This window comes from Pinus tabuliformis, chromosome 9 (assembly GCF_031772625.1).
Source record: "Pinus tabuliformis cultivar Carrire ecotype Pingquan chromosome 9, CPIR1, whole genome shotgun sequence".
Taxonomy (NCBI): Eukaryota; Viridiplantae; Streptophyta; class Pinopsida; order Pinales; family Pinaceae; genus Pinus; species Pinus tabuliformis.
The window spans coordinates 771,315,645-771,459,823 of record NC_142307.1 but is presented as its reverse complement, the minus strand read 5'-3'; positions in this window follow the sequence as shown (position 1 = coordinate 771,459,823).

The following is a 144,179-nucleotide window of genomic DNA, read 5'->3' as shown; positions in this document are numbered from 1 at the left end:
TAGCCTTCATGACTTGACAACCATTTTTCCATGGAGAGAACATCCCCTGAGTATCGATGACCAACATCCACCACCTTGTATTGAGCATAGGATTTTTATAGTCCTATGAACTAGTGCACTTTCACTTGAAACTTGTTCTCTCCACTATATTATAGGCATTCTTTTATTCCTTTTTAGGCTTTGAATATGAAAAAGACAAAAAAATCAAATATTCCAAAAAGAGCAGGAATGGGAAAATGTCTTCATTATTTGATGGCAACAAGATTTAGTCATGTCGCCCTTGAACAAAGAACTTAAAATGAGTCTTTCCTTCATCAGGATGGGACTTAGTTTGACTTTAGGCGAGCTAGAACCTTGTTCTTGAGTCAGTCCTCCTCTGCTTGGTTATCTCTTCCAATCATATGGAGAGTTTGTTAATGCGTCCCGCATTGAAAAGTTATACAAATTTATCTTATGCTGCCATAAAGTCACATCAATTCATGCTTTTATTCAATGGAAGTAAACCTATTGTCTTCCATTCCCCAGTTTCTCTTGATTCATTTCTGTCGGAAGTAAACCAATTGTCTGCCATTCCCCAGTTTCTCTTGATTCATTTCTGTCGGCCATACTTGGTATATCAATTTATTCTTAGTATCACATCAATGACATGGTCCTTCACTCGTGCTAGTTAAGAGAGTCCCCATTGATTTCTTACTAGAGTTGCACCCTAGCCCTATTTACATCATTTATAGGTGACCTTGTTCTCAACATCGATCACTATTATGGGTCTTTGACTGAGATTTTTCCCTTGTGTTCAACGTCAACTTACATTATCACACATTTGGATTCGTGAAATACCTTGGTTTCCATTTGACCCAATTGGTGGATTCATCGTCCTATGTCATCTTACATTATTGTTTGGTTTAGAGGATTTCTGTCATGCTCTAGCCACATCTTGTGTACATCAGAAATGTACTTCATCTCTCTTCATCCAAGATCTTCCAAATTATTGGCCTGTAGGTTACACTCACACTGGTTGACGTGGGATGCCTTAATGCCTTCCTTCCAGCAGATCTTTTCCCATCGATTCCAACTCATTGCTCTGGGAACAAGTTTTAGATTCCTTTTTTCAATACCTTAGGTTTTGCAGTCATCAGTTGTAGACTCCTTTGCTATCAACATTGAGAATACATCAATGTAACATGATTGGTAGATTATTTCAAGTGTTCGACTTTAACACATTTATTCGCACTTGTTAGATTGTACTGGGGTATATTGACACTCATTATCATTATTAGTGAGTTGTCTCACATTTCTTAATGATATACATCAATGAGCAATAATCAAATGATTTCTCACATGGCCGAATTCATATCATTTATTCCCATAGTTTATAAATGTACCATCTGCAGTTGGTGAAGACCTCGATTTGTGTCAGCATCTTGGTCCACTTGATAACTCCTTCAGTTTTTTTCCAGTAACACCTCCCACCTTTATATGTTGCAATCCTTCACATCAACATCTTATATTTTGGCACCCGAGTTTATGCAGTATCACTGTTCCACCTATATGACTTGGTACTTTTATGAGGATCAATTATGCAACATCATTGATCAGACAATCTTTTAGCGTCATTTGATCATATATTCTTCTATATGTGATATTGAGACATAGTTTCATTGTGTTTATTTGTGATTATGATCTGATGATCCATTATGTATTCTTCAGCTCCTTTTATATACTTATGTATACATTTTGGATGTGCTTTATACTTGATCAATGAACATGCTTTATTACTTTTGAGTATGGGTATGCCCTCCTCAGACGTGATTTTTCTTTTTGAATCATTTCACAAGTATTCGATGGGCTAGAATTTGATGATCTCCTCCCGATTTTTTGGATGACTTCTCTCTCTATACTTAATATATTTGGACATCATGTACCCCTTCTGACCTCTTATATTAGGGGGCATATGTTATAGCGTCATTTAACACTCTTGTAGAGTTTATGCCCTTTTATGGCCCTGGGCAGTCCTTTTTCCCATATAGACTTAATCTTATATTAAAAAATAATATTTCAAAATCCATACGTGACTCTGCCCACACTACATTTTCAATTCGTATTTTCAACTTATCTCCCTACGATTTTACTCAAATTTTGAGCGAAAGCACTCGTTGGATGTGGAATTTAATTTTTCATCCAAGGAGTACCCATGTTGCATGCTTTCAGTGGACCCTACTACACGAAAAATGTGAAATACATGAAAAAATGTGATTGCATTCACATTTTTTCATGTATTTCACATTTTTCTTGTAGTAGGATTCATCAAAAGCATGCAACATGGGTACTCCTTGGATGCAAAATTAAATTCCACATCCAATTAGTGCTCCCACTCGAAATTGCCCCACCCCCTTCCACACACTCTTTAGATAATAAAGGAAAGAAAAAAAGAGTTTTGACAACGGGACAACCCCCTCCCACAAGGAGGGTATCTAATCCCATTTGCTCCCCTAGCTTTCGTCTCTTAGTGTTAGTGTCGGCCTAGCAGAGTGCTTTTATATTCCAAACAATAAATGGTTATACCATCACTTTCTAATTTTTTTGATTGGATGGCTTGATTATATACATATCTAGAACGAAACTATGTTTCTAGAACTTTGGGACATCCTTGGGGAAATGCACTTGGTGCAGTAGCTAATCGGGTTGCTCTAGAAGCTTGTGTACAAGCTCGTAATGAAGGACGTGAGTAAAATCATAGGGATATAAGTTGAAAAAGTAGTTTTTTCTTTCTTCTCTCCAAAACTTGATGAGGTAATCTAATCTTATTTTATTATTTCACTATTATTTTATAATATTCCTTAGCAGGCCCATTTTAGACCTCAAAAATTCTGTAATGACCATTTCAATAGGTATTGCTTCTAGGCTTCAGGCCAGAGATGCTTGAGTACTAGGCATTAAATTCAATTTATTTTTCTCTAAGCAATATCACTATTCTTAGTGATCATTAGCTTATACATTGAAATACTTGGGAGCTACTATCTTGCTCTGCGTTTTAAATTCCAGGGAAAGACTTGCTAAAATATTGCTAATTAAATAGTTTGGGGGCTTGGAAAACACAACTTTATATATGAAAACCACTACATTGATTTATATATTAGATCTAGCCAAGTATAGGTAGTCTTGTTGAAGAGGGAAAAGAGCCAGTTTGAGGTCATTTAGTTCTGCAAGGAAGAAAAATGTCTTTGCATTGAAAGAAGTGACTAGTCCCCATATGATTTAGAATTGTTAAACACTTTGTGTTTGGATAATAGATGAGGTTTTCTTCCTTTTACCCCATCAAATCAACTACCCTACCTTTGATCTCTCAAATCCTCATTATGTACAACACAATTGATGTTACAAGCATAGAAACACTAAATGGAAATCATCCTTTAAGTAATGATATGAAAGATAGAAATTATGATTTCAAATGTTGGATTAAGGCCCAACAAAACACATGAATGGGAGAGAAATTTGAAAGCTAAAAAAATAGAGAATACTTTTATACAATCACTTGAAGATTGGAAATGAAAGTAAAAGTGCGAACGAGAGAAATTTTGGTTTTTCTGTACAAGGGCTGAAAATTCAATTCTCAAGCTTGGGAGATGGACATGCACTCCTAGCAAGGTTACAAAAAGATCTGAGAATTAAATTTACAATAAAGAGCAACAAAGAGTTGCACATTCAAATTCAAACAAGCTAAATTTAGATGACTTTACTTAGTTTACTTAAGCTCAAAATAGAGAGATTAAATTTTCCTCTTAGAAATTATACTAAAGAGGGATAATACAATCTTTCTTCATGCAATTTAGAAGTTTCATTCGCAAGCTTGAAAATATGGGCTAAAATTTTCACCTTTTAAGTAGACCTAATACGCCAGGATTTGCAACCTCGAACTTGAACCTATGAGATGAATTTTTCACTTTCAAACATGCCATGGAAAATGGAAAATATACTCTCAAAAAGCACGAAATGGCATATATAAACTTTTAAAAGAATGTTAAAGAATCAAATTTTTAAGCACGCCAAGGAAGAGCTAGAAATGCATTTGCAACTCTAACCTTGCTTGACATCTAATTTAGAACCAAATCAAACCATTTTCCTTGAGAAGTTAGTTTGGTATGGTAGCCAAGTGTTAAGTTTTATGATATGTTCTATGCTTGCAACAATTACTTCAATGTCTTATTAGCCCAATAAAAACTTTACTTCATATTCCAATAGAAATCACATTAAATCTTCAGTAGCATTCACTTTAGATCATCATTGACAATAATTGTAGATAGAACATCAACAATAAGTACAAGAAGATATGATATGATAAGTGAGTTGTGTAAAATGAAAAATTTCAAGTGAATTTTATACTCAAGATACCCAAGCGACACATCTCTTTGTAAATTGGATCATGTATCTTTGTAAATTAAATTCTAGTAAGTTTGCACATTTACATTTTTACCATTATTTGTTAAAGTGTTTAAGAAATCGTAAATAATGGTGGGAAGTAACTCCTCGTACGTATATTTTTTTACATCTTTTTCCTTATCCCATATTTTACGCAAATACTTGCTTAAATTATGGTGGGTAGTAACTTATGGTAAATATGTTATTTAGATGAGTATGAGAAATTTTCAACAAATGGTCATGTCCTTAGAGACATGAACCTTCAACACTAATCATTGGTTAATTATATATATATATATATATATATTATTCATAAAAGACTTTTAGGAAGGGGAATTGGCTACTAGTTACATTATTTAACACTCCCTCTCAACTAAGGAGGAATTCAACCTGTCAACATTCATCCATGGCTATGATATCATGTCCATCATGTACCATCTCTTCAACTTATCTTGTTTCTACTAAAGATTGATATCATAGTCCAATAAGAAAGGATTGAAAGAGGGTGGGTCACAAAACCCTGCCACTCTTGCCAAAATTCCATAGGAAATTCCTCATGTCTAGGGATAGAACCCCTATCGGGCTTGATCCTTAGTGATTGAGATGTTGAAAATCATGCATCCTAGTCATAGGGAATACAATAGTACCTTACGCTTCTGTCGGTAATAATAATTAACCCTAACCACTTTTCCCAATTCATTGGCTAAATGAGAGGTACTTATCAATAGTATCAAACTACAAGGGTAGGATATATGTTGGCGTTGCCACAGGGAAAGGTGAACCAATCACCTTGTTTTCATATAGTGTAATCCATAGGGGAAGGTGAACCACTCAACCTATGCTCACATACTGGGGTATGTACTCCACAGGGGAAGGTGAACCACTCACCCTGATCTCATATAGCTCCAAGAGTTACCCCAGACCCCCAAGAGCTCCCAGAGCTCAATGTCCAACTTAATCGAGAACCTCATGGGAGGGTCTTTCCATGAATCCAAGTCTCTCTTTGAAGGATAAGAACTTGGCCTTTCCTAAATTATTTGTAAGGATTCCAATAACTTGTTCATCTGTCTTGATGTGTTGGAGCCTTATTTCTCCCTGTTGTACCATATCTTGGATAAAATGGTACCTAATATCATTATGCTTGGATTGGTCATGGGACACGATATTATATGAAAGATGAATCTGACTTTGATTATCACAATAAATTATGTTGGTATCTAATATGTGCTCAAATATCTCACTGAAGAGCCCCCTCAACCAAATAGCTTCACAGCAAGCCATACTAGCTACAATATATTCAGCCTCAACAATGCTTCATGAAACAATTTTTTTTTTAATTTTAATTTTAATTTTATTTTATTTTATTTTATCTTATTTTATTTTATTTTATTTTTATTTTTATTTATTTATTTATTTATCTATATATATATATATATATATATATATATATATATATATATATATATATATATATATATATATATATATATATTTTTTTTTTTTTTTTACGGATCATCTAAGAGATGGAAGCGGATCCCAAAAAAAAAGCAACATCCATATGTTATTTTTCTATCCACCACACTGCTAGCCCAATTTGCATCAATATATCCATGTAATCTCAAATCCTCGACAGTGTACCTCATTCCATGGTTTATAGTGCCATGCAGATATCTTAGAAGATTCTTTGCAATAACCCAATGTATATGATGAGGCTCAACCATAAATTGACTCAATGTATTAACAACAAAGAATATGTCCAATCATGTGTTCATCAAGAACACCAATGCTCCCACAAGTTGCCTATATTCGGTAGGATTTGACAAAACCATACCAACCACACTTCCACATAGATTTGAAATTTAGTTCCATCACTGTAGTCATAGACTTGCAGTCCACCATGCCACATATTTCTAAGAAATTCACAATATATTTTCCCGGAGAAAGGAAAATCTCACCTGGATACTTTCATACCTCCAAGCCTAGGAATTAATGCATCAACCCTAGGTCCTTCATCTCGAATTCAAAAGTCAACTCCCTCTTACATTGATAAATAAGAGGGCCAATGAAGATTTATTCGGTAATCTTGAAATCCAAGCTTTTTTGAGGACTCCTATTTTGAACGTACACAACAGTGTTAGCAACTTCTCCCCATAAAAACTTCGGTAGGCCTTGATCATGAATCATGGCATAGGTGGCTTCCATAATTGTATTATTCTTTCTCTCGAAAAATCCATTTTTTTTTGTGGATTGCATGGAATGGTGGGCTCCCTATTAATACCTACATCTTTGCAAAATTCATTGAATTTATTAGATTCATATTCGATTCCATTATCAATTCTTAATGTCTTGATCTTCTTGCTTGTGTGATTCTCCACTAGTCATTTGAAAGAGAAAAACCATGTAAATACTTCATCCTTCTTCTTTAAGAAATAAATATGAGTTTTGCAGGAGAACTTATCCACAAATATTACATAGTATAAGTATCATCCCAATGACGTCACGGGAAAAGGACCATCCATGTCATATGGATCAATTAAATAATATCAATTGTCTTGCTCTCACAAAAAGGGAATGGTCCCTTTGTCTATTTTCTCATTGCACAACCTTGACAAACTTCTTCATGATTGATATGAAATTTGGACATCCTTGTGACCATATTCCTTACACTTGGTAAGGCTTTGTAATGTAAATGAGCAAATCTTTGGTGCCATAGCTCACATTGAATAGAGGTTTCATTTGCCAAATCTCCCAAAGGAATTCCATCAACTTAATAAAGGCCATAAACTCTAAACCTAAGGGTTACAGCATCTCTAAAGTTCCTATTCCATGCATGTATCTTTTCGTTAGTGAAATCTGCCTTGAAGCCTTTGTCCTCCATTGCAAAAATAGTTACCAAATTCTTCATCAAATTGGGCATGTACAAAACATCTTGAAGATGTATAGTTTGACCATAGTTCAAGTGAAGAGTAACAATTCCTATTCCTTTCACGGGGTAGGTGGCATTATCTCCAATAATAATATTTAGATTAGTCTTCCTCTCAACTAAATTTTAGAGATCCTCCTTATATCCAGTGAAATTCCTTGAGGCTTCACCATCAATTAACCAATAATCCAAGGTGTTAGGAGGAGGCACAATAGATAAATAAAAAATGAGATAATACTCATCTTATTTTTTAACAACATTATTTTCATGATACCTGGAATTTCTTATCCTCTTGGGAGGTTGATTGTTGTTTCTTTGATTGTTGTTGTTGTCCCCTGGAGGGTTATTATTGTGAGGACATTCTCTAGCATAGTGGCAAAACCTGTTGCAATTGAAGCATATTCATTTTCCTTTTCCTTTGAATCCGATCTTTGATCCAAAACCCCGCCTTCTCGAATTTGATGGACCAACATCATTTCTCCTTTAACATGTGTAGAGAAAGCAGTAGGTTCACTTCCATTAACATAATTATCTCCCTCCATCATCCTTATTTCCCCTTGAGTGCATCTAGCCAATAACTCATCAAAACCAGGTATCATGTCATTATTAAGAATGGCGGTGACAAATGTTTCCCATGACCTTGTAAGACCTCCAAGCGCAATAAGGGTAAGTTCCTTATCAGCAGTAACTTCTCCAATATATAGAAAATCATTTTTTACTTGAGTTATTCTCACGAAATATGTTTTTATAAACTCCCCATTGTCCATTTTGATATCCTTCAACTTGTTCTTGAGAAAGTTAATTTGATTTTCATTTTTTACTTTGAACATACCTATCAACTTATCATACATTTCTTTGGAAGTTCCCAAATCAGAAATATAATAGATTAAATGCTTTTGAATAGAATCAAATAAGGTTTTCTTAGCTATGGCCTCTCCTTTTCTATACTTCATTCTAGCATCAACATGTGAATTTGAAGGAGGCTCCACCACTTTCCCTTGGTCAAATCAAGAGTCATCTTCTAGGTATGATAATCTACTATTTTGATTGAGCTTATCCTCTATCTTGAAATAAGAGTGAGTAGCCATGGAGACTTGTTCCAACAGACCTTGTTCAACAACAACAATTATTCAACAATGATTTCTTCTCTTGTTCCTTGGGCTTGTCTTCACTTGGGCTCTGATACCATGTTAAATTTTATGGTATGTTCTATGCTTGCAACAATTACTTCAATGTCTTATTAGCCCAATAACAACTTTACTTCAGATTCCAATAACAATCACATTAAAACTTCAGTAGCATTCACTTTAGATCATCATTGACAATAATTGTAGATAGAACATCAACAATAAGTACAAGAAGATATGAGATGATAAGTGAATTGTGTAAAATGAAAAGTTTCAAGTGAATTTTATACTCAAGATACCCAAGAGACATGTCTCTTTGTAAATTGGATCATGTATCTTTGTAAATTAAATTCTAGTAAGTTTGCACATTTACATTTTTACCCATATTTGTTAAAGTGTTGAAGAACCCATAAATAATGGTGGGAAGTAACTCCTGGTAAGTATATTTATTTACATATTTTTCCTTATCCCATCTTTTACGAAAATTCTTGCTTAAATTATGGTGGGAAGTAACTTATGGAAAATATGTTATTTACATGAGTATGAGCTATTCTCAATGAATGGTCATGTCCTTAGTGATTCTAGGAAGGGGAATTAGCCCCTAGTTGCACTCTTTAACAACAATGGATGAAGCATAAAAATGTAACTTCCCAATTCTTAAAGAAAGGAAAAAATAGGTAGAAATGAAAAAACATGAATGCTCAACAATGCTTAAGGCATTAAAATCTTTCCCTCCAAAATAATAAACTATTCAAAGCCACTACACTAAGTGAAGAATTAGATTCTTGGCTGAAGATTAAGGTGGAAGAGCAATGTTTGAAGTTGTGTTAATATAGGTGAATAATGCATCATTCTCAAGAAGCTCAAAAGCCATCAATAAGTGCCAAATATCTTTCTTATGATTACCTCTTAATTGTAGCCCTTAGAGTAACTTGAAGGTAATAACATCCAAAGATCAAAGAATGCAATAGGAAAGGGTGAAAACTCTAATGGGGTTGTTGTTCTCATCCAAAGATGAAAACACTTGATATTCCAAGCTAGTGAAACCCATAATTGGGTAAATTGTTGAATTCAAGGAGGGATTTCATTGGTGAACTAAGATTACACTTATACATTGACTAAGTGACATTGGTTTTTCATGCATGTTGTAAGCATATATAAATTATTCTATATATGTATATATACATGTATGTTAACCTGTAGCCTACTTAAGAGGATTTTAGGGGAGTGAATTATTACCATGAAACCTACACAAATATTTTTATTACAGATTCCAATGACCCTATGCATGATCGACTCATTATACATGCATAAATCAAATGTGGCACTATAAAAAATATAGTCACATTGTAACACATGCAGTCTAATACTTCATTCCTATGATACGCCACCATATCACTACCTATTCCATATTATAAGTAGAATACCAACAACCATGTTTCAGATATACATGAACAATGATGACACATAATATGTCTAGTATACTACAACACCATTTCGATTCAAATGAAGGAAGCAAAAAGATTTGTTGTACAAATTGATGTGAGAGACACTTATCTCGACTAAAGCTAGGAAACTGAGTTTGGGACCACCATTCTCCACCCAACCTTATATTGGGCTACATTATAGTATTTCTTATAACCCAGTCACCCCTGAGCCAGGTTCCAGGGCTTGAGAAGACTACCTAAGGACCAAACCAATCTACTAGTTAAAAAGGGATTCCATAGGTCCAAACTACCTCCACCCTTAGTTCTCCAAGATGAGTTTCCACCAGTATTCTATAAGATTCCTCCTTGTAAAACACCCAAAATACCCCTGGTTAGGAATATGCCATAAGGTTTCAATTATCAGTCCTCTTCTTCTATAGTGTATTGAAACCACAAATAACCACAATATACAATCAACTCAACCCTTCTCTTCTCATATTTACAAGCTTGAAACAAACATGACTCATCCCCTTCAGTGCTAGCTCGAACTCAGATACAAACTCATGCCATCAGACATAACCTAGGACCCCAATCATCCATATAACACAACCTCTATAGGATTAAACTACCATCCAAATCGAAGATATTCGACCAACAAAGGAATGGAAGATTCAACCTCCTTTTTAGTAGTAACTTGACCCCAAGAAGAACACTGAAAATACAACCCTCTTAAGTAGAATAAACATGAATTATGGCCAGTGGAATAAAACCACAAGCACAGTAACTCAACCTATGTCTACTAATTAAATTCCCTCCTTTATTATAGCTGCTCTAATCTCTACACTATTGTGTTATGGTAGGAATATATGAGCAGAAAAATTCAAGCCAAATCACCCCATAGTGCGAGATAACATAAGATTTTGTTTCTGCATGTATGTTATGTGATGATCCCCCATGTATTCTTCTTGTTCGTTGTCCAAATTCTATTCCTAGGTGGTTGTTTCCCCAACCTGGTCCATATCCTGTGGACTAATCAACCTTCATCAATCTATCCACTCAGGTTCCATATTTTTTATTAGTTGGCCTAGTCATCCCTTCGTTTTTTTTTATTCATGCTACCAAATATTGCAAGCCAATCATCTTAATGCAACATAACCTCCTGCTCCTTACCTGCCATCCATCCCAAGAAAAATACCCCTTATGGATGTAGAATAAAAACACCAAAATATATCCCAAGCAGAAATCGTCATTTGGTTTGGAACCCGTGTCCCTAACTCAACTAATTTACAATGTTTAAAATAAATGGAAATGTAACCGAGGCTATTGAAAAACCCATATTGTATCCCATCCAAAGATACTACCCCATGATCTTATGGTCACATCTAGAGCAAGAAATTCCTAGAAAGGGAGAATCTATTTGAGAGCAAAAGCAACCTTTGATGCTTCCATCATAGATTCTTGTAGGAAGTTGATGTAGGAGGAGTGAAGGTCCATCGACCTTTTGATAGCCAATTTTTTTTAGGGTTTGTCTAGTCCCTTATAATTCAATGAGAGTAGCTTCATTTGGGGGTAGGTGCAGGGATAGATTCTCTAAGAGCATGAATAATCAATTTCTATTTTCTAGATTTGATTTCAAAATGAGTTAAGTTTTATGTACTGGATAAGGAGGATTTCATACCTTTGTAGGATGATTTTCAAGTCATGCATGGGGAAGAAACTAGATATTCCCTTGGATTAGGTAGAAGGAATTTCAAGGAGTCAAAATATGGGGAAATAGGGGGATAAGCGAAAGATTGTAAATTATACTTAGGGTAGCAATCCAGAGGATTAGGTAAGGGAATCAAACTAGGGGTGAAAGAAGTGAGATATATTCAATAAGGATAGAATAGGGGATGAAGGGAGGAGTTAAGGAGGAGGAAAATGATGGAGAGGAGACTATGAGATATATATTTTAGAACTTAGACAGGGAGGCATCGTCTAGACAGGGAGAAGGTGTATGAAAAGTATCGAAAGGGTTTATAAACATATCAAAATTGAAATATAAAGAGGCCCGCGAAACCAATGCCTTACCTTTAGAGGGTTGACCCTCCTTGGAAGATAGATAACAAAGCTCAAGTTCCACACTAGCATTTGGAGGGGAGATGATAGGCTCTAAGGTATCCAATGGGTTTAAATCCATTTTGAGTTGGGATGCACATGATGACCATTCTTGTATAAAATAAAACTAACCATCTTTTGGAGGTGGGGGAGGAGGAGAAATCACATACAATGCATCCTTCCTTATCCATCTCTTTCTATAATTCCCTATAGAACAGTCCTTACTTAGATAACCATGCATATGGCATCAACCACACATGCAAGGAACCCCCTCATAGTATAGACTTTGTTGGTGTTTCAAAGTCCTTAAGCTAATAGAAATTGAGGCCATAAGCCCTCATTAGGGGAATTTTGAGGTCTAAAATGGGCCTCCTAAGAAAAATGTACAACAAAAATAAACTTTATAAGAACCAATAGGATTCAAGATGATGATGTCAACCATGGGGGATGATTTACCATTTTAAAAAGTAAAAATATTAAAAATAATAAAATAATAAAACTACTTTTTAACTCGTATTTTAAACTTATCTCCCTAAGGTTTTACTCAAATTTCGAGCGGGAGTACTCATTGGATGAAAAATTTAATCCTCATCCAAAGATTACCCATGTTACATACTGTCGATGGACCTTGCTACATGAAAAATGATAAATACATGAAAAATGTGATTGCAATCATGTTTTTCATGTATTTCTCATTTTTTGTGTAGCAAGGTCCATCGAAAGTATGCAACATGGGTACTACTTGGACAAAAGAATAAAATTTTCCATCCAACAAGTGTTGGTACTTGAAATTTGAGTAAATCCATACGGAGATAAGTTGAAAATACGAGTTGAAAAACTAGTTTTTTGTTTTTTCTCTCAAAATTTTGATGATGTAATCTAATATTATTTTATTATTTCCACTATTATTTTATAATTTCCTTAGGAGGCCCATTTTAGACCTCAAAATTCCCCTAATTTTAGTGATATTCAATCTAACTAAAATTTGAGCCATGCCCATATAACCTATTTACTGGAAGGAATAATATGATTCATAAAAGAAACCTAGAGTGTTCCCAATCTCCTTGAAGACATCCTTGGACTAGAAAATTAGGGGCAGTCCTATAATCCGAACCTAAAGAAATTAGTACATATTTATCCAAATTCACATCAGTATATTATCTAGGGTTTTAGGTATAAAGATTGAGATCCGAAAAATCTTTTATTGCGCAAGAATATTTGTGTGTCCTCTTGAGCCTTTGCCATCCACCTCATCCACTGCTTGGCTAATATAAAAAAAATTGGTGCATAACCAAAAAATGGTTCAAAATTTTGCTTGGTCCACCTTCATAGTACTTCCATGTAAATTATTCTACTTGTAAATCAACCCACAACTATTCCCTCCTCCATACTATGGATCTCATTTAGTTGCACATCCTTACCTAGTACCAAATAAGGATCTTCAACCTTTCTTTTAATACAGTTCCTCTTCTACCTTGGTGGGTAATAGATAAGTGGGGGTGAGAGAAACAAGAAGAAATGGTTTAGAATGTTGGGTTGTGTTATATTCTTTGTAGGTTTATGTCAAAACAAGGGAAGGAGCATTGGATAGTAGTGAAGCGGTTTTTTAGGTATTTGCGTGGCACTAGTGATTATGGTTTGTGCTACCAAGGAAGACCAGGATTGGATAGAGTTTTTTACATCTGTGGCTTTGTTGATGTAGATTGGGATGGAGATCTGGATAAGAGAAGATCTACAAGTGGGTATGTGTTTAACCTATTTGGAGGTGTGGTCAGTTGGATGAGAAAGAGACAATATGTAGTGGCACTGTCAACTACAGAGGTAGAATACATGGCAGCCACTCATGCAAGAAAGGAAGAAGTTTGGTTGCAGAGATTGTGTTCAAGTATGGGGTTAGTATAATGAGCTATAAGGATAGACTATGACAGCCAAAGTGCAATTTTCTTGGCAAAGAACCCTGCTTATCATTCGAAGACAAAGCACATTGATCTTTAGTATCACTTTGTGAGGGATATGATAGAAGACAAAAAGGTGTTGCTGGTAAAGGTGAACACTTTGAAGAATACTGCAGATGCATTGGAAAAATATGTGAGCTTTGAGAAGTTCTCTTGGTGTAGAGAAACAATGGGTGTTGTAGGGCTGGATCAATGACTAAGCTCTCCTGTGGAAAGAAAACAACAAGTGCGAGAATGTTGGGTTGTGTTATATTATTTGCACGACTAGCCCCAGTAGTGAAATTGGGGGGTTAGAGGGGGGGGCGAAGCCCCCCCTTCATTGCGTGATTCATAGCAAGGGGGGTGAAATCCCCTCCCCTGTTGAGGGGTTTGAGGGGGAAGTAGCCTCCCCTAGTGAGGGGTTTGAGGGGGGTGGTAGTCCCCCTTGTCGAGGGGTTTGAGGGGGCAGTAACCCCCCTCTATGGGGTCTGGGGTAGTGCCCCGGGGATTTTTTTTTTGGACCCTATATTAAGTGGGTGGACCTACCTATGGTTTTGTGCATGGTTTTCACACATGGTTTTGGGCATGATGGTTTTCGGTCCATGGTATTTTGTAGATCCGGTTAAGGGAACTATGGTTATGTTCTAATCCAGGGTTAATGAATTGGGGTTTATGGATGCTTCGACATGTATATATATGTATTGTAACATTGAAAGGAACATAAAGAGAAACAATCTGGTAGTCCTGGTTTTAGGATCTAGGGGAAAATATCTGTGTATATTTGTTTCATGTGTTATGCTCTCGCCTTTGTTTATTTTATGTTTTTATAATTCGTATGCAGGTAATTTATGTACAGGGTTAAAACCTACATTAACTACCTTTGCTAAGCATGTACAAGGTGAGTAGGTTGCATAGGAAATTTATAGATAGGCTAGTATCCTAACAACAAAAGAGAAGGTTTAGTGAAGACGATCTACATTGCAACTACTAGGAGTCTGAGTTGGTGGAATTTAATGAGGAGTAAGGTGAAGAGGGCATAACTAATTAACATGGTGAGTCTAGAAAGGGAGGTATAAGTATGATTTGTAGGCTTTAGGGAGAGCAATTCATTTGGAGGAGAGTCGACCATAATTATTGGAAGTGGGGTGGGAGTCAAGAATTTTACCTCCTTACCATCCCTTAGTCCTTCACACGTTGAGGTTGCCAACAACTTCCAATCTTATATGCTATGATTTTTGTAACATGTGCCTGAATCCATCGAAGGCATCGAGGTCAAGAGAGGATACTTTCGAATTATTTGGCCCTTGATGGGGTCCTCTGAGAAATCGACCTCCTCCTCAAGTATAATGAGTGTGATGAGAAGGGTGGTAGTATGGAGATCATAACGAGAAGGGGGTGGGCATGAGGCCTTTCAACCTTGTAAATTTTGGATTACCACATCTATCAAAGCTTTTACTCAAACCATATCCCTTCACATAGAGAAACGGTTGTTGATTTTGGTACGCCATATTATAGAAGCACAAGGATCCATTTCATTTTGACCAAATTCAAGATTATTTTTGTGAGGAAGTTTAGATATATGCTCATTGGAGAAAATCCCAAAAAGGTCACTGAGGTGGTGATAGATTTTATGTATGGTAAAGGAATCCATGTTTCTGAAGTATAATTTTATTATATTACACTTAGTGATTTTGAATAAAGAACTCTTCCCATTCCCATTTTTGCCTACAATAAATTTTTCATTTCCAAAGTCTGTATATAGTATAAGTATTAGGATTTATTCTATGAAAACAAAGGAAGGCACCAATTCATTTCTTTACCTTTTAAAATTGGTGATTATTTTCTAAAATCTTGTCTCATTTAGTTAATATAATTGAGATTTTCAATACTTAAAAAATCATTTAAAAGAAGTTGAAGCATACAAGGGTTTCAACTTGCAAGGATCTTTCATAACTCACTCTTCTACAATAGATTATAATACTTATTTCATATGATCAAAAGAAATTATTGAAGGAGCCAATAAAAATGATCACAACACCAACATGACTACTCCAAAGAAAAAGAAGAAAATCTATAGTGTTGATCTAAATACATGAGTCAAATCAAATACTTGTGAAAAAAAAACTAAGCTACAAAAGGAGGATAATCTATCTAAACATAAGTAGAGGGGTAAATATATGAACAACATTGATCCTTTTTCTACCCATATTCTGCATAAGAAATCCTCTTCTAGCCATAACAGTCATAAGCATATTGTTAAAAGAAGAGAGAGAGTAATGTAGAATGCACGAAAGATGGGGATGATTGGGATCCTCCTCATTCTTAGTTAGAGAAAACACAAGTTTTTACACCTTTGAAAATGAAAAGGAAACACTAGCACAAAAAGTGCTTGAGACTCTTGAGAACCAAACAAACAAATCACCAAAAATGGATATTGGAAAGCGACAAATAGTAGAGGATTTAGCCCATGAAGGACTAATTTTTTGTTAGGAAGAATATGATCAAAATTTAAGAAGGGAGTGAAATATAATAAAAATTTCAAACCAAAACATAGAGATACAATGAGAATATAATTAAATTAATATATGGAAAATGTTGAAACTGTATACATGCAAAATGAAAAAAAACTAGCTTCAACGGTCGTAGCTTATCTCTAAGAAGAGATGTGGTGGCTATGCCCTTTTGAACTGTGTTACAATGAGGATTTTGAACTGTCTTATAATAGAATTTTGGAAAGGTATATCCAAGGATTATAATTTCGAACTATTTTCGTAATATAAGGCCTAATCATTAGCCCGTTTCCCACCAAAAAAATTGTTTAGGGCCTCAAAACGACTCCAAAAGTTTAGGACCTGAAAACTGTAAAAAATAGAAAATTGACAAAATATGAAAATTGTGTTATGAGTTAGTGGAATAGGTGGGTGGCCACCAATATACTCCTAGATTATCCCCCCCCGCTTACGAAGCAATGGTATCCATTGCGTTGAGTACCTCCATGAGATGGGGAAACTTTTGTTGAACTTGTCCCTTTGTGAGTCACTTGCCTTAGTGCAAGAGTTGGCCTTCTTTGATAACTCAATATAGCTAGAACCTGTGTTGGAAAATTCTCTTAATATATGTGTCCATGATATGATTAGTTGTGGCCTAATTGGGCTGATTTCTACTAGTTTAAGTTGTTATGCAATTCCGGGTGATTCTAATAATGGTGGAAGGTATGGATGAAGGCAGTCCACATTGAACACTAGGTGCAGGCTAAGGAATGGGGGGATACTTATCTCAAAAGTGTTATCACCCATAACCTTAGTGATGGTGTAATTTCCATATTAGAGTTCCCAAAGCTTTCGATGTGTCCCTGCATGGTGTTCCTTCTGTAGATGCAACAATATCTTGTCTCCCACTTGAAACTTGTGTGGCACCTAATGCTAATCATGGAATTATTTATACTCAGTGTCGGACTTTTATAAGATATCTTGGACCTACTGGAGAATGTTTCAAATCTGTTCAATAAACTTGGAATATTTGTTGGTTTTAGATTGAACATGTACAAATTTTTCTTGTGTAGTGGAAAGGGGCAGTACAACATTAATGGGACCTAATTGTTGAAATCTCAATCCCACCTAAAAAGGGTTGTGGCTAGTTGAGCTATGAAGAGCTTTGTTGTAGCTATGTTGATTATATGGGAGACTCTCATTCCATGTGCATGGATGCTTATATTTGTACATGCACAAAATGTGCATGATCATCTTGTTGACGACCTCTGTCTAGCTATCATTCTAGGGGTGGAAGGCAGTTGATTTGGTGAGATTGGTGTCCAATAATGACCATAGGCTTGAACATAATGCACTTAGGAACCTGTTATCCCAATATGATATTATGGTCTATGGGACCACAAAATGTACCCACACTTGTTCAAATAAGATATTAGCAGTGGCTTCTCCTATGATACTATTTTTGCAGGCAATTAGGATGGCCATCTTCGAAAATCTATTGACAACCACAAACACACAGTCATTACCATGCTTGGTAGAAGGAATGATAGAAATACAGTCCATCGAGATGGATTCCCAAGGTCGATTAGGAATAGGTAGAGGGGTGTACAATCCTTTCTTCTTCATGGTTGGTTTGGAAATGGCATAGGTGGTGTATGGCTTGATATACTTGTAAACATCATGTTGAAGTTTCAAACATTAAAAACGATTTTTTAGTACCGCCACTATCTTTTCCACGCCAAAGTGATTTTCTTCCCAACTGCAATGTTCCTCCCAAATCAATTTGGCACACTTACTTGAAGGAACACAGAGGTTTCCCATTTAGCACAATAACACATCATGGAGGTGGAAGTATGTAACTTTCTTGTATACCATCAACACCTAGTATGTGGCAGTGAATTATGAATCACATTTGTATAGTCATGGCCATCCATAGGTATCACGCCCACAAGAGTTGAGAAAAATGATCAATGTTAAAACTAGAGGTCGATTGAGGCAATATGTGATGTGATTAGTGCTACCCTTCTTGTCTTTAATGTTTTAATGGAATTGTTTGTAGATATGTGGAACATTTTTTATGAAATTCATTCGACAACTTCTCTTGTGTCAGCATAAATTGAAGAGGTTGGTTATCTTTCAGGATGATCGTCTTCTTCCCTAGAATATGATGTTTCTATTGTGGTAGGTCTACATGATAGAATATAACTCCTTATAATAGGTGGGGTATCTCTAGAAAGATTTAGAGAGTGTCTCACTATAATAAGCCACCAGATGTCCTTGTTGAATGAGGATTGCACTAATAGCATAGTTAGAGGCATCTATCTCAATCTCAAATGGTTCTTGTAGGTATAGCAAGGTGAGGATTGGTTTAGAGAAAAAGTGGTGTTTCAGTTCATCGAATGCCTTCTATATGACTCAGACTGAAATAAATTTTCTTTTTTTCCACCCTTGGTAACTTCACTTAAGGGCCAAGCAATATAATAGAACCCCAACACAAACCTTCGATAAAAAAAATTAGCAAGGCATATGAAGCTGCGAAGCAATGTTAGATTCAAGGCTGCGATCCTAAATGGCTTGGATCTTAGTTGGACCCACATGCACACCTTCCTCATCAATAATGTAACCTGTATATTCGGCCTTGTCCATGTTGAAGAAGCATTTCTCCAAGTTAGCACATATCTTGTGTTATCATAAAGTGTGAAGGACCTACTGAATATGCTGCAAGTGATCTACCCAACTCTTGATGAAGATGAGGATATCATCCAGATATAAAACCACAAAAGAGTTGGTGAAAGGCCACAAGATGTCTTCCATCAGCCTCATGAAAGTTGCTAGGGAATTCATCAAACCAAAAGAGGCATGACCAACCATTCAAAAATACCCTCCTTGGATTTGAAAGTGGTCTTCCACACCTTAATCGGGTTTATTATAACTTTGCAATAACCAAAATTCAATTCAATATTGTTGAAGTACTTAGCCTCCTTGAGCTGTTTAAGAAGGTAATCGATTTGGGGAATCAGGTAACTATTCCTGACTATGCTTTTGTTCAAATCTTGATAATTAATTCAGAGTCTCTAGGTCCCATCCTTCTTCTGCACGAGTATAATTGGGCTCCCACGAGGTGAGGAACTTGGTTGAATGTGCCCCTTTTGTAGAAATTCTTGGATATATCATTTAATTTTCTCATTTTCTAGAAGACACTGATGGTAGATTGGCCCATTAGGTAGAGATGCACTAGGGGAGATATATCGATTGAATTCTTGGCTTGACAATCCAAAGGTACCCTCGTGGGTGAGGAGAAGATGTCTTTGTACTCTTCCATGACCTTATTTACTTTCCTTTGTTGTGTAGATGAGCCCTGTGTGGAGGCCATGGTATTCTCCTTACTTTGAGAGTGAACCAAGAAGATAAAAAATTTCCCAGTTTTTGAAATTATCTTATTGCATTGATTAGTAGAGATCAAATAAATGGAAGTATGCAGGGATACATTTGGCATCCTGTATAGTTTTCTTCCCAAAGTAATAATAACACTATGAGGTTTGGACTCATACACAACATGACACTTCCACAAGTATGGTTGGCCTTATATAACATCAAAAAATTCGAGGGGATAAACATTATAAAATGCCTCATCCATGAAAAGCTTGACTCTCTAGGGTAGGCGACACTACTATTCGACGCAGAGATCTCACCCTTGGTGGAGCCACCCAATGGTATATGGTTGCAAGTGTGGTTTTGTTTTCAGGTTCAATCTCTTAATGACCTATTGTGAGATGAGGTTATTTTTACTCCTACTATTAACAATGGAATGCAGTGGAGCACCCTTCACGTACATTTGTGGGTGAAAGAGATGCTACCTTCCTCCGGATCTTAGGGCTCACTTTGCTACACCTTGGTGGTGACAACGATGGCATTGGGTTATGCATTGATGATCTATTTCCCGTTTTCTAGGTTTGGTTTAGAGTCAAAACTTGCATTTTAATTTGAATCTTTTAACTTGACCACCAATGACCACTTTGCATGACATTCATTTATGTTATGAGTGGGGCTCTTATGTAAATCACAACACTTTCTTGTGTCTTTCTCTATCTTCTCATTACCATTATTTACTTGTGGCTTTGATGGGTTGTCCTAGGGTGGTCCATACTAGTTTTTTCCTTTATTATATGGTCTTGGGATGTCCTTGCCTTGCTCTTGATGTGAAGAATTCATTGGTCTAAATTATTACTTCTTCTTTTTAAATTTTTTCCCAATTTTAACAACATATTGATATGTTATGCCAAGAGAGGAGATGTTTGAGAACTCCATTTCTATATGGATGTATCTGTGTAGACAACCATGGTACTTAAGCACCAGACGTATCTCAGACTCTTTAATACCCATCTTGATGCTTAAGGTATGAAGGATGTTTGTGACCTCTAGCACTACTTGGTCCCTTTCCTGTCCTAGTTTGGTCCATCTCATGTGCTAGTCTTCATATCTTCCAACAAGGTAATAATGTTCCTTAACAACATCCCTAAAAGAGTTCCAAGTGGGTGTGATTGAAAATAGTTTGGATTCCTTCATGGCCCTTTTTTCACAGTAAGTTTCCCACTAGTCCATGACATGGGAGGAAACCTTAAGGAGTACAAAAGTAGCATTTTCTCTATTAGAAAAACTATGAATTGAAAAATATGCTTCTAGCATATTTAACCATTTTCTAGAGCATATGCATATATCTAGCCTACAAATATAAGAATATCAAAATTAACTTGTACCTTAAAGGGGGTGGTGCCTCTAAAGTTGCCACTAGATGAAGATGTGTCGCCTATTGGTATTCGCCAAAGGATTTGGGAAAAAGTATCCCTTAACTCGTTCCTTTGTAGCTCGAGGGCTTCTTCGATCAATAGTTTGATAGGATCTCCTACTCCCCTGTTCTTTTTTTCATGGGAGGTCGTCGGGGTCGATCACGATGGTATTACAAGGGCTCAAGTAGTTCGAGTCCCAACTGCTTATACCCCGACCTCATTGGGGACATGCACAGAAAATAGAGAAAGAGAAGATTGTTCTGATACCATTGATTCAGAATTATAAAGGGAACAAAATGAAATATATATTTAAAACAAAAACATAGAGATATAATGAAACTCACCTTCAATTAATAAATATAAAATGTTGAAACTATATAATTTAGAATGAAAGAAAACTATATTGAACTTTGGTGGCTTATCTTTGAGAAGAGATATGATAACTACACCCTTCTAAATTGTGTTACAATAAGGATTTGAGACATTTTTATTATGAAGAAGCAACGAGAAACCCTATACATCCAAAAACCTAACCCTAGGAGATAATGCACCAAAATCTTCTTATGGGACTTGATGGGGTAGGTTGGAATGTCAACTTCCTAGAGTCATAACTTTGGCATACAATCTTTGTTTGGCATGCACGATAGCCCGTTCGAAAGGTCTATTCAAGGAGTATAATTTCCAACTTCCAAAAAAAGTCTATTGTTGCTAACCCACTTCCCCAAAAAAATTCTCCACCTGGATCAAAATATGTTACATTGAATAGTACCATGTACAATAAAGAGGAAAAAAAACTACAAATTGAAAAAAATAATTTCAAAAATAAAAACAAAATTATAGGAAAATGAAATTTAGAAATTAAGGTTAAATAATTGAAGGCCTCAAGAATTATTAAATTCCGCCAAGCTACTAGTGATGCACGTGCTCGCTCGTTAGCAAAGCAAGAATTATAAAATGCCAAACTGAAGAAAATAATAAACATGGTTGAGTATGCTTTGTCTCAAACCTTTCTTTGCAAAGCCATTATCTATCCTCACATAAGACCAAGTTCCTCTAGAAACAAAAATATCATCTACTAAAGTTAGAAATTCTACTAAGTTGTTAATTGGGACCATAACATATCTTGTTGAGAAAATAAATAAACAACTCAATACAATTTTGGAAGCTTCGTAAATTGTTTTTAATTCAAGTAATTTTGAAAATAGAGTTTCTTCCTTTATTAGGTACCTTCAAAAAGATTTACCATATGATGAATATTTCTATAAAAATTCATTAGGTATAGTTTTAGCAAAATTTTCAGACATGGATGATTACAAAATAAAGCAATAGGATCTCCCCTCCAAGAGTAGGATAAAAGTAGAGCCAACAAGGATTAATACCTTTGATAACTAATAGTTAGTTGTAACGCATTGAAAGGAAAAATAAGTGAACATTTTTTAAATATATTGGATATAGTGAAGGGAATTGAAGGCCCATTACTAATAAGGGATGCCACGATGTTAAACAAAGACTAACTTGAATCAAAATTCAATATACTTAAGGTTTCATGGAGTAGTGAATTTGATAACCTCACTAAATTCCTTGAAAAATAAATCCAAAAAATGATTGGTGAACTTTGTGAATGGTAATGAATACTATGTGGTTATATTACAAGAGTTACATTATGAATGCATAGTTATTGAAGATGATTTATTGTTGCTTCAATTCAAACATGATATAACAATAGCATTTTTAAGAGATTATATTGAAGATTGGCTCAAAAAGGTGTTAGCTACAATAACTAATCTTTTGTAACTTACAACTTACAAGAAGTTGTTAGGCTAGTTATGTTCATGATTATAGTTGCCTATTTGAAGAGAGAAGAAGAAAAGTGGAATCCATCCATCATTATCCACCTCCAATTTTTGTGAGTATAATTTTATTTGAAGCATTTCCCTCTTTCCTTCTCAGTCTATGATCAAACAAATTTATTTTTTGAATTCTTATCCTATAAATATGATGTTTGATTGTTTCCTTTTCTCTTTCAGGTCGTCTTTGATAATATATATATACATATATATTTATATAGTCTATGGGAGCCCTATCTAGTACAATAGGATGAACACATTTTTATTTTATCTTTTGAGAATCATGGATATTATGTAATGTTGTTTTACACATTTTATTTGATGTTGAATAATTGACTTGCATTTTTCTTTAAAGTTGGTTTCACATAGGGCTATTCTAAAGCTCATAACTTTTGTGATTTCTAAATTTCATTAAAGCATAAGAACTCAAATATGTGTCTCCTTTACAGCCCTATGGAATTAATTGCATGAAATAATTTGAAATTCTCTTCAAAGGATTGTTGTCTTGTATTTTGTCCTATGGTCTTGTCTCAATTATTTTTATACTTTATCTTAGTGAATAGTCATGATGGAATGGATATATTACTCTACAATATTTTTTTCTAATTAAAATTAGTTTTTTACTATTTGGGTCTTATTACATGATCCACTCTTAGGAAATGATGTTATGAATGGATAAACCTATTATCTTGAATTAAAGAATTTTTGTTATCTTCGTGAGAAACAAAAGTACCACCTCTATAAAAAAAGTATGGGATATTCATATATCCCATGAGGTTGATTCTCTTTTATTACTATCAGTTTTAGGGAGAAACAAATTATGAATTTGAAATTATCTACAAAAATGGAAAACATAATACGGTGTCAAATGAATTTTCAAGGAAATATGATCCATAAACTACCATGGATATTCCACTAGATAGTTCGTCACAACAAATTTGATCAAATTATATTTGAAATTTGAAATTCTACACTATTACATTTTTATTATATTTATGGAACTGTAGATTTACTATTAATAGTGCATGCATGCGGATGAAAATTATGCATAAAATACAGAATAAAAAAAATTAAAATATCATACACACATAAGACACAAGATATACTTTGGGAAACCCTTTCGGGAGAAAACCCAACTAGAAAGTGAAGCCGCTCTACTCTTTATCTGTCTGGAAATATGGTTGCAAGTACAAAGAAGTATGGGCTGCTACAATCCACAAATCCTCTATGTGTGCTCTACCTCCTATCACTCTTGGCTATTTTTTCTCAGTTATGGAACAAATGCACTCGAAAAAATGGAATGCCTCGTCCTCATAGTGGCTCGGTTATAACATAAGTTGATAGCCTACTAGTGGTTAAGTTTGACTACCTCAACTCTTAACCAAAGTTACAATATAAAATATTATAGAGTCTTTTACACCATAATAATGTGTCTATCACCTTTTTCATGAATAATGGGGGTTGACACGACATCCTCTTGAACCATGGTGGTGAAATTAGGAAGGTCATCTTCTGAATGGCATAAATTTCACATATGGACTCCGATTGACGAACTTCTTGCACCATTGGAAATATCTGTGTATATAATAACATCTAAAGGTGTGGCACTAAAGAATAAAAAATTTAACCACAAAAAACATCGTTGTATGCCTCAAAATGCTCCTGGAAGGTTTTAGACCATAATTTGCTACTTGGTTCCACCAGTAAAAAGGGTCTTGTGAGCTAATTCCTCCACTTTTTCCACTCTTAATGCACTGAGATATATGAAAAACAATATAATGATCCAATCTAGATCAAAATAAGAAGAAACAAATTGTTTATAATGTGATATTTCTATACACTAGATCATGAGTGATGTCAGTGGAGCTTGGTAGCAAGCACCCAAGGGGTCTATTAAACCACTAAAAAAGTCTTCATTTGAACACAACATAGCGATGAGCAACAAGCAGTGGTAAAAAACTATTGGATGATAGGTGGCATATCCATGTATATACTAGGTGGTATTGACATGGATGTTAGGTGGTAGGTACAAGTGGCTGTGGTGATGATGTGGTAACTTCTGAAAGTGACACGTGGTAGGTGGTTTCAGTGTTTTTGGGTGGTCAAATGGACAATTGGAGTGTGACACGTGATAGTTCCTTATTAGCTATAGTAGTTGTGTAACTTTGATATGAAAGATGATGTGGATAAGTGGGTCCCTCATAAGATCACCTAGTTTGAAGGCTCTTGTAAGTAATATAAGTTTTGGATGATGATTGATAGAGTGGTGAGCAGTGCAGTCAATTGAAAAACTGCCAAATGATGGTCTCATCTATCAGACCATCAGGGTAGATGAAATATACAATGGATGATGATTGATGCTAGTGGAATAGTGGTAGACAAACAAAGAATTTCTCATCAGTTGCAGCAAATAGATAATTATCATCAAGTGAAAAATATAACAATCTAACCACTATTTGGAGGGTGATCATTGTTTGCAGTGAACCTGGTTGACAAGTAATGAAGTCGTTATCCAAAAGTCACAACCCTAGGTCACAAACGGTTAACGTTGTGGTTCCTATCATTAATCACAAGGAGCCAAGCATAATTTCCTAAGGAAACAAAATTATTATAACATGGTTTGACCAATTGCATAGAAAGTTAGGCTTTAGTGCATTTAGGCCTAAAATCTTAGTCCTAGCCCATGGTCATGTGATCTAGGTGGTTGAAGCTCAAGGGCCATCACAATAAAATTTCGCATTCGGATTGAAAAACTTAGAGCCTGAGAATTTGGTGTTTTTGGGTCACACACACAATGAAAGGATAAAATTAAAGGTGTTGCTAAAAATTGCAAAATGACCAAAATCTAAGAAATCAACATAAATCAAATTATGTGAGAAGTCAAGCATCTTGTATTCTCATGATGGTGAAGGTGAAAAGAGCGTCGTAGACAAGAAATATTGTTGTAGTTTGTGAGAGGGAGAGAAACTACTTAAAAATTATATAAGATGGATTCCATATTAGATAGATGAGGAGGTGCCCAGGCATATAAATTATTAGATCTTATCATAGCGATGAAATAGAAGAGTAGTGAGCCCATAACCTCTGAGAGCATGAAAGAGTAATGAGAAGACGACCATAGAATAGATCTGAATATAAACTTGAGATGCAGTTATCTTGAGATAGATAGAGAGTGTGGAAAAGGATGAGTAATGTAGATAAAAGATCTGAGATGCATTATAAGAGAATGACAAGAAAATAAAATACTGTGGTAGATTTGAATGCATATATGATATTTTATATGTATGAGATAGCCCCAACCGAGTCTTCCTCATGAAAATACGATGTAAATACCTTTGCAAAATATATTAAAATGGGTTGAGTAAAAGGGACACGGATTACAGAGATGAGGAGGTTGGTTGCTTCAGATGTATAAGGTTTCCTTGTGTAGGAAATCTGAATTGTTACAACAACCATTAAAGGCTGGTTGGTGTGTCTTTAATAGACATTTTTTTTGGGTTTAATTGGGCTGCAAGAGAACTACACATACCCATGCTTTCTTGGGAGACACTTACAAGGAAAAATGGACAAGAATTAAGGGAGCGATGCGATTATGAAGGCAATAGAGGAAAAGGAGTTCGACTCACTCAAGGGGGATTCGATCTTCATGCAGAGACAAAGAGAGAAATGCAGAAGAGGAGGAAGAATAAGGATTTTTTGTAGAAGAGAAGAGAAGAGAATGACATAGGTTGAATTGGAAAGATTGGCATGAAGAAGATCTCTCCTTAGTGAGGAACAATGACCTCTCGATTCCTTGTATAGTCAGAGGGTGGAGATGAGATTTCTTTGGATTCCCTTGATGGCTGGGGGGAAGGGTTGTTCCTTGGATTCCTTGATGGAGGACCTCTAAAACATTTCTTGTTGTTTATTTTTGTAGTGGGTTATGGATTCCTTAAGGTGGGTAGAACAAATGTGTTTTTCTTGAAGGGTGGAGACTTTCTTCTCTAAACTCCCTCGACATCCTTCAGTGGAGGAAAATAGCCTTTGTATTCCCTGTGCATCGCTTAAATACTGAGTGGCTAGTGTGTTATAGCTCTAAATTTCACTCTTGATGTTTGTGATGCTGAACTCCTGGCCTAGGGCAACCCCTCCTAGTCCAAATACTTATAAAAACAGTGTTTTACTCCCTAAACACGACATTGCCCTGAGTTAAACGTGTGTGTACACAGATCTGTGTATACCCAACACACGTATATGTCTTAAAACACTTAAAAGAATTAAATCTCCTTAATTTTAGGTGGGCATCACGGGTTTTACCTGTTGATTACCTATTAGTGCCAGTGGCCCAACTGTTCCCAATGAATTCCCAACTAAAAAACTACTTTGGGAGAAGTATAAAAAGGCTTCAATGGGAAGGCCTAAGGGAGGAGAGAATAGAGAGAAAAATCACTCTGCTGAGATTATCCCTAACCAGGTCTGAAGATCCTTGTGCTTCCAGCAATTCCCCCATTACAAGAATATGATGTCTTTCCATTAGTTGAGATATCCTTGAGTGAGTTATGGAAGGAGCTTGTTAAAGGCTTGAGATTGGACGAATTCGGAGGACAGTTGTTCTTGGAACCTGCAAAGGGAAGACTCACGTGAAATCATTCCTTTTTGTACTTTAGTTATCTATAATAAAAGAAACACTTATCTTATTCCTGATATAAATCTTCTTCATGTTTATGATATGAATGTTATGATTTACATATGAATGGTTGTTTCAATTGTATAACTAACTACCATTCAATATGCTATGAAGTTGATTTCTTTATGATGCTTGGCCCATATACTATTGTGCTTTCTTGAATTGATTGTTTTGCAGGTTGAAGGAGTGAAAGGAAATCCAAGAGGGTTTGGACCCTGGCTGGATCTACCCAAACGAAGGACCCCCAGGTGCACCTCTTTTCATGTAGTTTGTTTATATTAGCATCATGGCTATGTGGAATGCTTGTTTTTCTTTGTAGATAACCCCCAATCTTCTAAGGTATTGACCAAGCGGGGATTAACTGACTCAATAACACGGTTAAGGCATACCTAAGTCAAACTAAATCCCGCCCAAATGGAGGAGACTTTGTTTTGAGTGCTTTGTTCAAGGGCGACACGACTGACTCTATCTGCCAATAATAAGTGTAAATATTGTCTCGTTCCCACTCTTTTTTGGAATATATAATTTTTTTGTCTTTTTCTTTAAGCTGGAAAAAGAATAAAAGAAAGCTATAGTACAGTGGAAAGAATGAGTGTCGGTGAAACAGATGATCTAGTTCCTGGGATTGGAACAATCCTATGCTCAATGTAGGGAGGTGAAAACTAGTCAAAGACACTCAAAGGTGTGTTCCTTCCACGGGTCAAGGTGTGTCAACTTGTAGAAGTCGAGGGAATGCAAGTTTGATTTTGTAGTCGTCATGGTCAAAAGTTGGCTTAAACACGAGTCCAAATGAAGCCGGCTCAAGGCCAAAAGGTGCAAATGGTCAAAATGCAATGCAGTAGTACAACTCAACACAAAGGAGCATCTAGGGTATAAGGCCAGAACGAATCTAAGAAGCAAAGAGGAATGAGTATTCGTCACATAAGCCATGGCGGGACTACAGAGGACTCCCGAGCCAAAGGACGAAAAATTAGCATGAGTGCCAAGTGACAACAAGGTACTAACTAGGGCACCCATGATAAGGTAGGCTCTACCACACAAGTCATGATACTTCTAAGCAATGAGAAGGTTCCACACCATGACTTGGTGGGGTCGATCCTAAAGCCAAAATGGGAAAGGAAACTGATAAGTGCATAATGCAGGTGGAAAAACCTAACCTATATGCCAGTTTCAAGAACCAGTACTTGTCAGAACGGACCAACCATAAAAATCCCCAAAGCAGAATTCTTCCAAGTTCTGTTACCATAAATAGGAACACTAGACAAGAAGTTAACACATCCCACATATAAAATTCATATAAAATCTTGTGTTATAGAATACAAAACTTGAAAATGCGTGCCTTATATATACAATATGGTACAGGGAACCACGCAACCTTGCGGCTTACATATAATAGTTCTTCTGGACAAACCACTTGCAGGGATCGGGCCAAGTACTCCTTTGGTAGTCAAAGCTCATGGCTTCAAAGAGTTCCTCCTGTGAAGGCAAATCAAGTTCTGAGAAATCCTGAGAAATACAAGGATCAACATAGGGAATTATGGGGTCCCATGTTCCTATAGGAAGAATCTCTCGGTCAATTGTCGGGACCAAGTCCAAAGAAGGAGAATAATGAGTCAAAGGATCCTTCTCAGAAGTGATTTAACATTGATGATTCAATGCCACATAATTGACCCACAGTGGGGTAGAGTCTACTTGAACACTTAGAACAAACCAAGGGGTATTCTACAGTAAATTCGAATTAGGGTGGTAATTATCAGATGCAAGCTGATCAATAGTGACAATATTCCCTTCATGAGGAAAGCACATTACTGTAAAGAGTGAAGACACCACAACATTCATAGCATAGACAAAATCATGCCCAAGTAGCATATTAAAGTCTAAAGGGTTATCAACCACCATCATATCGATTAAGACAGTCTTCCCACCTAAAGTGATAGGTAATTGAGGAAGAACACCCATAGATTCATCAGGTCTTCTATCATAGGCTAACAACTGACTCTGAGTTGTCAACAACTTTTGGGATCCTAAAGCTTTCTAGTCAAAGAGGATATAATACTTGCAGAGGATCCTTCATCCACCATACATCGATAGACGTTTGTGGAATTGACTCTGAACTTTATTTGGAAAGGTGCAACGGAAGGAAGGCGAGGCTCAACAAGACCATCCCAATCAAAGGAAACACTCCTAGAACTTGGAGGGGGAACATTCAAAGAAACCAGAATGCCCCCTATACCAGAAGACTCTGTGCTAGAAATCAAATAGACTCTTTTGTTAGGCACTTCACCCCCCAAAAGAGGAGTGTAATCAGCCAGCGATTGCACTAGCTCAACCACATTATCAACCAATGATTTATGGGATTGATGAGAAACCATATCAGATTCATGAGTAGAAGAACTTTCAGACTCGGACCATATCCTTTGTACCTCTGGAATAAGATGGTCTCCCTTGCATATCTTACAAGGGAACTTAGGTTTAAAACTTCTACATCCAGGTTTCTTATCAACCTCCATTCCGCCAACATAACTAGTAGTGGTTTGTGGAGACTCCTAAACATGACTTGCAGAGGTCGGTGACTCTTTGCTAGTATGACTCACAGTGACTAGACTTGTGCCCCCAGCATGGTTGGTAGTGGCTGAAGGCTCATTTTCAACATGACTAGCAAAGGTTGCTGATGAAGTTCTAGTATGACTTGTAGTGACTAGACTTGTGCCCCTAGCATGACTAGCAGCGGCTGAAGGCTCATCTTCAACATGACTAGCAGAGGTTGTTGATGAAGTGCTAGTATGACTTGTAGTGACTAGACTTGTGCCCCCAGCATGACTAGCAGTGGCTAAAGGCTCATCTCCAACATGACTAGTAGAGGTTGAAGATGAATGGATAGAATTATCCTTCTTCTTTGACTTCCTCTTTCTCCTCTTTTTAGATTTCTTATTACAAGAAAGAGGAGAAAAAGGAATCCTATAGTTCTCTTTGAACGAAGATGAACAATTAGCACCCATGTGATGCCCCTGAAATAAAGCATTCAACTGAGAAGCTTCAAGAGCATTAGGAATATTCGGAGTGGACCACAGCTAAACTAGTAGTCCAACATTCAATCTAGGAATATTCAAAGTGGCCATCAAGGAAGTTCCAACGTTTCCAAAGAAAGGAAAAGCACAAGGATCCCCTTTTGGGAGGGAACCTTAGTTGGTTTCCACAGGAATATTGGCCATATCAAACCAATTCGTAGACCCTTCCCTTACGGGAATGTAGAAATTACTTTTCAAGGAAGATAGACACACAATCAAGACCATTGCCCTTGAGGAGGAAACTCCACAACCTCCAAAAGAACAACCAAAAGCCTTTCAAGATCGATAGAGTGGTAAGTTAGTCACTCAAAATAAAAAGTCCAAAAGTGACTAGACAAAAATACCTAAAGCCAACTATATACAAGGAGCAAAGAGCACTCACTAAAAAGTCCCTAAAAGATTTCAGCCAGTCAAACAACTTTCAAGTATTTCCGCTTCGAGTGATGAGGACCGGACACCAAAATACAATAAAGTGAAGTAAGGGGCCTTCCAAAGATAGTCGGGGATAATGATGGCCCAGTCCTACCAACGAAGGTAACAGAGGAAGTTACACTGACCTCCTAACAACAGCCTGCGCCGGTGCAAGCGCCCCAGCTTTGCGAGGGTTCCCTCCAGTAGTACCGTTGAGAGTGATACAACGTCGACCTCAGGTGCCACAGGATTCCCCTCCGCAACCACCTATGTAGATCCCTATGAGAAGCAACTAAATTTACCATCTCGTGTCAGAAGCTAGGCAGAACAGTCGTGAGGTAAGATCCGACAAGTAGGAGAGGGGGTATCTCTCTTCTTTATCTTCAAAAACCCTCATGCTTAACTCCCAAATCTGGAGCTTTCCTAGTCTTCCTAACGCTATTGGATTTTCACTCACTATTTAGACTCCTATGTTGACAGTTTAAATGGCCTTGGAGAGTTTTCTCTCCACACGCCTAATCCAAGGCCCTAAAATATCCTAAAACTTGTTGGTGTGTCTAAATTGACAATTATGAAAAAGTTATAATGTATTTAAACTAGTGCTTGTTTTTAAGTGGGATGTTCTTTAAGTCAAGGGATAAGTGGATGTGAAACTTGTGGTGTTTTGACGCAAAAGAAATTAATAAAAACCAAACTATATGCGAATGCACTCGTTTTGTTCTTTGATGAAAGAAATTTCTACTAGGTTCTGAGGAACTTCTAAGAAAGCAATAAATTTTTCTTTTCTTTTCTTTTACTCAAGCTTCACACTCACAAAAATTAACAAAACTATGGATGCCCTAAAAGATGCACAAATTTATCCTAATGCAACGAGTACATGCTGATGCAAAACTTAAGACTACTCTAAATCAAAGAATGAAAGCAACTTCTTTACCAATTCTAATTTGCCACTTAAGATGTTTAGATAGAATATAAGTTGCTAATGCTCATTTTTGTCCAAACACTAAAAGCGAATTTCAAGACAACCAAAAATGCACTTTCACTCACAAAAAGGAAACTAAATAAAAGCAAGGCCAAAGAAAGCAAAACCAAGTTTTCAAGGAGTTTTCTTCAAAAGCAAAAACAAAAATGACTTTTCGAAAGTGCTCCAACTAAGACTGAAACTTTATGATCGAAGAATAGGCGAAAAAACAGTTTGCAAGTTAACAACACAAAACGGGTGAAAACTCAACAAAAAGTGTGTTTCAAGATGCTCTTAACAATCAAAAAGCAACCCCGGAGGTATTCTTCCCCTCTTACAAAAAGTTTTAAATGATAGTGCTCAGTTGGAATATCAGGGGTTTGCATAGTAAAGGCAAACAGAGGTATCTAAAGGACAAGTTGAAAAAAGAGAGACCTAGTGTTATGATATTACAGGAAACAAAGATTTTGAACCAGCAGCTCGAAGAAATAATAGAAAAAGGCAGGTTACAGTATCAAGTAATGGGACAAGATGCAATTGGTTATGTTGGAGGTATTGCAGTCCTGTGGAACCCAAATGAAATCATCATAGAAAACTGGTCAAGTATGAACGGCATCCTCACTGGGCTAGGCAGGATAGTAGGAACCAGTCATCAGGTGGTTATCTCAGGCGTCTACGGCCCCCCGACCCCTGGGAAAAAAGAGCAGTTCATAAACAGTTTCAAATCGATCCGTAGACTTTACCCTGGAGCTGCTTGGATCATTGGGGGAGACTTTAACCTGATTAGATCCCTGGAAGAGAAGAAAGGAGGGACGAGGAAGAGGGATCACTTCATGGACAATTTCAACGATATGATAGCAGAACTTAGGCTTGTGGACGTCCAGACTATTAACGGGGTCCACACGTGGAACAACAGAAGGGGAGGTAAGAATCAAATTGCATCCAGATTAGATAGATTTCTAATTTCTGAAGACATTATGAACAAAGATGTTTTCGTAGAGGCCAAAATCATTCCATCTTTGGGATCAGACCATTGGCCGATTAGATTAGAGATGGATATCAAGAAGATTCGGGGGAAAAGACCTTTCAGATTTGAAGCCTTTTGGCTGAGGGACCCTGATTTCATCAAGAAAGTGGAGGAATGGTGGAATCAATGTACCAGTAAAGGTAGATGTAGAATGCATACCTTCCAGCTTAAACTGAAAGAACTGAAAAATAGAATAAAAAAGTGGAACAAAGAGGAATTTGGAAATATATTAGAAGATAAACAAAAATTGGAAGGGGAAATGGCAGAGCTGCAGCAGAAGATAATTCTGGAAGGCAGAACGGAGGACAGCATCAACAGGGAAGGAGTAATCCTTGGAAGATTGGAAGAGAGACGAAAACAAGAGGAGATCCTATGGTGCCAGAAATCTAGGATAAAATGGTTAAGAGAGGGAGAGAAAAATACAAAATTCTTCCACCAGTCAATGATCAAACACAGGCAAGGAAACAGAATCCTTTCGATTAAAGATAGGAATGCGAAAAGGGTGGTAGAGCAGAAGGAAATAGAGAAGGTTCTAATGGATTACCACAAAGAGATGCTAACCGAACCTCAAGTGGATAGATCGGGAGCCATTCAAGAGATCTGTTCTGCCATTCCTAGTCTGGTCACTGAGGATCAAAACAAAGCCCTCATGAGGGCCGTGACCTTAGAAGAGCTGGAAGATGTCGTGAAGACTATGAAAAAAGGGACTGCTCCTGGGCCGGATGGTTTCACAGTGGACTTCTACCAGGCAAGCTGGCACTTCTTGGGGAGCGAGATACTGGACATAGTAGAAGAATCAAGAATAAATCAAAAGGTATGGCGTGCTCTTAACTCAACCTTTTTTACCCTCATACCTAAGGGAGACAACTTAGAAGAGGCGAGTGGCTTCAGACCTATAGCTCTTTGTAATGTCATTTACAAAATGATAACTTCTCTGATTGCCAAAAGACTAAAACCTCTCTTAGACAATCTTATCTCGGCTGAACAAACTGGTTTTGTGGAAGGAAGGCAAATTCTTGATGGGCTGGTGGTAACTCAGGAGGTGATTCACTCCCTAAAGGTGAAAAAACAAAAAGGGATGCTGATTAAATTGGACTTATCCAAAGCATATGATAGGCTTAATTGGAATTATTTAGAAACAGTTCTGGAGAAATTTGGTTTCCACCAAAGATGGATTGCATGGATTCATAATCTGATCTCCACCCCCCTCTTTTCTATTCTGGTTAATGGAAGCCCCTCAAAAACCTTTAATGCCTCCAGAGGCATCCGTCAGGGAGACCCATTGTCCCCTTTTCTTTTCATTCTAGCCGCGGAAGGACTTGGTCGATTTATTAAACAAGAAAGAACAGCAAATAGAATCAAAGGGCTGCAACTCTAGGGAAACAACCTTCCTTTAACACATCAACAATTTGTTGATGACATTATGCTGTACGGGGAACCAACGGTAAGAGAAGTTCGTCACCTGAAGAGAATCCTAGAATTATTTGCCGAGGCCTCTGGGTTAGAAATTAATAGAGACAAGTCTTGCATCTTCATCTTCAATACAATGGAGCAGATCAAATCCCATCTAATTAGAATTCTTGGATTCAAGAGAGGAGAATTGCCTACTAAATATTTAGGCAATATTCTGGACCTCACCTCAAAAAAGGTGAAGAACTGGCAAGGAGTCCTTGACAAACTAAACAACAAGGTCTCAAATTGGGCTTTCAGAGTTCTGAATATCGCTGGCAGAGTTGTTCTTGCCAAGTCGGTCCTTCAGGCGATCCCTATATATCCATTAGCGATTATGGCTGCCCCAGCAGGGGTTTGTGCCAAAATTAGGGAAATAATAAGGAAATTTATCTGGAGTGGTTCTGATCAGAAGAAAAAATGGGCCCTGGTCTCGTGGAGTCAGCTAATAGAACGAAAAGAAAAAGGAGGTTTAGGTCTTAGGGACCCGGAAATTCTTAATAAGGTGTTGGGAGCTAAACTGTGGTGGAGGTGGCTCAGTGGTGGAAATGACCTATGGAAAAACATATGGAGGACCAAATATAGAATGCCAAACTCTCCAGCTGACATCCTAAGATAGCAGGAAATCCCCAAAGGCTCCTCTATTTGGGATCTAGCCTCCCAAAACAGAGATCTAATTAGCAAACATACCTTCTGGGAAATTAGAGGAGGCAGGGAAGCCAACTTCTGGGAAGATAGGTGGCAACAGCGAGAAAGGTTAATTAACAATCAGGACCTCTTGCAGATACGGGGTAGAATTGAAAGAAACAGACCCAGTGTTAAAGACTATTGGAAAATAAATGAAATGCCGGAGGGATGGAGAGTCTGGGAAGACCCGACAAAATGGGATCGGGAACTTCCCCCAGAGCTCCAGGAACATTACAGAAAAGAAATGGGATCAAGGAAAATCAGAGAACGACATGGGAAAGATATCCTTCGATGGGGATACTCTATGGAAGGGATATTCACAACGAAAGAGGCCTACTTCTTAAAGGACGCTCAAGACAGAGATGACAGGAATGTGGAATGGAAAACCATCTGGGAAAGCAACTGGTGGCCTAAGGTATCCATCTTTGTATGGCTAGCTTCTAAAAACAAAATTTTGACCTGGGATCGAATCCAAAAGAAAGGATTCATTGGCCCTTCATGTTGCTACCTATGCAACAAGGATACTGAGACCAGAGATCATCTGCTGATCAATTGCCCCTACAGAGAGCAACTCTGGAGGATGACTAAACGACTGTTCAACAAAGCAGGTTTTCATACCAGAGATTTCACTAATTTGGTTTTCCAGTGGAGCAAGGAAACCTTTCAGTGCAGGGTTGTCCAGAGGGCATGGAACCTTATCTCTCCCTTCATACTCTGGATGGTCTGGAAGGAGCGAAATAGGAGGGTGTTTCAGAACTCTGTGAAAGATCCAGAGATTATTTGGGACCGGGTGATTGAAAGTATGCGCGAGACTATCCTGGTCGAAAAATGGGAAAATGATGATTGGAAAACAAACTCGGAAGAACAGGAAATTTTAAACAAGTTAAATCTTAAAATGGAAATGGTTCACTTCAAATGTTCGGCCACTCAAGACATGCGAATTCAAAGTCCAGACAAATTCAGGTATCCGCGAGATCAGTTTATCAAGCTCAACTTCGACGGGGCCTCGAAGGGGAACCCGGGCGAAGCTGGCTTCGGGGGAATCTTCAGAGACAGTAACCACCAGGTAAGATGGATTTTCGCGGACTGGGGAGGGCAGATGACCAATAATGAGGCCGAGTTCTGGGCCCTGCATCAAGGTCTTTGTATTGCCATTAGGAACGGTTATACCAACCTGGAAATTTCTGGGGATTCGAAGATTGCTGTTGACATGCTGAGGAGGCTCAGTAACGGGCAGGCATGGGAGAAAGTTGCCAAAAGCTGGCGCACTGCGGGCATTATTCAAGAAATTGCAGGCCTCATCAAGCGCATCGATTATAGACTCATTAGCCATGTTCGTCGCAAAGGAAATCAGCCTGCTGACTGGCTAGCCAATTGGGGCTGCCGAGGACGTGGCAACACCATGGATAGCCAATGGAGAGCCGTGGAGGGTAATCAGGAATGGAAAGAGCTGGCAAATCTAATCAAGTCCGATCATGACCATGCCACAAACGCCAATGAATGAATCAGTGAGCTGGACAGATACGGGGAGGTGGAGGCCTCGAGTAAAGGAAAGAGTTCAGTTGGGACGTGCAAAACTCATCATGGAAGATTGCAGAGCGAAGGATCAAGACCTCGATGACAGTACAGCGACGGCGGATGGAGTGGTTGGGCGACAGTACACACAAGGTAAGGTAATTAATGGCCGAACTATGAGAGGTGCAGGCTGCGGCCCGCCGGACCTCACAGCAGAAGGGATTAATAACGATATGATGACAGAGAGTAATGGTTCACAGGTGTGCTACTGGCGGCATATGACAACCGGAATAAGCGGTTTCACGAAGGAAAGAAATCGGATATATTCCCAAAGCTGGCCGAATGACAAAACATTATGTATATTTCCAAATTGGGTAAGGGTGGAGGTTTCCGTCAAGCATCACCAGAGAGCAGAGACCATTCCAAGGAATCAGAGAACAAGGGGCGCCCGACCGTCGCTTATCATGGAAACTAGACAGAAGCTTAGGCAGGTGGAAGAGAACCAGAGTGTCGGGGAGGACAGCAGACGCCGTAAAGGCAAAATCATTATGCAGCAGGACCCTCCTTTTGCAGTTTTGGAAATTGAGGATGATTCGGATGAAGACCCAGCCCTAGATGATGGAAGCGATCGCAGATACCACCGAAAGAACTCGACGGAGGAAGGAAAGGAGCAAATGGAGGCGGATTTGACTGGTTTACAAGACTCGAAGGTCCGGCGCTACGGCATGAGGAAGCGCAGCCCGCCAACCGATAAGGATCCAGACCGAGATGGAAAACGGGCAAAAAGCCAGAAGGGTAAAGGCAAGATGGAAGGGGAGACTTCCAGATGTGACCAGGGGAAGAGACGGAAGCAAAAAGAAACCGTCATTCATCGAATTTGCAGGGCCGAAAAGGCTTTCAACCGCAACGCCAAACCTGCTGTCCGCAGACTCATGCAGCACCTGGAAGAAGATTCGATCCAGGATCAATCTGACGAGGAGATGGGGGAATGGGAATTCCTTATCCCTGACCCGGGGCATACACGAGGGCGCATGTCCTTATTCAAGCAGTCGCTCCACATCTACTGGGTCATGAAGGGCCTCATGGCCAAAGCGTTGGAGCAGGTGGCAAAAGAAATGGTCAATCTGGCTAAAGGGGGTCCCGACATTCGCTGCGAACTGGCCTTTCTGCGCGTAGCAATGACCAAACAGGATGAGAAGCTGGAGGCTATACAGCAGCTGCTGAATTGCGTTCTCCCAGCCCCAGCGGAAGAAGCAGCACAACAACCTGATGGTGACATCGAATGATATGAGATATGTTTAGTAACTGTAGTAATTTTTTTGGTTTTAGCTTTGTACCTGTTATAGATAGTAAAAAGCATGCAGTACAGAGCAGTAGTTTTAGGCATAGTTTTAGTAAGGCTCATGATTGTATAGTTTATCTAGCTCAGACAACCAGACTGCGAGCCTTCTATTTTTGGGCTGCTTTTAAAAACTATCGATGGAGTTACGACCCGGTTTCCCCTAGAGGGCGGGCAAAGACTGATTATGATATGATGTAATGTTCTTTTGAGCGAGTAATAGAATGAGAAACACCACAGCTTACAAAAAAAAAACAATCAAAAAGCAACCCAAAAGAGCTTGGTGACAATGATCAAAAGATCAAGAAAGACAACTCTCAAAATTGTCACACAACAACTTTCAAAAAGCAAGAAAAGTAAATGGTCACAAAGATGCAGTTTTGACACGCAAACAAAAATATCATCAAAAAAATATTTGCCACAAAGATTGAGACCAATATTTCTGCCCTGGAAGACCAAAACAGCCAATATTCCCAGAAAGAAATCTTGTGTGCTTAAGCAAAAATGATGACGCTTGCAACAAAACAAAATAAGACCAATACTTTCTACAATCGGAGAGACTTTGAAATCATGAAATTGCTGTAAAAATAAAGATTGACACAGAAAAGTAACTGTTCAGGAAAGACTCAGACCAACAGACAGATCTTCAGAAACAAAAATATTTGAAAAATATTGAAAATTTTAGGGTATACGCGACTGTGTTGATGCACAGCTGCGTGTATATGCTATTCAGCCCAAGGAAACCTGCGTATATGCGGGTTCACTTGAGGAAACTTGCATATATACACTTCTGTAAATTGGAAAAACAACGTATATAACAGATCACAAGAAAAAACAAAAAAAATCTGAAGAAACTAATAAAACTTACAGTTCAAGTTCCTACAGGAACAAACTACACAGTCACAGCAAGCAAATAAACAGTTGAGCCCTGATTGGCTTGAATAAACCCAAACTAGGAACAACAATACTGTTGTCCCCAGTGGAGTCGCCAATTGTGTTTAGGGACTAAGTCCCCTAGGGTCTTGGGTCAATACCCTAGCAAATCGGGGGTTATCTACAAAGAAAAACAAGCATTCCACATAGCCATGATGCTAATATAAACAAACTACATGAAAAGAGGTGCACTTGGGGGTCCTTCATTTGGGTAGATCCAGCCAGGGTCCAAACCCTCTTGGATTTCCTTTCACTCCTTCAACCTGCAAAACAATCAATTCAACAAAGCACATCAGTATATGGGCCAAGCATCATAAACAAATCAACTTCATAGCATATTGAAAGGTAGTTAGTTATACAATTGAAACAACCATTCATATGTAACTCATAACATTGATATCATAAACATGAAGATTTATATCAGGAACAAGACAAGTGTTTCTTTTATTATAGATAACTAAAGTACAGAAAGGAATGATTTCACCTAAGTCTTCTTTTCGCAGGCTCCAAGCGGAACCGTCCTCCGGATTTGTCCAATCTCAAGCCTTCAACAAGCTCCTTCCATAACTCACTCAAGGATATCTCAACTAATGGAAAGACATCATAACTCAAGGAAACAAGGGTTTCCTGTAATGGGGGAAGTACTGGAAGCACAAGGATCTTCAGACCTGGTCAGGGATAATCTCGGCAGAGTGATTTTTCTCTCTATTCTCTCCTCCCTTAGGTTTTCCCATGGAAGCCTTTTTATACTTCTCCCAAAGTAGTTTTTTAGTTGGGAATCCGTTGGGAACAGTTGGGCCACTAGCATTAATAGGTAATAAATAGGTAAAACCCGTGATCTCCACCTGAAATTAAGGAGATTTAATATTTTCAAGTGTTTTAAGACATATACGCGGGTTGGGTATACACGGACCCGTGTACACACACATTTAGCTCAGGGCAATGTCGCGTATAGGGAGTAAAACATTGTTTTTTAAGTATTTGGACCAGGTCTGGAAGGAGGGGTTGCCCTAGGCCATGAGTGCAGCATCACAAACATCAAGAGTGAGATTTGGAGCTATAACATAGTGGGGGGGAGGAAGGAGGTCCTCTGGACTCCCTATTTCAGCTGAAAGTTAGTGTTTTAATCCTTTGAGAAATCCCCTTAGCTTCTGAATCTGGCTCAGGGGTGATAGTTGCAAATGTGCTTTGGCAACATCTATCTATGGTTGGGTGGAGAGTCCTTGTCCAAAATTTATATGCCCATAATACATAAGATAAGTTTTCCTTCTTATACCTACAAATTTAATGAATGAATGTATCTTTTTTGGTTGAATGATGGCTACAATAGCTAAGGAATGTATGAAATCATTCTATTTACATTCCACACTAATCTAGTTTGGAAAGAGGGAACTATGGTTAAAGACATTGATATATGTTTGACTATTAAATTTAAGTTGCATTAAATGGCTTAAAATGTGCATAATTTACAATGATAATTTGAAGGGAAGGAGACCCTGTTAAATGGTTCTTGTGACTGTGATTTCCTCTTAGTGTTATGAACGTAGGGAGGCTATCTATATATATATATATATATATATATATATATATATATATATATATATATATAGAGAGAGAGAGAGAGAGAGAGAGAGAGAGAGATACTAGTGTCAGAGGCACTAAGTGTGTTTCTATAATTTTTTTGGTACGGGTGAGCACTAGTAAGCGCATCACGACATTTTTTGTTTAACTAATACACTTAAATTCATTGACATGGTGATTGAGTGGGGGAGGGACTCTGAACATAATGGGCCTATAGAGGCATAGCTTGCATTAAGCATGCCAACTAGTCCTTATGTAATCATGCTCTGCTCAAGAGCATATACATATATACGTATATATGGAGAGGTTAGGAGAATATGGTAATGTGACTTGGAAGAAGGTTTGTGACCTTGATTTAAAAATCCAAACCCTTGGAGGGACAAAAGGTAAAAGACAAAAAGAAAATTATTATCTCGTTCTTGTAGCAACACCGGAGGAGTTGGATTAGCAGTAACACCACTCCCATGGGGTAAGTTGGGTGTGGTTGTTACAAGTGGTATCATAGTAGCCAGGTTCAATACTTGGACAGGATTGGCTCTATCATGTGCAAGGGAGGACAAAAATACCCCTAGAGGGATTTACATTGATTTTTTAGAAAATTAACTAAATAATGGTTGATACAAGGACAGTGTGATCTATTTGAAGTAGCAGAAATACAACAAGATGATATATTTCATTGTCATGAATGGGTTAATAGATGGGATTAACATTGAAAACATTATTGAATTATGCAGGATTGTATATTTCAGTTAGTGAGTTGCTGATAAATGTGTGCTAATGTGGATTGTTTTGCAGCTTTGTGAGAGCAGGACCATGGGCATAATTTTTCTGTTCATTTATTAATTATGCACTAACAGTTGGTATTTCCCTATATATCACTGATTCATATGAGATATTGAGTATCATGGGCATACTAACATGATTTTTTTTTACAACAAAGATAACCATGGAAGTTACATGAATGAAAGGTTCATGGGTATGATTGTGTCTATTTATTTATCACATGAAGTATCTAATAGTGTGTGTGATTGAAAACACATCACAAGCATCATAAGGCAGAGACAAAACATAGAAATGGGGACTGAAATGGTGCAGTACAGTTCTGATTATCCATAACATGGAAGTGGAGAGGTTAAGGCAAAATAAAGAAGAAAAGTTATTTGACCAAGGGTGAGGGGATCACTCTCCATATTGGTTGGATACTTTGAGAAGCCTGAGGGATGAAGTTAGAAGCTTAAAAGCAGACAATGAAAGGCTGATAAGAGCTCAAGAGAGACAAGTTGAGATAAATGCAATCATTCTGCAAAGTCTCTAATATTTATAGAGAAAAAAGAAACCTAAGATGAGGGCTAGTCATAGAGACAGGGGGACCCCTTGGGAGTTATAATTGGGGAAGATGGTAGTAGATGCAGGAAGTGGCATAGGAAATAAGGTGAATACATAGTGTAGGGAAAATAAGCTTTGAGCACCTCAAGCGGAAGAACCAACACTTATGTGCATCATTCTAGCAGGCCAACTAGTTCTGCTACCAAAAGGCACCACCATCATTGTCATCATCACCATCATCATTAGGAAAGGAAGGAAAATTATTACATACCCAAGGAATTCAAGAAAGCAAAGCCACCCACATTTGATGGGGATATGGTGAAATCAGAAGAGGAAGAAGCTTGGTTGCTAGGCATGAAGAAATTTTTTAGAATTCATAATTATTTTGAAAATATGAAAGCCAATATTGCCACCTATAGTTTGGAAGCAAAGGTAGACATATGGGGGGAAGATTTGAAAAATTTTAAGAGGCATTGTTGAGGGAAAATTGACTTGGAATGAATTTTAGGAGCTCTTTAGGGATCAATACTTTTCTTGAAGCTACTATGATGTCAAGGAAAAAGATTTCTATGAACTCAATATGGGAAAAATGACAGATGATGAATATGTCGCTGAGCTAATAGAGCTATTGAGGTATGTGCCATATCTCAAGGATAAGAATTCCAAGATTCAAAGATTTATTAGTGGGTTTCCTATGAAATTCAAAGACAAAATTGAATTGTTGGAACCTTAGACTCTAAAGGATGCCATTAAGAAGCTAAAACATTGCTTTGAGAGAGCAAAACATAGACCATAAATAAAAAATGACTGGAAGGAAAGGAACGACACTGGAATTAAGAAGAATTGACCTAAGAAAAGTTTATAAAAGGGGGAAGGTAAGAATCCAACCCCTGTGAATTAATCTTGGGAGAAAGCTAATATTGATGCCAAGGGAAATATGCAATAGCCAATTTCAGGGTAGCTCGCTTGAAGGTTGAGAGCAACTAAAGTGATGGACATGTGGTGAAAACCATAGGAAAAGGGATTTTCCACACCAACAGAATATTGAATCAAAGATTTATAGTTCCCAAGAAGCTCGCATAGTAGGTGATGTAGCTCGAGGTTTACCCAGAATTTATGCAGTTGTAGGTAACTGCCAGGAAGACCACCAGGCGTCCATCATTAAGATGGAAGGTAAGTTGTGCAATCAAATTGTTTCCATTTTAATTGATCCAGGTTCTAATTTCATCTATATTAGTCTAGAGCCAGTGGAGAAATGCAACTTGGTCAAGGAATTGCATGAAGAACCATGGCTGGTCCAATTGGAAATTAGAACCAAAAGAACTATTAATCACTAGGTGAGATTATGTACATTTGAGCTCAGTGGAATCCCTACAAATGTACATTTGAATGTATTTCCATTCGGTGCATACAACGTATTATTGGGGATGGATTGGTTGTAATTTCATAGAACCAAAGTGGACTATTATGAAAAGGAAATTAAATTCTTAGATGAGAAAGGGGAAAGATGAGTTCTACGGGGAAGGAAAAACCCCACTTTAGGGAGGTTGATCATGGCTATGAAAGCAAAGATCAACAACAGAAAAGGGTGCATGTTCTTTGCAGTGAAAATATTAAGTGATGAGAATTTTGGCAATGATGTTGGGAATGAGGAAAGTGACATGTTGAAAAGATACTTGGTTCTGCAGGAGTATGCAGATGTATTTTCAGTGGAAGCACCTGGATTACCTCCTCATAGAGAGATATATTTCTCTATTGATTTGGTAATTGGAGCAACACCAACATCCAAGGCACCATACAGGATGAGTACCCTTAAGTTGGTGGAATTAAAATTGTAGCTAAAGGAGATGCTAGACAAGGGCTACATAAGGCCAAGTGTGTCTCCATGGGGAGCACATGTATTCTTTGTAAGGAAGAAGGATGGAACCCTTAGATTATGCATTGAATATAGAGAAATAAAAAAGGTGACCATAAATAATAGGTACCCATTGCCAAGGATTGATGATCTCTTTGATTAGTTGAGAGAAGTCGCAATGTTCTCCAAGATTGACTTGAGGTCAGGATATCATTAGGTAAGGATCAAGGATGAGGATATTCATAAGACTTATTTCAGGACAAGATATGGTCATTATGAGTTTGTAGTGGTACCCTTTGGGCTTACTAATGCCCTGTTATGTCCATGAGATTAATGAACAGTGTGATGTGTCCTTATTTGGATAATTTTGTCATTGTGTTTGTTGATGATATATTAGCGTACTCAAGGACTGAAGAAGAGAATGAAAAACATTACGTTGTAGTGCTACAGTTGCTGAGGGAGCACAAGCTCTATGCAAATCTCAGCAAGTGTAACCTTTTACAATCACAAATATATTATTTGGGGCATATTGCCTCCAAGGAATGGGTGTCAATTGATCCTGAAAAGATCAAATATATAATGGAGTGGCCAATGCCAAAGACTATGAATGAGGTCATATAATTCGTGGGATTGGCAGGTTATTACATAAGATTTATTAGAAATTTCTCCAAGATAGGCCTTCCTATCACAACCCTGTAGAGAGGGAAATAAATTTGAGTGGAAAACTCAGCATGCAACAAGCTTTAAGTAGTTGAAGCAATTTCTCACAAATGCACTACTGTTGAGGATTACAGATCCTGATAAGGATTTTGTGTTATGCGCAAATGTCTGCAAGGAAGGGCTCATTGGAGTATTGATGCAGGAAGGAAAAGTGGTATGTTATGAGTCAAGAAAACTGAATGAGCATGAGTTGAATTATGTGACTCATGATCTAGAGTTAACTACCATCATTTATGCATTGAATATTTGGAGGCATTAACTCCTTGGTAGAAACTTTACACTTATGACAGACCATAGCGGGCTCGATTATTTATTTTAGTAACCCAAGATGAAAACAAGACAATCTATAGGGTTGGCCATACTTAGTGAGTTCGAATTTCAAATCAAGTATATCAAAGGCAAGGAAAACAGGGTTGTTGATGCATTTAGTAGGAGGATTCAAGTGAATCACTTGGAAGCCATAAGCTCTTACAAGATGGACCTAGAAGAAGGGGTCAACAATGCAGGACAAAATGATGAAAAACATCAACAAATGAAATAAAATATACTACAAGATGGCGGGGATGAGGAATATCACATCACTAATGATATCCTAATCAAGTTCAAGAACATAATCTATGTGCCAGATAATAATGAGTTGAAGAGGCTCGTAACGAGAGAGTTCCATGTCAAGCCATATTCAAGCCACCAAGGGTACCAAAAGGCCCTCATGACCTACTAACGGTGTTGGACCTGCCAACATGTCAGGGGATCTCCCAAGTAAGAAGTCCCAACTAGACCTCAGACCGTTCAGAGTAGGAATCCCAATAGTGGGTAGTACGGTATCGCCTTGATTGCGATTACGCGCAGAGGTAAGTAATATGTCCTTGTTGGAAGAAAGGGTGTGACCTTGCAGAAAGTCAAGGGAGATGCGTGGAAAGGCTCTAACACATGGAAGGGGAGAGGAGTGTGCCCCTTAGAAGCCTGCAATAGTACGCAACTTGAAGGGGAACACAAGAGCTGAAAGACATCACAAGATGGAAAGTAGAATAGTCGACAATCTAAAGTGATGAGTTAAACCAACAACACACTTCGATAAGATTCATACAAACATATATAGAATATTCCATAAATTCATGCGTAAGTTACAACTACATACATTATTAGAGGAAACAGAATAGTCGAACTACAATAACAATACATGCATGAAACGTGTTGGATCTATTATATTAAAAGAGTGAAAGATCCAATCATACATACAACCATGACAACCACTAGCCCTAATAGTGGAACATTACAGTCACTGTCGCCTGCTCCTCCAAAGAGATGTACTCGCTCTGCACTGTGGAGAAGCCAAGACTTGTTACAATACACTCCAATCTTTCTCTAAGTTATAACTATCAGAATCTTAGCTCCCAAAAGCCTATACAATGAGTTATGAGGTTCTATATATAGAAAATGGTGGGGCGACCCTTGACATTCCCCTTTGTGACACTTGAGCTACCTTAATGACTCTTCAACTTACACATGACTATTTACATTCTACTATTGATACTTGGTGTTTCACTTTACAACATGTTTACAATACATTCTACACATGTACCCATGTGAGACAAAAATGGGCTTGAGTAAGCCATATAAGACATCACTGAGACTCAAAAATCTATTGGAAAACAAACTCATCGACATCCTCTTGGTGATCATTGGTGGAGAACTTATGCCAAGCTTGGTAGTCTGCTATGGTGTCTGCGTACTCCATGGTGACATCCTTCTGAAAGTGAACTCTTGCCTCCATTGCATTTGAGTACACTGATTTGGAACCTCTGTCCAAATCGTCAAGTAGCATGTGCATCATGGTCTTGAGTGTAGCTAAACCAGTGACATACTTATGGATAGTGTCTGCGCTCATCTGCAAATCTGTGCTAGTGGTGATGCGCATCAACTCCTCGAAGTACATGTCTAGCTCTATTCGTAATTGGTTCTTTGCTTTCACCTCAGTGAGTGTGCCAATGGATGGGATTGCATGCGTGCGCACAATGACATCCATGCTCCTGAACACTTGTGCATGTGAAGCCTATAAGATGGTGATGAGATGTGGGAGTTCCTCATAGTTCTAGATATGACTCTTGATGCGTTCTTTCAACTCCACTGCCTTTGGGTTCATCATCTTTGGAAAGTACAACGGGGCTCCCTTGTACCTCATTGTCCATATCTACATGTGATCAACAAAAGTGTGTATGTATTTCAAGATATGTGCTCTCCTAGCACAGCGCTGCTGCCAACCATTGAGATGGACAACTGACTTATGCACGGTGACAAAACTGAAGTACAAGTTCCGCATCATTGTCTCGATAGACGATACTTCATCAAGTATCTCTTTCTTCCACTCTGCTCTGGCAGATTCTGTAGCTTTCTCTTCTCTCTGCTTGGCCTCTTGCAATTCCTTAGCCATGTGCTCATTCTCAGCTATCAAGGATCTCACACTTGAGTTGGTGGCTTCGACATGTGCCTTTGTAGCATTGACCAATACAACTGGATGTCCATGCACATCAGACACGATCACTCATTCTCAAAAGTGCACAAGATATGCATGGACATCCAGAGTGGGAACTCTACATGATTTCACAACTCTGTGTTGTGACTCATCAAAGGATATGTTGTGCACCTCAACTTCCAGATTTTCCTAAAGGATGACAATGTCTCCTTTATCACTTTGGACTTTCTCTTCTTCTAGATGTGGTGAAGCTTGTGGAGAGACCTCTTATTCTTTGGGCATGAGGTTTGTATCCTAATCTTGTTCTGGCTGAACCGTATCCGTGTCCACTTGTTCCAATATTTGTTCAATCTCCTGAGAAAAGTCCTGATCCTGTGACTGCTCACCCTATTTGCTATCTACCAGTTGTTTTGATTCACTAACTTGTATTTGCACAGTTTCATCAATGTGTGCACATTGCACTTCCTGTTGTTTTTGTTCTTGTTGCACTTCCTTCTCCCTTATGCACAACTATTGTTCTTCCCTTAGTCATTTCTCAACCTCTTGCAACTTCTTCTCTGCCTCCCCTAGCCTCTGCTTCTCCCTCTATCTTTGTGCAATCCTTCTATTGCGTTGTCGCATATTCGCTTCAATCTCCAAAGCTTCTCTTTCTACAAGTGGATCGCCCTTGAACTTGTAGCTTTGCTTCACATCCAAGGATAATTTTAGGGGCTCGCCCTTTGGCGAAATTAAGGGGTTTTAAATTTTTAGTGGGCGAATATTTTGTATCATAGTACATTTTTACAAATCACCTCAAATAGCCCACCTTATTTTAAGGGAGAGGGTAAAAAAGGTAAATTTATCCCTTGAAATTAGGACTTACAACCTTCCATTCGCCCATTTTCAAGAATAGGTTTTATTTAAGTGAATCCTATGGGCCAAATACCATACTTATAAAAGAGGTATGGTAAATTAATAAAAATATAAATAAATGAGAGGTATGGTAAATAAATAAAACATTTTTTATATTTACTCCATAAGTCACCTTATATACATCTAAGGGTGTAAATAAATAAAAATATAAGTAAAGTGGAGGTATGGTAAATAAATAAAACGTCTTTTTATACTTACTCAAAAGGTATGGTAAATTAATAAAAAATATAAATAAACTAGATGTATCGTAAATAAATAAAACCTCTTTTTATATTTAGTCCATAACCCTCATTCTATTTATGGCTGAAGAAAGAGGTTTTATTTAAGTGAATCCTATGGGCCAAATACCATATTTGTAAAAGAGGTATGGTAAATTAATAAAAATATAAATAAACGAGAGGTATGGTAAAAAAATAAAACATTTTTTTATATTTACTCCATAAGTCACCTTATATTTACGAACACTCAAAAAATGGGTTATATTTAGGTGAAACCTATGGCCAAAATACTATGGGACAAATACCATGGACTAGATTGTTATTAATACCATGCAAAAAACCATTACTAACCCTAATATTAGAATTAATAAAAATAAAAATGGCACATGGTATTGACCCATGGTATTCACCTGGCATGTAGCCTATTTAAATGGGGAATTAAACCAGCATGTAGCCTATGCTAAGATTCATTAGGACTTTACAAAGTTTTATTATTTAGTGAAAGACTCGCCAAGATCTTACAAGATTTTATAATTGAGTAAAATATTCACATGCATGGTGAGAGATTCGCCAAAAAATTATATATACATATTATATTATTGATAAAATCGCCTTCCATTTTTCCTATATACCATGGAGATTCGCCCATTTATTATATTTATAAATTTAGGGGGGGTTCTTAAAATTTTCCCTGTTCACATCTGTGTTGTCATAAATCTTCCTCTTTCCTTTTTCTTGCATAGGTCTGCTACTGTCCGCTGCTACTGATGTTTCTTCCCTGTCAAGTGTTGCTAACCATTTTACAGCCACTCTGACTGGTTCATTGAGCTTTGAGGTTTTGTAGCAATATCTCCATGGGTCTTCCTCATGCCAATGACATGCCCCATGGATCTAATGATGATACACTCTCACACGGTGGTCCTTCACTACATAGTGCAGGTCGTATGGATTGAAACTTCTAGTGTCAAAGGTGAATATCTTGAATTCCTCCATCTTGGCCTCAACATGCTTCAGACTCTGGATCTCATACAAATCGATTCGAAAAGGAAGAGAGGGATAAGGTGCCTTCTTGTTCCTGTGCAGTCTTGCTAAAAACCCTGTCAAGATGTGGTACGCAACCTCTTTCATGACTAGCTTGTCCATGGAAAACTTGAGTTGCACATGCGAAGCCTTCTCCCGTTGTACGTACGGATGAAGGTGCCAAGGGGTGAGGCATACCAATTTGTTATGTTAACCAATGCCTCCATCATTTATAGTGACATGCAAGGCGAATCCTACTCAAAGATCATCCTATATATCAGGGTGATGAAGTGGTATGATATTTGTAGTATAACTCCATGGAAACTGCACTTGGAGAACAACTTAAAATAGATGTATGTAGAGGGTTTTGAAGGTGTCCATGCCCAACCCAAGCCAGGGAATTGTTGACGGGCACAGATTGCATCAAGAAAGTAGGCAGACATGAAAAATTTCACTTGTTGGTCCTTGGATGGATGTAGGGCATTTGTTACTTGCCCCTTCAGCTAGAGATCCAACATGTTAGACTAGTTGAAAGGTATTCCTTCATTCACCAACTGATCCAACACAATCACCGAACTCTATGAGAAGGTCCCTGTACTCTCCTGGCCATATAAGCAGCATGCGAATATAACCAAGAACTGATATTTTGTAGTGTATTTATCTTGTATACCTAGTTGGGTGTTGTCCTAAACTTAGATGGTTCATTCACCTAGCTCTTCAAGATGTCTCTTGAGTTTGCGTTGTTACCAGGATGGGTGAAGAGTGCTTCCATTTTGTTCACCGGCTGCGGAAAGTGATACATCTCTTGAAAGTTCTCTACCCTGAAGGTAGCAAGTTCTGTTCCAATAACACTGCTCAGTGCCATTGTCTCTAGATCAGTATGCGAGACAATCCAGTGGATCATGTCCGCTCATGGAAATGCAGGATACGTGCATGCAACCCGGTACAAGCTATACTTATGTATGTTGACATAGACTTTGTGGTCCTCCAGATTCTCCTCAAAGGTGCCTGAAAAGATGTCATTGATATCCTACCATGTGATCTTGATCTTCTTGTCTATGAACAATTTAGTATCTTCATAGATGGGCAAGCTCATAGACACTTTCTTGACTACATCTCCAGTTGTGCTCTCTATGGTGTACTTTGACCCTCCTCTCTTGGAAGACATTGTACCTGTATTGTTGAGAGACTAATGAACACCTATGATACCTAGAGACTGATCAACACTAATGGCAAGAAAAAATTCAGTTGAAAACCAAAAGCAACTTGAGGACTGACATGCAACACACCTGGGTGACTACTTGGGAAAAATGTGCAGTTTTTTTTTGGAGAGGCTGGGAAACTGACTACTTGAACTGTGCAGAGCATAGTCCAGGTTGTGAGTGAGTTAACTCACTATTAAAACTATGCAGAGCACAGTCCATCTTGGCCTATTGAGGACTGGAACTGCTCAATGCACAGTTTCAGTCAGCATGACTGCTACCCAAGAAATTGCACTGCGCAATCTCAGGGGCCAACTGAGGCACTGCCTCTAAAAACTGCACAAAGCACAGCCTGGGAGGCCAGTGTGAGGCAATCTCTATGCAATTCCTGGGAGCTAGGCAAGGCCTTCCATCCCATAAATTCATAGTGCAAGATGTGCAAGGAAAGGTCCAGGCCAAGGCAGCTCAGACATGCCAATAGGCGACTGAAAATCAGTAAGGACTAGAAGCATGTGCAAAGGTCGTGAATACATGAGTGAATGAACATGCATGATTCATTAAAAAATGGAAAACAATGAAGTGTGTGAAGTGAGTTGCCACAACGACAACCATTAGTGCAGAAACAATGTTATGCATGCAACAACAAGGAAATGCAATGCAGGACTCGAAACAATGCTTCTACAAGTTAACATGAATTGAAAGGACAACAAGCATTCAATAAAACCAAGAAAACAACATTCACACAAACCAAAATGTAAAAAGCAACAAAAAAGTAGCAAAAGATATGAAAAGCGGACTTACCCAGAAAAAATTGTGATGAGTGTGTCAAAGGTTCCTAGGTGCGTTAGGAATGCCACATCTCCAAGATCAAAGTGAAGAATGAGCTCTGAGGCATTGAATAAATAGTTTTTGCAAGATTGAGGCTTATGATGTGAGTGCCACAAATCTAGGAAAAAGTGACACTTTGCGGGAGGTTTCTAAAATGGATTTTTCATGTAACTTCCAGCTGCCAAAATGGATCCCTAAAATCTAGGGATGCTTTTTTCTTCTTCTTTTTCTGGAAAAACTGCCCATGCATGCAAGGCAATATTGCACAGTCTTGGAGAGAACTGGTCAACCTTGAGCACATGCAATGATCAACAAGCCATGGGATGACTTCTGCGCAGTTTTTGGACTGAGTGGCTCTCGTTTCCCGTAAAGCTCTACATATTTTATGGACTGAAGCCAAGGCTACCAGTCAGAAATGCGCAAATTCTAAGAGCAAGCCCAATGATGGGTTGCTCTGCGCAGTTTTCTTGGGGAAGGCAGCCTTCCTACTCTGTGCAATTCTGGAGAGCAGTGTTGGTTGCAAGGATGCACTGCGCAATTCTGGAGAGCAAGGTTGGTTTCCTTCCAGTGCAACGCAGTTTTCCAAGTCAGAAAAAGAACCATTTTGAGACAAATTCATGGGAGGTTAGCTTGCGATCAAAAGACAAACAAGTTAGCGAACACAAGCTGATATGCCAAAGAAACTCAATTGAAAGCATAAGTACTTGGGTAGTGCAAGACATCCTACTAAGGATGGTTAGTAGGGAGGCTCCAAAACGAAGCTAAGGAAAAATTTTGGAGGGTGGTTGTAGCCGCTACAGCAAAACCATTAAAAAGTTCTACTATTGGCCAAATTTAAAGAAAGAAGTGGTTGATTTTGAGGTTAAATGCATAGAATGTCAGCAATTGAAGGCTAAATGCAAGCATCGAATAGGATTTTTGCAGCCCATCCCCATTCCGGAATGGAAATGGGAGGTAATCTCTATGGATTTCATCACAGGTTTTCCTAGAATCTCTAAGAAACATGATGCAATGATGGTAGTTATTTACATATCAAGCAAGGTAGCTCACTTTGTGGTAGTCAAGTCCACTAACTCTTCTAGTGAGGTGGCACAAATCATCATAAAGGAGATTGTGAGGTTGCACAGTGTTCCCAAGAAAATCATTTCAGATAGAGATGTTAAGTTCACTTCAATATGTTGGAAGGAACTGTTTGTAGGTTTGGGAACTAAGTTGGCATTTATTACAACATATCACCCACATACATATGAGAAAATAGAGAGGAAAAATAATATCCTTGAGGATATGTTGAGGATGTATGTGATGCATCAGCCCAAAAAGTGGGAGGAATATCTTCCTATTTTAGAGTTTGGATACAACAATGGATACCAAGAATCCATAAAATTGAGTCCAATTGAGGGATTGTATGGGAGGAGTTGTAATACTCCTGTCAGTTGGAGTGATCTAGTAAACAAGGTCCTTATTGGGCCTGATATGCTCAAGGAAACGAAGCAGCAAATTCAGATTATTAAACAAAATTTGAAGTTGGCATAGGATATGCAGAAAATATATGTAGATCGAAATAGAGGGCATAAAGAGTTCCAAGTTGGGGAACACGTTTACTTGAGAATCAAACCCAAGAAGATTTCCTTGAAGATTGGGTCATGTGGAAAGTTGTCACCATGGTATTTGGTCCATTTGAGATCCTTGAAAGGATTGGACCAGTGGCCTATAGGCTGGATTTACCTCCTTTGGTTAGAGTTCATGATGTCTTCTATGTTTCTTTGCTTAAAAGGTATGTATAAGATTCTAATCATGTGATTGATTGGTATATGCTATAGGTGGAACCTGAGGGAGATTTCTAGCCACAGCCATTGTGCATTCTAGACTGGAGGAGTCAAATGCTTCGAAATTAATCCATAGACCAAGTCAAAGTGTAGTGGAAGAACTTTGGGCCAGAGGAGGCCACCTAGGAAATGGTTGATACTGTTATAGGCCATTTTGTCACATCTGGTCAATAGGCCTACAAACCAAATCAATCATCATTTGTGAACATGTTGTCATCATCCCTACATAAAGCCCTAAGCATGACCATTCCAAAATGTCTGAGTTTCTGTGTCTAACTGCTCAAAATTAAGCTTTTAAGCCCCACCTCACTCTGCCCCTTTAGATACCTATGTTCAGCAAGCAACAACTTGCTCCTTTTTGGGGGTGTGTTGATTCTAGAAATTTGGGAAAAATAAAAATATTTTTGAAGCTTCCTCTTCTAGAACCTTCCAGGGGTTGTTTTAACCATTTACCTTGGATACAAAGTTCGAGTCATATCTGATCCTACCTTGTAGACTTCACTTCTTATCCCTTGATATCATCCTCCCATCATAAGTGGATATCAAGCTCATTATGGTAAATCCTAAACTACCATCCATATCCTATAAATTTACTACCATCCACAACATCAGGGTTGGATTTTGGAGACTAATCAAACCCTCATGTTGTTGCCTTGAATCTAAGAGAGTCATCATCTTCATGCATTAGGGTGACGTTGAGGTGTGCTTTGTGACAAGGAAGGACAAGTCAAGCTGGGGAGATCTCTATAAGTTTAAATAATATGCATGGTTGTAAACTATCTCCTATTTCTATTAATGCTAAGAGTATATTGTTTTCATATATGTATTATGTTACATTTACATTCATGTATTTCAATGCCTCGTTGATTCAACTAATAGAGTAATTGAATTATTCTATGTAGATGTTATGGATATTTGGCTTGTTATGGTTGTATGTGCAAGTTCTAATTATAGCAATCAGAGCTATGATTGGACTTTACAAGCCAGGAGGAAAGTAAAGCTTGTGACGGATTCCAAGTAAGCCTCTTTCCATTCATCAGTTTCTCTAAAGTAAACTCTATATTATTTGCTTTCTATTGTTCTAAACCAATCCAATAGGTCTAGGGAAGATACTTTTATCCACAATTGTAAATTTTGCATAGTGAATTGGTGAATCCACTCAGGATCATTTCTTTCCCTTAGTTCTTTATTGTACCTTAGTACTTGTTTCACCTCTTGAAAAAACCTTCATTGCCTCACTCAGATATGGATTGACCCTAGGAAGACCCTTTTCTGAGCTTGAATTGATTTTTTGTGTCATAATTTGGCTGGATCTACATCAGGACTCTCCCTGGTCAGGGGACATAACACTTCATGGCACCCTATCCTTCTCTGCACCTGCATTGCAGATCAATGGTGCCTTTTCTGCACTTACGCTGACACCTGTTAGATGCAAAAAACTGCCTTTTGTTCCTTGCTCTCTTATCTACTTGGTTCCAGATGGTTTTCCTTCTGTCCCTGAGTGTCTCTTGGTCTCTGAAAAGACTTCACTTTGTTTACCTTTGGTTTTTATAGGCTTTGATAAGATATTTTTTGGATTTTTCTTTGTTCTTACCAATTAGGTCATTAGCAAACTTTTGCTTGATCATTGATTGCTTGAAAGAATCAATATTACAGTCATCATTCTGTATAGTTTATTTTATTAGTGATTTAGTAGGAATCTTATTTTTCATTTCATTTGGAAATTAAGTGGACTGAAAAGAAAAATCTCATCATTTTACATTTTCCATTGCATTTAGGGTTTTGTGTGTGAAATTGGAAATTGGAACAGTTACATTAGGGGATTTAACTTAACAAATTTAGTTTGTTGCAGCTTGTATGTTGTTTTACTCTTTGATTTGTTCTCTCCCATACATGGATTTTCATTGAAAAGAAAATTTCATTATGTCATGTTAGATAGAATCCTTAGGATATTCAGGTGAACTTTGCGGTGAACCTTGAAAATTGAAACATAATTCAAGATAAAATGTAAAATTTGTTGAACCAATCTTAAGGATCATCTGAAGCACTAAAAAAAAACATCTAAAGGTCAAGGCTAGAGACGTGTTCTGGCGTCTATAAACATAGGAGTTGTCATTCTTTGTCAGTGTTACATTCTAGGGGTGATATCCCATTCCATGTATATAAGTGTATCAAATTGTTCTCCACATGCCTTCGGGCATATAGGATGGCGCTCCACGCATGAAAAGTATATGGCAATGTTCTCATCATATAGTTACACATTAGACAACACTAACATAGACTGCACTTCCATGTACTGTCGAGTATATTTTGGAAGTCCACCATAGGTTGCTATCCTCACCATAGGTAACCGAGTCATCTGCCTTGTATATTGTGATATATCAAACTTGACATTCAGGGAGATTTCCTGCCCGTACTTAAATCCTTAGTTCTCCAAGGTGGCATATTGCAGTTTAAAATTTATTGGTAAACTTTTATGCCTATATTACCCTTTTTTATTTGTTTTTGTTGCTAATTTTTAAAATTTATTAAACCAATGTGGAAGAACAACACACTACACTTCGTCGTTCACGTAGAATGTAAAATAAGCCTCCTCTTCCACCTGAGGAAATTCCTAGCCATCATCAAAAGAACAAAAATATGCAAACTACCGAATCTAGTAGTTCGGAAGCTACTACTTCTGGTCCTGCACATGAAATAGATCCACCAGAATCATCCTCTTCTGTGAGTAATGAACTTGAGATTACTTCTTCATTTGTTGGTGAGTTTGACAAATTCGAAACAGAAGCACCTAAAATTTCATTATCGGAGGTTATTGAACTTGACTATATTGATTCATAGATAATGCAACCTGAGGTTATGAAACTTGAGACACCTCAGTTATCTACACATGTTACTTCAGCACCTTCCTCTTCTCTTCCTCTATCTCAGACCCAAGCAAAACCTATATATATTTCTCTCGATGATGAACCGCTTATGCTTGCTCTCATGAGTATTGAAGAGATTCCTTAGGAAGATCCTCGACCCTCCTCTCCTATATATTTGTGAGGGACTTGTTTTTATCAAGCCCATCCTTTTACTTCTCCTCATACTCCATCATAAGATCCTTCATGTGGTTCATTTCCCTTCAACTCAACCCTTGAGTTTCCCTCGACAATCCTATTTGGGACAATTAACCATAAATGAATATGATATGGTGTCTTAGCCTGTATCTACTACTATGACTAACACAACCCATGTTGCAACTTCATCTATGTCTGTGACATCACTAGAGACACATTTGTATGGTGGCATGTCCATCCCGCCTGGTTACCAATCATTGTATGGTACCTTTTCTAGCACAACATCCAGTCCATGGACCTCTCCCATGTCATCCACTTCTAGAATCCTATCTAAGACTTCTTTGATGAGTGATACACAATATTCTCGTTCTCCTCCATCTACACCTAAAATTCAACAACATATTGATCCTTATATAAGTGGGTATGGACAACTACAATAACCCAATCCACTTCATATTGGGAACCCTCCTCTTGGGAGGAAGTTGTCTTAGTATTCCCCTCCTCTTTCGGCATGGGGGATACCTGTTGGGAGATTGTTTCCATCTCCTCGTCAAATATTACAAGTTAGTGCTTAGCCTCATCTGAGTCCCCTACATTCAGGGATGGCTGCTAATGTTTGGAAACCTACCTTTCCCTTACAACCTGGTTCAGTTGTGGCTTCATCTCTAATCTCTAAATTTGTTCCATCTTCATCCTAGATTCATACTCATCAACCTAAACCCCAACCTATTCAAGCTCAAATTAATGTAATCCAACTTTCACAGGTTGCATGTTCCTCTCAACCTATTCTACCAGTATCTGGCACCTCTCAAGCCCCATTTACCCAACCTCTTTAAGGTATCTTACAATCTTCATTTCTTGGTCAGGTCATTCCTCAAATTCAAGTGGGTCATAATGTATATGGTATGGCATAAGCACAACCATACTAGACTTATGTTGGGATGATGAAAAATACCACAAGGAAAACATATCAACCGTATCAAGGTATGCCTCAAATGCCTTACCACAGTCAACAAATCCAACCTAGCCATTTCAACCTTTAAAAGTCTATTTTGGAGCTGGGCAGCAAGGTTATGTGTATCCCAGTTATCAAAATCCTCCCTATCTCATAGCAAAAATACCTGTTGATTAGGCCATCCCATCTTACCCAAGGTATCATCCACCAGACCACAACCAACAATTACCATTTGTAGAAACTCTTGAATTACCGTATTTTAGCCGACTTACTAATGATCCTATTTTCTATTCTCCTTGGTGGCCGGTTATTCCCACAAAATTTCCTAGTGATATCCCTAAATTCAATGGAAATCTTGCAGAAGACACATCTACACACGTTATGACTTATCATTTGGGGTGTTATTCTATATCTCTCAATGATGACTCTATCTATTTACGTTTTTTCCAGTTCACACTTACCAATATGGAAGAAAAATGGTATATTGAACTACCATGAGCTTCGTTAGATAATTTCATCACCTTATCTACCACATTATTAATGCATTTTCAGTTACCCATTCGATATGAGACTTGAACTGAATTTTTAACTAATTTGAAACAAATTTATTCCACTCACATTTATGATCACATTCATGAGTGTTGACATTTTCTTTATTTGGTTAAAACTTTTGTTCCTTATTAGTTGTTAGTTGAATGGTTTATTAAGTCTCTTTTACCATCCATAATAGAATACGTCACTAAGGGCAGAGTTGTGACCGAAGAGCAGGTAATTTCTCGTGCCCGTTATTTGGATCTTATTTATACCCAATCCATCATGCTCTATGACCTTCCAATATTGTTCCTCAACCTCTTAGTAAAGAATCACATGTCGCCGATGGCGTGATTGGCTTTGCTAGCTAGCAATCGGTGAGTAAACCATCTGGTTTGAATCTCGTTGTTGCTACCCAAAACCATCCTTCCATTACTCCTACATCTTTTACTTCTAAGATCAATGTCATTCAATCCTCCAAAGGAAAATTTTAGCAACCAGGAAGTAAGAAGAAAGACGAAGGTAAAAAGAATAAGGATGATCCACCATAGGATAAAAAAAATAATCTGTCTTCTGAAGAAAAGTGGAATCCTCGTTATCCATGCATGATTTGTAATGAGGATAATTTCACTTGTGAATTTACACATTGGGCAGAAGTAAATCAATTCCTTAAGTCATTCGCTACACCCGCTGTGTTGACAGATCTGTTTCCAAATCAGGAGACTAATATGGTTTCTTGAGATCCTACTTCCTGCTAAGCTGAAAGATGATGTTATGGTGGCCACCAGGAATAAAGACTATGGTAATGTGAATCCCTCGAATGGTCTGGCTACTGATCAACCTTTCATTTCTACCACATCTCCATCTGATCCTACTCCAAATGTGTTTCCTACCGAATTGAAAATTAAGCCTCCCAAAGGTGTTATCCATAAATCTACATTCAACCCTCGTGCAAGAGCTACTCATAATTATAACATGGTTGATGATATCGATCAAGCTTCATCAACTATGTCAACTCTTGAGGTGTTGAAAAATTGTATCGATTAGAAGAAGGCTTTACTTTCTGCTATTGGAGGTATTGATCCCTCGGATTCCAACCTTGTAGTTTTTAACCACGAGAATTATACACCTCAACTTCCGACCCAATTAGCTTTCATGATTCAATTTGTTGTTTGTGGTAAGAATATGCATCATTCCAGCATGGACAAAGGAGCTTCAACCTGTATCATGTCACTTTCTTGCTGGAAGGCCATTGGTTTTCCCCAATTAAATCATTCATCGACTACTCTAAAGGATTTTGACAGAAGAGGCTTCAAGTCTTGTGGAATTCTGAATTTGTTACAAGTAGAATTAGGTAACAAGATGATGTCAGTAGAAGTTGAAGTTATCGACAAACCGTTAGATTATAACCTTCTACTAGGTTGAACATTGGTTTATGCTATGGTTGTCATTGTTTCGACACATTTAAAAATGATCAATTTCCCTCATAAGGGCGGTATACTATCCATTGATCAACTCACTTTATTTTCCACTATTTCTCAAGTTATTGGAAGTGTCCCTCTTGTGGGAGAAACCCCACATCCATATCAGCATGTCGGGGTGGGATTGATTAAGGATTCTTCCCATCTCTAATCCGGTTTCCCATGTCAACATGATATATTCTTGTACTACCCCATCCGATTCTTGGATAGTTCCAAATGAATCTAATATTAACACTTTTGGTGATCGCATGTTTCTATCCCATTGAGCTTGACTATGAAGGCATCTATTTGGACCTTGTGGCACATTCTATTCTCTCTTGTTTGATCAATTGGGTTGGCAAATTCGAACACCTGGGGTTTGATCCTAAATGTACAAGGATGGTGGAATACCTATCCACTCTCAGATTTGAAGATTATAGGTGGTCGGTCAACGTTGGTCAAACCCAACCATTTTAGCAGAAATTCCAGATTTTATGAACAAATTTTGCTATTTTTGGGATTTTGCTCAAATTGAGGATCTGAACTAATTCAACCTCTTTTGATGTAATTGTTAGGATTTCATTAGGATTATGAGGAGTACGAATATCTTCCTCTTGTTGTAAAGATTCATGATAAATAACTCAAAAGGAGAATTATGTAGTTTAGTAATTGTTGATACATGAAAAACTTGGGAACGCAATTTATGTATTTTTTATTTCCAGACTTGAATACAGAGATATAGTGTTGGAGTCCATATTTATGTTTCAGATCTAGTAGTTTTCTTCATTTGAATTAGTCTAAGGTGTGCTTGCAAAGTGTGGAGGGCCCCCACTATAGAGCTGGTACACTTTTCCTTGAATTCTCTTTTACAATTGCATAGATAGATCTAATACTTAGAATTGTCATTCAATTCATATGCTGCAAGTTTACAAAATTGGAAATTGTTAATTGAAGAGATCCACATCTGTTGTGAAAGAGTTTTGTAAGAAAACCTCAATTGATATTCATCTCGAAATTGACAATTGTGCTTGCTATTTCATGGTTTTTATCTCATAGCTTGATCTATAGTTTGTTGTTCATTGGTTATGATTTGTAGTTGCAGAGCTCAATTGGTAGTTTGTTGACTGAACCTTGTAAGAGGTTCCACTATTGTTGATCTCCAAAGCTACATATTTCATTTACTGTTTTGTGTGATAAGTAATTAGGACTCTGTTTTCCATATAGACAATTAGATTTGTTTCATTTAAGTAAATGCTTAAGTGTTAAAAAGACAAAGAGAAACCTCTTGTAAAAGAGAATTGTTGATTTTTCCACACTAAGCTATCATTTAGAAACTAAATCCTTCTAGATCTATATATATTAGATAGCACCTCTAAGTGTACCTACTCAGGTTGACAGAGAAATTGAAGCCTGATTTACATTAGTAAGTAAGGCCCAACATTTTGGTGTCGTTGCCGGGGAGGTGCAAACTACGAAGATTTAGAAAAAAAATCTAAAAATCTTAAATAAACGAAACAAAAAAACACAGATTTGGTTTTAATTCTTTAAGCCATGATTCTTTATGTCTAGATATAGGGATGAAAAAGGAAGATTCACAAAAACCCCCCACCAAACAACTAACCCTCCATTGGGAGAAGAAACTTTAGAGAGGATTGAGTACACAACACCAACTGGAAAAGTTACTGTGGAAAAACTTGAGGAAAAACAAAGATCAGGCTAGAGACTTACTCTCGTTGAAAGACAAATCCTACTAGCTCATGAGGAAAATAAAAGATATATACTTGAGACTTCTACAGTAGGGAAACAAAAAGAGAGTAGTACAAGAATCCAACAACCTATCCTTGAACAGATTGTTCCTCACGAATTCAAACAGGAAGAAGAGATAGAAACCTTATACAAGCCACATATCACAATGGATGAAGAAGGAGGATCAGCCAAAGGACCTACTGCAAAACAACTCAGAGAACATGAGAGACAAATAGAAGAAAGGAGAAGATGAAGAGAGCTTGAAGAAAAACAATGAAATGATACTTTGTTTGGAGGGAATCAAAATCCACCAAAAGAAGAGGAATCAACATTTAAATTTCAAATTCAAGATAGAGGAGAGTACATGGATGAGGAAATTAAAATGAAAAATATCCCACCTTCTATATTACCAAACTTTTATGGTATGGCATCTGAAGACCTTGATTCATTTTTCTTTGAATTTGATATAGTACGTCGAACCTATGGACATACAAATGGTGCATATAGAATTCGACTTTTTCCTGCCACATTAAAAGCAGTAGCACTTAGGTGGTTCATGGGATTAGGTGAACACACAGTCACTGATTGGGATAACATGAGAAAAATATTTTTGAAAAAGTATCAACCTTACTATCAATTAAAAGACTCTAAATATGACATATTTAGAATGAATCAACAAGAAGATGAGACCTTAGAAGAATACTTGAAAATATTTTTATACAAACTGCAAAAATCAAAACATAAAGCCATGTCTAATGATCTTATTCAAACAATATTTCTTAAGGGCATCCAAGATGAATATCTAGATGACCTCAATGTCATGGGTAAAGGGGACAATTCTAATTTACCTTTTGATGAGATTGTTGACTTTTGTCAAAAGTACTCCAGAAGTAGAGCAAGAAATGGAAGAAGAACTACGACATCTAGAATCACTAAATTTGCCACAGGAAATATTACCAGAGCTGAACTAGGCAATATTTGAAGATTTTAAAACAGACCTCTTAAGCACTTTGGGAAATCAAATAGACACTCTGAAAGCAAAGAAAAGACAAGATGAAAAAGAAAAAATGTTGTCTATATTTTGTCCTAAATGCCGAAAAACACATGCTTTGAAAGAATGTCCCTTAGATAATGTTCAAATATGTGGGTTTTGTATAGAAAATCATGACACTAATGACTGCTCTAAGATGAAATTTTTGCAGAGTTATAATTTGGAAGCTAATGCAAAGATGGAGAACTTATATTTTGTGGGAGCTCAGAGACCATGACAGCCAAGACCTCCAGGTATGTTTCAAAATCCAAATCCAACAAATTATCAAATGCCTATTTAGAATTCTTGGAATGTTCCTATGCCATGGAAAAATTGGTTTAATTAGCAGCAACAATCTTATCCACAACAAGGATGGAGAGGATATTCACATCCTCACCAATTTCCTCAACAACCACCTCAGCAATATCAGCAGTCATTTCCTCACCCATATCCTCAACAATATCAGCAACAATACTCCCAGCCATATCCACCACAGTACACACATCAATAACCTCAGCAACAATTTCTTATCAACAACAAAATCCTTAGCAAACCTTACCTGCTCCTCCACCAATGAATCAACCACAGCTATGATTACCATCTAATCAACCTTCTAAACCTATGTAGCTACCTATTCAACCAGTAGCTAATACAAATAATCGACTGGATAGACCAGCGTACAGTGTGGATGAGGGACCATTGTACCCAATTCTACCTCTACAAAACATAGAACTTAGATCTGGTCGAACTCTTCACATAGAACCTTCACCTCCACTTGTTTCAAGGAAAGAGAGTTCAAATAGAACTGATGAACACGAATTGCCAAAACACAGTAAAAAACTTGATTTAGAATAAGGTAAACAAATTAGGACAGTGCAACCACATCCTTATCCTGAGCGGTTACTTCAACCAAAACTAACCACACCTCTGCCACAATTCAATGTTCTGGATGAGCTGAGAAATGTGTATGTAAAAATGCCATTTCTCCAGGAAATTAAGGATATTCCAATCTATACCAAAGCCATCAAAGAACTATGCCTTAAAAAGCCTACAAAGAAAATATTTAATCCATAGACCATTCACATTATTGGCAATTTAGTTGGCCTTATGTCAAATGTCATTTCTATGGAGAAATATGTTGACCCTGGTATACCTAGAGTTACAACAATCATCAACAAAATCTCCATTCCAAATACTCTCATTGATTTGGGAGCTGCAATAAATGTCATGACATTGGATACAATGAAAACCTTACAGCTGACAAATTTACAGTCAACACCAATTGTTTTGGAATTAGCAGATCGCTCTAAAGTCATTCCTGAAGGGATATTGGAAGATATAACTGTTTCACTGGACTCTTGGGAGTATCCAGTTGATTTCTTATTTCTCCAGCCAAAGTCAAATTTAGGAGGACACCCTCTCATAATTGGAAGGCTATGGTTGGCAACTGTCGATGCATTTATTGGGTGTAGATCGGGTAATATGATCATTTCCAGAGGAACAAAGAGAAAACAACTTACCTTATACCCATCAGCCCAAGCTCCAGTAGTAACACATAACCTATGGCTTGATGATAAATACAATGATAGGGAAGAAATACAATATGTTTTAAGCATCAATCAAATTTATGATTTCAGGGAAGACAATAATGAAGATTTGGTGGAAATGTTTATCTCTCAAAGGAATTGAGAAATGAACAATACACTGTTGCAGATCAAATATTGGCACAGATCTTTCAGGAAACTTGTACCATATATTCTCTGAAAACATTATTTGAAGATATCTTTCCAATCAACTCCATTACAAACACACAAAGCAAGACTGTAGAAATCAGCCCAGGAAAAACACTGAACATCGGAGCATTTTTAGATTCATCTCAGGAACAGAAATTGCTTGATTTGCTAACCAAATACCAAAAGGCATTTGCTTGGGACTACACTGACATGCAGGGAATTCACCCGGAAACTTGCACTCACCATATCTATACAGACCCTAGTATTCGACCAGTGAGGCAGCCACAGAGAAGGATGAACCCCATGCTTAAAGAGATTGTAAGAGATGAATTGCAGAAGCTATTGAAAGTAAATTTCATTTACCCCATCTCTGATAGCCAGTGGGTATCTCCACTAGTGATAGTCCCCAAGAAAAATGGTAAGTGGCGAGTTTGTGTTGACTACAGAGAACTGAATAAAGCCACCCTTAAAGACTATTTTCCATTGCCATTTATTGACCAAGTTTTGGATACATTGGCTGGAAAAATTTCATTTTCCTTCCTGGATGGTTTTAGCAATTACAATAAGATCAGCATAGCCTTAGAAGACCAAGACAAAACAAAATTTCCCTATCCCTGGGGTACATATGCCTACACATTTTTAACATTTGGTTTGTGCAATGATCCAACAACATTTCAGAGAGCAGTATTAGCAATATTTGCTAATCTGGTTCATGAATGTGTTGAAGTATATATGGATGATTTTTTAGTATATGGTGATTCCTTTGACCATTCTTTGCAAAATCTTGAGAAAGTTTTAAAATGATGTATAGAAACCAACTTGTCTTTAAGAAATGAAAAATGTTATATGATGTTGAATGAGGGAATAGTCTTAGGACATCATGTTTCTTCCGAGGGAATCAAGGTAGATCAAACCAAAATTCAAATTATTGTCAAATTGCCAATTCCAACAAATCAAAAAGATGCAAGAAGTTTTCTTGGTTATGCAAGCTATTATAGGAGATTTATTGAAAACTTTAGTAAGATAGCTTTTCCTTTGTTTAATCTTCTTGCAAAAGATGTATCTTTCAACTGGAATGATGCTTGTCAAAATGTTTTTGATAAACTTAAAGAGAAATTGTCCACAGCTCTAGTTTTGAGGGGACCCAATTGGACTTCACCTTTTCACATCTCCACTGATGCATCCAATACAGCAGTAGGGGCTTCATTAGGGCAGAAAGAAGATGCTTTAACTTATGCCATTTACTTCATCAGTAAAAATTTAACACCTGTTGAACTTAACTACACAGTAACTGAGAAGGAAATGCTTGCAATCATACATGATGTGGACAAATTTCGTTACTACATAACTGCTTATGAAGTCTTTGTTGAAAATAATACTGAGAGGGGGGGTGAATCAGTATTATCAAAAAAAAATTCAACTTATATAAAGATTAGTAGATCTGACTAATGAAACTTGTGTATACCTTCCAGACTTATAATTTAATTTATTCTTCAGATGTTGATCATTAATCTATGTGTCAGAACCATATAACAGTAAGCAGGAACAAAAAAGTAGAGCAGACAGTCACACAAAAGAACACAAGATATAAGGTGGAAACACAATGTGGGTGAAAACCACCTACTGCAATATGTCTCTATCTTATTTCAATTCGAAACTTCCTTTTACAATGATTATGTACTGGTGCAGTCTTATACCAGCACGCAGGCTTCAACCTGCAGAAGGCTACAACCTTCTCTTGTTCTCCAGACACTTCTGGAAGGGAGCTACAACCCCCTTAGCTCTTGTACTAGCTGAGGTACTAGTACATAGGTGCTGACCTACAGAAAACTTCTCTTTTCTTCCAGGGACCACGTTTCATAAATTTTTAAATTGGATCCATGAATATCAATCAAACATCAAATAGATCTGCAATCAACCAACTTCCTTGTACAAATACTGAATCAGTAACTTCTCAGAACACATTACCAGTAACCAGACACCAATTTAGAACCCTAAACACTGCAGTAATAGACAAAAGCAGCTAAAACATATTTCAAGAAAAAGTCTGCAACTTCACCAATAGAAACCTGCGTACGTTCGCAGTATTCAGTTCTTTGACCTGCAGGTATCCGCACCTCCACTGTGTCAAACATGTGGGTATCCGCACCTGCGCTGTGTCGAGCCTGCGGGTATCTGCGCTTGCACTGTGTCACACCTGTGTGTATAGATAATTTATCAGACTTCACTTATACCCCAGATTATCAGATTTACAAATCTGATCATGCGCCAAAGAGATCTCGACCCATCAGTAGATCCGTCTTGTAATGCTCAGGTTTCTCCTTGGTTCAGGTCCAGCTATAACTCACCAACCGATCACCAGTATTTCATATCTTTCTCATCTCAAGATATTCAACTCATTAGTTACCCCAACCAAATGATCTCCTTTCCTTTTTATAGTCTATGCCTTACTCAAACCATGGTCCAAAACCATAGAGATCCAATACTAGGGACCCAAAACTTGGGTTCAATACTTTAGATGCAGACACCACAGACCAAAACCATAGGATCAAATATGTCGGACTAAATACCATGGAACAACCATAAGATTTCCCACGTGCGCGCTTTTCTCTGCATGAAAGTGTGTGTACTTTACGTCCGCACTTTTTGTTAGGAGCACCTGCATACATGTCCAAAGCTTTTGTTCGGTGCACCTGCGTATGTTCGCGGCTTTGTGAACAGGAACCTGTGGGTATCTTATTTTCTACTATTTTGAGAGCCTGAACTTGTGATCTGCTATTTGAGTGAGTTTCCATCAAGGACAACACTTGTTTCATCGATCCAAACCGATGTCATAATGCCAACAATCTCCCCCTTTGGACTTGATGGCAACCCAAAGTCACTCAAAGTCTTTTCTCCCCCTTTGACATCAAGGGCAAAGGGTTATGCTCCCCCTGAGTACATGCTGAAATCTCTGCTCTGTTGTGTTGTCCAAGCTCCCCCTGACATATAGGGAAGATCTGCAAGAAGATGTTCTACAAAAGAAATATGACTTTATACATCATAACTGACCTTCCTATCACCAAAGACTCATACATATGACTCCCAACCAAGTGGGGATACATGATATAATAAGCATATTACTTTATCCATCCCAGGCATAGTGGGGCACCAAGATAGGCCGTTACATCACCTTGACAAAAGAAAGATAGAGACAAAATATCAGCAACATCTGTCAATAATTATTCAGATCAGTATTCATGCTCTCCTTCTGCACTTGCTCCTCCTGAAATCAAAACAACTGAAGAATTGAACCAAGATCTTCCATGATAATGCCAACAATGCATTATTAGAAGAATATATGCTCCCCCTGAACCTATGCCAGATTGTCTCTGACATACCCATATCGGATTCTTCTCATCCTTGTTTTTCTTCAAGTCGACTGTATCCACATAAACCAGCGTATGTATGCGTATACCCCATATGAAACTCACGTACAACCAAAAATCTAGGAAACAGACAAGATTCAACAGCACGATGATGCATCAACTACCCCCAACTTTTTCCTGAGGTATTCAAAGGTCTCCCTGGGCAGTGGTTTGGTGAGAATATCAGCAACTTGTTCCTTAGAGGGAACATACTCCAATTTGACCTTTTGTTCAAGCACTTGTTCCCAGAGAAAATGATACTTGATCAGTATGTGCTTAGTCTTTGAATGCATGACATGATTCTTTGAAATACTGATTGCACTTATAATATCACAAAAAATGGAGATAGGTGGAGTACAAGTGATTTGAAGATCTTGCAATGTTTGCATCATCCAAAGGAGTTGTGTGCAGCAAGATGCAGCAGCTACATATTCTGCTTCAGCCGTAGATAATGCAATAGAGCTTTGTTTCTTGCTGAACCAAGATACTAATCTAGGACCCATGAAGAATGCACCACCACTAGTGCTTTTCCTGTCATCCACGCTTCCTGCCCAATCTGCATCAGTGTATGCATGAAGTGTGAGATCTGTACCTCTAGGATACCATAAGCCATAGTTTTGAGTTCCTTGAAGATACTTGAAAATTCTCTTAACTGCCTGAAGATGAGTTTCCTTTGGATTTGCCTGAAACCTTCCAACTATTCCCACTGCATGCATAATGTCTGGTCGGGTACCTGTTAGATAGAGTAGACTACCAATCATGGATCTATAGGTTGGTTGATGTACAGCTTTCGATTCATCATTTGCGTTAAGGATTCATCCTGTCACCATAGGGGTACATACTGGTTTTGAATCCTCCATCCCATATTTCTTCAAGATCTGCTTGAGATATTTAGTTTGTGATAGAAAAATGCCATATTTGTTTTGTTGGACTTATAAACCCAGAAAATATGTGAGCTCACCAAGCATGGACATTTCAAACTCTTTTTGCATCACCAAGGCAAAATTTTGACTCGCGTCTTCTTCATTGCTACCAAAGATGATATCATCAACATACACAACGAGTATCAGCAACTTATCATTGTCAATTTTTATATATAGATTGCTATCTGTTGATCCTTTTATAAAACCTTGTTGATGGAGGTACTTATCCAACCAATAATACCACGCCCTTGGAGCCTGTTTAAGGCCATAGAGAGCCTTTTTGAGTCTTCATACAAGTTTTGGATCATTTCCAAGAATAAACCCATCTGGTTGTTCAATATATACTTCTTCATTTATGTCTCCATTCGGAAAGGTAGATTTTATGTCCATCTGAAATGCTTTGAACTTCTGAAAGCTAGAGAGAGCAAGGAACATTCTTATAGCCTCAAGTCTGGCAACTGGAGCAAAAGTTTCTTCAAATTCTATGCCTTCTTGTTGCGCATATCCCTTACAAACAAGTCTTGCCTTGTTTCTAACCACATCCCCATTTTCATTCAGCTTATTTTTGAAAATCCATTTTGTCCCTATGACATTCTTATCTTTTGGTCTAGGAACCAACTCCCAAGTGTTATTCTTTTCAATCTGCTCGAGTTCTTCTTCCATGGCCTTGACCCAGCATTCATCTTTTCAAGCCTCTCTTACATTCTACGGTTCAGTGGAGGAGAGCAATGCTAGATAGCTTGAAGCTTCTGAAATGGTTCTTCTTTTTTGTACACCTGCCTCTTTTTGCCCCAAAATTTGAGATTCTAGATGATTCTTCTGAACGTATCTCGATGGAGTCTTTTCTTCTATCCTTATCTGTTCTTCTGGTGCTTCATGGGTTTCTTCTTCATCATGAATCTGATTTGATGTTGACGGATAGTCTTCACCATCTTCGAGATCTTCAGATTTTACCTTCCTAGGAGTGTTTCCTTCTTCATCAACCACTACATCAATACTTTCAACAATTTTACCAAGTATTTTATTGTAACATTTGTAAGCTTTGCTGTGGGGAGAGTAGCCAAGTAAAATGCCTTCATCTGCTCTAGGTTCAAACTTGCCAAGATTTTCATCAGTTCTTTTAATGTAGCATTTGCTTCCAAAAATTTTGAAGTATTTTACCGTGGGAGTCTTACCATACCAAATTTCATGAGGAATCTGAGTGTTGTTAACCCGGACGTTTGTCTTGTTGGGAATAGTAACAACGGCAAATACGGCTTCTCCCCACAAGGTTGCGGGAGTTCCAGACTCATCAAGCATAGCACGAGCCATTTGTTGAACCGTTATGTTCATCCTCTCCACTACTCCATTTTGTTGAGGAGTCCTTACAGCAGATAATTCCCTTTGTATTCCATGTTCTTCACAAAATCGAAAAATACATCTGAGGTAAATTCCCCTCCTCGATCAGATCTGAGGCTATTGGGTCCCTATAATACTAGTGATTACCCCATTACTATTGTAGTTGTACCCCTTATTAATATTTTTGTGCCCCTATTATCCCCATATTGCTATTACTGTGCCCCATAAAATCCCTCTATTGTTATTTTTGTGGCTTTATATTATTATTGTTAGGTCGGCTGGGTTATATTGTGACTCCTTACACTCCTATATATAGAAAGGAGGTTTTGTCATTTGAATCATCTAAGAATTGCTCATTTATGTAATGTAAAGGAGGTTTTCCCCTCGAAGAGGATGAATTCTAAGTCGTGGATTTATCTTTTCTATCTTTTCTTGAGGGTGTTTCATAACATTTGGTATCAAAGCTTTGGATTATAGGGTTTCGCTGCTCAAAACAGGTCATCGTGGCGTTTTCGCTATAACTTTTTTTCTGCGACATTTCAGAAGTTGCAAAAAAATCCATTTGAGAAGAAATCACTCTAAACCTCAGATCCAAATTTCAGAGCTATTCACGCTAAATTTGCGGAGATATGATCTGAGGAAGTTGGTCTTTTTGCAGACTCCTAAATTACATTCCAAATAGGTGACCTAGGGAAAAGTGCCATAACTTTCTCTCTGAGGATCAGATTAAAATTTCATAAGAAGGTACAGAAAGAGGACAGACTGTAGTTTCTTGTATGTCTTTTTCAGATCCAAAGGTCAACACAGTGACTCGTGGCACGTTGTACAAGTTCACTCTACTGAACTAGTCTATAATCAAGTCACTGTGGGAGATTTCGCATAACTCTTCCTTGGAGAATCCAATTTTCGTCAGACTTGTGGCATTGGAAAGAGGACACAGAGGGCTACTGCAGGTCAAAAATTTAGATCTAGATGATTGGAAAGTACAGAGATACATCAGAGGCAATATCGAGCTCCTACAAAGTGAAAAAAGGTGTGTAGATTTTCTTAAATTTTTGCTTAAGCTTGGTTTGAAAATTTATTTTTGAAGGAATTCAAAGGGAATAGTAAAGCATTATTATCAGTAACTGATGCCCCGAGGAAAGAAAATGCAAACACCTAGTAAAGAACCTGAAAGCTCTAGCATGACTCATGAAGAAGAGGAAGAAATGCTACATGATATATCAAAATTACAAGAACAAGTGCAACAGATGTCACACTCACAAAAGCTAACAGAAGATAAGATAAATGGTGTGGAATCTAAGATAAAGTGCATGGAAGCTAAGATGGATGATTCGAAGACAGATTTTAAGAGAGACATGGCAGATTTGAAGATAGATTTGAAGACAGACATGGAAGAATTGAAGATAAATATGAATAAGTTGCTACAAGAAAGGGTCAATAATGGTGAAAGGGTAGTAAAGGAAACTCATGATGAGAACAAAAGAAATGTTAATCATGATTCCATAGACTCTAATGTTGGATCAAAGACCCACCATATTCCAAAAATCGATATGAGGAAGTTTGATGGCAAGGATCCCGCAACATGGATATTACAGATGGAGCAATTTTTCGATCTCAATAATGTGCAAAACACACAAAAGGTACGTATTGAAACTTTATATTTGGAACCAAATCAGTTTGTATGGTATCAATGGCTTTGCTCTCGTAAACAATTTATCACTTGGGCAATTTTTACGAAATAATTGATAGCACATTATGAGGATACAAAAAGCAACACTTTTTTTAGCCAATTGATAAGTCTCAAACAAAAGGGTTCAATAATGGAGCACATTGAGGAGTTCCAAAAATTGAACATAAGGGTAAAAGATATTCCAGAGGAGCATAGGATTGATGTGTTCATAGGGTCTTTAAAGGATAATATCCAACATGATGTTCGCCTTTGGGAACCTGATTCATTAGAGAAGGCATTCAGGTTAGCAAGAAAAATGGAAAGCAAAATTATGGCAACCAGGAAGCATACCACTCACAACTATAAAGACGGAAGTGTTGTTGCCCCTAGTCTTCCACAACCTATAAGGTTGACACCACAACAATTGGAAGAAAAAAGAGCAAAAGGGCTTTGTTACAGTTGTGATAGCAAATACACTAAAGGTCATAAGTGTGCTGAGAAGAAATTATTCTACATAGATTGTGAAGAGGAAGAAGAAAAGGAGCAAGAAAAGTCAAAAGAAGAGGATATATTCCAGGAACAAAGCCTAGATAAAGAAGAAATGAATCCGACCATATCTTGTAATGCATTGGCAGGAATTACCACTCCTCAAACCATCAAGATAGAAGGACAAATCAAGAAGAAAAAGGTAATAGTGTTGATTGATTCAGGAAGTACCCACAATTTTATTCATTGTAAGGTAGCAAAAGAATTGAATTGCTTTTTATATCCAGCACCAGAGTGTCAAGTGATGGTTGCAAATGGAGGAACAATAAATTTCTCAGGAAAGTGCCATAATATCAAGCTATCCATGGGAGAATATGTATTGACTAGCCCAATGCTTTCCATTCCAATGGGAGGTGCTGATGTTGTACTAGGAGTCCAATGGCTACAATCCTTGGGTACAATAGCTTTTAATTTTCAAGAACTTTTCATGAAATTTTCTGTGGAAGGAAAGGAAGTTGAATTAAGGGGTATTGCAGGGAAACCGGGAAAGATAATCAGCTCTAACAGTATGACAAAGCTTCTAAAAAAGGAACAAAGAGGTGTAATTGCACAATTATGTTCGCTAGATGTTTCCACAGTGGAATCATCTATTTCTCCAAATCTCCAAAAAGTCTTGGACAATCATTCCAAGGTATTTGAGACTCCCAAAGGTCTCCCACCTATTCGTGATCATGATCATGCTATTCATCTGATTCCAGGAAGTGTTCCTCCAAACATCAGGCCGTACAGATATCCCTATGCCCAAAAGAGTGAAATTGAACGTATGGTTGCAGAAATGCTAGAGGCTGGTATAATTCAACCAAGTCAAAGTTCTTTCTCTGCTCCAGTAGTATTGGTGCACAAGAAGGATGGATCATGGCGCATGTGTCCGGATTATAGGGAGCTCAACAAGCTCACTATTAAAGATAAGTTTCCCATTCCTGTCATTGATGAATTACTGGATGAATTGCATGGATCAATTTACTTCACCAAGTTGGATCTTCGTTCAGGATATCATCAAATCAGAATGAAGATTGAAGACATTCCGAAAACAACATTTAGAACTCATGAGGGTCATTATGAATTTTTGGTCATGCCTTTTGGCCTTACCAATGCACCTTCAACATTTCAAGGTTTGATGAATTCAATTTTCAAACCATTCCTTAGAAAATTTGTGTTAGTATTTTTTGATGATATACTAATCTACAACAAGTCTTGGAAGGATCATGTTGAACATGTTGACAAGGTGCTACAACTATTGGAGGAGAAACAATTATATGCAAAAAGATCCAAATGTTTCTTTGGAGTACAAGAGGTGGAATATCTGGGTCATATTGTATCTCATGAAGGAGTTAAGGTAGACCCTAGCAAAATTAAAGCCATTAAGGAATGGAAAATTCCCACATCCATAAAGCATCTGCGAGGATTTCTCGGGTTGACAGGGTATTATCGCAAGTTTGTTAAGAATTATGGGAGAATAGCAGCACCTCTAACAACATTATTGAAGAAAGATGCATTTTCATGGACTCCAGAAGCAACAAAGGCATTCGAACATCTTAAAGAGGCAATGTGCCAAGCACCGGTCTTAGCTACACCGGACTTCACAAAAACCTTTATTGTGGAATGTGATGCTTCAGGAAATGGAATTGGTGCTGTTTTAATGCAAGATGAAAGACCCATTGCTTTTGAAAGTCGTCCAATCAAGGGAAAGTTTTTACACAAAGCTATTTATGAGAAGGAAATGTTGGCAATACTCCATGCACTTAAGAAATGGCGACCCTACCTAATGGGAAGACACTTCAAGGTAAAAACGGATCATGATAGCCTTAAATACTTTTTAGAACAAAGATTATCCTCTGAAGAGCAACAAAAGTGGGTCACAAAGATGTTGGGTTATGACTTTGAAATCATCTACAAAAAAGGAAGCAAAATGTGGTGGCAGATGCACTCTCAAGAAAGGATGAGGATGTGGAAGCATTGTTGTGCGCCATTTCTATTATCCAACCAGATTGGATAAACGAAGCAAGGGAGGAATGGAAGAATGACGAAGAAGTGTGGGCACTTATTCGAAAGTTACAACAAGATTCCAGTATGTCTGATACATTTAGCTGGAAAAATGATTCGTTATGGTACAAAGATCGCTTATACCTCTGTAAGAATTCCCAGCTAAAACAAAAGATTCTTATGGAATTGCACACTTCTCCCTTAGGAGGGCACTCAGGATTTTTAAAAACTTACCACAGGGTTAAGAAGGAATTTTTTTGGGATGGCCTTAAATCAGATATTCAAAAGTTTGTGGTTGAATGTTTGGTTTGCCAACAAAATAAAGTTGAAACAATTAAGACACCGGGTCTATTACAACCTTTATCCATTCCAAGCCAACGTTGGGAGGAGGTTTCAATGGATTTTATCACAGGTTTACCCAAGTCTGAGGGAAAGAGTGTCATCATGGTGGTAGTTGACAGACTTACCAAGTATGCACACTTTTGTGCATTATCACATCCATTTAAAGCCAGTACAGTTTCTACTGCATTTATGGAAACAATTCAAAAGCTACATGGAAACCCAAAGATTATTGTAAGTGACAGAGATCCCATTTTCACTGGAAATTTTTGGACAGAATTATTTTCTTGTCTTGGTACTCAGTTAGCTCATAGCTCATCTTATCATCCTCAATCTGATGGGAAAACTGAGATAGTAAACAAATGTTTGGAAGGATATCTTCGTTGCTTTGTATCTGATAAACAGACACAATGGGTCAAATGGTTGCCTCTGGCTGAATGGTGGTATAACACTTCCTTCCATACAACAACAAAAATGACCCCATTTATGGCACTTTATGGGTATCAGCCACCATCCATCACATCATATTTAAGAGAAAATTCTAAGGTTCAAGCAGTGGAACATCACATTGAACATCAACAACAAGTCCTCCAACTCTTAAAGGATAACCTCGTGTTGGCACAGAATAGAATGAAACAACAGGCAGATCAACATCGTAGCGAAAGAAGTTTTGATGTAGGTGATTGGGTATTCCTACGGCTACAACCATATAAGCAAATGTCCCTCAAGCAAGCTAAGAAGGATAATAAATTATCACCAAAGTATTATGGTCCATACAAGGTGTTGCAAAAGATTGGTACTATGGCATACAAATTGGAGCTTCCTGCAGCTTCTCGATTGCACCCAGTTTTCCATGTTTCATGTTTAAAGAAGGTTATAGGCGACAAGCTCCCAGTTCAAACAATATTGCCAGAACTTGACGAGGAAGGAAAAATTATATTGGAACTGGAAGCAGTCACAGAAACAAGAACTCGACAGCTACGAAATTGATCAATTTCGGAGTATCTTATCAAGTGGAAGAACTTATTCGCTGAAGATTCCACATGGGAGGATGAGAATTTTATACAGAAGCATCCAAAACTTCTCAAGCGTTGAGGACAACACTTTTTTGAAGGAGAGGGGCATGTTGGGTCCCTATAATACTAGTGATTACCCCATTACTAATATTGTTGTGCCCCTATTATTCCCATATTGTTATTATTGTGCCCCATAAAATCTATCTATTGTTATTTTTGTGGCTTTATATTATTATTGTTAGGTCGGCTGGGTTATATTGTGACTCCTTACACTCCTATATATAGAAAGGAGGTTTTGTCATTTGAATCATCCAAGAATTGCTCATTTATGTAATGTAAAGGAGGTTGTCCCCTCGAAGAGGCTGAATTCTAAGTCGTGGATTTATCTTTTCTATCTTTTCTTGAGCTGGTTTCATAACAAAGGCATTTGATTCTACGATCTGATTCATTTTCAACCAAAGCTTTGAATGACTTGAACTTTTAGAAAGCTTCATCTTTATACTTCATGAGTCCTATCCAACACATCCTTGAAAATTTGTCAATGAACAATATGAACTACTCTTCTCCTCGAGGTGACCTCTTCCTAGTTGGACCACATATATCGGTGTGGACAATTTCAAGTGGCCTGCTAGTTGATCCCTCCTTCTCAGGGAAATTAGTTCTAGTTTGCTTACCAAATTGACATGATTTTCATATTGTATTGTCTGGAATTCTGATGTCAAGAATATCACGAACTGCCTGATATTTGCATGCTTTCCTTATCTGAGAGAAGCTAAGATTCCCCAGTCTTCTATGCCATAGCCAGTGTTCATCATTCTTGCTTAAATAGCATTGTTGTCGTTCTCCCTTGAGAACGTATAAGTTATTTGGAGATCTTATGCCTCTAATCATTGTTTTCCCTGTATCAAGCTCACGAACAATACATCCATTTGATCGAAATATTACCTCAGTTCCTTGATCACACATCTAACTGACACTCAATAGATTATTCTTTAAGACATCAACATACATAACATTTCCAGCCTTGAACTTTTCCTTCAAACGAACAGAGCCTTTACCTTTTATGAATGCAGGGGTGTCATTTCCAAATGAGACTTTCTTTTCCTTTTCTAAGGCACTATATGACTGAAGTTTTTCTTTATCACCTGTCATATGTTTCGAGCATCCACTGTCAATGTACCATTGATTTTCGTGTCCTTCCGTATATAAGGCTATCCCACATCTTTCTGGTTGTGTTTCTTTCTTTTTCCATGTTTTGGAACTCAATGAAGCTTGCTCCTTCTGAGTTGTTTTCTAAAACCTGCTTCTGCATTCAGAATCTTCATGACCGAAGTTGTTACAAATAGAACATTCTATTTCATTTTCAAGAGCAAAGAAGTTATTTTAGGTTCTTTTCATGATTCCTGTCATACTCCTTTGTTTTTGAGCTTCCCTAGTCATGATGGTCTTGTAGGCAACACATTGAGCAACTTTATAACCAAAGTTATGACAAGAGAAACATTGGCCATTGAAGAAATTCCTGCGATTATCAAATCTACCAACCATATGATTGTAGTTTCCATCCATTCTTGAGCCAAAATTATTTACCTATGGTTGGTTGAGGCTTCTGTTCATCCTTGACGTACGTTGCCCCTGATTTACTTGATAATCTTTGATCATTCTTGAAGCAAATTGTCCCTGATTTTCCTGGTGATGGGCATTATGCTTTTGTTGTCGATTGTCAACTTGTTCACTTCTCCTTGCTGCATCAAGATAACTTTTGGAGGTGGATGGCTTCTGCGCTTGCTTATGAGCTTGAGATGCTTCTTCGTAATATCTGAGACCAGTCTTGATTAGCGGAGAACGCTGCACTTTGATAATCTCATCTAGAGTTTCAGATCCTTTAGAAAATCTGAGATTAAGGGCTTTTGTTTTCACAATTTCTTTTCTAAGTCCCACAATTTCACATTCTAACTCTTCATTGTGTTTATCTTTTTTAGCAAGTTGGAATGTTAGAGTATCTATAATCATATTCCTTTCCTCTAAACAAACTTTAAGTTTAGAAATTTCTTCATAAATACCTTCTTCATTTATAGCATCCAAGAAATCATCATCTTCAAAAGCCATCAAAAGTATATCATCATTACCTTGTTCATCTTCATCACTATTTGACAATCCATCACTGTCTTCATGCGTGTAATAGCTCTTCTTATTTACATTCTATTTTCTGTTCCATCTAGCAGGTTCCTTACCTTTGTCTAGTTTATCCTTATGAGGACATTTTGCAGAATAATGACTGACTCTTCCACAAGCAAAGCATTTGAAAGGTAGCTTACTTCTTAATCTTCCAGTTCCCCATTGAAGGTTCTTGACAAAATTTGATTCTTCCTCTTCTCCTGACATATGTCCTGCCTCATAGTAATCTCCTTTTCCTGAAGCCTTGAATGCAACTTCTCTCCTATCTGATGGTCCTCCTTTTCTCATCTCGTAAGCAGTTAGAATTCCGTGCAGCTGTGACATGGTAAGGCTCTGTAGATTTTGCTTTTCTTCTATGGCAGAAACTTTTGAATCAAACTTAGGAGACAAAGATCTTAGAACTTTTTCAACCAAAACAACTTCTTTTATTTCTTCACCCAAGTTTTTCATACAATTTACGATCTCATCTATACGTAGGAAATAGCTAGCCACACTTTCATCATTATGCATTCTAAGACTTTCATATTGAATTCTAAGAGTTTGTAATTTTTCTCGTTTTACCTGTTCATCTCCTTCATAGCTCAGAACGATCTTGTCCCATATTTCTTTTGCGCTTTTGAGCTGCATAACCTTGACGAATTCTGATTGAGATAGACTTCCTAATAGAGTATTGACAGCTTTTGCATTTGTTTCATACTGCTTCTTACCAGCTGCATCTGTAGGAGTTGCTAATGGAAATGTGTATCCAGTTTCCACAATATCCCAAACTTCTGTACCAAGAGATTGAAGATAAGCAGTGATTCTTACCTTCCAATAGACGAAGTTGCTCCCATCAAAAATCGGTGGCCTGATAGATGCTTCTTTTTCGTAGTTGCTCATGATGATAGATCTTCCTTCAAGCGATCAAGCTTTTCCTGAAGGACTTTCTCTGATACCAATTGTTGAAAATAATACTAAGAGGGGGGGTGAATCAGTATTATCAAATTCTTTTTCAACTTATATAAAGATTAGCAGATCTGACTAATGAAACTTGTGTATACCTTCCAGACTTATAATTTAATTTATTCTTCAGATGTTGATCATTAATCTCTGTGTCAGAACCATATAACAGTAAGCAGGAACAGAAAATTAGAGCAGACAGTCACACAAAAGAACACAAGATATAAGGTGGAAACCCAATGTGGGTGAAAACCACCTATTGCAATATGTCTCTATCTTCTTTCAATTAGAAACTTCCTTTTACAATGATTTTGTACTGGTGCAGTCTTATACCAGCATGCAGGCTTCAACCTACAGAAGGCTACAACCTTCTCTCATTCTCCAGTCACTTCTAGAAGGGAGCTACAACCCCCTTAGCTCTTGTACTAGCTGAGGTACTAGTACGTAGGTGCTGACCTATAGAAAACTTCTCTTTTCTTCCAGGGACCACGTTTCATAAATTTTCAAACTAGATCCATGAATATCAATAAAACATCAAATAGATCTGTAATCAACCAACTTCCTTGTACAAATACTGAATCAATAACTTCTCAGAACACAGTACCAGTAACTAGACACTAATTCAGAACCCTGAACACTGCAGTAATAGACAAAAGCAACTAAAACATATTTCAAGAAAAAGTTTACAACTTCACCAATAGAAACCTGCGTACATCCACAGTATTCAGTTCTTTGACCTGTGGGTATCCACACCTCCACTGTGTCGAACCTGCGGGTATCTGCACCTACGCTGTGTCGAGCCTGCGGGTATCCGTGCCTGCGCTTTGTCAAACCGACGGGTAGCCACGCCTGCGCTGTGTCGAGCCTACGGGTATCCACGCCTGTGCTGTGTCACACCTGCGGGTATAGATAATTTATCAGACTTCACTTATACCCCATATTATCAGATTTACAGATCTGATCATGCGCCAAAGAGATCTCGACCCATCAGTAGATCCATCTTGTAATGCTCAGGTTTCTCCTTGATTCAGGTCTAGCTATAACTCACCAACCGATCACCAGTATTTCATATCTTTCTCATCTCAAGATATTCAACTCATTAGTTACCCCAGCCAAATGATCTCCTTTCCTTTTTATAGTCTAGGCCTTACTCAAACCATGGTCCAAAACCATAGAGATCCAATACTAGGGACCCAAAACCTGGGTTCAATACTTTAGATGCAAACACCACGAACCAAAACCATAGGATCAAAAATGTCGAACTAAATACCATGGACCAACCATAAGATTTCCCTTGTGCACGCTTTTCTTTGCATGAAAGTGCGTGTACTTTACGTCCGCACTTTTTGTTTAGAGCACCTGCGTACATATCCGCAGCTTTTGTTCGGTGCACCTGCATATGTCCGCGGCTTTGTGAATAGGAACCTGCAGGCATCTTATTTTCTACTATTTTTAGAGCCTGAACTTGTGATCTGCTATTTGAGTGAGTTGCCATCAAGGACAACACTTATGTCATCGAGCCAAACCTGTGTCATAATGCCAACAGTCTTTGTTCACACTGACCACTCTTCCATTAGATACTTAATGAACAAACCTATAACTAATGGCAGGATCACGAGATGGTTATTATTACTGCAGGAATTTAATCTCACAGTGCTGGACAGAGCAAGGAAAGAGAACCAAGTAGCAGATTACTATTCTAGACTACAAAATCCAGGTGAAGTTGTTCCAATTGAAGATTCATTTCCCAGTGAAAATTTATTTTCAATTTCAATATTAACACCATGGTATGCTGATTTAGCTAATTATTTGTCCACGGGGAAGATACCTCCATCATTCAGCCCAAAGGAGAAGAAAATATTGATCAAGAAAAGTGCAAGATATTCATGGGTTAATGGAGAATTGTTTTATATTGGTTATGATTTAATTATTAGATGTATCAGAGAGGATGAAATTATTCACATACTAAAATTGTGCCATGATGAACCTTGTGGTGGCCATTTTGCAGCCAAGAGGATCGCACACAAAATCCTTAGCCTTTGCTACTATTGGCCACCAATTTTCCAAGATTCGAAGAAGTATGTGAGAAGTTGTGACAGCTGCCAACACATGGGTAGACCAACTACATCAGATGAGATGCCACTACAGCCACAGGTACATCTAGAGCCATTTGAAAAATGGGCTTTGGACTTTGTTGGACCCATTAATCCACCTTCCAAGGGTAAAAAGTACATCTTGGTATGTACAGATTATGTGACTAAATGGGCAGAAGCAAAGGCACTTGTAAGGGAAACTAAGCAAATAGTAGTTAATTTCCTTTTTGAAGAAATCTTTGTTAGATATGGAGTGCCCAGAGAGATAGTAACAGACCAAGGGACTCAATTCACTTCTAGATTGGTTCAAGACATCACTGACAAGTACAAAATCAAACACAGAAGGAGTACACCCTACCATCCACAAGCCAATGGCCAAGTGGAATCTACAAACAAGACACTGGAAGGGATCATGACTAAAACAGTGGCAACAAACAGAAAATATTGGGAAGATAAGCTCAATGAGGCACTCTGGGCATATAGAATCACCTGGAAAAACACAACAGGGTTTACACCTTATCAGCTAGTGTATGGCAAAGAAGTCATGCTACCAATAGAGTTTCAAATATACTTACAAATTGGAAGCAGACGTAGGCATTGAAATCTCTGAAGCACAACAAGAAAGAATTATCCAATTGAATCAGTTGGATGAGATGAGACAACAAGCAGTAGAAAGGACAACACTGATCCAGCAACAAAGACGACAGTGGCATGATAAACTAATCAAGAAGAAGGAGTTTAAAGTTGGTGACTGGGCTCTATTATTTGACTCCAAATTTAAAGATTATAAAGCCAAATTTACAACACACTGGATGGGCCCTTATGAAATACTTGAAGTTTTCCAGAATGGATCAGTTAAACTCAGAACCATTGACCAAGAAGGCCGAACATTTACAGTAAATGGACACAAGCTAAAGATCTACCACAAGCCTGTTAGCAAAGAAGATTTCATGAAAACGATGACACAGCAAAATGAGGTTCAGATAGTACAGCAGTCTGTTGTGACATCTATGCCTTAGATATTTTTCTACTTTAAAGAATAAAAAAAAAACAATAACAGTTTAGATATGAAAACCAGACTCTGGCACAATCTAAACTTGAATTATTACAGGAAAACCAAGGAATTGGCCAGTAAGAATTCAGTGTTTTTCATTTGTATTTCAAAATATAAAAATTTACCTATTTGAATTTCAAATTGATGACTTCAGGACAAGTCATATGATCAGCAGGGGAGGAGAAAAGTTTGAACTTTTTCATTCTTTTTCATCTCCTTATTTTCAGAATTTCATTACAGCAGAGGAAGGAATTTGTTTTATTTTCATTCTTCAGTGGACTTTTCAACAGAGGATTGGTTTTCATTATTTTTCAAGAAGGATTTGTTCAATCTAACTTTAGAACACATCAGCAAAGGGACCTATTGCTTGATAATATTTTAGAACAGACCTGTTAAGAAGAAGAAGACCGCATCATCAAATTGTGTCATGTCCTATACACATAAAATAAGTCAAGCAGGGTTAAATTTAAACAAGGAAACATCTGAAGGCTGTAAGAAATTTTCATTTTAAATACTTGAATTTATTTTATTAATTTCATTTTTTAAATAATGGTTAATGATATTTATTGATTCAGTTTCTCAATCATTCAGCCTATCCTATATCATATTCACTTAGCCTATCCAATAGCCTGATTCTTAAGTTATTCTTATTCTATCCCTGTAGGATTTATGCCTACTCTTAAAAACTATCCATCCTAACCTATATATCTTATTCCTTTATCCTGTACATAACACTTCGATCCATAAGTCTATACTCCAATATATCAGTTAAATGTGCCAACAGATCCACTAAAACAAACCGAGTCAGATCTAGTCAAACATAGTCACAAATTAGACATTTCTGAGGTACGCAATATAGGTTCAAAGATTTAAATAGCAATGCAAAAAAATTTATGGTTTTTGACCGATTTTTTTTTTACGAAATGCATATGTTATGAAGAAACATTTTGATTGAAAAGGTTATTAAGGGATGATATGACAAAGTGTCATCATAACAAGGATCAACAGATAGTTTCATAACATGGATATTATGACAAAGTGTCATCATAACAGGGATTCTGTAGTTATTCACGATCTCGACCAGGGTTCATACCATTCCATTATGCTGAAGCTCATCATTTTGAATGTGATTGTTCCACATAACCATCGAGCTTATCATTACTGAGTATTGTGCTGTAGAAGAGGTTCATTACTATTGAACGTTGTAGGAAAGGTTCATTAGTGTTGAACGTTGTGTTCATTAATGTTTGATAAATCCTGAATGCGTCGAAAAGCATTGCTCTGTTTCTAGAAACCATGAAAGCTTGAGAAATCCTCCTTGAGGCATGCATGAATTGTAATAAGGAGAGCAAGCTGAATGTGTAGACAAGAATTTGCTCTGTTTTTGGAACCCCAAACGCCTGAGAAACACTCCTTGGTGTATGTGTGAAGCGTAATAACGAGAGCTACGAGTATGTTGATAATGGAAATGTCAACATATGAGTCTTAAGGGAAAAATTACACAAGACCCGCTGAGAATTAAGAAGGAGATTCTATTTGAGGACAACAACCGTTTTCACTCCAGCAGAGACGAGAAATTTAAGGCAAAAGAACAGCATTCAGGTCAGCGTAGGACCAGGTAGTTTTTTTTTCAAAAACCTTGGTCAATTTTTCTTACAAAGCAGGGTAAAAGTAAAATAATTCTCATGGCAAATAGAACCGAACCAGAACAAATTGATATTTCTAAACTGCATAAAGACTATGTAGACATCCTTAGAGAAAAATAGTGGTTAGTTTTTCTGGAAAAATTTAATGGCCACAATGAGTTAACAACCAGGGAATTTGCTTCTTCTTTCACTGGAGAGAGAGCCATGGTAGGGAACCTATCCTTTAGAGTTTCAGAGGATACAATTTCCCAAGCTATATGCATAAGTCCAGAGGGAGAGAAATATTTCAAAACTAAGCAGTTTAAGGAGAAATCCTGGACACATTTTGTATCTAAATCAAGAGTATCAGCAGTTAATTGGAAGACAGGAGTTCCTAGGAGTTGGCTTGTTCATCCTTGGGATGAAATAGTCTATGTGATTCAAAAATTCATAACATGTGAGGGAAGATATAGTATAGTGTATCTTTATCATATTAAATTGCTGATGCATCTAAGGGGAGATTGTGTTATAAGTTTACCTTATTTTCTTCTGCAAAGTTTAACTAAGATGTCTAAAACTATACAAAAACAAAGAAGTAACATGGATAGGAGCTTATATCATTTTGGCTTGGTGAAAATTTTAATTGAGTTTGAATTGCAGAAGATAGGATTATCCTGGAAAAGATTTATGGTTTCTAATGAATTTATAGCAGATGAAGAGGAACAAGAAAGGCAGCAAAATCCAGAATTAGTGGTTGATGTGGATGATGTAGAAGAGGAATTTTCAGAGCACAGACCTAATACCTCTGCTCCATCTAGTAGCAGTGTCAAAACCAGAAAAATGGTAAGGGAAGAAACTGAGAAAGTTGAGAAGGATAAGATTTTTACCACCTATAAAAGGAGGTCTAGAAAGACTAAATTTGGTCAAAAAGGGAAAACATTGGAAGAAGATGACATCTTACAACAGCCTCAGTATGATTATATATAGGAATTGGAAACAAAGGGCAAGGAGGAAGAACCACAGGAACAAAAAATTTTAGGCAAAAAGAAAAGGAAATTGGAAAGGAAAATTGAAAAATTGCAGCAACAACTTATGGAGTCTGAAATTTTGGAAAGAGTTGTGAAGAAAGAAAATGAAACCCTTAGAACACAAAGTAAAAAGTTTCGGGATGAAAATGAGAAGTTGAAGAAGAAGGTCAGGAGACTCCAAGCCTATAAGGTTCAGATTGGTAAGAGGGCCTATAAATTATACAAATAGAAGAAGGCCATCAAAACTAAATACCAAATTTTGAAAATTGAATACAAGGCCCAGATGAACATCGATGCTTTGCTTCAGGAAGCAGAGGTAGAGGCAGAATCAGAAGCAGGGGGAAGGGTTTGACAGGTTAGAATTCTTTTGCATGACGACATGAAAAGTCTTGTGTTTGGGGGAGATGTTGGTACCAATTTATGACTAATTATTTTTTGTAAAAACCCTCTTTTATTCATCATTTTCCTTTATTTAGCCTTTAAATTTCCTCCATATTCCTTAGGAACTAATAGATATAATGTTATTTCCATTATTTTTATCTTGGAATTAATCTTAGGAATTTTTGTGCTAAAATTGAAAATTTCCAGAAAATGACAAGTTGTTGTAACCTCCTATAATGGCTCCATGGTTTGACATGTTGTAGGACAGGTTGGCAAATTCAAACACCTGGGGTTTGATCCTAAATGTACAAGGATGGTGGAATACCTATCCACTCTCGGATTTGAATTTTATAGGTGGTCGGTCAATGCTAGTCAAACCCTGCCATTTTAGCAGAAATTCCAGCTTTTTTGAACAAATTTTGTTATTTTTGGGATTTTGCTCAAATTGAGGATCTGAAATAATTCGACCTCCTTTGATGTAATTGTTAGGATTTCATTAGGATTATGAGGAGTACGAATATCTTCCTCTTGTTGTGAATATTTATGATAAATAACTCAAAAGGAGAATTATGTAGTTTAGTAGTTGTTGATACATGAAACACTTGGGAACACAATTTATGTATTTTTGATTTCCAGACTTGAATACAGAGATACAGTGTTGGAGTCCATATTTATGTTTCAGATCCAGTAGTTGTCTTCATTTGAAATAGTCTAAGGTGTGCTTGCAAAGTGTGGAGGGCCCCCACTACAAAGCTGGAACACTTTTTCTCCTCTTTTACAATTGCATGGATAGATCTGATACTTAGAATTGTCATTCAATTCATATGCTGCAAGTTTACAAAATTGAAAATTGTTAATTGAAGATATCCACATCTGTTGTGAAAGAATTTTGTAAGAAAACCTCATTTGATATTCATCTCAAAATTGACAATTGTGCTTGCTATTTCATGGTTTTTATCTCATAGCTTGATCTATAGTTTGTTGTTCATTGGTTGTGATTTGTAGTTGCAGAGCTCAATTGGTTGTTTGTTGACTGGACGTTGTAAGAGGTTCCACTATTGTTGATCTCTAAAGCTACATATTTCATTTACTATTTTGTGTGATAAGTAATTAGGACTTTGTTTTCCATATAGACAATTAGATTTGTTTCATTTAAGTAAATGCTTAAGTGTTAAAAAGACAAAGAGAAACCTCTTGTAAAAGAGCATTGTTGATTTTTCCACACTAAGCTATCATTTAGAAATTAAATCCTTCTAGATCTACATATATTAGATAGCGCCTCTAAGTGTACCTACTCGGGTTGACAGAGGAATTGAAGCCTCATTTACATCTGTAAGTAAGGCCCAACAAAGATCATGATGTCAGATGATGCATTGTGGGACAATCATCACCATGGTTCCTCCTTGCCATATTAATCTGAGGATAATATTAGTGAACTCTATTGGCCCAATTTCGTTGAGATGTCTGTGAATTCTGTATCCATGCACAATATCAATTTTGAGAAGACTTTTTCAAATATTGAAGAAGCTATTCCTCTCGATATTTCGATCAAACTTGGCATTGTTGAGAGCGTACATATCGGTGCATCTTGCTCTCATGATGAGATCAAGACCTATAAATCCCTTTTCCAAGAATTTAGAGACTTTTTCGCTGCTCTTATGAAGAGATGCTAGGTATTGAACCAAAAATCGTTGTACATGAAATCAATACATATCTTGATGCTAAGCCAGTTCAGTAGTGCCTATGTCTGGCCCATCCCAAGAAGGTTGTCACTATTAAATCTGAAGTTGAAAAACTTCTATACGTTGATTTCATCTACCATGTACCTCTAACTGATTGGGTTTCAAACATTGTTCCTATCATGAAGAAACAACGAAAAATTTGTGTATGTGTCGATTACTGGGACATTAATCGTCTTTGCACTAAGGAAAATTATCCTACCCCATTCATCGACCAAATTGTTGATAATTGTGTTGGTTTTGAAATATTTTCATTTATGTATGGATTTTATGGCTACAATAAGACCAACATTCTCCCATCAGTCCAACATAAAACCACATTTATTTTTCCATTGGGCACATTTGCATATCGAAAGCTCCCTTTCGAATTGAAAAACATGGGTGCTATATTTCAGAGGGCAATGAATTATCTCTTCCATGATATCAAACACATGTGTAACCATATTTGGACGACCTACCTGCTCACTCGAAACATTGTGTTGATCATTCGATGCATCTTAGGGATATATTTTTACGTTACTAGCACTATAAAATTAGGCTCATTCTGCACAAGTGTGTGTTTTGTGTTAGCTCTGATCAAAATCTTGGTTTCGTTGTATCGAAACATGGAACTCGTATTGACCCATTAAACGACTGGGTGATCCTAGATCTTCTTGCTCCTTCCTCTCTTCTTCAGCTTCAATGACTCCAAGGGAAGGCTAACTTTCTACGGAGATCCATTCCCAACTACACTGAATTGACCAAAGGATTTACTCGCTTGTTAAAGAAAGGGGTTCCCTTCCATTGGGACTGTTAGTGCCTAAATCTACCTCAAGCTGAGAAAGTTAGGATCCAGGGCCAACATCAAACCACGCTTAACCTAGTAGCTAGCCCTAACAGGTCGGGAGAGGGCTCTCTTCGGGTCAATCTCAGCAAAATATAATCACTAAAGGCTTGAGATGACTGATGTAACTACTAATCTTAGGCTAGGTATGTGTGCAAAGAGTTTGATTGAATAAAATGATGTTTCGCTGGCTCAAATGGAAAAGCAGAATTTGGGTGCTGGGAATGAGGCTCAACTTTGCAGAGATCTCAATGGGGTAAGGTAGGCAACTGATTTTGGCACTTTAAATCAAATGAGGTGGAGGGATTAGATAGGTGAGGAGTTGAAGAGTGCAAGAGAATCCATGTATCCTCTCCAAACAGCTGAAAACACCAAGAAACTAAAGCAAACCTCAAGTAGAGCACTGCAATTTCAATGGATTCTACTTACACTCTTGTTTGATTTAGTTAAGAAGAAACAAGATAGATAATGTCATACATAACATAAGTAAATTCATAATTACAAAGAAAAGCATTTTACCAAAACAAATGCTACAAGGATCCCAAAGAATGTTGCAAACCCTGATCTCAATTCCTTAGCCAAAATGCTGATATGAGTGTACAATGAAGCTCTTTTCTTTCTCAAGAGTCCAAACATGCTAATGACTGAAAAACCACATAATATAGACAAACAATAGCTCATCCTAGCCTTTAGGGGTCGAGATCACTTGTTTAGGAGCTGTTCCAACTAATTCTAAACTGAGAACAAGAAATTAGGCAATGGAACAGCATGCCTCTAGAAACAAGGAAACTGATTCATTCAGTTTCAAACAACTTTTTAATAGATGAATCTACCTCCATAAGTGAAAATTTGACATATTTACATCATGATCCATCCATGTACATTAAATTACATCACAAGTTTGACATTAATAAGGTGAAAAATTCAAACTGGCAAAGCTAGGCGAAAAACAGAGCATTCTTGGTCAAACTGGGCCAAATTTCCTCTATGTGTCGCGACTGATTTCTCTATGCGTAGTGCCTATTTGGAGCCACTTTTGAAGGCCTTCCTGGTGTCCAAATTTGCTACAAGTGTGTTTTTTGGAAAGGTATTCCTATCTAATTTCCAAACCAAGTGGAATTTTTCAATTTGGCCTCCATTTGCCCCTCAAAAATTCAGTTCTACCAACACTGCTTCTTGTGTGTCAAAATAGGGGTAGTAAGGTCATTTTTTAAGTGTTTTTGACCTTTTTGAGGGCTCAAAATCTGTCCAAATTTCTTGGCCATTGGTAGGCAAGCATATTTTTCCATGCCAAATCCAAAAATGCTAAGTTTGTGTCATTTGGAGGCTCCTATAAAAAGCGAGCGCCAGGTGGCGCGGCGCATAAAGCAGAAATTCCTGTTTTTTGAGCAAAAAATTCCAAAAATGCAAAAAGTGCCCCAAATTTTTTGAAATTTGGGCTGAGTCTCCTTCTTCAAGCATTTTTTTGGGCCAAGGAAGCCTCAGCCAATATCTGAAGTCTATCATGCTCCTTTCGCCTCTTTGATGCCTTCTTCAATTTTTCCTTTAAGCTCCTGAGTCTCGCCATGCAAACTTTGTTTCTCGCCATATAATGATAAGCCATATGCCTCAACAATGTCTTCTCCCTATTGCCTTCTCTAGCATCCTTTCCCAAGTGCAATTTTTTCCTCTCAAGCCAAGATTCACGCTCAGCTTGAATTTCCCTTTCAAGCGTTGTCAACTTGGTTTTCCTTCTCTTAGCAGCTTGCTGGTTGGTTGCATGTTTTTGAGCTCCATGGATTAGTGGGACTGATGAGGGGAGGATTTGATGCTAGCTGTAGGCTTTTTGGGAATGAAAGGATTTAGGGAATAGTATTTAGGCTTTGAGATAGCAATTAGGGTTTAGAAATGTGTAGCCAGGGTTTGGGATAGTGGGAATTAGGAATATGGGGTTAGTGAATTTAGGGATATGGGAATTAGGGATATGGGTATGAAACTAGAAAATGAATGTGGGAAAAAAAGAGTTTTGGAGTGAGGGAATGGAATTTGGCATCAAAAACACAAACTACAAACCCTAAGCACTTGTTTTTGAGCAAAAATTGCAAGGAGGTATGGTTTGAGTATTGTCTCACTAAACCACCATAAATTTTAAGAAAAAATCATACACTAGCAACGGAAGAAAGCTTAACTTACCTACACACCATAGGATTGAGAAAATTTAGAAATTTGAGAGAGTTTATGGGTGAAATTGGGCTTTCAGCTCTATGCGCCCCGCCACAAACCCAATGTGCCGCGCCCCAAACCCAATGTGTCGTGCCTCCAAACCCTATGCGTTGTGCTTTTCGCAAGAAACTTTTGGAGGCCTTCCTGGTGTCCAAATTGGGCACAGGATATCTCATTCGAAATCTTAATGAGTCTAATTTCCAACCCACCTAGAAGTTTCCAATTTGGAGTTCATTTTCCCTGTCAAAAATCAAATCTCCCAAGACTGGTCAAAGTGTGCCAAATGAGGCTGCCTCAAGGCAGAGTGCTGTTCCAGTCAACTTTTGAAGGTCTTCCTCAACTCAAAATTGAGCTCAGGATAACTCATTGGAAAGCTAATTGTGTCTAGTTATCATTGGACTCATCAAGCAAGTCATTTGGCCAACCAAGCTAGGAGAAAACTGGATTTTCCCAAGGTCATTTCAGAGGTGCATCAATTCTCTTGAGGCAACTGTATTTTTGACATTTCTCTAAAACCATGACACCTATGTAAAAAGTGAAGGAGGTTTTTCTTCCTTGGCCTGTTGTGGACAAAAATGTCTCTCAGTTTTCCAAAACCAATCTTTTCTTGATCAGAAACATCATTTGAGTAAAATCTTCCCTGATGTGTGGAACAGGGGGTTTGTTGAAATGAAGTGAAATGAAGAGAATAAGGGGCTTCTAAATTCTTGAGAAAATTTTGAGAAGGAGGGGGGGATGTTAGAAATTAGGGGAATGTGGAATTTCAAAGATTTAGTGAGGGGAATGGGTCCAAAAGGGCAAAACACAAGCATAGCCTAGAAAATTCTCAAGTTGTAGTAAGAAACTAGGGTTTGTGCGAAAATGAGGAATTTGGGGGATCTCGGTGATGGAAAGTGTTTAATAAGGTACATTAAGGATAGGGGAAGGTGTATGAACATTAGGATACAAGTTTTTCTGATGATTTTACCATCCAAGAGAAATTACCTTGAAAACCCTAGGAGAGGGAAATGAACTTTACTTAGGAGCAACTTAAGCATGAACAAGGTATAAAATGACCCAGTGGAACTTGACATGATGATGACAACCCTCTGAATGATGGTACACTCAGTTGAATGGTGACATGGATTGACATTTGGACAAATTTGAAAGGAGTGAAAGCAAACCCTAAACCTAATACCTAGTGACCAAATTTTGCTTGAAGACTCACTAAAATGACAAAATTTGACCTTGACACCTTAAAATCACTTTGTAAGAGAATGTTTGATCACTAGAGGAAGGTTGCAAAGACTGACACTAACATTGGCTCCAATGGGGATGGTAGCTCCTTGGAGGTGCCAAGAACTACAAATCTTTGGAAAGCAGACAGTGCCTTCATCCATTGGGCAATGGAGTCAAAAACTAAAGCTGAAATGCATGGCTGAATCTAATGACTTGACGACACAAATTGACTCTCACTCAACTAAAAACTAACTCGATACTTAAACACAAGAAACAAACTGGAAATGATGCTCAAAGTAGAGCTTATTCATCAAAACCTACTCTAACAGTTTCATTCATCACCTAATCAAGTGAAATGAAACAACTAATGCAACCAAGTAAGCATTCCGGCTGTTGTTTGAATTCTTCGCAAGTGCTTTCTTATGAACAACAAGAGAGAACTACTGAAAGGAAACTCCCATGAAAACTTGTGAACAGATCCGTTGAATAATATGGATTCTCTATTCGCCTCCAAAAACACTGCATAAGGATCTTGAAGTTCATGCACACTGGGACTTAGCTCATCCAATGGATTACTTCTCTTTTCCTCATACCATGAATGCAAACTTTGATATGAGCTTTGTGACGAGACTCCTACTGAAAATGACAAAGAAACCGGTTGCCAGATCAAGTTTATATCAATACTTTTGTCAAGCTCACAGATAATCAATGGAGAAGGACTTGGAATACAGACATCATCCAACACATCAGCTATTGGATCATGAAAAAATCGAAAAGACTGTTGCAACCCATTTTCTATTGGTTCCGATGAGATTCCATGATTTCCTATAGGCTTCTCATTTGAAGATATACTATGAAATGTACCCTTCAAAAACTGAAATGATTCAAAACAAAATGTTACGGAATCATCTTGTATCATTCGATCATATGTGCCAGCTTCCATGTCTTCATCTGCAACTTGACAATCAATGGCATTCAGTGGCTGTGAATTTGGATATGAGAACCCTTGAACGAGGTTTTCATTGCTCTCAAGATGGTTCAGATCAAGACTTGTCGACAGGTGATTTCTCAGTGCATGAATGTTGTCTTTGATGAACTAAAATGAATCAAAACAAAAAGGCAAAGATCCTTCAATTAATTCAAAATTTGCATCACTTTCCTCCTCAGTTTCATAGCTGATGTGCATCGGCTGATCACTATATTCAAGCTGCTAAAATGAACTTCCTCCTCGCACAAACTAGCTGCTTGTTTGTCTGCAAGATTGGCTTCTGTTTGGAGAACATAATCATCATCATACTGATCAAACAGAGGCAAATCATCAGTATAAAACACATCATCAAGCATACATGTCATATCAATAGATCTCTCTTCTCTAAGATGATCTATAAAACAATCATTATCAGGTCTATGACAACTGGGATAAGAAAGAAAATATTTAGGATCAGTAACTGGTTCTGCTTCAATCAGCGAGCCATGGACTTGAATATCATAATCATTCCTTGCGGTGATCTTTTGCATCATCTCTTCCACTGTACTTGCAAAAATATCAAGCTTTACCTCTAGAGATGTCGATTCCTCTAGATCTGTGTTTTTCATCTCTTCTTCCTTCAACTTTGCCCTTCGGATCAGCAAATGAGCCTCTACAGCTACTGCACTGTTCTACATCTCTTCAAGTGTTTCAAGATTCCTTTCTCTCAGCTAAAACTCCATTTCCGGATCAAAGGCACCCGGGTAGTGAAAGAGAGCGGATCCAGGAGGAGGTCTTATATTAATAGACATTGAATAATAAATTTGGTTAAACCTGGCAAAAAAAAAATGTACTGTCTCCCCTGGCGATCTTTTCAACTGGTTATACTCTTCTATAATCAAGAAAGGGTTTGTCTTACCACCCACCTGTCGAGGAAAACTTTGACGAATTGTTGGAAATCTGAGATGCTCACATCAGGCAGGGTTTTGAACCAACTCTTGACTTTGCCTTGCAACGAAAGAGCAAAAAGCCTAATACTGACATCTTCTTCATCAACTTCAAAAAGGTCAAGAAAGGACTCAAAATTCAATACATGTCTCTCAGCAGTGATGTTGTCGCGTTCACCATCAAATCTTGGTAGATATAGGTCATGATTTTTAGGGAAAGCATGGGATATAGGAGGTAAAATTAGAGGCTTGTATCGATCTGGAATTTTACAAGGTATAGGGGTATGTACAGAAGGTGTAGAATCAGTCTTGGTCTCTTGAGGCTCATCATTTTGAAGACGATCATCACAAGATTCAGAAAAAGGGTCTTGATCAAGCTCAAAGGCATGCAAATCTTTGGTATTCACAATCTTCAAAGGGAAGGAATCAAATGCAGGCTGAGGATATTTTCTCAAATACAATATACTTTGCAAAACCTTCTTGACATTCTCGAGAAAAGAAAAGAAATAATTTATGACAAAGAAAAAAATATCTTGGATGAAATTCCAACTTGAATACCTGATCTATCCATATTGTCCTTTCATGTTTTTGCTAGTCGGGTTCATCCTCCAGTGGATTCTTTGGATCTGATCTCGAAAATGATTTGGAATCACCAGGTGAATGATTTCATCCTTTCTGGTGTCTGATCGTTGTCCACCATCAACAATTAGATCTGAACTTGATACATGTTACTAGGGAAATTTTCAAGTCAGATGTTTAGCTTATAAGACTAGATCGGAAATTGACTGAAGCAGCTTTTATCTACTTATGTACTTGCAAAGAAATGTGCAGTTCAAAGGCTTCTTGTCATAACTTCAAGCTCCATCTGTAGTTTATAAAGCAAGAACAATAAGAAACAAATAAAATTTTCTTCCCCAGTATGGTCGCCACTATGTTAGTGCCTGTTACACAAAAATATCGTCACCATGATTATTTGTAGTTAGTATGGGTCTATCATCACTTGTACTATCCTCCTAAGCAAGTCTCAGACCTCAGCTCTTCAAATAAATCTTTGGAAATGAGAAAAAGACATTAAAAATCAATGTAACTCTAGTTCCGCACTTTCTCTCATGGTCACCTGCGGTCCCGCACCTTCTGTGTACAAAAACTGCGGACCTGCCCACTCTGTCCCTAATGGTGTAGGTGCGTACCCGTGTGAAAGTCAAAAGGTGCAAGTTTTATCTTTACAAACTCACTTTGGGTTAATTCTAGAGGTTTCTAGAAGGAATTTTGACGTGGATTGTTCGCTCTGAGGTGGTTCATGCATCCCAAAAGAGAAGGAGCTAATCCCTTGATCAGAGGAGCTATCCCTTTGAAGGAGGGCTTTATCCCTTTGAAGGAGGACCTAGTAACCTCCCTCCATTGCACTATAAATACAGGCATTGGGCTGGTTGCTAGAGAGGTTACAAGCTGAACATTTTTTAGGGTAAATGCTGGTGAAATCAAGACTTCCTAGTTGAGCTTAAGAGGAGAGATCACACATCTTTTTGGCTTCATTGGGGAGTGAGTGAAACTTGTCAAAGTAGAGGAGACTTCTTGCTGGACCCTGGGAGGAGCTTGTACAACATCAAGGCAAAGGTTGTAAAGTTCTTCTTCTTTTGAATTAATACAATCAAACTCATTTTTCTCAACAAGTATCTTATGTTATTTGTTTCATGGACTCCTTGACTTTCATGTTAAATATGTTTTATGCAATTGGCTTTTTAGGTGCTATTTAATTTGTTTGCCTTGTTTGTGTTTGCAGATTCGCGAAAAGGAGCTCACTTGGATCAAAGGAGCGAGGGCATCCACAAGCTTGCGTCGGACCTAAGGTAGGCCCTAAAAACACTTGTTTGCTATTTGTTTATCAAAGAATATTTAGAGAAAGGTAGTGCCTGGTTGGTTTGCTTGTCATTAGGTCTTCTTTAGATTCTAGGAAGGTCTATCTTGTCCGCAAGATCGACCTATTTCGTGTGACAAAATGGCGACTCCGCTGGGGACTTGATTGTTTTCCTTGTTTTTACTTTGACATGAGAAACTCTATTTTTGTTTCTGTTTTTGGCTTGTTATGTGTAAAGGTGGGTAGAGTTTGTAGATCCAGGGTTATTTTTCGTTTTTCATAGCTTTGGGAGAGGACCGCACCCTACCCATTTGACACAGTGCGTACCTACCCGCAGCTTGGCTTTTAGCACAGAGCGGGACCGCACCTGTGCCAACTGTGGGCCTGCGGACCCTGTCAAAATTTTGAAAACCCTAAGATTTCCTCTGTTAGTCAGCTTAGTTTGTCTTTAGAAATTGTTGTCCACTACCCAGACCTGCATATAACTTGTCAGAAGCTTTCCTTGCATTGATTTCGTTAGTGTTAGGGTTTTAGGTGAAATTCCTAGGAGTTTTGCTTGTTGGGTTTGTTTTCATTTTGGTTGTGTAGTGGCTCTGAGCTTAGAAGCTGTAGAGACCTCAGATCACCTTAGTGTCTACCAGCTTTCTTATGAGTCTGACCATTTTATGAAATCTACCATTGTTTGAGGAATCCGCTTTGAGTTTTCTCTTTACAAAACTTCGAAAAGCTTGTGTTTGAGAGTTTGGATTTTTATTTTCAAAAAGGAAACAAAATTGGTTGTTCTTGACTTATTTGTGATTCTGCATAAATCGGTCCTTAGCTTACGTCTAGCTAAGTAAAACATCCTTAAAAAGACTTTTAGTAGGCTTTGACTTCAAATAGGTTTTTATAATTTGTAGATCTCAAAGTTAGTCATTTTCATTAGTTTTGAGTGTTTTTTAAAAAATATAAAAATCTCTTTTGAAAACAAAAAGTTTGTTTTTTGTAGTGATTGAGTGTTTTGAAACGAAAAAAGGAAATTTTTGTGAAATAACTAGTTGTCTCGTTTTGAGTGCTTTGGAAAGGAAAAACTCTTCTTTTAATTTGTTTAATTGAGAAATATTTGTGTTTACAAAGTATTTGCATTCTCAAACTCTTTCTTAGTTTAGAAGTTCATCGAAGAGAAAAAGATTGTTTAGATCCTCATAGGTGCATTTTTAGTGATTTTGAGTCGAGTCTTCATACCACGAGTTTCATCTCCGCACCTTTGGACTTAAACAAAAACAACTAAAATTAACGCTTAAAGTAAAATTCACCTAGTAACATTTTTATTTCTAGGGCTCTGATACACCAACTTAGCTTAGGCTAGTGTCTTGGAGTAGGAGAGTAATTAACTCTCCAAGACAGTAAAAACAAACAAGTAGTTGTATCTTGTGGTAGGGAAGAAATCCAATTGTTGCATTTATGCTCTGGGAAAGCTCCTCTTAAAGGAGAAGCACGAGATCGTGTCCGAACCAGTGTGGGAATCAATCCTTCCTCATTGGGAATGACGCCAGATATTCACGTATCAAAAACGGTAAACCTCGGATTAACCATTGTCGAGGAGCCTGAGGTCACTTGTTGGTAAACCTTGGATTATGTCAAGGAGCCTTCAAGGGGATTGATCTTGCTACTCTGCCCTTGCGTGCGTATCGGATCATAGACTATTCCCCCAGGTGTGTTTGTCTCAGTTGGTAACCTTAGTGGCCATATTCTTTAGGATTCTTCCTAAGGTGACAGTGGTGGGAAGATCCCATTATACCTGGAGTAGACGTCGGCTAGACTCACTTGGATTTTCTGGGGGGTTTACTTCACTCGAGACAGTTAAGTGGAGGAACTTGTGCCAGTCTATTCATTAAGCAGGTTGTCGGGGTAACTGTTCCAACCGCCATTTCTGTATTGAACTCTGCGACGTTGGATTTCATCACCAACTAGTGTTTTCAGTCCGGAAAGTTACTGTTTGTGTGTGTTTGATCTCCTAGATTCTTTAGGTGTGTGATTCAAATTTATTTGGTTCTTTAGATACTTTAGGTGTTTTTCATTGAGATTTTACTTTGTTTGCGTGTGAAGTAGTTAAAAGTTTTCAACTGTGGCTGAATTACCAAGACAGTCTCGTAGACTTCGGGGCCAGTCTCCTGAATTTGTAAACGTGGCTGAGTTACTGAGGAAGTCCCGTAGACTTCGGGGCCAACCTTATGAGGAAGTACCAAGCCAACTTGAAGGCTTAAAAGTCCTCGTAACTCCTAGAGACAGTAGAGTTGGGTCACCTGAAGAAGGAGAATCTTCTTTGATAGTACATCCTGATTTTCAAATGCCAGTAGCAGAATATAATCCACAGCTAGTGTCTGTCTCTGAAATCGTTGGTAGATTTTCATCTACTAGTGATATAGGTGAAGAACCCGAAATATCTGAGCCTGAAAGTGAATTTGCTGCTACTTCGAGATCGGGGTTTGTTTCTCCAACTTCTAGTGGTCCTGGTTCACCTAGGGTAGAAAGAGTAATCACCCAAGATCTTCCTTCTGGATTTATTGCTATTGAAGAACTTGCTCCGGAAGAAGAAGAAGTAGGCATCCCTATCCCTGAAAATCAACCAGTTATTGAACTAAGGGAGCGTGAATCAATTTTTTACAGTCCACCTGGGAGTAGTTCTTGGTATCTTTCTTTGACTAATTTTCTAGAAAACTCAGGGTTAAATTTTTCACCACCTCGTGCTCCTTATCACCCAACACTTAGAGGCTTTTATACTCCCGTCAATATGGCAGGACAATCATCTATGTTTACTCAATCGCCTGAATCTTTTTTGTACGGCGGTCCTTTTGTTCCCTCCGAGTATCAGTCACTTTCTGGTACTTTCTCGGGAGCATCTCCTCAACCCATTGAGCAAGGGTTATTAACTGGAAGCAATGGTACTAAGCCATTGAGCATAGAAGACATTCTTATGATGTCAGGTTCTATTCCCAATCCTCAACCTCAAGGTGGCCAGTTACTTCCTGGGGGGCAGCCTCAATTAACACCTGGGGGGCAACCTCAAGGTACAAAATTTGCATCTGGGGGGCAACCTCAAGGACAATACATACCTATGGGACAATACGTTCCTCAAGGTCAACCCTAGACTCAATATGTACCCCAAGGTCAACCCCAGTATCAATTTATACCTCAAGGTCAACCCCAGTATCAGTATGTGCCTCAAGGTTATCAACCCCAACGTCAATACTCGAACCAAGGTTTCCAACCACCCCAAGGTCAAACATTTGTTCAAGGAACGGGAAATGTACCTTTCAATTATCAATCCTACCCTCAACCTGGTTATGGTCCTTAGTATTCTCAACCAGTTATGGGTTAGTACCCCGGAATGAATATAGTGTGGGATCCACCGCAAACCCAATAGGTGTTGCAGCCAAGTGTACAGTTGTCATCTCAAACTGGACAACCCTTAGTTTCTGGTTCACCCCAGCAACCAGTCCAGTCTAACATTCAAACTTCTGTACCTTCGGTAGTTTCTCATCCTGGGCCCAGTACACCTCGTACTTCGCCTCAAACGACTGCTACAACTGCCGCAACATCTGTTCAATCTACCCCACCTACTTCTGGAGTATCGACAGCTCCGGTTTCTACTGTTCTTGTATCTACTCCTTAGACATCTTTACCACCGTCTGGATCTATGATTCAAACTTCGGTTCAGATGCCTGTAGGACAACCTGGTTTAAGTACGGTTGTCACAAGTCAACCACAATTCACCTATCAACCGTACCAAGGACAGTACCAATTCAGTCCTACTGTGCAGCAGCCAGTCTATCAGTATCAACCGTATCCTGGGTACACTTATCAACAACCTCAACAACCCCAGTATGGTTCGCTTAATCCTGGTTTTCTGGGAGGATACAATATCCCGAACGCGGTTCCTATTCCTAGTTATCCTGGATATCCTCCTCATGGGGCTGGTCTCATGACCCAGAGTTTTAGGGACCCTAATCGGCAGTTACCGTTTATCGCAACTTTGGACTTACCTGACTTGTTGCGCCTAACGAACGATCCCATTAATTATCTTGCGTTTTGGCTGCCAATGCCGAATAAGTTGCCCAGTGACATTCCCAAGTTCGAAGGTAAATCAGGAGAGGACCCGTCGAACCATGTGATGACTTACCACCTCTGGTGTGCGTCTAACTCCATTACAGATGATTCAATCCGTCTTAGACTTTTCCACCGTACTCTAATTGGTCTCGCGGCCAAGTGGTACATTGAGTTACCACGAGGCACTTTTTATAATTTTAGTCAGTTAGCTACCTCGTTTTTAACTCATTTTCAGTTGCCAGTCCGATATGACAATGGCACAGAATTTTTAACTTCGCTAAAACAATCAACATCCACTTACATTTCAGATCATATTCATGAGTGGAGACGTCGACATCGTTTAGTGAAGGTATTTATTCCGGATCAAATCTTGGCTGAGTGGTTTGTAAAATCTTTGTTGCCAAAGATCACTGAAGATGTTGCTAAAGCCGAAGTTGTTACTGAGGAGAAAGTCATTGCTCAAGCACAGTACCTTGACTTGGTCTACACTCAGTCAGGTACGTTACACGAAAAAATCCCCGATCTTCCCAAGCAAAATCAAATCGCTGCAGCTCCTTCGGGATCTCATGCCGCTGATGGTATGGTTGGCAAGGTTAACACTAAAAGTAAGAAGAAGTCTTCCAAGAATTCTTCTCCCATTATAACCTTTCCTGATTCCCTAACAAGAGTTCTTCTGCAGAGATTTCTGCCGATACTCACGTTGTAGAGTCATCTGCAGCCAAATCAAAATCCGGTGGGAAGAAGAAAGGAAAGAAGAAGAATAAAACGGACAAAAGTTCAAAGGAGAAACCTAAAAAGGCATAATCCAATGATGAAAAGCGTAAACCTCGTTATCCTTGTCTCCTTTGTGACGATGAACATTTTACAAGAGACTGCCCTCATCGTGCAGAGGTTGCGAAGATTGTCAAAGGTTCCCAAACTCCTGTTGTTTTGAAGGATCCTTTTCCGGCTCAAGACAGTAAGATGATAGGTTCATCCTCGAGTGCCAATGAAGAACCCACACTGATGATGTCCCATGTTAGGATCGCGACTCGATCGCAAGATTATGGTAGTAAGAGTCCTGTTGATGGTAAAGAAGCAGAATCTTCTCATTCTAATCCATCAACATCAGCTCCTGGTTCCGATCCACTACAGATTGAGAAACATAATCCAGACTTGGTAATCAAACCGCCCGCCAAGGGTATACTTCAAAAGTCAGCTTTCAATCCACATGCGAGAGCGGCTAAGAATTATAACATTGTTGAGGATTTAGCTGTTTCACCCTCAGCAATGTCGGCTTTGGAAGTGCTGCAATCATGTCTAGCACAACGTAAATTACTTTTGTCGGCTATAGGAGCTGTTGATGTTCAGGACCCGAACCTAATAATTTTTTATCTAGAAAATAGTACACTGCATTTACCTCATCAAATGGCTTTCCATATTCCAGTGATAATCAAAATTATGCCTATTCATCGGACTGTAATTGATGAGGGAGCCTCAACGTGTATTATGTCGATACAGTGTTGGAGATCGCTTGGCTCTCCTTCGCTAAATCAATCCCCGACGATTCTAAAGGCCTTTGATGTATGTGGGTTTCATCCTTTTGGCATTCTACAGGATTTGCCTATAGGGGTTGAAGGAAAAACCATTAGTCTAGATGTGGAGGTGGTTGATGCCCCTCTAGATTACAACCTTCTCTTGGGTTGAAGTTGGTCTTACGCTATGACAGCGGTCGTTTCATCGGTATTTCGAGTAATAAAGTTTCCACACAATGGAAAGATCATTACAATAGACCAGTTGTCTTACTTTTCATCCGACCCAACCTCTTCGGAGAGTATTCAGCATGTTGGTAAAACGACTATCCCATATAAGGATGTTGGAGTAGGATTAGTTAAAGATGCCGGTTTACTGGGAACTTTTCCTTTTCCTCCAATCAATGTATCATCTTCATTTGCAACCATTCATATGATTACATCAGACACTATTATTTATGATGATCCTTGGATCATCCCTTCTGAATCTGAGATAGACTCATCTGGTAATTCCATGCCTTTGAGTCCATATGAAATTGCCTATGAAGTCGTGCCGTCTTTCTCCGACCTGTGTTCAACCGAAAATGACTTAATGAATGTGGTCTGTGAGGAATCACTTTTCACATCAACCTCAGATTTAACCACGTTTTCTGAACTTTTTCACTCTGATGAGAAAATTCATGAAATCCTATGTGTAGATGATTTACCATAGGAAGATCTCCATCACAGATCTTCGTTTTTACCTGAGGATGATCATTTTGAAAATGATTTCTCATCAATTTTTACAACTGAATATGTCAAGGAACCTCAGAATCCAATGAAACATCATGATTCAGAGTTAAATTTGGGAAACATCTCTCGAAATATCCCTATTGACATTTCGGTTAACCCCGGAATTGTTGAGAACATTCATATAGGTGCCTCGTGTACAGATGACGAAATTCAATTATATAAGGCCCTATTTCAAGAATTCTGCGACGTTTTTGCCTGGTCCTATGAGGAAATGCCAAGAGTTGATCCCGCGATTGTTGTTCATGAAATCAAGACTTACCCGGACGCTAAACCCGTCCGGCAATGTTTGCGTCAGATTCACCCACGAAAAGCTGCTGCAATTAAAGCAGAAGTTGAAAAGTTGTTGAAAGCAGGTTTCATTTATCCGATCCCGTTAACGGATTGGGTATCGAATATTGTTCTGGTTAACAAAAAACAGGGAACAATAAGAATATGCATCGATTATAGGGACATTAATCGAACCTGTCCAAAGGACAATTATCAAACTCCCTATATTGATCAAATCATTGATGATTATGCCGGCAGCGAAATATTTTCCTTTATGGACGGTTTTTCCGGATACAATCAAATCAACATTCTACCTGCCGATCAACCAAAAACGGCTTTCATTTTTCCATGTGGGACATTTTCTTATTTCAAATTACCTTTTGGGCTTAAGAATGCTGGAGCAACTTTTCAAAGGGCGATGTCTTATGCGTTTCATGACATCAAGCACATTGTGCAGCCTTATCTCGATGACTTGCCTACTTATTCATTACATCGAGTTGATCACCTCGTCCATTTACGAGCAATCTTTATGAGGTGTAGGCATTATTGTATTCGGTTGAACCCACACAAATGTGTCTTTTGTATAGAAACGGGTCGATTGCTGGGGTTTGTAGTTTTGAAAGCCAGCATTCGCGTTGATCCCTCAAAGGTCGAAGCTATCATCAAATTGCCTCCTCCTTCCAGTCTTCGCCAACTCCAAAGTTTGCAGGGGAAAGCAAACTTTTTACGACGATTCATTCCTAACTACGCCGAAGTTACAAAGGGTTTTACCCGGTTTTTGAAACAGAATACTCCATTCTATTGGGATGAGATAGCTCAGAAATCTTTTGATGCACTCAAACACGCGTTGACCCATGCACAGTTGTTGCATCCTCCCAACTACAACCAGGATTACTTCTTGTATCTCGCCGCTTCTCGTTCCACCATTGGAATGGTCTTAGTTCAGGAAGATGAATCAGGAACTGAACATGTGATATATTACCTTAGTCGAACTTTAAATCCAACTGAGCTAAAATACTCACATGTGGAGAAATTGGCATTGGCAGTCATTCAAGCTATCCAACGTTTTCGTCACTACATTCTACTACGTAAAACTACAGTAATTTCGGATTGCAACCCTATGATCTACATTTTGACCAAGCAATTGCTAGGGGGAAAGTACTCTAAATGGATCGTTATCTTGCAAGAGTTCGACTTGGAATTTGAGAAATCCAAGTCTAAGAAATCTTTAGTTTTTGCGGAGTTAATGTGTGACTTCCCGCGTGTTGACACAGAAACTGTGGCGGAGGAGCCCATTGCGGACGAATCCTTGTTTTTAATCAGCACTTTAGATCCGTGGTATGGGGATATCATCGTTTATCTCCAGACCCAATCCTTTCGGCCAGATATTTCAAGGTCAGAACGTCGAAAAATTCGATTCCAGTCCCAACAATTCAGGATTATTGGAGATACTCTTTATCACCGTGGAGCGGATTCTGTTTTTCGATGTTTCTTAACTCACGAGGAAGTTGAAAGGGTTCTAAATGGCTATCACTCTGGAGCGTGTGGCGGTCATATGTCTGGGTTTGCCACAGCCCAAAAGATATTGCGCGTTGGCTACTTCTGGCCGTCTTTGTTTAAAGATTGTATTACGGCGGTCCGAAAATGCCACAACTGCCAGATTTTTTATCGTAAGATGCACGTTCCACCTGCTCCTCTCCACCTTATAATTGCCGTTGGTCATTTTGCCAAATGGGGTATCGATTTTATTACATGTAACCCTCACTCGGTCGGGGGGCATGCGTATATCATCCTTGCGGTAGATTATTTTACCAAGTGGGCCAAGGCGATGCCTGCATTCGAGGCAGACGGCAAGACAGCTGCAATTTTCGTGTTCAATCATATAATTGTTAGGTTTGGTGTCCCACAAGCAATAATCACTGATCATGGACGTTATTTTCGAAACGTTATGATGACCGAACTTACAGGCCAGCTTGGTTTACGTCACGATAGTTCAACCCCTTATTATCCACAAGCGAATGGTCTGGTTGAGTCCATCAACAAAGTTTTAGTTATCATGATCCGACGAATCATTGGGATTCATCAGTCAAATTGGCACAACATGCTATTTTCAGCGCTTTGGGCGTACCGAACTTCAGTAAAAACATCAACAGGGTTCACTCCTTTCCAACTAGTCTATGGTTTGGAAGCCGTGTTACCCATTGAATGCGAAATCCCGTCACTGCAAATGGCCATCGAGTTACTTCCAGCCACTTCCAAAGAGGAAAATCGTTTGTTATACTTGGCTCAATTAGATGAGAATCGACGTGATGCTGCATTGGCGATCGAGACTCACGCAAAACGCATGAAAGCTCAGTATGATCGAAATGTGACCCCTCGAAATTTTTCGGAAGGAGATCTAGTCTTAGTTTATGATCAAGCTAATGATAAATTAGGCGCTGGAAAATATGATCCTATGTGGCATGGTCCCTATGTTGTAAAGCGAAAGCTAGCCAAAGGGGCTTATGAATTGGTAGACTTTGATGGGGACTCTTTGGGTAAACCTAGAAATGGCCTTTACTTGAAGAGGTATTATGCTTAAAAGAATGGGTATGGAGATTTAGTTAGGATAGTTTTCTCTTTTTAGCTGGTGTGTTTTAGTTTAAACAGTGTGCTTAGCTTAAAGAGTGTTTTTTTCGTCATTATTCCTGCTTATCTTGGTTTTACTCTTGATATCGCAGATGTCGATTCCTCTCCAAACATACATTGGTTTCGCTGATGGTGCTTGTTGTAATACACGGAACATCTCTTCCGCAGCTTGGGTTATCTATTCGCCCTCTGACGAGTTAGTATCTATGCATGGGGTAAGCCTCGGTCAAACAACGAACAACATTACCGAGTATAGTGCAGTGATTGAGTTATTATCTGAATCTATTTCATTTGGGATTCGGAGTTTGATAGTGAGGTTAGATTCTCAACTCGTTGTCTTACAGCTTAATAGAGTGTATGCCATTAGAAATCCAGTGTTATTAAGATTATTTTTGAGAGTGCGTCTCTTGGAACGTGAATTTGATTATATTGAATATCAACATATTCCAAGGTCTTTAAATACATTAGCATATGCAATTGCGTCTCGAATGTTAAATAGACATTTGCAATAATCATACATGTAAATTTAAAACCATTCCATAACATGATTTACAAGATAAGCCGGTAATAGTGATATATATATATATATATATATATATATATATCTATATATATAGATATATATATATATATATATATATATATATATAGGAGTGTGTCAAAAAATACATCGTCCTCGATCATAGGTTGAAAAACACCTTATGATCAGCAAAAATGATAAGTACAAAAAACAAAAATTTCATATGTGCCCACAATAGGTGCTCATCCTATCACTGGTGATGATCTCTATAAGAAACCACTGCACGGGCCACCTTGCAAAGGAACCTCTTAAAAGGTCCCGGGACTCCAATCACATAGCGCTGAAATCGACGAGGAATGTCGTCTATAGTGGTCTCAGGAATATCTCCTGTCAAGCGCTCGAGATGACCCTCCAACTCGGCCAAAACCTCTGCTGATTCATCCTGTGGGGCTGGCGCGGGTGCATATGGTTGCCTCCTCTCATAAGGCCGGAGAGTAGCTGGTCACTGTGGACCCACATCTGCATTTGAAATTTTTACTATCAGTTTTGAGACGATGAAAAAATAACAAAAAATTAAAATAAGAAAAATGTTGAAAAGGATTTTACCTGACTCCTCCCACTACTCTCCTGGTGGAAGAACCATGTCTGGGTCACCACGAAAATCTATCCCAGCGTAAGGGAAGTCCTAAATGGAAAAGACCTGGTTTTCCAGCCATTGGACATACTCAGGTTTGAATCGAGCAACCTCTGTCCTCTCGTCCGGGTGACGGGGCCATGACTGCGACCCATCGCATCAGTTTGGGCTCTCGAGGAAGCCCAGCTCCAACAGTAAGGTGTCGTGGGATTAGCATAGGAACCCTCTCCAGGCCAAAACTCACAACTAAAACCCCATAACCAAAGGTCTTTAGTTGTCTGTTTTTGGCCCTGGTCAGTTGGCCTTTCAGATTGACCAACACGGCATCGTACCAGTTGAAGATGGTGCCTTGAAAGCAATCAACTGCCATACGCATCTGGGATCTGGTGGAAATATGTAATGCGGAAGCTCCGCAAAGTCTGGTGACAGTGAATGCAATCACCATGAGCTCAGGACAGGATATGGTCTTTATGTCTATCCCTTGTCTCTAGCCTAGCTGTTACAGTACTCTAGCCTGAGGCTATCGACAGACTGGCCACCTGGCCTAGCCCCAAACAGAGTCAAGTCTTCGCCTCTCTTAGGCAAACCAGTCAAGAAATATATGTCCGTCGGCTCGATTTCGAGCTGGTGGCCACCAATGAATAAGAATTGGTCCTGTATGCTCCATCTGTCAACTAGCCACTATAAAAAATCCACTTGAGCCCTCATGCCAGGAATGGCCCAGTATTTGTACAATCCGCACGCCCTCAAAGCATCAAGTGAAGGCTGATGATTCCATGCGGTGGTGTCCACGTCCTCATGCTCTCGTTCACGCCAATCTAACATGATGTACTCTCTGCATCAAGCATAAAGACAAATTAAAATGCTAGAAAATATTTTGTATGGTCCATTTTTGAGAATTTTTGGGTTCAAAACCCTTGCGGCGGGGACCGCACCCTCTAGGTTAGACACAATGCGTGGGACCGCACTATTTCTACGCGGAAGGTGCGAACCCTGAGCTTTTTCCCAATGGAGAAAAGGTCGGGGTCCGCAGGCCCGCAATGGTAAACCTGCGGGCCCCCGCGCACGGGTTTTGTGCCTAAAAACCCTCCCAAAAATGAAATAAAGGACTAAAACAAAAAATTAAATGGTTAAAAATGAAGAGTGGGATGATGTGGATTACCTGGAGAAGACGACGTTCGATTTCGACGGTTGGATTTTCCGCAATCTTCACAGAAAGTTTTATGAGCAAAAGCACTATTTTCTCACCCAAACTCAAACGGTAAAAATGAATTGACAAATGCCCTTTTTATAAGTTTTTTGAGTAAATAAATTGCAAATTTGTTTATGTTTCACTTTGAAAAGGTATTTTGCGACATTTTTATCCATTTCAAACAGGTATGAGTAATGTTCGTGTTCTTGTGCAGAATAAAGGATTATTCAGGCGAAATCTATCATTTTCAATGAAAAAAACATGTAGAGTCATCTTTAAGTTCTTTTCTGACTCCTAAAACATGAAAAGATTACCGAGTGTTTCTTTTAAACTCGTTAAAACAGAATTAAAAGACGGTCCACTTACAGCTCTTTTCCGATCGTAAAAAACATGAAAAGATTGCCGGATTTTTGTCGTTTCAAATTCGATATCGGTCATAAAAGGACGTGTCATTGATCGCTTTTTTACTTTTTCGGGTCAAAGGCACTAATGATGAAAAGTACTCCTTGGTCGTAAAATATCAAGCGGTTCTCTCAAGTATTATTTTATACTTTTTCAGGCTTGGGAGACACAAATTTACAAAAAAGGTCAACCCTAGAGTCTTCTTAAGTTTTTTCAGACTCTCTGAAATTGAAAAACGTCGAGTTTCTCCTATACTGGACTCGTTAAAATTTCACAATAAAGGACCTGTTCAATTACAAATGGGAACGAACCACTCCTTCTTAGGGTTCGAATTTAAACTAAGTTGGACCCATCCGAAGGATGAGCTTATAATCAAGCAAATGTTATCCTCCTCAAGCTTGTCAAAAATAAAGAGGTACTTGCCAGAAATGGTGGGGGAAAAGAGAGAAAAATGAGCCTGTTTGTCATACTTTGTAACCAATCTTGAACACGACACTTTCATTCACCTGGGTTGGGAAATCCTTTGCCTAACAATTGATCAAACCACATTGAAAGTCTTCAGCCGGTTTCTGGGTATTAACTTTGGGTCAATCATCACCAAGCCATCTGTCGTGTTGTTATGTGTTCAAGAGGTCACTGAAAATAAGCCATTCATCTGCAAAATATCTGTCATCCATCTTGACCATCCCTGAGTCAGTCCTTGCAACTAAATTTCTTCAACTTGATCTATGACTTCGTCTTGTGGGCTTGCCTACGACGGATCGCTTTCTATCGACATCAACTCATTATCTAGAAAGATGATCTAGGAATCGTCAGTACCTTGAAGTCTGCATGCCTCAATGGTAGGTTTCTCGCCTTTGACGACAGTTTACATCATTGACTTTCGATCAAAGGATTCCGTGACATGTTCGACATCAACACATTTATTCGCATCTCATGGATTGTACTGGGCACTTTGAGAGCCATTGACATCATTGGTGGTTTCTCTCACACTTGTTAACAGTTTACATCATTGACTGGTAATCAAGTGGTTTCTACCATGTTCGACATCAACACATTTGTTTGCATGGACAGAATCGTACTATTTCGGGAAAGTAGAAATGAAGACCCTGGATCTAGTTTCCACAATCCAGGTTGCGAGGAATTTTGTATTCATTATATAATGGACTATTCATAAACAAATGGTTGCGTCCATACTGTGTCCACATGAGTCTATACTTGTGATGTTTTACAAGATCATTCCTGTATCAGAGCAATAGTTAGTTTTTCTAGTCAGTTTTGATCTAAGTATGGGAATGCCTACCTCAGCGATGATATGATCTCATATATATATATTGCATTGAATGTTTTTATAGGTTCCAACCGGGTTCTCCACAAGATGATCCTCGAAATGATAAAGTACTTCACTCTTCCTAAATGATAAGAAATCCTCATCTACTACAGACTTCGCACTTTAGGGGGCAATCTGTTACACAAAAATATCATCACCATGATTATTTGCAGTCAGTATGGGTCTATCATCACTTGTACTGTCCTCCTAAGCAAGTCTCAAACCTCAGCTCTTCAAATCAAGCTTTGGAAATGAGAGAAAGACATTAAAAATCAATGTAACTCTGGTTCCGCACTTTCTCTCATGGTCACCTGCGGTCCCGCACCTTCTGTGTACAAAAACTGCGGACCTGCCCACTCTGTCCCTAACGGTGTAGGTGCGTACCCCTGTGAAAGTCAAAAGGCGCAAGTTTTATCTTTAAAAACTCACTTTGGGTTAATTCTAGAGGTTTCTAGAAGGAATTTTGACGTGGATTGTTCGCTCTGAGGTGGTTCATGCATCCAAAAAGAGAAGGAGCTAATCCCTTGATGAGAAGAGCTATCCCTTTGAAGGAGGGCTTTATCCCTTTGAAGGAGGACCTAGTAACCTCCCTCCATTGCACTATAAATACAGGCATTGGGCTGGTTGCTAGAGAGGTTAGAAGCTGAACATTTTTGAGGGTAAATGCTGGTAAAATCAAGACTTCCTAGTTGAGCTTAAGAGGAGAGATCACACATCTTTTTGGCTTCATTGGGGAGTGAGTGAAACTTGTCAAAGTAGAGGAGACTTCTTGCTGGACCCTAGGAGGAGCTTGTATAGTGTCAAGGCAAAGGTTGTAAAGTTATTCTTCTTTTGAATTAATACAATCAAACTCATTTTTCTCAACATGTAGCTTATGTTATTTGTTCCATGGACTCCTTGAATTTCATGTTAAATATGTTTTATGCAATTGGATTTTTAGGTGCTATTTAATTTGTTTGCCTTGTTTGTGTTTGCAGATTCGTGAAAAGGAGCTCACTTGGATCAAAGGAGCGAGGGCATCCACAAGCTTGCGTTGGACCTAAGGTAGGCCCTAAAAACACTTGTTTGCTATTTGTTTATCAAAGCATATTTAGAGAAAGATAGTGTCTGGTTGGTTTGCTTGTCATTAGGTCTTCTTTAGATTCTAGGAAGGTCTATCTTGTCTGCAAGATCGACCTATTCCGTGTGACAGTGCCTAAATCTACCTCAGGCTGAGAAAGGTAGGATCAAGGGCCAACATCAAACCATGCTTAACCTGGTAGCTAGCCCTACCAGGTTGGGAGAGGGCTCTCTCCGAGTCAATCTCAGCAAAATATAATTACTAAAGGCTTGAGATGATTGATATAACTACTGATCTTAGGCTAGGTATGTGTGCAAAGAGTTTGATTGAATAAAATGATGTTTTGCAGGCTCAAATAGAAAAGCGGATTTTGGGTGCTGGGAATGAGGCTCAGCTTTGCAGAGATCTCAATCGGGCAAGGTAGGAAAATGATTTTGGCACTTTAAATCGAATGAGGTGGAGGTATTAGACAGGTGAGGAGTTGAAGAGGGCAAGAGAAGCCATGTATCCTCTCCAAACAACTGAAAACATCAAGAAACTAAAGCAAACCTCAAGTAGAGCACTGCAATTTCAATGGATTCTACTTACACTCTTGTTTGATTTAGTTAGGAAGAAACAAGATAGATAATGTCATACATAACACAAGTAAATTAACAATTACAAAGAAAGAATTGTACCAAAACAAATGCCACAAGGATCCCAAAGAGTGTTGCAAACCCTGATCTCAATTCCTTAGCCAAAATGTTGATATGAGTGTATAATGAAGCTCTTTTCTTTCTCAAGAGTCCAAACATGCTAATGATTGAAAAACCACATAATATATAAAAACAATATCTCATCGTAGCCTTTAGGGGTCGAGATCACTAGTTTAGGAGTTGTTCCAACTAATTCTAAACTGAGAACTAGAAATTAGGCAATGGAACAGCATGCCTCTAGAAACAATGAAACTGATTCATTTAGTTTCAAACAACTTTTTAATAGATGAATCTACCTCCATAAGTGAAAATTTTACATATTTACATCCTGATCCATTCATGTACATTAAATTACATCACAAATTTGACATTAAGAAGGTGAAAAAGTCAAACTGGCAAAGCTAGGCGAAAAACATAGCATTCCTGGTCAAACTGGGCCAAATTTCCTCTATGCGCCGCGCCTGATTTCTCTATGTGTATTTCCTGTTTGGAGCCACTTTTTAAGGCCTTCCCCATGTCCAAATTCTCTCCAAGTGTGTTTTTGGAAAGGCCTACCTGTCTACTTTCCAACCCAAGTGGAATTTTTCAATTTGGCCTCCATTTGCCCCTCCAAAATTCAATTCTCCCAACACTGCTTCCTGTGTGTCAAAATAGGGGCAGTAAGGTCATTTTTTGAGTGTTTTTTACCTTTTTGAGGGTTAAAAACCTGTCCAAATTTCTTGGCCGTTGGTAGGAAAGCATATCTTTCCATGCCAAATCCAAAAATGCTAAGTTTTTGTCATTTGGAGGCTCCTATCAAAATCAAGTGCCAGGTGGCACGGCGCATAGAGCAGAAATTCCTGTTTTTTGAGCAAAAAATTCCAAAAATGCAAAAAGTGCCCCAAATTTTTTGAAATTTGGGCTGAGTCTTCCTCATCAAGCATTGTGTTGGGCCAAGCAAGCATTAGCCAATATCTGAAGTCTATCATGCTCCTTTCGCCTCTTTGATGCCTTCTTCAATTTTGCCTTTAAGCTCCTGATTCTCACCTTGAAAACTTTGTTTCTAGCCATATAATGATAAGCCATATGCCTCAACAATGCCTTCTCCCTGTTGCCTTCTCTAGCATCCTTTCCCAAGTGCAAGTTTGTCCTATGAAGCCAAGATTCTAGCTCAGCTTGAATTTCCCTTTTAAGTGTTGTCAACTTGGTTTTCCTTCTCTTAGCAGCTTGGTGGTTGCTTGCATGTTTTTGAGCTCCATGGATGAGTGGGACTAATGAGGGGAGGATTTGATGCTAGTTTTAGGGTTTTGGGGAATGAAAGGGTTTAGGGAATAGTATTTAGGCTTTGGGATAACAATTAGGGTTTAGAAATGTGTAGCTAGGGTTTTGGATAGTGGGAGTTAGGAATATGCGGTTAGTGAATTTAGGGATATGGGGATGAAACTAGAAAATGAATGTGGGAAAAAAAGAGTGTGGGAGTGAGGGAATGGAATTTTGCAGAAAAAACACAAACTACAAACCCTAAGCACTTGTTTTTGAGCAAAAATTGCAAGGAGGTAGGGTTTGAGTTTTGTCTCACTAAACCACCATAAATTTTAAGAAAAATTCATTCACTAGCAAGGGAAGAAAGATTAACTTATTTGCACACCACAGTATTGAGAAAATTTAGAAATTTGAGAGAGTTTATGGGTGAAATTGGGCTTTCAGCTCTATGCGCCGCACCACAAACCCAATGTGTCGCGCCTCCAAACCCTATGCGTGGCGCTTTTTGCAAGAGACTTTTGGAGGCCTTCCTGGTGTCAAAATTGGGTGCAGGATAGCTCGTTGGAAAAATTATTGAGTCTATTTTCCAACCCAATTGGAATTTTTCAATTTGGAGTCCATTTTCCCTGTCAGAGATCAAATCTCCCAATACTGGTCAAAATGTGCCAAATGAGGCTGCCTCAAGGTAGAGTGTTGTTGCAGTCAAGTTTTGAGGGTCTTCCTCAACTCCAAATTGAGCTCATGATTATTCATTTCAAATATGTTTGGGTCTAGTTATCATTTGACTAATCAAGTAAGTCATTTGGCCTTCCAAGCTAGGAGAAAACTTGATTTTCCCAAGGTCACTTCAGAGGTGCATCAACACTCCTGAGGCAACTGTAGTTTTGATATTTCTCTAAAACCATGACACCTGTGTAAAAATTGAAGGATTTAGTTCTTCCTTGGCCTATTTTGGACAAAAACCTCTCTCAATTTTCGAAAATTCATCTTTTCTTGCTCAGAAACATCATTTGACTAAAACCTACCCCGATGTGTGGAACAGGGGATTTGTTGAAATGAAGTGAAATGAAGGGGATAAGGGGCTTCTAAATTATTGAGAAAATTTTGAGAAGTAGGGAGGGATGTTAGGAAGTAGGGGAAAGTGGAATTTAAAATATTGAGTCAAGGGAAGGGGTCCAAAAGGGCAAAACACAAGCCTAGCCTAGAAAATTGTCAAGTTGTAGCAAGAAACTAGGGTTTGTGCGAAAATGAGGAATTTGGGGGATATCAGTGATGGGAAGTGTTTGATAAGGTACATTAAGGATAGGGGAGGTGTATGAACATCAGGATACAAGTTTTTCTGATGATTTTACCATCCAAGAGAAATTACCTTGAAAACCATAGGAGAGGGAAATGAACCTTACCTAGGCGCAACTTAAGCATCAACAAGGTATAAAATGACCCAGTGGAACTTGACATGATGATGAAAACCCTCTGAATGATGGTACGCTCAGTTGAATGGCGATATGGACCGACATTTGGACAAATTTAAAAGGAGTGAAAGCAAACCCTAGACCTAATACCTAGTGACCAAATTTTGCTTGAAGACTCACTGAAATGACAAAATTTGACCTTGACACCTTAAAATCACTTTGTAAGAACATGTTTGATCACTAGAGGAAGGCTGCAAAGACTGAAATTAACAGGGACAACATTTCTCAAGAGGCGTTTGATGCCTTGAAATATGTTCTGATTCAGCCATCCTTGTTGTGCCCCTCGAATTACCAACATGATTACTTCTTGTACCTTGACTCTAAAATTACTACCATCATTATGGTATTGGTCCAGAGGATGATGTAGGGACTGATCACCCTATTTATTATTTGAGTGAGAACTTAAATGATACTGAGGTCAAATATACTCATTTCAAAAATTTAGCTTTGGCGGTTGTCCAGGTTGTCCAAAGGTTTCGTTACTATATCCTGCTTCGCAATACTATGGTTGTTTCTAACTGAAACCCCATGACATACATATTGTCATGCCAATTACTAGGGTGAAAGCACTCCAAATGGATTTTCATCCTCCAGGTGTTCGATTTGGAATTCATCAAATCCAAGTCAAAGAAATCCCTAGTCTTTGTTGAGTTGGTTTATGATCTTCCTGCTACTGAAACTAAAACAATATTTGGCAATTCTATTCTAGATGAGTCATTGTTCCTAATCGTGTTATTTGATCTGTGGTATGGGTAAATTATCATATGTCTCCAACCCAGACTTTCTAGTTCAATACCTCTCACTTTGACCAACGACATTTCCGATATCAAGCTAAAAATTATATTATAATCAATGAAACCCTTTATAGTCGTGGCATCGATATAATTTTTCGAAGGTGCCTCACTCATGAGGAGGCTAAGAAAGTCCTGAATGAATGCCATGTTGGGGCATGTGGTGGTCATATGTCTGGTTATGCCACCACACAAAATATTTTGCTTGTTGGCTACTTTTGGCCTACTATGTTTCATGACTGCATCCTCGCGGTTCAAAAGTGTCATGCCTACCAGATATACGATCATAAAACCCATGCTCCACCCACTCCTTTGCACCATGTTATCACCGTTGGTCCTTTTGGAAAATGGGGCATTGATTTTATGACACGTAAACCTCACTCGGTTGGGGGTCATGGCTACATCATTATGGTGGTAGACTATTTTACCAAGTGGGTTGAGGTGATGCCTACTTACAATAACACCAGCGAAATAACTACTCTCTTCCTTTTTAATCATGTCATTGCGAGGTTTGGTGTACAACATGCTATAATTACAGACCATGGGAAACATTTCTGTAACCTCATGATGTATGAACTAATTTCCAAGTTAGGCCTCTCCCATGAGAGTTCAACTCCCTACTACCCTTAGGCGAATGGGCAAGTTGAGGCCATCAATAAAATTTTGAAAACAATTCTTCTGCACATGCTAGGGATCCATAAATTGGACTAGCATCTTCTCCTTTACTCATCCTTATGGGCATATCGAACCTCTGTTCGAACTGCTACTGGTTTTACACCATTCCAATTGGTTTATGGTCTAGAAGCAATCCTTCCTATTGAGTGTGAGATTTCATATCTAAATCTGGTTGTCGAGATCCTCCCTACCACTTCTACAGAAGAAGAGCATCTCTTACATACGACACACTTAGATGAAACCTGACGTGATGTCATGATGGCTAATGAAACCCATAAGAAGTGCATTAAGGCACAATACGACAAGAATTTCAAGCCTCGTTTCTTATTAAAAGGTGACCTTGTCTTGTTGTATGATAAAGAGTCTAAAAAGTTAGGATCGAGAAAGTTTGAACCAATGTGGCTAGGCCCAAACATTGTTAAAAGTGTTCTTGCTAAAGGGGCCTATGAGCTTGTTGATTTCAATGGAGTTCCATTGGCATGGCCTAAAAGTGGGTTGTAACTTAAAAGATACTATTCTTAAGTGATTTTTGCGTAGTTCACTATGTACATGTTGTATATATGTGTGTTAAGTGTTTTTGTAGTGTGTTCCCTAAAGAGTTTTTTATGGTTTCTGTTAATCATATTTACATTTGGTTTGCAGATGTCGACATCCCTTCAACCATATGTTGGTTATGCTTATGGTGTTAGTCGTAGTAATTAGAACCTTTCTTCCGTAGCATGGGTTATATCTGCTCTGAATGGAGAGCTAGTGAGTTTACAAGGGATTTTTATCAGTCACTCTACAAATAATATCGTTGAGTATAGCACAATGATCAAGCTATTGTCTAATGCTATTTCTCATGGTATTCATTGTATAGTTATCAAAATTGACTCACAACTTGTAGTACTACAGTTGACTAATGTCTATTCAGTTATAAGTCTAACTATGCTTCGCATTTTTTTAAGGGTTTTCCTTTTGAAAATATATTTTGATTATATCTAATATCAACACATTTCTAGAAATCTAAACACATTGAAAGATGCATTGGAAAATCAGGTTTTAGATAGACATTTGTTACATATGTAAATTAAATTAAATTCACATCACATACATTGAACAAGATAATAGAATGCATAAGAAACATTGATAGGTAGATAATTGTGTGTATATATATATATATATATCAAAGTTTGGTTTTACAAAATTTGTACCCAAGGCACACATGGCCACATGACCTGTCATATTAAAAAATATACATGCAGTCAAAACATGGCTATATAGCCTCCAAGTAGACTAATCCTGATTATGCTCATGATAGAAAGAAATTGCATGAGCCATATTGCACAGTAGTTGGTTGATACAACCAAGGGCGACAATAGTATGACGATGTAGTGTCATAGGGATCTAATTGACCCTAGTCTCAACTATGGGTCAACGCTTTCATGTGACGCTTGACCTCTATAACAGTCTTGGCCATATTGAGGTCCTGTAAGACCTCTCATCCCCCTGAGAAACCTAAACTCCTACTGGTGCCTGCTATGGGTCTCCAGCACGCTAAAGTTAGATGGAACCCACAGTTTGAATGATTCCAACGTCTACATGTAAAAATCGATAGTTAGTCTCAGATACATAGAAAATACAAAAAAAATTGTAAAACTTAAAAAAAAAATGATCAAAATGTTTTTGTTTTACCTATGGCACCCCATCGCTCACCATCAGGAAGCACAAGCTTTTGGCCTCTATAGAAATTCATCCATGTGTATGGATTGTCTTCAATCGTAATAATTTTTGTGCACAACCATCAGAAAAATATTGGTGTGAAGCTCATAAATGACAGACCTACATGTCGAGACATGAGATCCACCCATCTCCTCATCCATGGGACTCTCAGATCTACGGGCTCGAGTGAGATATGTTGTGGTTGGAGCAATGGAATCTTCTTTAAGGAAAATGAAATCAAAATAAAACCATACCCAAAATTCTTCAACCGTCCATCCTTTGCCTAGGTAGTTTGTTCTTTTATATTTTCCAGTACTCCCTTGCCCCAGTTGAATATTGTTGGCTCTATGCACTCTAGAGCACCCTGCATTTTGTATTTGTTGGTAAAATGCATGGTAGTGCTACTCACCAATCTAGAAATGCTGAATAGGATTATCCTCAAAGGAAGATGGACCACATCCATTATCTTGATTTTTCCATCCTTGGCTAGTTGGGATCAAGGTCTACAGTGTGTACTGATATAATCCTTGATTGTCTCTCCACCATTCCTTAAACCAAATAACGAGATGGGGGAACCTCTCCTTGATAAACCTGTCAGGAAATATATGCCTTCCACCTGTATGGTAAGCATGTGTGCTCCAACCCTGAAATCCCATGCCTGAACATCCCATACTCGAACAAGATACTCTAATAACTCCATCTGTTGCCTCATCCCAGGAAGCTAGAAGAATTTCAGAAGCCCACAATTTATTAATGCCTGGATAGTGGTTGGATCATTAGCTACATTCATATATTGTTCCTCGTGTTCTTTTTCTTTCCATATCAGAAATATTTTGTTCCGATAGAAACTTGAAACATGATAAGAAAAATCATTAGAGTGAATCTCACGCAAAATATTGAGAGAATTTTGAGTGAAAAAGGAAAAACAAATATTTGGAATGTGCTCAGTGTCCCCCTACTAGGGGTAGACAGTGCAATGTAGTGCCCTTGACCAAGGATAATTTTAGGGGTGAATGTTCGCCCTTTGGCGAAATTAAGGGGTTTTAAATTTTTAGTGGGCGAATATTTTGTATCATAGTACATTTTTACAAATCACCTCAAATATCCCACCTTATTTTAAGGGAGAGGGTAAAAAATGTAAATTTAGCCCTTGAAATTAGGACTTACAACCTTCCATTCGCCCATTTTCAAGAATAGGTTTTATTTAAGTGAATCCATTCGCCCATTTTCAAGAATAGGTTTTATTTAAGTGAATCCTATCGGCCAAATACCATATTTATAAAAGAGGTATGGTAAATTAATAAAAATATAAATAAATGAGAGGTATGGTAAATAAATAAAACATTTTTTATATTTACTCGATAAGTCACCTTATATACATGTAAGGGTGTAAACAAATAAAAATATTAAGGGAGAGGGTAAAAAATGTAAATTTAGCCCTTGAAATTAGGACTTACAACCTTCCATTCGCCCATTTTCAAGAATAGGTTTTATTTAAGTGAATCCATTCGCCCATTTTCAAGAATAGGTTTTATTTAAGTGAATTTTATGGGCCAAATACCATATTTATAAAAGAGGTATGGTAAATTAATAAAAATATAAATAAATGAGAGGTATGGTAAATAAATAAAACATTTTTTATATTTACTCGATAAGTCACCTTATATACATGTAAGGGTGTAAACAAATAAAAATATAATTAAAGTGGAGGTATGGTAAATAAATAAAACGTCTTTTTATACTTACTCAAAAGGTATGGTAAATAAATAAAAATATAAATAAACTAGATGTATCGTAAATAAATAAAATCTCTTTTTATATTTAGTCCATAACCCTCATTCTATTTATAAAGGAAAGAGGTTTTATTTAAGTGAATCCTATGGGCCAAATACCATATTTGTAAAAGAGGTATCGTAAATTAATAAAAATATAAATAAACGAGAGGTATGGTAAATAAATAAAACATTTTTTTATATTTACTCCATAAGTCACCTTATATTTACGAACACTCAAAAAATGGGTTATATTTAGGTGAAACCTATGGCCAAAATACTATGGGACAAATACCATGGACTAGATTGTTATTAATACCATGCAAAAAACCATTATTAACCCTAATATTAGAATTAATAAAAATAAAAATGGCACATGGTATTGACCCATGGTATTCACCAAAATGGCACATGGTATTGACCCATGGTATTCACCTAGAATGTAGCCTATTTAAATGGGGGAATTAAACCAGCATGTAGCCTATGCTAAGATTCACTAGGACTTTACAAAGTTTTATTATTTAGTGAAAGACTCGCCAAGATCTTACAAGATTTTATAATTGAGTAAAATATTCGCCATGCTTGGTGAGAGATTCGCCAAAAAATTATATATACATATTATATTATTGATAAAATCGCCTTCCATTTTTCCTATATACCATGGAGATTCGCCCATTTATTATATTTATAAATTTAGGGTGGGTTCTTAAAATTTTCCCTGCCCTTGACAGTGTAAATTTTTCCTGGCTAGTGCACCTTTCGACACTGCTAGGGTGCGTTAGAGCTAGGGGGAAAAATTGAAGCCCTAGGTCACCCAAAACTGGAAATAAATTACATGAAAATTAAAATTGGAACTATAGGGAGCAAGAGGAAGGTGAGATATCCTACCTGAAATTGGTGACACTTGAAATGATCCACCAGATTGGCCGCAAGCAGTTGCAGAATATCGGGGCAAAAAGCACTCATAACTCACTCACCAAGAGGTAAAATGTAAAATGGTAAAAATGAATTACTTTTTTGCCTATTTATTGGTCATTTTCATAACTATTTTATTAATATTTTAATATTTTCACCCTAATATGGCCTAATTTTATCATGAATTAGGTAATTTTAATCTTTTAGCGATGTCCTGAGCATGTTAATATATGTTTAACGGATTTGATGATGTATGGATCGAAACAAATCATTTTGACCAAAGAGAATACTTTTATCACATTTTAGGGCTCTATAAAATCACGAAAAAGGAACCCCATGGAGTTCTCTTTCAACTTTTTTCAAACTCCCAAAATATGAAAATATCATTGAGCACTTGTCTTTTCAAACTTGTTAAAGTAAATGTAAAGATGTCTACTCAGTCTAAGTTTAACCCTTTTATAGACTGAGATAGACTATTTACAAAAAAGGAATACCTTACTCGAACATGGCTAAGAGGTTCTCCTAAGTATTATTTTTTTCCTTTTTTGGACTCAAGAGACTATTTACGAAAAGTAACCCTTGGAGTTTTCATTTTTGCCTATTTTTCAAACTCCCTAAACATCAAAAAGGAGCTGAGTTAAACCTTGATTGGACTCGCCGAACATGACGATACTGAACCACTCCTTCTCAAGGTTCGTTAAAGATACTCAGAGGGATTCATCGGAAGGATGAACTTATAGATCAAGCATATGTTATCCTCCTCAATATTTTTAAAAAATAAAGAGGTAATGAACATAAATGGTTGGGAAATTGGGAAAATAGGGTACTCTACCTATTAATGGCAGTGAGCTTCTCTTGAACATGACATTCATCCACTTCATCTCCGTGGCTGTTAGGTTGGGAATCTTCTTGTTTTTTTGGTTCATCACACCATATAAAATCATTTGTTTTGTTTTTGGGTCAATTCTTCCAACTCCATTCAATTTCTAATATGTTCAAGTGAACTCCCTTAGTTAATATTTGTTATTATACTCTTAAGCCTTCATTCATGTTTGTTGTTCATGAACTAGTTCCACATCAACATAATTCTACCTCAAATATTGATACTCATTTAGTGTCGTTGATGGGGGATACATCAAGGCCATTTGCAATGAGTCACTTCTTGTCAACATCAACTTATTATCCGAGAAGTTGACTTAGAAAATCTCCTTTCGGTACCTTGGGGCTTTCATACATCAATGGAAAGTTTCCTCGCTCTCGGTGACAGGTTTTCATCATTGGCTTTCAAACGAAAGATTTTGTGTGGTGTTTGACTTCAAATAATTCATTCACACCATATATATATATATATATATATATATATATATAGATATATATATATATATATATCTATATATATATATATATATATATATATATATATATATATATATATATATCTATATATATATATATATATATATATATATATATATATTGTATTGTTGTACCTTCAGATCCATTAACATCATTGGTGGTTTCTCTTGCATCTATTAATGACTTACATCATTGGTCAATAATCAGATGGTGTCTACCATGTTCGAATCAAGCTCATTTATTCACATAGTTAGACGCATACATTGAATGATCGAGTGAATGAGATGGAAGACCCCAGATCTAGTTCCACCCACCTGGGATGTGATTTCAGGATTAATACAAGATTACAAAGCATGATGGCTATGATCATTCAGACAATAATCCAAGCATGGGTCCACTCTCTATTATCAATGGAAAAACTTCTTGATCATTATACATGTAATGTTAGCTTATGTGTTGAGAACCAGTATGCCTCCCTTAGAAAATATGTCATGATGAAAATTTATTGTAACAAATGATGATATCGACCAATTGATATTTATTCGAACTTGTCACAAGGTAAATCACTTCAGTCATGTGCTGTCGTTTCTAAATTTGCGCTTTAGGGGAAATATGATATAGGCCGTTTTGTCGCATCTGGTCAATAGTCTTACAAACTGGATCAATCATCATCCCTACACAAAGCCCTAAGCATGAACATTCCATAATGTCTGAGTTTCTGGGTCTAACTTCTCAAAATAAAGCTTTTAAGCCCCATCACACTCTGCCCTTTTAGAGACATGTGTTCAGTGTTGGTTGATTTCTTTTGCACGAACGCTGGTCAGCAACAACTTGCTCCTTGTTAGGGGTGCACCGATTCTAGAAATTTAGGAAAAATAAAAATATTTTCAAATATTCTTCTTCGAGAAGCTTCTATGGGTTGTTTTAACCATTTACTTTTGATAATAAGCTCGATTCCATATGATCCTACCTTGGATACTTCACCTCTTATCCCTTTAGCTCATCCTCCCATCATAAGTGGATCTCAAGCTCATTATGATAAATCATAAACCACCATCCCTCTCCTATAAATTTATAGCAATCCATAACATCATGGTTGGATTTTGGAGACTGATCATGCCCTCATGTTGTCACCTTGAATCTAAGAGAGTCATCATATTCATGCATTAGGGTGACATTGAGGTGTGCTTTGTGACAAGGAAGGACAAGTCAACTTGGGGAGATCTCTACAAGATCATCTATTATTCTTGGTTATAAACTCTCTCTTATTTCTACTAATACAAAGAGTATATTGTGTTCCTATATGTGTTATGTTAAGTTCACATTCAGGTATTACAATGCCTCATTGATTCATTGAATAGAGTAATTGAATTATGTTACATAGATGTTGTGGATCTTTTGCTTGTTATGGTTGTATATTCAAGTTCTAATTATAGCAATTAGAGCTACGGTTGGAGCTTACAAGTCAGGAGGAAATTAAATCTTGTGACGGATTCCAAGTAAGCCTCTTTCAATTCTTCAATTTCTCTAAGCAAAAATCTATATTCTTTGTGTCTGTTGTTCTAGATCAGTCCACTAAATTCTGCATAACATATACCATGAAATTTGTTTATCCATTTTTGTTTGTTGGTTGAAGAAAATGTATTTATTACTATAAATATTCTATAGATATTTACATATAAAGCTCCATGAAAAGTATGTGTTTTACTTTGTTTTCGGTGTTGCATATGAGGCAGAAGAACATCGAGGGCGGTGTTCACTCAAGGGGAGGGGTTTGTGACAACACCAACCTCGGCTTCCTCATGAAAATGTGACATAAATAAATTTACGAAATATATTAAAATGGGCTGATTCAAAATGATATAGATTCCATAGTTGAGGAGGTGTCATGCTTTCGTTGCATAAGGTTTCCTTATGTAGGAAATATGAACTGTTACAAAAACCATTAAAAGCTAGTTGGTGTGCCTTTAATAGATAGGGTTTTGAGTTAAAATGGGGTTGTAAGAGAAGTACGCAGGCCCATGTTTTCTTAGGAGACACTTTCAAGGAAAATATGACAAGATTTAATGGAGAGGGGAGATTGTGCAGACAACAAAGGAAAATAAGGATTTTAACTCACTCAAGGGGGATTCGATCTTCATGCAGATATGAAGAGAGTAGTGCAAAAGAGGAGGAATGCAAGGAGTTTTTGTAGAATATAAGAGAAGAAATTGGCATAGGTTCAATTGGAGATATTGGCATGAATAAAGTCTCTCCTTGGTGAGGAACAATGGCCTCTCAATTCCTTGTATAGCCACAAGGTGGAGATGAGGTTTCTTTGGATTCCCTTAATGGCTAGGGTGGAGGGTTTTTCCTTGGATTCTTGGATGGAGGAGTTATGAAACCTTTATATATATACATATATGTATATATGTATATATATATATATACATATGTACATATGTATCTATATATATATATATATATATATATATATATATATATATATTTATATATATATGTATATATATATATACATATGTATATATATCTATATGTATATATATGTATATATATGTATATATATATATGTATATATATATATATATATATATATATATATATATATATATATATATATATATATATATATATATATATATATATATATATATTGTAGGAATTGAGTGTTTTTCTATTACGTTGTTGGTGTGAGTGAGCACTAGTAAGGGCATCACGACCTTCGTTGTTTAACTAATACAATTAAATTAATTGATGGGTTGATTTAGTGGGGGAGGGAATCTAAGCATAGCTGGTCTATAGAGGTAGAGCTCATACTAAGCATGCTAACCAGTTCTTTTGTAATCGTGTTATGCTCAAGACCATACATATATATGTATCTATGATGAGGTTAGGAGACTTTGGTCAAGAGACCTGGAAGAAGTTTGATGACCTTCATTTAAAAATCTAAACCCTTGGAGGGACAAAAGATAAAATACAAAAAAAAATTACTATCACATTCTTCTAACACCACCAAAGGAGTTGGATTAGAAGTAACACCACTCCCATGGGGTAAGTTGGGTGTGGTTGTTACAATGTAGTAGAAAAGAACATGAGAAGCAAGGAACTGTAGGAGGTGAATACAAAATGAGTGTGAATTGTGTGCCAAAACAATGTTGATCTAAGATAGAGTTGTAAAGGAGTGTTAAGCGAGAGCTGAGTGTGCAGTGTGGCTAAAATATGGAGTTCTAGTGAAAAGAAAAATGGTTGATCTGAAGAGATGCAGAGAGACCAAAGTAGTTCTGAATGGTTGAGAATATATCTAAGCTAGATAAGAGATAGAAAACAAATCTAAAGTAAATATTACCTCCTATGTGATATTTTTTTTAAAAGAGGACCTATGGATATGAGTTTGAAAATGAATGAAAGAGGGATCTAAGCAGTTGCAACAAGCGGGTGCTTGCGGATCATGTGTGTAATGCATCCTCCCACATTTACTCACTTTTCCAAACTCTCAAAGTTAAACATGAGTTGAGTGTCACTAAGATATGACCCAACCTCCAAGTTCTAGTTATGGAAGTGGGGCCTACAAAGCAAAACACATACTGACATCTCTTACAGACTACAGATCACTCAAGAGCCTACCAACCACCCCAGGTGATCAATCCCTAAGATGGAACTCTTTTTCATTAGGTTTACTCCCAAACCACATCCCTGACACACTGTGCATGCGGTTATGAGGCTCCAAACGCACCCATAAGCCTGCATGCACAGGCTGTTATAGCCCAAAATTCCATGTTCTGTGCACGCTGTCATGAGATCTATGCCACTTTTTTAGGATAGCCTCTAGACCACTACCCAAAACTTCCTATAACTTTCCATAATCATAACAATGAGGATAACAATTCTGAACAATAAATACTTGAGTAAGATCTTGACCAATACATGCCTAATGAAAGATAGAAATTTTGTCAAACATATGATAAACATATAAGCTACAGGTCATGAATGGATATCTGATCATAAACTTCTGAACTTCATCTGAAAATCACCAAGAAGGCTCAATACCCTCTCAATCTAGCTACAATAACACTTGTTAGCCATGCATTCATAACCCAACCAATAACTTATCAAATCATGAACAAGAGTCATAGCTAAAAAACAACATAAAACCATGCATATAAACAACATATAACCAGAATATAAACTATGAAAAATCAACCATAATATCACCACAATAACAAGTAAAAGTGATCATAGATCAAAATAGAAAAATAACTCGTATTAACATATGAAAATTCCAACCAAATCCAGGACTTCAATGTACCACTCAACCATAGATTGTGCTGAATCAAAGCTCTCTTTCAGCTAATCACCCCCATGCCATATTCCAAGCATGAACTTAGGATCATATGGGTTAAACCAAAATAAAACCAACCAGGGTTTCTAGAGGCCACACCACCTCAACCCTCAACCACAATGATTTCACCTAACAAGTCCATAAATCACTAATACCAAATTAGATTTGTCTTTATCCAAGTTGTTTAGGGCTCCAAGAACTAGTAACTCAACCCACAGCCTCTAGGGAACCCAAGTTGTTTCAAAGCCCCATAGTGTTTGTCCCAACTCATAGGCTCCAGGGACTAATAACTCAATCGGCATCCTCCAGGCAAACCAAGCTATTTTAAGGATCCGGAGAATTTCTTCCAACCCACAACCATAGGAAACCTAAGAACCAATCAAAAAACCAAATGGGGAACCCACTACACCATGGCTATCATGGAAATGGAAAGGAAAGGTTGAAACAAATGTCAATAAAGGAAAATATCCATGCCAATGAATACACATAACCAAGAAATCACATGCACATACTATGCATATGAAAGCTAGCAAGGAGATCACACATTAAACCTATTACTTGCAAAATAAGCTTGTTGTAGTTGTTTGTAGGTTTTAACCCTGTACAGAAATTACCTGCATACGAATTCTAAAAACAGAAAATAAACAATGGCGAGACCATAAAACATAAAACATATACACACAAAGATTTTCCCCTAGATCCCAAAATCGGGACTACCAGATTGATTTTTCATTATGTTCCTTTCAATGTTACAATACATATATATACATGTCAAAGCACCATAAACCCTGGATCAGAACATAACCGTAGTTCCCTTGACCAGATCAACAAAATACCATGGACAAAAAACCATCATGCCCAAAAATATGTGCAAACTCCATGCACAAAACCATAGGTAGGTCCGCCCACCTAATATAGGGTCCAAAAAAAAAAAAACCAAGGTGTTGCCCCAAACACCGTGCAGGGGGGTTACCGCCCCCTGCATACCCCCCGACAGGGGGTAGCCACCCCCCCCTGTGACCCCCCAGCAGCATTCGACGCAACATACAGGAGGGGCTACCACCCCTCGCGTGTGGGGTAGTCGTGGAAAGAATATAACACAACCCAACACTTTTGATCCAACTATCTCCTTGAATTTCCTTGCTTTCTCCAAATCCAATTGAATGCTAGAATGCTCCAAGAATACTCTAAGTGTGCAAGAGAGTAAGATTACCAAATGCTAAACTGGAAAAATATAGAACTGAAAAAATCCATCAACTATTTCTCTCATGCCTTTTTATTATTGATGTATCCTTTTGCTTCATTTTTCTTCATTTTTCCTGTAATTTCCCTTGCATGCAAATTTGTGTCTCTTCACCTTCCTTTTCTCTTATTTTTCTTTATTTTCATAATTAAATGTTAGTTATTGCCTCTTTGAATTTGCCAATTCCTTTACCAATTTCCATAGCCATTATTAATCCACAAGTGATGCCCATTATAATTTTTACCCACCATTCAACGTGGAATACATGTCCCATGACCTTGGTCTTATTTTATTTACATGGAAAATCAACTGGGGGTTCTTACAAACCCCTCTCCATTGGGGTAACATCATCCTCGGTGTTCAATGACTCTTATAACTAGAAAAACATGTCGTCGATGGAGCTTTATAACAAGCTCATTGTAGTATTTACAATACACACATATATATAGATATATATACCAAACATATTTTCTCAACTAACAAATTAGGAAGGATACAAAGTCCACATCTGATCAACCGTCTCCCATGTATCTTCATCAGGCCCAAAGTGTTTCCACTACACTTTAACTTCCTATATTGCTCGGTTTCAGAGCATGAGTTATTTCCAATGCAAAATGCACTGAGGTTATGGCTGGAAATATCCCTCTGGTTCCACCTACAATAAAAACCAATAAATGACATGATAAACGTCCTACACATATCTCTTAAGCAACGAAACATAAAAAATATCATGAACTTTCACTATCAGCTGTAGTGCAATTCAGTAGACCACTGATCCAATCCTCTTCAAGATCTCAAAAGGCCCACAATACTGGTGTGCCAACTTGGCACATGATCCAATCCTTATGGAGCTCCTCTTGGGCTTGATGCACAAGTACACTTGCTCTCCATCTAGAAACTCCTTGAATTCTCATGTTGATATGCATAAATATTCTACATATCCCGTGTTTCCTTCAAATTCCTTCTAATAACCTGCATCTCCTTCTCCATCACAGCAAACATATCCTATCTAATCAACACTCTATTCACTAGATCACTCCAGCTGATAAGAGTATTACAACTCTACCCATAAAGAGCCTCAAATGGAATCATCTTCAAGGATTCCTGATACCCATTGTTATATGCAAACTCCACGAGTGGAAGATACTTCTCCCACTTCCTCTACTTATGCATGACATACATCCTCATAATGTCCTCAAGAATCTTGTTAACTCTCTCTATCTATCCATATGTCTACAAATGATAAGTTGAATGGAAAGATAACTCTATCCCCAAGTTTTCAAACAACTCCTTACAAAACTTGGAAGTGAACTTGGCATCTCTATCTGACATAATCTTCTTGGGAACACCATTTAACCTCACTATCTCCCAGATGAAGATATGTGCTACCTCACTAGCTGAATTAGTAGACTTCACTTCAATGAAGTGAGCTACCTTGCTCAACCTATCAACCAAAACCATGATGGAATCATGTTTCTTTGATGTCCTCAAAAATCCTCTAATTAATTCCATGGAAATCACCTCCCATTTCCATTCTGCAATCGGAATAGGCTGCAACAAACCAGTTGGATGCTTTTGCTTTGCTTTCACCTGCTGACAGTCCAAACATCTTGCAACAAACTTAGCCACCTCTTTCTTCAATTTCGGCCAACTATAGAACTTCTTAACAACTGTCAAAGTATTTTGGTACCCCGGGTGGCCTGAATATGGATTGAGATGAAACTCCCTCAAGATAAGCTTCTTGAGCTCACTGCTATCTGACACATAAATCTTGTTCTTAAATCTCACCAAGCCATTTGTTGTGAGGTGATACTCCTCATCCCTATCACCTTCACCCTACTGCTGCAATCTATGCTTCATTTGTTGATACTACTCATCATGCTCCCTTGCATGTAATATCTCCTCCTGCAAATATGTCCCATAATAGCTCATAGCTAAAATGTGATTCACCTACATTCGTGACTTTCCTACTGAGAGCATCTTCAACATTGTTCTACTTGCCCTTGATGTACTTTAGCTCAAAGTCAAACTCACTGAGGGTATCCAACCATCTAGCTTGCCTAGAATTTAGATTAGATTGGTCAAACAAGTACCTCAGTCCACTATGATCACTCATAAGGATAAACCTCCTGCTAAGAAGAGAATGCCTCCACATATTCAAGGCATGAATGATAACTTCCAACTCAAGATCGTGAGTTAGATAGTTCTGCGTGTTCTCATTTAGATTCCTTGACTCATAACTTAACACTTGTCCTTTGTGCATTAGGACTCCACTAAGTCCTTTCTTGCAAGCATTTATACAGACTACAAACTCCTTATCAAGATCTGCAATCTTCAAAACTCGAGCATTTGTAAGAAAATTCTTTAACTACTCAAAACTAGTTGTACACTCCTTAGTCCATTCAAACTTGTTCCCTTTCATCTGCAAAGATGTAATAGGATAGCCAATCCGTCAGAATTTCCTGACGAATCACCTGTAATAACCTACTAGTCCAATGAATGATCTAACCTCATCCACATTCCTAGGAGTTGGTCACTCCATGATATATTTAATCTTTTTCAGGTCCATTGATATCCCCTCCTTGGAAACAACATGTCCCAAGTAGTGAATCTAATACTAAAAGAAACTGCACTTGCTGAACTTAGCATACAATTGATGCCCTCTCAACAATATCAACATTATTGTTAGGTACTCTGCATGCTCTTCCTCATTCTTGGAGTATATCAATATATCATCAACACACACAATCACAAACTTGTTTAGGTAAGGACGCAACACACTGTTCATCAAACAGATGAAGGTGGATAGAACATTGCTAAGACCAAAAGGAACCACCACAAACTCATAATGTCCATACCTCGTATGAAATGCAATCTTGTAGATTCTTCTTCTTTGATGCACACCTAATGATATCCCGATCTCAAATCAATCTTTGAAAACAATGTTGCTCCCTTCAACTGAAAAACCAAGTCGTCAATCTGTGACAATGGACACCTGTTCTTGATATTCACTTTATTCAACTATTTATAATAATTGCACAATCTAAGAGTATCATCCTTATTCTTTACAAACAATATTGGTGCACCCCAAGGTGACACACTCGGCCTTATGTATCCTTTATCAAGCATTTCCTTAAGATGCAACTCCAATTCCACCAACTCCTAAGTACTCATCCTACATAGTGCCTTAGATGCTAGTGCTACTCCTAACATCAACTAAATAGAAAATTCACCTTCCCTATGAGGCAGTAACTATGTAATCTTTGTAGGAAAGACATCCTGAAACTGCTACAAAACAGGATGCCTCTTCAAGACTTCATCGTCCTCAACATCCTTCCCTTTGTCACTAGAAATATGAATTGCAAACAATAAACATCCCTTCCCGCAACTACGCTTTGTCTACATAGTTATAACCATTCTCACTGATATAGGATTCTTATTTCCCTGCAAGACTCTCCTTTCCCCATCATCATCGAGGAACTTAATAGCCTTATCATAACATCCCACTTTAGTCCTATGAATGAAAAACCAGTCCATGCCCAAAAGTATACTATATGATCCCAAAGGAATCACATTTAGAGGTGTTGATGTAGGCATACCATTCAACTCAAATGCACAATATCTCACCAAATGATGAATTATTCTCTTGGAATCTATAGCCAATTGCGCCAACCAAGATTCTGCATGCACTTCTTTATTCAAGCAACACTTATCCACCAACTCAAGACTATTATAACTATAATATGGGTCGATCAAAATGGAAACAACTTGATCATGCAACTTAACTACCATCTCAATAATGGAGGCCTGATGATCTGCTCGCCTATTATCCACTATTTCATAAATATGAGGAATGCTCTGTTCAACATGTCCAATTGTTTGTCCTTCCTAAGCACTATAAATATGAGGCATGCCACCATGGTACGATGGGCACTCACTCCTGTGATTCAGTCCACCAAAAATTCCAACACCTCAAAGGCTTTCAACCATTGCCCTTATACTACTTCTTAGGCTAAAATCCATGTCCTTGATCAATTTCACTGAACTTCTTATAAGGTGCCACATTCTCCTTTTCGCCTGCATCCTGAAGTTTTCCTCGCTTCTCATTCCACTTTCCTTTAGTCTTCTCATTAGCTTTCTAATCTCGCTCAGGCTCAAACTTGTGCTTAGACTGCTCATAAGAATGCTTCAGCTTCCTATGACTTCCTCCAATGATCGAGGCTCATCATACTCAATCCGATCTTTAAATGCTAAGGGAAATCCACTAATGAACATTTGGACCTTTGCCTTCTCATCCTTGAGGTAGGGCACATACCTCAACAACTCCATAAACTTAGTCATGCATTATTCATCTATCATGGAAACCACCTTCAACTCATAGAACTCATTTTCCTTTCCATCATAATATCTCTCAAACAAGTAATTTTTCCTAAAGAGTCATTTAAATCATGCCAACTAAGGTCCTCTACCCTGATGCCTCTGATACGCTTCACAGATTCCCACCAGATATTTTTTTTTCCCTTAAGACTAAAGATAACTATCTTGGCTTTCTCATTCTATGAATAATCATGCAATTCAAAGAAATTATGCATCCCAAGTAGCCATGCTTCTACATCTTCTGGCTTCTTCATATACCCATCAAAATAGGAGGCTTAGCTTTCTTAAACTCTTTTGGAAAATACTCCTTCTCACTCCTCCTATAAGGATGTTGGCAATAATGATGATGATGTCTCTCAGAAGTGGAACTAGAATAAAATGTTCTAGCTTTCCTGTTAGCTGTATCCAAAGATATTCCACCTCTGATTGTGTCATCCCTGTCCAACCTGTATCTTGATCGAGACATACTACCATATGCCCCATTAGTATTTTCCTCTTGTTCATGACCAATCCTCAATTGTCCCTACTTCTGCAAATCTTAAAGGTTATTAAGGATGACTGAACTAACCAATGCTTTCTTTTCTTGAGTTCTATAAATCCTTTCTTGTGCCTCAATCAACTTTTATTATTTTCCTTACAACTTCTGATTTCTACCTTTAAACTTCTTAGTGTATATGCTATATAAGGAGAGTACTCTTCTCCTTGCTACTCAACTAGCCTATTCCATTACATTGAATTCCCATCAAGCTAGGAAGGGGAGTCATGTGAATTGTACTCCACCATTCTACTGTTCATCTCTAATCTTTTATCTCCTGTAAACATGTCATGTTAGATAAACCAAATAGAGACATAATTAAAATCCCACCTCAGTTTATTTCAAGGGAGGCTATCATGTCTGCATAATGAATCCAAATTAGCATGTTATATAAACATAATGACATCAACATATAAACATCATTCATGATAACACAAAACTACAATAATGACCACATGCATAATAACCATAACCATCATAATACATGCATAACAATATGCATTTAGCCCATCATGTCCAAGTGTTTGAACCTAGAATATTTGATACCACCCTGTTGTTACTTCATCCACTTACTTCATCCACCAAGCTGTTAAATCATTGCATTATAGTCTAAAAAGAGCTTCTGACATGTTTTTCTAACTATGCTTATGACTGTTGTTTGGTTTAGATTTTTGTTCAGGCAGCTGCAGAAACTTGTCAGTTTCTGCAGCCAGCACAGGTTTCCACAGCCAGCACAGGATTCCGCAACTATTTTGTTAAAGGCTATGCTTCAGGTGTCCTATGAAGAAACTAGCCACATGGGAAAGCTACAGGTGACGGGTACATGGAACGTATCCCTTCAGATCAGCCAAATCATCCATAAAAGGTCACAGTCAACAAGCCAACCAAGGAATTTAGCGGTGGTATGTCTCTATTTTGAGCACGTGAAAGTTTACGTGGCACAGTCCTCAGCTCACGGAGACATCGGCACACCTGGAGATCAATCCTGTAACCTGAATCCAACAGCTACCACTCCGAAGCTTTAATGGACTTGATGACCGTTACGCTAGATCTTGGGCTGAGGAGATCTACGTGTCTCTGGCAATGCAGTTGACAGCATAGTATTTAGTTAGTTAGTTACAGCACTTTTCCATTATAAATAACGTGTTGATAAACGTTGTGTAGAAGTTTTTGGAGATGTAATTTTTGAACTGTTATTATTATCACCCCCACTGCACTATGTTTTATATATTTTGCTGCCGCTTTAATACATGAGAAGACTACTTTCCTGAGCTCGTTTTTGTGACTGTTCGTTGACTAGCTAAGGTGGAAGAGGGCCCCTGCGCACTAAAGCCCTGTATAGTTTTCATTTGATTTTATTATGTTTCTGTTTTCGTAATCATTAGCTTGTATATAACATGTTGTGTTGATGTTTTTAATTCACTGTTGTTTACATTTTCATTTATGTTTTCTTATAGCTGTTAGCTGATCAATGCTTTTCTATAGGTTTTCTTAGGTAGCCCTGGCAAATTTTCATCTTTTTGATAACTACTGACATATGAGATCATCTTGTCCTTCCTGCTAATTTTCATTTTCTGAAGTTTAATTCCAGCACTGTCCTTTTTCAAATTGTGTTTTGCTTATTTATTTTTCTGCTACTTAGACATCATACTACTCATTTGTTTATGGTTTCTTTCTATAGTCAAGTGACTCTATTAGTAAGGAATCAGAATATTACTTATTGTAGTATGGTTTAGTTATCATATTGCTTAACTTATCCATGATTGCTTCCCATAAGGTAGATTGAACTGAAGGGTAAAGGATCAGAAGAGTTGAAGTAGTGTGATTAGTTTCCTTTATGCAATTTAGTTATCATATTGCTTAACTTATTCATGATTGCTTCCCATAAGGTAGATTGAGCTGAAGGGTAAAGGATCAGAAGAGTTGAAGTAGTGTGATTAGTTTCCTTTATGCAATTTAATTTCTTGCCATTTAGATATCATATTGCTTAACTTGTTCATGATTGCTTCCCACAAGGTAGATTGAGCTGAAGGGTAAAGGATCAGAAGAGTTGAAGTAGTGTGAATTAGTTGCTTTGCTTTTAGTTTTTTTTTTAGTTGCTTTAAGTTCAGTTTTTACCTTCTTTTTCACACAGCAGCAAGGATACTGGGCCATTGTCATTAGTTCACTGTTTGATACATTTACTTACTCTTAAGAATTGATTTCATTACAGTTGTTTTAAAGCTTTCTTTTTGAACACTTTTAAGTTTGGGAAAATCACTGTAGAAATCACCATTACCATCCATACTTAACTTTCATTTTCGCCATCACACATTACGGAAAGATAATCCAAAAACAAACTAAAAAACTCAAAAACGACAAAAGGCTAAGGAAATGGTTATCTTGTACATATAGTACACTTCACTTCGTCAGTTTACGAATCCCGGATTGACATTTTAATCAGCAATTTAGAACACACTAAATTTACCAAACATTTTGGCGTCGTTGCCGGGGAAGTGAAATTAGGTAGCCAATTTCTTAAAAAAAAAAAAAAAAAAAAAATTCAAGGAAGGAAAATTGGTAACCTCTCAAAGTATGCTCTCCTCTTGCACTTAGTGTGATCTGGAGGACCAGAAAAGAGAAAGTTATTGGTTTAATAGTTCTTGAGTATGCTCTCTTCTTGCACTTAGAGTGACATGGAAGATCAGAAAGAGAATTATTAGCCCGACTTGAAGAAAAATAAAAAATGACATGCATAGAGCAAGAGATTCTAGGGGAAGGTTTTTATCTAGAGCCAAGAGTTTGATTTTTACAACTCCTTCTACCTCAAGGAATAGACAAGAGACACCTCCATCATCTCCAACCTACACTCCTAGCCCTAGGATTCCTGGAATTCAAGAGACAGTAGTTGAGTTAGGAGACTCTTCTTCACCATCCATCGAATCTGAATTAGGAAGAGATCCTTTCTTTTCTTCTACAGGGAGACACATTGTAATTCAAGAAGTAGAATCATCTGAGGAAGAAGACGGAGAAATTCCTCCTCGTTCGCCATTAGTAGAGGAACCAGAGGACTCTGAAATCTCTGAGAAAACTACCATGACAGAAGAGGGAGTTAACGGATTTGGTAGAGGTAGAGGTAGAGGAGGGGGAGGAGGAAATAATGGAGGAGGTAGAGGTAACAATGGGGGAAATAGGGATGGAGATAACTCATTTGGATTTCCTATAGTCGATGAGGATTCTCGAGCAACAATGAAAAATATTTCACCATCTGTCCTCCCAAACTTTCATGGGTTAAGAAATGAAGATCCTGAAACATTTCTATTTGAGTTTGAGGTCGTTTGTCGAACCTATGATTATCTGGAAGACTCTCAAAAACTCAAACTGTTTCCTTCAACATTGAAAGGAGTTTCTTTGAAATGGTTCATGGGATTACTCACTCAATCCATTAGGACTTGGAATGATATGAAACAAACATTTCTGGATAGATACATGGATTATTGTATGCCTACCAACCACAAGGATGAAGTATTTAAAATGGTACAAAGAGAAGATGAAAACTTGGAGGATTTACTTGAAAGATTCCAATACAATCTGAAAAGAGCAAAAATGAGTAACTTAGATGAGGAGACCTTGAAAACCCTTCTATTAAAAGCCATTAGAGATGAATGGATAGATATTTTGAACATGATGGGAAAAGGAGACATATCTCAACTTCCACTTCATGACATAGCAGAACTGTGTGTCCATCTCTCAAGAGGAAAATCTAAAACTGGAAAAGGGCCTAGAGATCCTTCTCTCATCAGAGTAAACAAATCTGCAACTGGATCAGTAAGTAGGGCTGAGATTGGCAATATGCTTGATGAATTCAAAACTGATATCTTAGGGAGTCTTAGTGAGCAGCTAGACACTCTTAAGATCCACAATAAGCAGAAAGCAGAAGCTGAATCTTTAGCCATCTTTTGCCCAAAATGTAGAAAAAAACATGCTCTCATGGAATGTCCCTTGGATGTAAAAGTTGTAGAAACATGTGTGATTTGTTCAGAGAATCATGAGACCAAGGATTGTCCTTAAATTCCTGGGCTCAAAGCTGTCTTTCAAGAAGATCCAAATACAATTGAGTCTCTCTGTTTTGTTGCAAGGAGACCTTGGCAAGGGCAACAAAATCAAGGGTTTAACAACTCTATGAACTTTCAACCCCCACCAAATTGGAATCCTTGGCAACAACCTTGGTCCCAACCTCAAAATCCTTTTCAATCATGGGTACAAGGTATGCAAAATCCTTATGGGAGATTTGCTCAATTTTATCAATATCCTCCATCTTTTCAAAACCAACAGGCTCCACAACTTCCAAATCAAAACCCACAACTATCATTGCCATTTCAACAACAACAACCCTCTCAACAAAACCCAAATTCTCAACTCTTGCTTCCATTCCAACAGAAGTCAAATCAACTTCCTTCTCAGCCATTGCCAAACCCCAATAACAAAAACCCTCAAAATGCTTACATGATAGAAGGTCAACAATTTCCTGCCTATATGATTGTTCCTCTCAATGATGTACAACTCAGATCTGGTAGAGTTCTAGATAAACCTTCTATAGATGCCCAAAATCAAAGCATTTCTGAGGGAGAATTTCTTGAAGCCAATAAGGGTTCTGAAGCATCTCTTCAAAACCCAAACACTCAGAAAGAAAAAGAAAAAGAACTAACCCCCACAACTCCTATAGTTGAGCAACCTGCATCTTCATCCACACCTCCTTTTCCTGAAAGATTACAAATTGACAAAGGGGTGGAAAAACAAATCTTGTTGCCTGACTATGATTTTCTAGATGAATTGAAGAATGTCTGTTTCAAGATTCCCTTGTTACAAGCCATTAAAGAGATTCCTATTCTAGCAAAAACAATAAAGGGGTTGAGTCTTAAAAGACCAGGAAGGAAACCTAGAGATACAAGAAGAATCCACCTGGTAGGGAAAATTGCAGACATCATGATGGGAAAAATTACTATGCAAAAGTATGTAGATCCCGGTAGTCCAATTGTCAAAACACATATCAATGGGGTTGAAATTCCAAATACTTTGATTGATTTAGGGGCTGCTATCAACATTATGAGTAGACAGACTATGGAACAATTGAAACTTCCTAATCTTCTCTTTACACCTACTTTACTGCAATTTGCAGATCGATCAATTATTAAACCAGATGGTGTATTAGAAGACATTTCAGTCTCCTTAGACTCTTGGGAATATCCAGTAGATTTTATGATTTTAACCCCCAAGAGTAATTTAGGAGGACACCCTCTCATCTTAGGAAGACCTTGGCTAGCCACAGCCGATGCTTTCATCAGTTGTAGGTTTGGGGATATGTATATTTCTGATGGTAATTCGACAAAGAAATTCAATCTGTATCCTCCAGCAAAAGCAATTACAGAAATAGGAGATAATGAATGGATTGATGATGAAGATACTATACAACCTGTCTTTACCATTTCTGAAGTTAGTGAAGATAGTCAAATTCTGAACACATTAGAAAATTTTGAAACATCTTCAGAATATGACCACACACAATTTCAGTTAGATTCTAACATTAAGTATTTATCATCTAGACAAATGTCTCTTTTCTCTATGGAATAATTTGGTAGTTCCGCCATTGAGATCTTTCCAGGAAAAACATTGAATATCAACAAAAATTTGGATAGATCACAACAGGAAGAACTAACCAAAATCTTGCAAAAACATTCTACTGCATTTGCATGGGAGTATACCGATATGAAAGGTATTGACCCTAAGACTTGCATTCATCACATCTACATTGAGGAAAACAGTAGACCAATCAGACAACCTCAGAGAAGGATGAATCCAAACCTTAGGGAGATAGTGAAAGAAGAGCTCCAAAGTTACTTAATGTAAACTTCATTTATCCAATTTCAGATATCTGATGGGTTTCTCCTTTGGTTATAGTACCTAAAAAGAATGGTAAATGGAGGGTATGCATTGATTACAGGGAATTGAACAAAGCAACTTTGAAGGATCACTTTCCTTTACCCTTTATAGATCAGGTATTAGATACTTTAGCAGGCAAAAAGTATTTTTCATTTTTGGATGGTTTTAGTGGTTACAATCAGATTCAGGTAGCACCTGAAGATCAGGACAAGACCACATTTACCTGTCCATGGGGAGCTTTTGCTTACCGAGTACTTCCTTTTGGATTATATAATGCACCAGCAACATTTCAAAGGGCAGTACTAGGAATCTTTTCCGATCTAATCCATGATTGTGTACAGGTTTATATGGATGATTTTATAGTTTATGGTAATTCGTTTGAAGAGGCATTGGAGAATTTTGAAAAAGTCCTTATAAGATGTAAAGAAACAAACCTATCATTAAGTCATGAAAAATGCTTTATGATGTTTATTGAAGGGATTGTGTTAGGACATCATATTTCATGAGATGGGATTAAAGTTGATACATCAAAAGTTGAAGTCATCTCCAAGTTGCCTATTCCAAATTGTCAAAAATATGTTAGAAGTTTTCTTGGATTTACTGGATACTATAGAAGATTTATTGAAAACTTCACCAAAATAGCATCTCCACTCTTCAAATTACTTATAAAAGACTGTGAATTCAAATGGGATCCTGATTGTCAATCTGCATTTGAAACTTTGAAAAAAAGAATATCTGAAGCACCCATTTTGAGAGGTCCGAATTGGAAACTTCCTTTCCATATTTCCACAGATGCTTCAGATACAGCTCTAGGAGTTGTGTTGGGACAAAAGGATTTAGTTCCTTATGCCATTTACTACACCAGTAAAAATTTGACTCCCACTGAGTTAAACTATACTATGACTGAGAAAGAGTTCTTAGCTGTTGTTCATGCAATCAATAAGTTTAGACACTATAGAACTGGCTATGAAACTTTTGTCCATACTAATCATTCTGCAATTAGATATCTCATGAATAAACCTGTTACTAATGGTAGAGTTACAAGATGTCTCTTACTTTTACAAGAATTCAATATTACTGTGTTGGATAGACCAGGGAAACAAAATACAGTAGCTGATTTCTTGTCTAGAATCCAAAATACTAACGAAAATTCTCCTGTAGAGGATAAGTTTCCAGATGAATATTTGTTTGCAGTAACTACTAAGACTCCTTGGTATGCAGATATTGCTAACTATTTGGTTACAGGAAAGCTACCTCCACACCTATTTTCTGGTGAAAAAAGAAAAATTATTCAGGAGAGTTCAAGTTATTCATGGATTTCTAATGAATTGTTTAAAACAGGGCTAGATTGTGTGATCAGAAGATGTGTTCGGGAAGATGAAATGCCTGACATCCTCAAGGCATGTCATGATGAACCACGCGGTGGACACTTTGCTGACAAAAGGACGGCCTATAAAATCCTTTCTTTAGGATATTATTGGCGTTCCCTTTTCAAAGATGCAAAACAATATGTCAGAAGGTGTGACAGCTACCAAAGAGTTGAGATACCGACTCTTTCAAGTGAAATGCCATTACAACCATAGGTACTCATCAAACCCTTTGAAAAATGGGCTTTAGATTTCATTGGACCCATTAATCCACCATCTAAACAAAATAAGTATATATTGGTATGCACTGATTATGTCACTAAATGGGTAGAAGCCAAAGCATTGCCTTCTGCCACTGAAAATTCAGTTGTTCAATTTCTTTTTGAGGATATTTTTACTCGTTTTGGTGTCCCAAGAGAAATTGTGACAGATCAGGGAAGTCAATTTACATCTAACTTGATGGAGAAGCTGATGGAAGAATACAAAATCAAGCACAGAAAATCTACTCCTTACCATCCGCAAGCAAATGGCCAAGTGGAGTCTACAAACAAAGTTCTTGAAAGCATCATCACCAAAACTGTTCATCTACACATAAAACATTGGGCAGAAAGGCTTCCTGGAGCCTTATGGGCCTACAGAACTACATGGAGGAATGCAACAGGACATTCTCCCTATGAACTTGTTTATGAGAAAGAGGTCCTGCTCCCCATTGAGTTTCAAGTCAAGACTTTCAAGATGGCAGTCCAGTTGGGGATGAATCTATCAGAAGCCCAAAAGCACAGAATGGAGCAGCTGAATGAGCTAGATGAGATCAGACAAGATGCAATTTTAAGGACTGATCTAGTTCAACATCAAAGAGCTAAGTGGCATGACAGATACATCAAAGAGAGAAAGTTTCAAGAGGGAGATTGGGTGTTACTGTTTGATTCCAAGTTTAAAGACTTCAAAGGAAAATTCCAGACTCATTGGCTTGGGCCATATGAGATTGACAAAGTCTTTAACAATGGAGCGGTAAGAATCAAGACCATTGATGAATTTCAAACTCCTCTCATTGTGAATGGCCACTGATTGAAAATTTATCATAAGCCACTCTCAAAAGAAGAATTTTTCAAAATGTTCCAAGAGAATTCTGCAATAAGGCTAGTGGAGAAGAATCCTTCTCCCCCATCAGCCTAGCCTTTGTTTCTTTCAGTGAAAAAAAAAAAAAAAAATTGTATAAGCCTGAAAACCAATCATAGATTGGCAGTCTTATACAGAAAATATGGAGTGAAAATCAAGGACACTTGACACTCTATATTTTCTATAAAAAAAAATTCCCTCTCCTTCTCTTTCCATCTTCACTCCATCTCATTCTCATTTCCATTTCACTTCACCTCCATCTCATTCTCATTTCCATTTCACTTCACTCCACTTCATTTTCATTTCATTCCACTCATTCCATTTCATTTCATCAATAAAAGTCCCTTTCAGGATTATTTTCATTCAGTTAGTTCTTCTCTAACTATCTTTGTTCAGTTAAGGGGGTGATGTCTCAGTTTCCGCAGCTGGAAACCGTTTCCGCAGCCAAAAGCAGTTTCCACAGCCAGAAACGATTTTCGCAGCCAACATCACTCTGTTTTCAAATTTACAGTCAACTGTTAGTGCAATAATCATGAAATACAGGTGTAATTGAGCTAAAGACATGGGGCATCTCCAAGACATCAAGGAAGAGAAATTGGTTAGAAGCCTTGAGCAAGAAATGACAAAGTTTCCAAAGGTATGATCAAAATTTTTTATCAAATAACAATTCAAGTCATAATTACGCATAGTTATCAAACCATAACAAGTTCTACTATGTGCAATGATTTTATACGATAGCTCCATTACCACTCCTATTCCATGATATCACTCCACACACCTTGCATTCATTTCTCCAACGGTCTCATGATTATTCCGAGTTTAAACTCAAGACTGACTGCACTTCCATTTATTACCCGTACTCTTGAGACGTGACCTATTGCGTTACGGTTCTTCTTAGCCGTAATTTCCGCAGTCGTCTGTTGATACGTGTAAAAATTTCATACACAGTCATCTGATTCAAAAAAAAATCTCGACGTTACTCCATTCGTTTACCACTCCACTAATACCATACTCCTCGCATGCATCCGCATTTTATTTTGAACTTGTTTACTGCTGCTCACCCTCTGTTCCTCCGGTAATTCAGGTACTTCCATTCCCTGTTCTCCATTTTCAACTGCAACCACTACAGTTTGTTCTAAACCCCGATTGCAGCCACTACAGTTATCCTAAACCCTGACTACAGCCACTACAGTTTGTTCTAAACCCCGATTGCAGCCACTACAGTCTATCCTAAATCCTGTAACTGAGCCATTTTTTTCTGAACCCTCACACGCAGAAGAACTCTCAGTTGGAATTTAAAATAGAGGATGTGAAAATTACTGAGAGCAAAGCCGAAAGGACCGAAATACGTGGAAGGTTATCCTCAAACTAAGGAATTGCTAAAGAAAGCCAGATGGTTACGATTTATCCAAAAGTTTAAAGGCCATAACAAGGAGGTGACCAAAGCTTTTGCATGGTCTTTTGATGGACAAACAGTGGAGATTGGAGACCTGAAGTTCACAGTGACTGAGGCCACAGTAGCAGCTACCACAGGCCTACCTCAAGAAGGTGAAATGTGGTTTAAAAATAGAAGTGTGGACGATCAGATATGGAGAATCATGCTACAAAACCAAGGTATGGATACCACCGTATTTACAAGAGGCATCCCTGTTCATGCACTAAAAGAGGAATGGTCTAGTCTACTGTTAGTTATCCCGAAATTTATCACGTGTGAAGGTCGTTTTGGTTCTATGTATAAGTATCATGCTAGACTGATGATGAATTTCCTATAGGGTCACACTCTTAATTTGCCTCATTTTCTGCTATTGAGTCTGAAAAAGATGAGTATTACAGTTCAAAAACACATAGGCAACATTGAACCTCTTCTCTACCATCATGGACTCATAAAAATTCTTATTGAGGACCAGTTGAAGAAAACTAAAGATACTTGGGAGAAATTCTTGACAAGAAACTACTTCCAAGAGACATATGAGTCCTCTGGAAGTAGTCCACCAAAGATTCCAAGGAAAAGTAGGAGGAAAGAAAAGAACACTACAGTCCAAGACTCCCCTACTATAGAAACTCAAGAAACTGTCCAAAAAGGAGAAGAAGATAGAGCTAAAAATAAGAAACAGAAGACAGAAAAAGGCAAAATAACCATCCAAGAAGTCTATCCATCCCCTGAGCAATCCCTAGAGGAGGATTATCAACCACTGTCAGAAAGATTAGTACATCTTCAGGCTGCTGCTATAACAAAGAAAAAGGAAAAAGGAAAACAGAGTACACAAGAAAAGAGTACTAGTCCATACTTAAGGAGGAGCACTAGGCTAAAAGGAAAGGTGAATAAAACTCAAGAAAAACAACCTCACTTTATTGATTTAGGTGAAGAGACACTTGAGAAATCTTCAGCTCAGCCAAGCATTGAACCGAGTTCTCCACATGATGAAAGCCCTTTTCGGCCGGAAAGAGAGAGCAGTCCTCTTCCTCCACCAGATTTTGAGCTTAGTCCGAGAAAGACACCTGAGGTAGATCCTAATCAGCAAGAGGTATATAACTACCTGGAATCCTTAGAACAATCAGCTGCAGGACCGAGTACCACTCTGCCACTAGATGCACAAGTTCAGTCCTTGAAACAGGAGGTATTTGAATTAGAAGTCCTAAATAGGCATATCAAACAGGAAAATGAAGCACTCAAAGAGCAGAGCAAGGTAGATAAGATTGTCCATGATAACACTATGCTCCATTTAGGACTGTGGCAAAAGAAAAATAGGAAACTGAAGAAAAAGTGCAAAAAGTTAAGCAAAGCATTGATTAATCTCAAGTTCAAATGTCTAGTCAGGAAACCCAGGATGATGTTAGCACCAAAGAAGAAGAAAAGAGGGCTAGATGTCCTAGCAGAAGCCTCAAAACATATGGATTAGAGGGAAATAACTAAATTTTGGTTGCATGAGGACATGCAACACCTTCACAGTGGGGGTATGTTGAGCCTCAAACCTGCACCTTCCTATACACCCTCTCAGCCTTCTTTTTCCACTTACTTCATCCACCAAGCTGTTAAATAATTGCATTATAGTCTAAAAAGAGCTTCTGACATGGTTTTCTAACTATGCTTATGACTGTTGTTTGGTTTAGATTTTTGTTCAGGCAGCTGCGGAAACTTGTCAGTTTCCGCAGCCAGCACAGGTTTCTGCAGCCAGCACAGGATTCCGCAGCTATTTTGTTAAAGGCTATGCTACAGGTGTCCTATGAAGAAACTAGCCACATGGGCAAGCTACAGGTGACGGGTACATGGAACGTATCCCTTCAAATCAGCCAAATCATCCATAAAAGGTCACGGTCAACAAGGGTCAAAGGCAAAGCCAACCAAGGAATTTAGCGGTGGTACGTCTCTATTTTGAGCACGTGAAAGTTTATGTGGCACAGTCCTCAGCTCACAAAGACATTGGCACACCTGGAGATCAATCCCGTAACCTGAATCCAACAGCTACCACTCCGAAGATTTAATGGACATGATGACCGTTACGCTAGATCTCGGGCTGAGGAGATCTACGTGTCTCTGGCAACGCAGTTTACATCATAGGATTTAGTTAGTTAGTTATAGCACTTTTCCATTATAAATAACGCGTTGATAAATGTTGTGTAGAAGTTTTTGGAGATGTAATTTTTGAACTGTTGTTATTATCACCCCACTGCACTCTGTTTTATATATTTTGCTGCTACTTTAATACATGAGAAGACTACTTTCCTGAGCTCGTTTTTGTGACTGTTCGTTGACTGGCTGAGGTGGCAGAGGGCCCCTGCGCACTAAAGCCCTGTATAGTTTTCATTTGATTTTATTATGTTTCTGTTTTCATAATCATTAGCTTGTATATAACATGTTGTGTTAATGTTTTTAATTCACTGTTGTTTACATTTTCATTTATGTTTTCTTATAGTTGTCAGCTGATCAATGCTTTTCTACAGGTTTTCTTAGGCAGCCTGGGCAAATTTTCATTTTTTTGATAACTACTGACATACGAGATCATCTTGTCGCTCCTGCTAATTTTCATTTTCTGAAGTTTAATTCCAGCACTATCCTTTTTCAAATTTTGTTTTGCTTATTTATTTTTTTGCTACTTAGACATCATACTACTCATTTTTTTATGGTTTCTTTCTATAGTCAAGTGACTCTATTAGTAAGGAATCAGAATATTACTTATTGTAGTATGATTTAGTTATCATATTGCTTAACTTATTCATGATTGCTTCCCATAAGGTAGATTGAGCTGAAGGGTAAAGGATCAGAAGAGTTGAAGTAGTGTGATTAGTTTCCTTTATGCAATTTAATTTCTTGCAATTTAGTTATCATATTGCTTAACTTATTCATGATTGCTTCCCATAAGGTAGATTGAGCTGAAGGGTAAAGGATTAGAAGAGTTGAAGTAGTGTGATTAGTTTCATTTATGCAATTTAATTTCTTTCCATTTAGATATCATATTGCTTAACTTGTTCATGATTGCTTCCCACAAGGTAGATTGAGCTGAAGGGTAAAGGATCAGAAGAGTTGAAGTAGTGTGAATTAGTTGTTTTGCTTTTAGTTTTTTTTTTAGTTGCTTTAAGTTCAGTTTTTACTTTCCTTTTCATACAGCAGCAAGGATACTGGGCCATTGTCATTAGTTCACTGTTTGATACATTTACTTCCTCTTAAGAATTGATTTCATTACAGTTGTTTTAAAGCTTTCTTTTTGAACACTTTTAAGTTTGGGAAAATCACTGTAGAAATCACCATTAACATCCATACTTAACTTTCATTTTCGCCATCACACATTAGGGAAAGATAAATCCAAAATCAAACTAAAAAACTCAAAAACGACAAAAGACTAAGGAAATGGTTATCTTGTACATATAGTAAACTTCACTTCGTCAGTTTACAAATCCCGGATTGACATTTTAATCAGCAATTTAGAACACACTAAATTGACCAAACACCTGTAACACCTCCTCCCACATTTACCCACTTTTACAAACCCTCTAGGGTAAACATGAGTTGAGTGTCACCATGATATGACCTGACCTCCAAGTTCTAGTTATGGAAGTGGGGCCTGCAAACCAGAACACATATTGACATCCCTTAGAGACTACAGATCACTTAGGAGCCTACCAACCACCCTAGGTGATCAATCCTTGAGCTAGAACTCTTTTTCATTAGGTTTACTCCCCAAATTCACCCTTGACAAACGATGCATGTGGTTATCAGTCTCCAACCACACCCATAAGACTACATGCATGTGGTTATATCCAAAAATTCCCTATTTTGTGCATGCAGTCGTGAGATCTATGCCACTTTTTCAAGCTTCTAGACCACTACCTAGAATTGCCTGTAACTTTCCAGAATAATAACAATGAGGATACAAATGCTAAACAATCAAAACTTGAGTAAGATCCTGACTAATACATTCCTAATGCAAGATAGACATTTCATCAAACATATGACAATCATATAAGTTACTGGTCATGAATGCATATCTGATCATAAACTTATGAACTTCATCTGAAAATCACCAAGAAGACTCAATTCCATCTCAAGCTAGCTACAATAACACTACTTAGCCCATGCATTAATCAACCAACCGGTAACTTGTCAAATCATGAACAAGAGTCATAAATAAAGCACATCATAAAACCATGCATATAACCAGCATATAACCAAAATATAAACTATGAAAAATCAACCATGAGGTCGCCATAATAATGAGTACAAGTGCTCATAGATCACAATAGAAAAATGGCTCATATTAATATATTAAAATTCCAACCAACTCAGGGACTTCCACGTACCACCCAACCATAGATTGGGCTAAACCAAATCTCTCTTTCATCCAATCACCCCTGCACCATATTCCAATCACAAATGTGGCATCATATGGGTTACACCGAAATAAAACAAATCAGGGCTTCCAGAGGCCACACAACGTGAACCCTCAACCATAATGATTTCACCTAACTGGTCTATAAATAACTAATATCAAACCATATTGGTCTCTATCCAAGTTTTCTAGGGCTCCAGGAACTAGTAATTCAACCCCTCCAGGGAACCCAATATGTTTCAGGGCTCTAGAGCATTTGTCCCAACTCGTAGGCTCCAAGGGCCAATAACTCAACCCATATCCTCTAAGGAACCCAAGTTGTTTCAGGGCTCCATAGAATTTGTTCCAACCCACAACCATAGGAAACCTGAGAACCAATCAAAAAACCAAATGGGGAACCCACTACACCATGGCTATCCTAGAAAATGTAAGGCAAGGCTGAAACCACTAGCAATCTAGGTAAATATCCATGCCAATGACATCACATAACCAAGAAATCACATGCACATACCATGCATCCAAAAACCAACAAGGAGACCACACATGCAACCTATTAC